Genomic DNA, 144,179 nt, shown 5'->3' on the forward strand with positions numbered 1-144,179 from the left:
CCTCTGCCTAATAGCAGTTAACGACACCCTTCATCAACTCTACTCTGTCACAGGAGAGCTGCGCGCTCCCTCTCCTGGACGTTCTGCCTACACACACACACAACTTGTCTTTCCTTATTGACTTAATTCACTTCCACCTACATAAGCCTAGACTTCTACAATATGACGAGACTACTGTCTAATCGGATCAGCTTGTCTTCATATTCTATTCAACCCCCAATACTTATCTTTTCTTCTATTATTAGAGTAGTATTGTGGCGTGACCTACTGAATTACCAAACCCTGGTAGCTAGACAGAGCGGTTTTTTATTCGCAGGATTTCTTTTGCATTTGAACGCCGCACAATCGGGCCAACGTTTTTCCTGCACCTACTACTTCACTCATACAGTCCTCCTTTCAGAGCGGAAACTATGAATATTTATTTAACTACTGATTTATGTTTTGACCGTATAAGTTACTTTTGCAGTTGAACGCCGCACAATCGGGCCAACGTTTTCCTACAACCTACTGATTTATGCTTTGACCGTATAAGTTACTTTTGCAGTTGAACGCCGCACAATCGGGCTAACGTTTTCCTACAACCTACTGATTTATGCTTTGACCGTATAAGCTACTTTTGCAGTTGAACGTCGCACAATCGGGCCAACGTTTTCCTACAACCTACTGATTTATGCTTTGACCGTATCAGCTACTAGTTGTAGCCCTGCGCCTGAGCCCAGCCGCTCAACTAGAGAGTACAAACAGTTGCGCCGATCAGCCCACACAAGGCTGCTCAAAATGAATGGTCCGACGAGAGGGGCAGTCCGAATCACACACACCCGACACGAGTCGCCCGCTCAGGTTGACTGAGGTGTGTTTACGCACATCCCAAAACAGATCCTGATACGGTCGAACCCGGCCAAGCAGAATCAGACGGAACAACTCCCCCAATCAAACCAGACACATGAACCTGTCTCGAGCAGTCCAACCAGAACAAATGCCCGCTCCCCCCAGCCAAACACCCGACACAATCAAAGTTCACAGTTCCAGTTCACTCAATCTCTAGACATGCGCATTCATACAAAACCCAAACTCACACATGCATGCACATTTATTTGAATTCAAAAGTTCTTTCGTTTTTATCGTTTTTAGGAAATTTGAGAGAGAGACCTACATGACATTCCTCCCGCTGAGACAGGACTCTGAAGCAATCTACACAAACATTTCAACTATTGTAAGAACTTGCTTACCGTATATAGTTGGGTGGCCACCTCTGTTTGTTTAGATTGTCCAAAGAACCCGTCAGCCAAGAACATCTCCGTCCCTGTCACTCCTGGCCAAGCTCGCCAAATATGTCGTGGAAAATCATTTTCAAATACAACGCTTACCAGAACTTTTAAAATCAAACATGCTCTTTATTACAACTGTACAGCCCACTGGCATGTCCCCGCGGAACACACCCCGCGGAACACACCCCGCGGAACACACCCCGCTTCCCAACCCCGGTTCCAACATTTATACATAAATAGCATATGGGTCCACCCCATATGCAAATAAGCATACTTCCCCTAATTCTTCCTGCCATCCTTATCTTTTTAGTTCAGGCTTCCTGCTTGTTCACGCCTACTAACGCCCATTATCTGCTTTCAGTTAAATTATAATAGTGGCCAGACCCATGCTTGTCTTAAAAATAATATATGTCCCTCTATACTCTAGGCCTATGACTCAACCCTGTATTTAATTCAATGCCCCAGCATGTTCTCTGGTATGTCCTTATTGGAATTGGCAGACTCTATGTCTCTTCTTATCATTAGTGTCCAGTTGCCTTAGGCATATTTCTCTGGTATGTGTGCTTTTAGTGGAATGTGTAGACTATAAGTCTAGTGTGTCCAATTGTTTTAGGTGCCCATGTGTCTGGTCAGACTGTCAGCACAATGGAGAAAATAAGAGGGCCAGAACATCCCTTAGTATATCTCCATTACCACAGTCTCATGATCAACGTGAACATGTGGTTCGTTACTTTAATGTTCAGCTGTCTTGTGTCTTTATATGTTATCCATGTGTCTTATGTTACTACTACAGGGGTAACGGTAGCAGTGGGGAAGGCATCACTCCTGCTGGGGGTAACGGTAGCAGTGGGGAAGGCATCACTCCTGCTGGGGGTAACGGTAGCAGTGGGGAAGGCATCACTCCTGCTGGGGGTAACGGTGGCAGTGGGGAAGGCATCACTCCTGCTGGGGGTAACGGTAGTGGGGAAGGCATCACTCCTGCTGGGGGTAACGGTAGTGGGGAAGGCATCACTCCTGCTGGGGGTAACGGTAGTGGGGAAGGCATCACTCCTGCTGGGGGTAACGGTAGTGGGGAAGGCATCACTCCTGCTGGGGGTAACGGTAGTGGGGAAGGCATCACTCCTGCTGGGGGTAACGGTAGTGGGGAAGGCATCACTCCTGCTGGGGGTAACGGTAGTGGGGAAGGCATCACTCCTGCTGGGGGTTACGGTAGTGGGGAAGGCATCACTCCTGCTGGGGGTAACGGTAGTGGGGAAGGCATCACTCCTGCTGGGGGTAACGGTAGTGGGGAAGGCATCACTCCTGCTGGGGATAACGGTAGCAGTGGGGAAGGCATCACTCCTGCTGGGGGTAACGGTAGTGGGGAAGGCATCACTCCTGCTGGGGGTAACGGTAGAGGGGAAGGCATCACTCCTGCTGGGGGTAACGGTAGAGGGGAAGGCATCACTCCTGCTGGGGATAACGGTAGCAGTGGGGAAGGCATCACTCCTGCTGGGGGTAACGGTAGCAGTGGGGAAGGCATCACTCCTGCTGGGGGTAACGGTAGAGGGGAAGGCATCACTCCTGCTGGGGGTAACGGTAGAGGGGAAGGCATCACTCCCGCTGGGGGTAACGGTAGAGGGGAAGGCATCACTCCTGCTGGGGGTAACGGTAGAGGGGAAGGCATCACTCCTGCTGGGGGTAACGGTAGAGGGGAAGGCATCACTCCTGCTGGGGGTAACGGTAGTGGGGAAGGCATCACTCCTGCTGGGGGTAACGGTAGTGGGGAAGGCATCACTCCTGCTGGGGGTAACGGTAGTGGGGAAGGCATCACTCCTGCTGGGGGTAACGGTAGTGGGGAAGGCATCACTCCTGCTGGGGGTAACGGTAGTGGGGAAGGCATCACTCCTGCTGGGGGTAACGGTAGAGGGGAAGGCATCACTCCTGCTGGGGGTAACGGTAGAGGGGAAGGCATCACTCCTGCTGGGGGTAACGGTAGAGGGGAAGGCATCACTCCTGCTGGGGGTAACGGTAGCGGGGAAGGCATCACTCCTGCTGGGGATAACGGTAGCAGTGGGGAAGGCATCACTCCTGCTGGGGGTAACGGTAGTGGGGAAGGCATCACTCCTGCTGGGGATAACGGTAGCAGTGGGGAAGGCATCACTCCTGCTGGGGGTAACGGTAGCAGTGGGGAAGTCATCACTCCTGCTGGGGATAACGGTATTAGTGGGGAAGGCATCACTCCTGCTGGGGGTAACGGTAGCAGTGGGGGGGGTAATGTCACTCTGGGGTTTACACTTGGGAGAGCGGGTATAGATCCAGTCAAACACCTTTTCACCTGAGAAGAGACACAAGCAGAACACAAAATCACCACATATTTAAATAACAGCTATTTGAGATGACAGAGTACATATTTTGTATTTGACTATGTTTGATTTATGAGTGAGCTATATCCACTTGAAGGAAATGAATGGTGTTAGTATGAAGCCTTACTTGGGGTGAGTGTATGCTGTCTGAGAGGGCTGGGCATGGGACTGAGCCCCCCCATCTCCTGTTGCTCCTCCTGCTGCTCTGCCGTAGAGGCCTCATCCTCCTCCTCTTCTCTCTGACCTTCAGGCCTCGCTGGCTCCTCTCTACTGGTCGTCTTCTGCTTCTTAGGTCTGACCCTCTTGGGCTTCTCTGCTTTATGCTCTGCAGTCTGATTGGACCAGGGTTTATTCTCTGTGGTCTGATTGGACGAGGGTTTCTTCTTTGCGTTCTGATTAAACAAGGGTCTGGATGTCCCCTCCTCTTGCCCTGACTCCACAGGGGAATATCTTGCTGGTTTAGTTTTCTGTTTATTGTGTTTGGACTTGTTGGCTGTGTGTGTGTCGTCTGTCTCTGTGACCTGTGTGTTGACAGGGCTGTTGAGCCACCAAGGACCAGGCTTGATCCTCTTCCTCTTCCCTGCTAACTGGGTTAGCTGGCCGGCCTGGGAGGAGTCAGCCTCACCTGTAGGGGAGGGGCCAACCTCCTTGGCTTTACGATTGGCTGGAACCTTGACTCGTCTCTGTCCTGACGGTGCCAACTGTAGAACTGTGGAGAAAGACAACATTACATCTAGCCTAGATTTTTATGTGCACTACATTTTTCCATAGCTTTTTTTGTGAATGTTTTTATTTTGTTGTTTTAATTGTTGAGAGCAAAACATACAGTCAAAGTCAGAAGTTTACATACACCGTAGCCCAAAAAAATCTAACTCAGTTTTTCACAATTCCTGACATTTAATCCTAGTAAAAATTCCCTGTTTTAGGCCAGTTAGGATCACCACTTTATTTTAAGAATGTGAAATGTCAAAATAATAGTAGAGAATCATTTATTTCAGCATTTATTTATTTCATCACATTCCCAGTAGGTCAGAAGTTTGCATACACGCAATTAGTATTTGGTAGCATTGCCTTTAAATTGTTTAACTTGGGTCAAATGTTTTGGGTAGCCTTCCACAAGTTGGGTGAATTTTGGCCCATTCCTCCTGACAGAGCTGGTTTAACTGAGTCAGGTTTGTAGGCCTTGCTAGCATACGCTTTTTCATTTTTTCCCCCAGAATTGTCTATAGGATTGAGGTCAGGGCTTTGTGATGGCCACTCCAATACCTTGACTTTGTTGTCCTTAAGCCATTTTGCAACAACTTTGGAAGTATGCTTGGGGTCATGGTCGAAATGGGTCTTCCAAATGGACAAAGCTTTAACTTCCTGACTGATGTCTTGAGATGTTGCTTCAATATATCCACCTAATTTTCCAGCCTCATGATGCCATCTATTTTGTGAAGTGCACCAGTACCTCCTGCAGCAAAGCACCCCCACAACATGATGCTGCCACCCCCGTGCTTCACGGTTGGGATGGTGTTCTTCGGCTTGCAAGCATCCCCCTTTTTCCACCAAACATAACGATGGTCATTATGGCCAAACAGTTCTATATTTGTTTCATCAGACCAGAGGACATTTCTTCAAAAAGTACAATCTTTGTCCCCATGTGCAGTTGCAAACCGTAGTCTGGCCATGAAATACATCAACAAATACACCTCCAATTGACTCAAATGATGTCAATTAGCCTATCAGAAGCTTCTAAAGCCATGACAATTTTCTGGAATTTTCCAAGCTGTTTAAAGCCACAGTCAACTTAGTGTATGTAAACTTCTGACCCCCTGGAATTGTGATACAGTGAATTATAAGTGAAATAATATGTCTAAACAATTGTTGGAAAAATTACTTGTGTCACGCACAAAGTAGATGTCTTAACCGACTTGCCAAAACCATAGCCTGTTAACAAGAAATTTGTGGAGTGGTTGAAAAACAAGTTTTAATGTCTCCAACCTAAGTGTATGTAAACTTCCGACTTCAACTGTATTTTTATACCTACATAGGCATGATACAACTTGCACTTGTGATGAACATTATAGTCAAAGAAACCATTGTGATGTGTGATATCAGCTGTCAGGGGATCTTACCTGGTGAAACATCCTGGTCTGCAGCAGCTTCACACTCCTCCTCCATGACGACGGGCTCCTGCCCAGCTCCAGCTGACAGTCTCATCGTCTTCCCAGACTGCCGGCCTCGTCCTCGGCTCGTCTTGGGGTTCACCTTGTAACCTTGGAATTTAGAGATTCTGAGAACTTTCTTTTCTGTTTTGGTGCGGGCTTTTGATTGGCTGGGTTTAGGCTTGGCCCCTCCTCCTGGTTCCAGGTCACCTGCTGTCGTTGGTTCAGATAACGGGTTGTTGACTTTCTTCTTCTGGTCTTGTTCTATGTGGTCTGCCTCGACAGGCCCATCACCCTGGGGACTAGAGTCCCTCTTCTTCCTGGCTATAGACTTGGTGAGGACAGGTATGAGGGAGGAGCCTCCAGTAGCATTCTTCTCTTTAGTTTTCACGTCAGCTGTCCATTCTGATCTCAGCTTGGCTGTATCCTTCTCTGATTGGCTGGCCTTGGTGAGTGTGTCAGCTGAGGCGTCGTTACTGCTGTGTGATTGGTCCTTCTGCTGCGGTCGAGGTGTGGCCCTGTTGGGGTCAGTCTTCCAGCGAAGGGAGAACCAGGAAGGACCATCGTCCTCCAGGATCAGGAAGTCATCCTCCAGATCGGTGAGAGGAGCTTCTCTCACTGGAGACGCCAGGGCTTTCCTAGGGCTGAACAGAAACACAGCATTAACCCTTTCCTAGGGCTGAACAGAAACACAGCATTAACCCTTTCCTAGGGCTGAACAGAAACACAGCATTAACCCTTTCCTAGGGCTGAACAGAAACCCATCTCCTCCCAGCTGCCCACTGCACTGAAGATAGGAAACACTGTCACCACCGACAAATCCACTATAATTGAGAATTTCAATAAGCATTTTTCTACGGCTGGCCATGCTTTCCACCTGGTTACCCCTACCCCGGTCAACAGCACTGCACGCCCCACAGCTACTCGCCCAAGTCTTCACCATTTCTCCTTCTCCCAAATCCAGTCTGCTGATGTTCTGAAAGAGCTGCAAAATCTGGACCCCTACAAATCAACCGGGCTAGATAATCTGGACCCTTTCTTTCTAAAATGATCTGCTGAAGTTGTTTCCACCCCTATTACTAGCCTGTTCAACCTCTCTTTCGTGTCGTCTGAGATTCCCAAAGATTGGAAAGCAGCTGCAGTCATCCCCCTCTTCAAAGGGGGGGACACTCTTGACCCAAACTGCTACAGACCTATATCCATCCTACCCTGCCTTTCTAAGGTCTTCGAAAGCCAAGTCAACAAACAGATTACCGACCATTTTGAATCCCACCATACCTTCTCCGCTATGCAATCTGGTTTCAGAGCTGGTCATGGGTGCACCTCAGCCACGCTCAAGGTCCTAAACGATATCTTAACCGCCATCGATAAGAAACAATACTGTGCAGACGTATTCATTGACCTGGCCAAGGCTTTCGACTCTGTCAATCACCACATCCTCATCGGCAGACTCGACAGCCTTGGTTTCTCAAATGATTGCCTCGCCTGGTTCACCGACTACTTCTCTGATAGAGTTCAGTGTGTCAAATCGGAGGGTCTGTTGTCCGGCCCTCTGGCAGTCTCTATAGGGGTGCCACAGGGTTCAATTCTCGGGCCGACTCTTTTCTCTGAAAATATCAATGATGTCGCTCTTGCTGCTGGTGAGTCTCTGCTCCACCTCTACGCAGACGACACCATTCTGTATACTTCTGGCCCTTCTTTGGACACTGTTTTAACAACCCTCCAGGCGAGCTTCAATGCCATACAACTCTCCTTCCGTGGCCTCCAATTGCTATTAAATACAAGTAAAACTAAATGCATGCTCTTACACCGATCGCTGCCTGCACCTGCCCGCCTGTCCAACATCACTACTCTGGACGGCTCTCACTTAGAATATGTGGACAAATCTACAAATACCTAGGTGTCTGGTTAGACTGTAAACTCTCCTTCCAGACTCACATCAAACATCTCCAATCCAAAGTTAAATCTAGAATTGGCTTCCTATTCCGCATCAAAGCATCTTTCACTCATGCTGCCAAACATACCCTTGTAAAACTGACCATCCTACCAATCCTCGACTTCGGTGATGTCATTTACAAAATAGCCTCCAATACCCTACTCAATAAATTGGATGCAGTCTATCACAGTGCCATCCATTTTGTCACCAAAGCCCCATATACTACCCACCACTGCGACCTGTACACTCTCGTTGGCTGGCCCTCGCTTCATACTCGTCACCAAACCCACTGGCTCCAAGTCATCTACAAGACCCTGCTAGGTAAAGTCCCCCCTTATCTCAGCTCGCTGGTCACCATAGCAGCACCCACCTGTAGCATGCGCTCCAGCAGGTATATCTCTGGTCACCCCCAAAACCAATTCTTCCTTTGGCAGCCTCTCCTTCCAGTTCTCTTCTGCCAATGACTGGAACGAACTACAAAAATCTCTGAAACTGGAAACACTTATCTCCCTCACTAGCTTTAAGCACCAGCTGTCAGAGCAGCTCATAGATTACTACACCTGTACATAGCCCATCTATAATTTAGCCCAAACAACTACCTCTTTCCCTACTGTATTTATTTATTTAGCTCCTTTGCACCCCATTATTTCTCTCTACTTTGCACATTCTCCCACTGCAAATCAACCATTCCAGTGTTTTACTTGCTATATTGTATTTACTTCGCCACCATGGCCTTTTTTTTTTTGCCTTTACCTCCCTTATCTCACTTCACTTGCTCACAATGTATATAGACTTATTTTTCTACTGTATTATTGACTGTATGTTTGTTTTACACCATGTGTAACTATGTGTTGTTGTATGTGTCGAACTGCTTTGCTTTATTTTGGCCAGGTCGCAATTGTAAATGAGAACGTGTTCTCAACTTGCCTACCTGGTTAAATAAAGGTGAAATAAATCAAATAAATAAAGAGTTACCAGCCTCAGAAATTGCAGCCCAAATAAAATGCTTCAAAGTTCAAGTAACAGGCATGTCAACATCAACTGTTCAGAAGAGAATCAGGCCTTCATGGTCGAAATTGCTGCAAACCACTACTAAAGGACACCAATAAGAAGAAGAGACTTGGTACAAGAAACACAAGCATAGGACATTTAGACCGGTGGAGTCCAAATTTGAGATTTTTGGTTCCAACCGCCATGTCTTTGTGAGAAGAAGTGTAGGTGAACGGATGATCTCCGCACGTAGTTCCTACCGTGAAACATGGAGGTGTGATGGTGCTTTGCTGGTGACACGGTCAGTGATTTATTTAGAATTCAAGGCACACTTAACCAGCATGACTACCACAGCATTCTGCAACGATACACCATCACATCTGGTTCGCGCTTAGTGGGAGTATCATTTGTTTTACAACAGGACAGTGATCCAACACACCTCCAGGCTGTGTAAGGGCTACTTGACCAAGAAGGAGAGTGATGGGGTGCTGCATCAGATGACCTGGCCTCCACAATAACCAGACCTCAACCCAATTGAGATGGTTTGGGATGAGTTGGACTGCAGAGTGAAGGAAAAGCAGCCAACAAGTGCTCAGCATATGTGGGAACTCCTTCAAGACTGTTGGAAAAGCATTCCAGGTGAAGCTGGTTGAGAGAATGCCAAGCGTGTGCAAAGCTGTCAAGGCAAAGGGTGGCTAATTTGAAGAACCTAAATGTTATTTGTTTAACACTTTTTTGGTTACTACATGATTCCATATGTGTAATTTGATAGTGTTGATGTCTTCACTATTATTCTACAATGTAGAAAATAGTAAAAATAAAGAAAATCCCTTGAATGAGTAGGTGTGTCCAAACTTTTAATTGGTACTGTATCTACCTCAAATAACACATACCCCTGTAACATCGACTCTGTACTGGTACTCTGTGTACATAGTAAAGTAAATTATTATTATTTTTGTTCAACATTCTGACTTGTAATGGGACTGTTCTGGACTGCTGAGCCTACATGTTAGAGACGAGAGTAAGTATTTCACGCTCAGATTCTAAAAGAGGCTAGCTAGGCCTATGTGAAGCTAGCCAAAATAAGGATGAGCCAAAATAGTGGAATTTGCAGTTCACCTTCAAAATTAAAGTCCCTATGATAGTGATACAAATAGTGGAATCATGCCACATTTGTACTAAATAATACAAAACAAGGTTGGAATGTTGTTATATAACTTCAAGACAACTAGTTAACTTGACGAAGACATTTGTTGAAATCACTCTGTGGATGTAACCATGCTTACTAATTAACTAATTATTATATTTTATTGTATTTATATAACATTCCAACCTTGTTCAGCATTATCTAATCCAAATATGGCCTGCTTCCACTATTTGTAATATTTGCATCACATTCAATGAATTACTTTTTTAGAAGGCAAACCGCAAATTCCACTATTGTAGCTTATCCTTATTGTGGCTAGCTTCACATAAGTGCTAAATAGCTGAATGTTGATTGGCTGAAAGCCGTGATATATCAGACCGTATGACATGGGTACGACACCAAAAATATTTGTACTGCTCTAATTACGTTGGTAACCAGTTCATAATAGCAATAAGGCAAATCTGGGATTTGTGGTATATGGCCAATAAACCACGGGTAAGGAGGCTAAGGACTGTATCCAGGCACTCCGCAATGTGTCGTGCTTGAAGAACAGCCCTTATCCGTGGTATATTGGCCTTATTGCTTAAATAGAGCTGTTCAGCTTGTAGTCCTAAAACCCAGAAATGAGTTACCTCTGGTTCGTTCAGTCATTCCTATGGGGAAAATTAACAGAGAAAGAATAGGGTTTGGTATAAACACCAAAAAGAAGGTCTGAGGTGAAAAGGATGATGATATTTGTGTTCTATGGAGGGGTGATGCAAAACAGCGAGGCATTCCATGCTTTTCTTAACTCTTGTCTGAGCACCTGAGATTTACTATGCAATCTGACACACGTCAAATCAGTTTCCTTGATCTTCTGATTTTATGTGAGGATAATGTTCTATACACTGATCTTTACAGGAAACCTACTGATCGTAACAGTTTGTTGGGGGCTGATAGCTGTCACCCGCTTCCCATGAAAAACAGTTTGCCCTACAGCCAATTCTGTCTAATCAAAATAATTTGCAAGAAACAATCAGATTTTGACAGAAATATGGCTGAGACGCCAAAAGAAATTCAAGCAGAGGGGGTACAAACATGGTCAGATTAATACTGCCATGAGAAAATTCAAAACAAATCGAGACATGATCTCTTTCAAGGACAGTCTAGCAAAAAGAAGCATTCTTGCGTTCCAACTACCCTCCATTCAAAGTGCTCTGAACAAATTAAGAGAATCATTCACAAACATTGGCACATTCTAAGATCCGATGACAGTATCGGCAATGTGTTTTCAGAAATCTCAGAGATCAAAAGGTAAACTGATTTACCACCCCAAAATATCCCTGCACGTTGTCTATTTGCGCCTCTACCAGATGGAAACTACAATTGTAATGGCTGCGCTCAATGCAATGGCACTTACAAATGTAGATCCTTCAAACACCCTCAAACAGGGAAACAGATCCCAATCAAAGGTGTTATCACAGTGCTCCACTAAGGCAGTTATTTATCTTATAACTTGTCCTTGTGGCAAAATATGTGGGTAAAACAAAGCGCAAATTAAAAGTACGAATCTCGGAGCATCGTAGCACCATTAGGTGCAAAAACACTATTTACCCAGTTGCGGCCCACTTTTTGGAAGCGAACCACTCGATTTCGTCCCTACTTTATATCGGCATTGAACATGTCACCATCCCTAGGAGAGGGGGTGACCTCGACAATTTATTGTTAAAACAAGAGGCTGCCTGGATCTATAATTTAAAGACCCTTGCTCCCTTCGGTCTCAACTTTGACCTGAAGCCATTCTTGAGATTATTGTGATTTTGCTATTCATTGTAAATGTTTGTAGGCCTATGTATCCAAATTGTATCTATTATCGTATGCTATCCATTCATGTGTTTGTATGTTCTTCTTATATCTGAGAATTAACCAATGATATCAGGCCACATCCCACCATGATTAGACACCTGTGTGTGTTTGACACTTTCTAAAAACTAGTGACGGGCAGTGTTTGTCATCATACCCTGATGAAGACAGCTTGTCTGTCAAAACGTTGGTTATCAGGTGATTCAATTATTGCATCTGAGCTCCTAGAGCACAGCTGTCAAACTCATTCCACGGAGGGCCGAGTGTCTGTGGGTTTTCGCTCCACCCTTGTACTTGATTGATGAATTCAGGTCACTGATTAGTAAGGAACTCCCATCACCTGGTTGTCTAGGTCTTAACTGAAAGGAAAAAACAAAAACCAGCAGACACTAGGCCCTCCATGGAATGAGTTTGACACCCCTGTCCTAGAGTGTCAAGTAGTCTACTCCGCTAGCCAGCACCTCGCCTAAACAGGTGTGCGTTTCTTTCGCCTCCAAATTAACACAGGTTTAGGACATTTTATACGTGTTATTCTGACTGCTATGATCGCACAGTTAACATTGCCTTTGAATTACGAGCCCTTTGTGATTATTTAATTATTACATGAATTATATTAAACTCAAAGTTATGTTAGCTGATTTAAGATTCTCAGAACCAAACGTATAACATCTACTTGACAGACCTTATTTTCGGCGTTTTTCCAAAAACACATTTATTTTCCTCATAGGCTTTGTCCAACGAACGAACCATGGCAGAGTTAATGCCTACAAAAATACGCCATTACCATTTCTCTATACCAAGTTACCTAGAATAGTTTCTTACCTCGCTCTATTGAAGTACCGAAGCTTCTTCCGAGGTCTCGCCTGTGAAAAGATAGATTGACATTTTGCAGACGTGATTATCAGCTGGGATAGCTAACGTTGTTAGCAAGTTAGCTAACTAAAGTCAGTTATGTTAGGTAGCTAACGTTAGCTAGTTTCACTGCATATGGCAACGTATCCTGTAATGTTAGTTTGCTAGCCAAACGTAGCTTGTCATTAGTTAGTGTAGGAGTAAATGAGATGTATAGGACAGCACATAGATGTATAAAATGGCTGAACATTAAAAATAGATCACAGTAATGAAAGGGAGACACATGGTCTGCTGACCTGACACTAATGAAAGGGAGAGACACATGGTCTGCTGACCTGACACTAATGAAAGGGAGAGAACACATGGTCTGCTGACCTGACACTAATGATAAAGAGATTCATAGTCAGCTGCTTCTAAACAGAGGTTTATAGGACAGAATCTGCTGATTCCAATAAAGGCAAACAAAACAAAGAGTACATTGACACATTATGCTGACACACTAAAGATAGAGGGATCCATAGTCAGCTGCTTCTAAAAAGAAGGCCTATAGGGCAGAATCTGCTGATTCCAATGGGGGCAAAGTGCATTGACACATTGATGAAAGAAAGAGACACAGAATCTGCTGACACACTAGGATGGAGGGTCTGGCCACCATTGTAGTCTAGCTGAGAGCAGATGTGGGCGTTATTGGGCGTGAACAAGCGGGAAGCTTGAACTAGAGGATAGTGGTGGCGAATGACTTGAGAAGGGAGACTTCATTTGCATAAGGGATGGACATAGTGCTATGTGTGTATAAATATAGGAGCTAAGGCTCTGGGAAATGGGGTGTTCCGCGGTGTGTGTTCCGCGGGGTGTGTTCCGCGGGGACATGCCAGTTGGCTGTACAGTTGTAATAAAGAGCATGTTTGAATTTACAAGTTCTGATAAGCGTTGTATTTGAAATGATTTTCCACGACATTAGCGAAAATAAATAGTTACCAGATTTGGGTATTTGGAGTCCATTTCTGTCCGTGTAGACTCAGACAAATGTATTTAGCCCGCTAACGTTAGCTTGATAATAAATCGGTCTAGCTAGCGTAGCACAGCCCTACCGCAATTTCTCCCAATTATTGGATTGTTTTATTTGCACGCTGAAACTAAAATTCTCATCAAGTTAACATATGATAGTTAGACACGTATCCTTAGTTCGTAAAACAATATATATCTATGTTTACAAGACCGCTAATGTTAGCCAAACGAAGACGTTGTTTACAAGAAAATTGCCCGCGCTAACTTCAAACACCAGCTCTGTAAGTGCCAGAAATGTGTACAAGCTAGACAGAAACACTTTTTAGGAGATGGGAAACCAAGCTGCCCATATATCGTCAAGACTACGCGGTGCATTCTGGGACAAGGTGATCATTCCTTCAATGGGTGCCAGCAAAAAAAAAAAAACATGAACATGAATTACGTCACCAAGAAGTACAACGTTACAAATATTTTCCAAGTTGTGAGATAATGAACGTGTTTTCTGTAATATCGTATAGCTTTGAATTCGTGACATGATGTACTTTCGACGAAAATAGTCCGTTTTTTTTTACTCATACCCTGACTTTTAGAATTGTGACGACTAGTTTAGCAAAAATGTTGATCTATTAATTCCTGCTGGTATTCTTTTCTCTTCCTTTTCTAATATCTCTGATATCACCCATCCGTCTTCTGCTTCTTATGTGGTATTATTGACGTCCGCAAACAATTATTAAAAATGCATGCCGCCACCTACTGTATGGGTTGTAAACTATATAAAAAAATATCCATTATACGAAAGGGGGAAAAACCTACATTCAAAAGGCAAAAATATCACTATTTTTTCATACATACAAATAAAACCAGAATACTCCTTCAGTCACATCCCTATTCAAGTCACCTCCCTACAGGCCCAGGGGCCTGTGAGTGCAGATTACCTTCAATGCCTCTAAAATAATTTGCTGTTTATGTGGGTGATCTTTAAAAAAAAATGTTGGTCTGATGTGATTAATAAGGAGCATCCAGACACTAAACTTGATAAATTGATTATTATGTAATTATTGATAAACATGCACCTTTTAAGAAACTGACTGTTAGAACATTTTAACTTGATGAGGAATTGAAAAACTATGGTTGAAAGAAATGGGGCAAAAGGAGTGGCTAATACGGCAGTAATCATTTTGCACTGTGAGTCAGGGGAGTAGGCTCACCAAAGGGCAACCAAGTCCTACCAGGGCCACTCACTGGGGAGCCAGGCACTACCAGGGCCACCCGCTGGGTAACCAGGCCCTGACAGGGCCACCCACTGGGGAACCAGGCCCTGACAGGGCCACCCGCTGGGTAACCAGGCCCTGACAGGGCCACCCACTGGGGAACCAGGCCCTGACAGGGCCACCCACTGAGGAACCAGGCCCTGACAGGCCCACCCACTGGGGAACCAGGCCCTGACAGGGCCACCCACTGGGGAACCAGGCCCTGACAGGCCCACCCACTGGGGAACCAGGCCCTGACAGGCCCACCCACTGGGGAACCAGGCCCTGACAGGCCCACCCACTGGGGAACCAGGCCCTGACAGGGCCACCCACTGGGGAACCAGGCCCTGACAGGGCCACCCACTGGGGAACCAGGCCCTGACAGGCCCACCCACTGGGGAACCAGGCCCTGACAGGCCCACCCACTGGGGAACCAGGCCCTGACAGGCCCACCCACTGGGGAACCAGGCCCTGACAGGCCCACCCACTGGGGAACCAGGCCCTGACAGGGCCACTCACTGGGGAGCCAGGCACTACCAGGGCCACCCACTGGGTAACCAGGCCCTGACAGGCCCACCCACTGGGGAACCAGGCCCTGACAGGCCCACCCACTGGGGAGCCAGGCCCTGACAGGCCCACCCACTGGGGAACCAGGCCCTGACAGGGCCACTCACTGGGGAGCCAGGCACTACCAGGGCCACCCACTGGGTAACCAGGCCCTGACAGGCCCACCCACTGGGGAACCAGGCCCTGACAGGCCCACCCACTGGGGAGCCAGGCCCTGACAGGCCCACCCACTGGGTAACCAGGCCCTGACATGGCCACCCACTTGGAAAGGCTGGTCATGGCTCATATCCACACCATTATCCCAGAAACCCTAGACCCACTCCAATTTGCATACAGCCCCAACAGATCCACAGATGATGCAATCTCTATTGCACTCCACACTGCCCTTTCCCACCTGGACAAAAGGAACACCTATGTGAGAATGCTGTTCATAGACTACAGCTCAGCGTTCAACACCATAGTGCCCTCAAAGCTCATCACCAAGCTAAGGACCCTGGGACTAAATACCTCACTCTAAATATTGGATCCTGGACATCCTGTTCTCTCATGACTGCACGGCCAAGCACGACTTCAACAGCATCATTAAGTTTGCCGATGAAACAACAGTGGTAGGCCTGATCACCGACAATGACGAGACAGCCTATGAGGATTTCAGAGACTTGGCCATGTGGTGCCAGGACAACAACCTCTTCTTCAATGTGATCAGACAAAGGAGATGATTGTGGACTACAGGAAAAGGAGGGCCGAGCTCGCCCCCATTCTCATCGACAAGGCTGTAGTGGGGCAGGTTGAGAGCTTCAAGTTCCTTGGTGTCCACATCACCAACAAACTATCATGATCCAAACACACCAAGACAGTTGTGAAGAGGGCACGGAAAACCTATTCCTCCTCAGGAGACTGAAAGGATTTGGCATGGGTCCTCAGATCCTCAAAAGGTTCTACAGCTGCACCATCGAGCGCATCCTGACTAGTTGCATCACTGCCTGGTACGGCAACTGCTTGGCCTCCGACCGCAAGGCACTACAGAGGGTAGTGTGTACGGCCCAGTACATCACTGGGGCCAAGCTTCCTGCCATCCAGGACCTCTATAATAGGCGGTGTCAGAGGACAGCCCATAAAATTGTCCAGTCATCTTTCAAAAAATATCTGCCGTAATATTTGCAACCCCTATTACTAGCCTGTTCAACCTCTCTTTCGTATCATCTGAGATCCCTAAAGATTGGAAATCTGCCCCAGTCATCCTCTTCTTCAAAGGGGGAGACACTCTAGACCCGAACTGTTACAGACCTATATCCATCCTGCCCTGCCTTTCCAAAGTCTTCGAAAGTGTCACGCCCTGACCTTAGAGAGCCGTTTTATTTCTCTATTTGGTTAGGTCAGGGTGTGATGTGGGGTGGGCATTCTATGTTTTGTTTTCTAGGTTTCTGTATTTCTATGTTTTGGCCGGGTATGGTTCTCAATCAGGGACAGCTGTCTATCGTTGTCCTGATTGAGAATCATACTTAGGCAGCCTTTTTCCCACCTAATGTTGTGGGTAATTATTATTTTTCTGTGTGTGTTTGTGTGCACCTCGGTTGCGTCACGTTCTTTGCTGTTTACCTGTTTGTTTTGTTGGTTAAGTTTTTGTTAGGAGAATTACATTCTCATATTCTTTAACCAATTCAATTAAATTACTCAGTCTGCTATATCAGGATTTGTAAGATACTGATAGAAATAAAAACAAACAGAGGCCCAGTCTACAATAGTCAAATGTTTATTTACGGGAACGTTCTGCCTATCATTTCCTGTACATTGGTCTATATACAGTACCTCACATTTCGTCATAAATGTCCCTCCTCTCAGAAACAATGACAATATAGTTCACAAGTCTTCCTGCCATACATTGTCTGCCACCTGTTATACAATCTACTACAAGCCCAAGGTCTCTCCCCTCCCTGGGTAGAGACAGAATGTCCTGTAAGGAACACAGCATTCCAGACGGTCTGACGATAGCTCCATTTGTTTCTAACAAGGAACAGAAAGTCCTTGTTCTAATTCTTGACTAAAACTACACACATTATATTCAGTATTATGATTATAATAAGATTCATACATCCATACAGTAACATAGTAGTATTCTGTTTAGTTATAGTTCTAAGTTAAATGTATACATAATTTAGTCATTATTCATAAAAATCCCATAACAGTTTTTCACTCCGATTAAAAGATGTGGAACGATATGCACGCTGCGCCTTGGTTGTTTTATGACAGGGAGTTTGAGGATAGCGAGTGTGACAGAAAGCCAAACAGATCGCCGACCATTTCCAATCCCACCGTACTTTTCTCCGTTATGCAATCTGGATTCCGAGCTGGTCATGGGTGCACCTCAGCCACGCTCAAGGTCCTAAACAATATCATAACCGCCATCGAATAAAGACAGTACTGTGCAGCCGTCTTCATCGACCTGGCCAAGGCTTTCGACTCTGTCAATCACCGCATTCTTATCGGCCGACTCAATAGCCTTGGTTTCTCAAATGACTGCCTCGCCTGGTTCACAAACTACTTCTCAGATAGAGTTCAGCGTGTCAAATCGGAGGGCCTGTTGTCCGGCCCTCTGGCAGTCTCTATAGGGGTGCCACAGGGTTCAACTCGGACTGACTCTTTTCTCAGAAAATATCAATGATGTCGCTCTTGCTGCTGTTGATTTTCTGATCCACCTCTTCTCAGACGACACCATTCTGGTATACATCTGGCCCTTCTTTGGACACTGTGTTAACAAACCTCCAAACGAGCTTCAATGCCATACAACACTCCTTCCGTGGCCTCCAACTGCTCTTAAATGCAAGTAAAACTAAATGCATGCTCTTCAACTGATCGCTGCCCGCACCCACCTGCCCGACTAGCATCACTACTCTGGACGGTTCTGACTTAGAATATGTGGACAAATCTACAAATACCTAGGTGTCTGGTTAGACTGTAAACTCTCCTTCCAGACTCACGTTAAGCATCTCCAATCCAAAATTAAATCTAGAACCTTCTTCCTATTTCACAAAAAAGCCTACTTCATTCACTCATGCTGCCAAACATACCCTCGTAAAACTAAATAGCCTCCAACACTCTACTCAGCAAATTGGATGTAGTCTATCACAGTGCCATCCTTTTTGTCACTAAAGCCCCATATACTACCCAGCACTGCGACCTGTATGCTCTCGTTGGCTGGCCCTCGCTACATTTCCGTCGCCAAACCCACTGGCTTCAGGTCATCTATAAGTCTTTGCTAGGTAAAGCCCCGCCTTATCTCAGCTCCCTGGTCACCATAGCAACACCCACCCGTAGCACGCGCTCCAGCAGGTATATTTCACGGGTCATCCCCAAAGCCAACACCTCCTTTGGTCGCCTGTTCTTCCAGTTCTCTGCTGCCAATGACAGGAATGAATTGCAAAAGTCAATGAAGCTGGAGACTTATATCTCCCTCACTAACTATAAGCATCAGCTGTCAGAGCAGTTTACCGATCACTGCACCTGTACACAGCCCATCTGTAAATAGCCCACCCAACTTCCTCATCCCCATATTGTTATTTAAAAATATGTATATATTCTCTTTTTCACCCCAGTATCTCTACTTGCACATCATCATCTGCACATCTATCACTCCAGTGTTAATGCTAACTTGTAATTATATTGCCACTCTGGCCGATTTATTGCCTGTCCACATTTGAACACACTGTATATAGATTTCACTATTGTGTTATTGACTGTACGTTTGTTTATCCCATGTGTAATTCTGTGTTGTTTTTTTGTCACACTGCTTTGCTTTATCTTGGCCAGGTCGCAGTTGTAAATGAGAACTTGTTCTCAACTGGCCTACCTGGTTAAATAAAGGTGAAATAAATACATAATATAATCAGTAAGGAACTAAAGATGTGTAAAAGGAGAAGATGAACAGAAGAGCTGAATTAATAAATTGAATGTTCTTTTAGAAAAGTGTACCCTTTCAGCTGAGGAAGAACGAGATGTCAATACATCTGGAATAGAACCAGATCAAACTAGTTGAGCTTTATGTACATTGATTTCGCTAAAAGGGCCTTTATTAGATGTAAACTGGGTTGAGGAGGGAGAAACACATGCTTTAAGAGAACATCAACACCTTGTGTAATGAGATCATCTTTAACTGTGTTCTTTATATGAACATCTGTATACATCTAGTTTAATGGGATTCAATGTGAACATTTTATAAGACACGGTCATTTTCAAGTCCATATGTGAAGAGGACTTTTCAATAGTAGAGATGAGAGATGTTCTTTCATCTTGCCACTGTGCTTCTACACCTGCATTGCTTGCTGTTTGGGGTTTTAGGCCGGGTTTCTGTACAGCACTTTGTGACATCAGCTGATGTAAGAAGGGCTTTATAAATAATTTTGATTTGATTTGAAGGTCAAAGCACCTGGAACAGATGGTCTTTCTGTGGAATTTTATTTACACTTTTGGGAGCATTTAGAGGAACCAGTAATCAACATGTTCCAAGAATGCCTAGCTAATGGTGAGATGATTACTAGCATGGAGGAAGGGCTAAAGATCCCCTGGTCATAGTTCATTAAAGACCTATTACATTATTAAATACAGATTATACATTTATACTTTTAGCACATGCTAACAGACTTAAAATGGGTCTAAAGCACCTTATTAATGAAAGTGGTTGTAAAGTGTGTTCTATAATAGGGTTATACAACCGTAACCCCTGACCATGTTCTATAATAGGGTTATACAACCGTAACCCCTGACCATGTTCTATAATAGGTTTATACAACCGTAACCCCTGACCATGTTCTATAATAGGGTTATACAACCGTAACCCCTGACCATGTTCTATAATAGGGTTATACAACCGTAACCCCTGACCATGTTCTATAATAGGTTTATACAACCGTAACCCCTGACCATGTTCTATAATAGGGTTATACAACCGTAACCCCTGACCATGTTCTATAATAGGTTTATACAACCGTAACCCCTGACCATGTTCTATAATAGGGTTATACAACCGTAACCCCTGACCATGTTCTATAATAGGGTTATACAACCGTAACCCCTGACCATGTTCTATAATAGGTTTATACAACCGTAACCCCTGACCATGTTCTATAATAGGGTTATACAACCGTAACCCCTGACCATGTTCTATAATAGGTTTATACAACCGTAACCCCTGACCATGTTCTATAATAGGGTTATACAACCGTAACCCCTGACCATGTTCTATAATAGGGTTATACAACCGTAACCCCTGACCATGTTCTATAATAGGGTTATACAACCGTAACCCCTGACCATGTTCTATAATAGGGTTATACAACCGTAACCCCTGACCATGTTCTATAATAGGGTTATACAACCGTAACCCCTGACCATGTTCTATAATAGGGTTATACAACCGTAACCCCTGACCATGTTCTATAATAGGTTTATACAACCGTAACCCCTGACCATGTTCTATAATAGGGTTATACAACCGTAACCCCTGACCATGTTCTATAATAGGGTTATACAACCGTAACCCCTGACCATGTTCTATAATAGGGTTATACAACCGTAACCCCTGACCATGTTCTATAATAGGTTTATACAACCGTAACCCCTGACCATGTTCTATAATAGGTTTATACAACCGTAACCCCTGACCATGTTCTATAATAGGGTTATACAACCGTAACCCCTGACCATGTTCTATAATAGGGTTATACAACCGTAACCCCTGACCATGTTCTATAATAGGTTTATACAACCGTAACCCCTGACCATGTTCTATAATAGGGTTATACAACCGTAACCCCTGACCATGTTCTATAATAGGTTTATACAACCGTAACCCCTGACCATGTTCTATAATAGGGTTATACAACCGTAACCCCTGACCATGTTCTATAATAGGTTTATACAACCGTAACCCCTGACCATGTTCTATAATAGGGTTATACAACCGTAACCCCTGACCATGTTCTATAATAGGTTTATACAACCGTAACCCCTGACCATGTTCTATAATAGGGTTATACAACCGTAACCCCTGACCATGTTCTATAATAGGGTTATACAACCGTAACCCCTGACCATGTTCTATAATAGGTTTATACAACCGTAACCCCTGACCATGTTCTATAATAGGTTTATACAACCGTAACCCCTGACCATGTTCTATAATAGGGTTATACAACCGTAACCCCTGACCATGTTCTATAATAGGTTTATACAACCGTAACCCCTGACCATGTTCTATAATAGGGTTATACAACCGTAACCCCTGACCATGTTCTATAATAGGTTTATACAACCGTAACCCCTGACCATGTTCTATAATAGGTTTATACAACCGTAACCCCTGACCATGTTCTATAATAGGTTTATACAACCGTAACCCCTGACCTTCTATTTATTTGAGGTTCTTTATTAATAACTTTTGAAACTGTTGTCACTGGCAATTAATGTGTTGTCATTTTAAGTTCTTGTTTTATGTTTATTTTCTTTACTTTAATGTTATTTTATGTTTCTTCAGAGAAAAATGTATTTGTAGTGATGTCCTCTGTTAATTAGTTTTGTACTAGCTAGCAAAGGGGTACAAAAACGCCGGTACACAGATGCATAACTCATAGAATTATATTTTGTTCTAGTCAATGACAATACATGTTGCAAAGTAAATACCTGCATCAAATATATCTCATTGCATCGCATGCTAGTGCATTAAATCTCTAGTTGTGTTTTTTTGCATAGATAACGGGACTCACCCAACATCAAGGGGATATACATGTCAAATAGCTAGTGACGGAGGATGAAAGTGACCTCTAGATGTCCACCTATACTTGATGGGATTTTCATCAGTGTGAATGACAGGCCCATGTCATCTATTGTATTTTGTGGTATCTTTCTTTTTTTATACTCAGCAGGTAGTGGCCTACGTACTTCGTCTTCATGAATGGTTTTATGCGTACTAATAATTAATAGAAACATCACAATGTGAAGATATTTGTAAATGTGTATATGTTTTTTTATTTTACACTTATTTTACCAGGTAAGTTGACTGAGAACACATTCTCATTTACAGCAACGACCTGGGGAATAGTTACAGGGGAGAGGAGGGGGAGGAATGAGCCAATTGGAAGCTGGGGATGATTAGATGGCCATGATGTTATGAGGGCCAGATCGAGATTTAGCCAGGACACCAGGGTTAACACACCTACTCTTACGATAAGTACCATGGGATCTTCAGTAACCACAGAGAGTCAGGACACCCGTTTAATTTGCCATCCGAAAGACAGCACCCTACACAGGGCAATGTCTTCCCAATCACTGCCCTGGGGCATTGGGATATTTAGACCAGAGGAAAAGGTGCCTCCTACTGGTCGGAAATGCAAATCAGTTGTCAAATCCATAGAGGTACATGTCTAACAGATCCACAAGTGTTCTCCAAAAATGTCCCAGATATGTTATTATACAAATCATATGCAATAGGGACATTTTATACCAGTTCAGCAAGCGAGTGGATTCTATCAAGTACTGTTGAAATCAATGTGATCTGAGGGGATATGATGACACCTAGTGGTTGATCTTCCCTTAACCATCATTTATTCTATATCTCCCTGTTCACTGTTGTGATCTGGTAGGTCTCTGAAAACTGTCTGCTGGAACAGGATCTGGTACCTCTCCGTTTTGGACTGTTTAGTTCCCGAACAGGATCTGGTACCTCTCCGTTTTGGACTGTTTAGTTCCCGAACCTATCTGGTACCTCTACACATTTTGCAATGTAGAAATTCTAATAAAAGCGATCATCAAGAAATTCAGTCTAGTTGCCTCATAAATAATGTTCCTCCCCCCCAAGAAAATGTAATGTGAAAACGTAGATTTTCAGCCCATGCTTGATATTCTAAACTATTAATTTGTGCCCAGGCTTACGGTTTGAGCAACATCATATTCTGTGATTTAGACCAACGTGTGGCCGTTGCTGTGGAGAGAGAAGTGCTCACCTTCGCTGCTAGAAATGAGCCTTTAACTCTCATCTCTTCAGCGTTGCACTTCATCATTTATTTCCTTAAAGAATCATAGGAAGGGTGTTGGAAGTGCCGCAACACCCCTGATGAATTAAAATACATTTGCCAAAGTTATAGAATTACTGCTGTCCAGAAAGAAATGAAATGTCTTAGAACAGTACAGCAGGATTAGGCCTATAATGTAGCCTAGTCACAAGGCATATAGCCCGGGAACCACGGCAAATCTGTCAGAACAAGCCTATCATAATATTTAAAAAAAAACAATGGCTCTAAAACACTAGCCTGTCTTTAGCTAACATTCCACGCCGATTTACAGCGCAGTTGCTGATTGGTAGTAAACAACATTCATATTTTCCATGACAACATTTTGGAACATGGGGTGTGCACAAATCTGGCGCAATATAGAATTATAATATTAAGAACAACAAACAATACCATTACAACTACTGTGTCATTCTCTTGTGAGAAGGCAGTGTCAATGCAAGATAATGTTGTTCAAAGTGGCTAGAGAGGACTCCGTGATGCGAAAGAGAAACAATAATATAGAAAATATGAGCAAATACTAGCAAACTACATTTGCTTCAGTTGCATCCCATTAATGACAGGAAGGAAACGCAGAACTGTCACCTGTCACCATTCCTCACACAGATGTTTGTCATTTGCATACAAATATAAATATATGCTCATTTCAGTTCTCTCTTATTAAGAGTCCAGACTACTTTAGGAACGTTTTTAAATGGACTTAGAGAGAATTAGCAAACTCACACACTCACACGCATTAGTTTTTATAAACTGCTGCCTGTAATTCTGGAAGCTTTTATTCTAGACATGAGGATATTTCAACATTTATATGATAAAAGGCTACAATGATCACATGTGCTGGCTGCCAAATGTATAGGTGTCCCCGTAGGCCTAAAATTGAAATTGTTAATTGGACGTCACTCCTAATGAAAAGGCTGGACAGCCTAGTAAAGGTCAGATGTCCCTCCTAATGAAAAGGCTGGACAGCCTAGTAAAGGTCAGATGTCCCTCCTAATGAAAAGGCTGGACAGCCTAGTAAAGGTCAGATGTCCCTCCTAATGAAAAGGCTGGACAGCCTAGTAAAGGTCAGATGTCACTCCTAATGAAAAGGCTGGACAGCCTAGTAAAGGTCAGATGTCCCTCCTAATGAAAAGGCTGGACAGCCTAGTAAAGGTCAGATGTCCCTCCTAATGAAAAGGCTGGACAGCCTAGTAAAGGTCAGATGTCACTCCTAATGAAAAGGCTGGACAGCCTAGTAAAGGTCAGATGTCCCTCCTAATGAAAAGGCTGGACAGCATAGTAAAGGTCAGATGTCCCTCCTAATGAAAAGGCTGGACAGCCTAGTAAAGGTCAGATGTCCCTCCTAATGAAAAGGCTGGACAGCCTAGTAAAGGTCAGATGTCCCTCCTAATGAAAAGGCTGGACAGCCTAGTAAAGGTCAGATGTCCCTCCTAATGAAAAGGCTGGACAGCCTAGTAAAGGTCAGATGTCACTCCTAATGAAAAGGCTGGACAGCCTAGTAAAGGTCAGATGTCCCTCCTAATGAAAAGGCTGGAAAGCCTAGTAAAGGTCAGATGTCACTCCTAATGAAAAGGCTGGACAGCCTAGTAAAGGTCAGATGTCCCTCCTAATGAAAAGGCTGGACAGCCTAGTAAAGGTCAGATGTCCCTCCTAATGAAAAGGCTGGACAGCCTAGTAAAGGTCAGATGTCCCTCCTAATGAAAAGGCTGGACAGCCTAGTAAAGGTCAGATGTCCCTCCTAATGAAAAGGCTGGACAGCCTAGTAAAGGTCAGATGTCCCTCCTAATGAAAAGGCTGGAAAGCCTAGTAAAGGTCAGATGTCACTCCTAATGAAAAGGCTGGACAGCCTAGTAAAGGTCAGATGTCCCTCCTAATGAAAAGGCTGGACAGCCTCTTCTTCCTCCAAACACGGTGAGTGTTAGACCAAAAAGCTCTATTTTTGTCTCATCAGACCACATGACCTTCTCACATTCCTCCTCTGGATCATCCAGATGGTCATTGGCAAACTTCCGACGGGCCTGGACATGCGCTGGCTTGAGCAGGGGGACCTTGCGTGCGCTGCAGGATTTTAACCCATGACGGCGTAGTGTGTTACTAATGGTTTTCTTTGAGACTGTGGTCCCAGCTCTCTTCGGGTCATTGACCAGGTCCTGCCATGTAGTTCTGGGCTGATCCCTCACCTTCCTCATGATCATTGATGCCCCACGAGGTGAGATCTTGCATGGAGCACCAGACCGAGGGTGATTGACCGTCATCTTGAACTTCTTCCATTTTCTAATAATTGCGCCAACAGTTGTTGCCTTCTCACCAAGCTGCTTGCCTATTGTCCTGTAGCCCATCCCAGCCTTGTGCAGGTCTACAATTTTACCCCTGATGTCCTTACAGAGCTATTTGGTCTTGGCCATTGTGGAGAGGTTGGAGTCTGTTTGATTGAGTATGTGGACAGGTGTCTTTTATACAGGTAACGAGTTCAAACAGGTGCAGTTAATACAGGTAATGAGTGGAGAACAGGAGTGCTTCTTAAAGAAAAACGAACAGGTCTGTGAGAGCCGGAATTCTTACTGGTTGGTAGGTGATCAAATACTTATGTCATGCAATAAAATGCAATTTAATTACTTAAAAATCATACAATGGGATTTTCTGGATTTTTGTTTTAGATTCCGTCTCTCACAGTTGAAGTGTACCTATGATAAAAATTACAGACCTCTACATGCTTTGTAAGTAGGAAAACCTGCAAAATCGGCAGTGTTTCAAATACTTGTTCTCCCCACTGTATATATATATTACACAGTGCATTCGGAAAGTATTCAGACACTTTGACTTTTCCCACATTTTGTTACGTTTCAGCCTTATTCTAAAATGGATTCAATAGTTTTTTTGTGGGACCCCAGTGTTGAGGATCAGTGGGGTGGAGATGTTGTTTCCTACCCTCACCACCTGGGGGCGGCCCGTCAGAAAGTCCAGGACTCAGTTGCACAGGGCGGGGCCGAGACCCAGAGTATTGAGCTTAATGACGAGTTTGGAGGGTACTATGGTGTTAAATGCTGAGCTGTAGTCAATGAACAGTTTCTTACAGAGTTATTCCTCTTGTCCAGATGGGAAAGGGCAGTTTTCATCATCAGTGGACCTATTGGGGTGCTATTCCACATCAGGTAACTGATGCAGCAGTCGAATCAGATTTCAAAAACACCTTATGGAACAGCGGGGACTGTGAAGAAACACACACACACACACACACACACACACACACACACACACACACACACACACACACACACACACACACACACACACACACACACACACACACACACACAATACACACACGTACACATGGATTTTGTATTGTAGATATGTGGTAGTGGAGTATGGGCCGAGGGCACACACTTAGTGTGTTGTAAACTCTGTAATGAATGTATTGTAATGTTTTTAAAATTGTAGAACTGCCTTAATTTTGCTGGACGCCAGGAAGAGTAGCTGCTGCCTTGGCAGGAACTAATGGGAATCACAGTAAAATCAGTCTACCTGAAAAGAGCAATACTCAGTCATGAGGCATCAATGCCAAAGGAACTGAATAATATTAAGAAATGCTATAGATGGAAGGAAAGTATTGTGGAAACCTACCAAAAAACAATTGGCAACAACAAATTCAATCCCTTTTAGGGAACTTCTTGGACAAAACGATTCACTGTAATAGTGAAGGCGTAAACTGAGCTCTCATCCTCCCGATCAAATCTAAAAGAATTCAAACAGAAAACCTAAGCAAATGAACAACAATGACAAATGGTTTGATGAAGAATGTGAAAACCTAACAAAGAAATTGAGAAACCTATCCAACCAAAAACCTATCCAAACAAAAACATAGAGATCCAGAAACTCTGAGCCTTCGCCTTCACTATGGTGAATCACTAAAACAATACAGAAATACGATACGGAAAAAGAAGGAACAGCACGTCAGAAATCAGCTCCATGTAATTGAAGAATCCATAGAATCGAACCACTTCTGGAAAAATTGGAAAACACTAAACAAACAACAACACAAAGAGTTTGGTAGTCCAAAAACACTGATTGAACTACAGGACAAAATAAAAACCCTCCAACCCAAAAAGGCCCGTGGTGTTGATGGTATCCTACATGAAATGATAAAATATACAGACCACAAATTCCAATTGGCTATACTTTAACATCATCCTTGGCTCTGGCATCTTCCCCAGTATTTGGAACCAAGGACTCATCACCCCAATCCACAAAAGTGGAGACAAATTTGACCCCAATAACTACTGTGGGATCTGCTTTAACAGCAACCTTGGGGAAATCCTCCGCATTATCATTAACAGCAGACTGTTAAATTTTCTCAGTGAAAACAATGTACTGAGCAAATGTCAAATTGTCTTTTTACTAAATTACCGTATGACAGACCACATATTCACCCTGCACACCCTAATTGACAAACAAACAAACCAAAACAAATGCAAAGTCTTCTCATGCTTTGTTGATTCAAAAAAGATTTTGAGTCAATTTGGCATGAGGGTCTGCTATACATGAGGGTCTGCTATACATGAGGGTCTGCTATACATGAGGATCTGCTATACATGAGAGTCTGCTATACATGAGAGTCTGCTATACATGAGAGTCTGCTATACATGAGGGTCTGCTATACATGAGAGTCTGCTATACATGAGGGTCTGCTATACATGAGAGTCTGCTATACATGAGGGTCTGCTATACATGAGAGTCTGCTATACATGAGAGTCTGCTATACATGAGAGTCTGCTATACATGAGAGTCTGCTATACATGAGGGTCTGCTATACATGAGGGTCTGCTATACATGAGAGTCTGCTATACATGAGGGTCTGCTATACATGAGGGTCTGCTATACATGAGGGTCTGCTATACATGAGAGTCTGCTATACATGAGGGTCTGCTATACATGAGATTCTGCTATACATGAGGGTCTGCTATACATGAGGGTCTGCTATACATGAGGGTCTGCTATACATGAGGGTCTGCTATACATGAGGGTCTGCTATACAAATTGATGGAAAGCTGTGTTCGTGGAAAAACATACAACATTATAAAATCCATGTACACAAATTGGCAAAAAAAACACAAATTTCTTTCCACAGGGCCATGGGCTAAGACAGGGATGCATATTCTGTCAAACCTGGGACCAGACAGTAAATCTCAGTAAGACAAAAATAATATGCTCTAGTTTTGTCGCACCTGAACTACTGTTCAGTCGTGTGGTAAGGTGCCACATAGAGAGACTTCGGAAAATTGCCAGTGGCTCAGAACATGGCAGCACGGCTGGTCCTTGTACGTACACAGAGAGCAAACATGAATCATTTGCATGTCAATCTCTCATGCCTCAAAGTAGAGGAGAGATTGACTTCATCACTACTTGTATTTATGAGAGGTATTGACATGTTGAAAGCACTGAGCTGTCTGTTTAAACTACTAGCACACAGCTCAGACACCCATGTATACCCCACAAGACATGCCACCAGAGGTTTCTTCACAGTCCCCAAGTCCAGAACAGACTATGGGAGGCACACAGTACTACATAGAGCCATGACTACATGGAACTCTATTCCACATCAGGTAACTGATGCAGCAGTAGAATCAGATTTAAAACAGATACAAATACACGTTATGGAACAGCTGGGACTATGTTGCAAAACAAACATAGGACAGACACACACAATAACATATGCACAATACACACACCTGCACATGGATTTTGCATTGTAGATATGTGGTAGTGGAGTATGGGCCGAGGGCACACACTTAGTGTGTTGTGAATTCTGTAATGAATGTATTGTAATGTTTTAAAATGGTATAACTGCATTAATGTTGCTGGACCCCAGGAAGAGTAGCTGCTGCCTTGGCAGGAACTAATGGGGATCCATAATAAATACAGATAGAAACAAACACCATTGTAAATATAACCCATATTTATGTTTATTTATTTTCCCTTTTGTACTTTAACTATTTGGACATAATATGTCATTTGAATTGTCTTTATTATTTTGGAACTTTTGTGAGTGTAATGTTTACTGTAAAAATGTATTAATGTTAATTTCACTTTTGTTTATGATCTATTTCACTTACTTTGGCAATGTAAACATGTTTCCCATGCCCAAAAAACTCTTCAATTGAAATTGACTTGAAATTGAGAGTCAGATGATAATGCTTATATATTTTGCATTATTCATCTCATAAGTACAGTCGAAGTCGAAAGTGTACATACACCTTATCCAAATATATTTAAACTTAGTTTTCACAATTCCTGACATTTGTCACGTCTGCTCCCCCCCGGCGCTTGAGGACGCCAGGCTGCCCTGCATCACGCTGACACTGTTCCTGTCTCGTTCCATGTCCGTTTCCTGTCTCGGTCCATGTCCGTTTCCTGTCTCGTTCCATGTCCGTTTCCTGTCTCGTTCCATGTCCGTTTCCTGTCTCGTTCCATGTCCGTTTCCTGTCTCGTTCCATGTCCGTTTCCTGTCTCGTTCCATGTCCGTTTCCTGTCTCGTTCCATGTCCGTTTCCTGTCTCATGTCCGTTCCTTATTAAATGTTTGACTCCCCTTACCTGCTTTATCTCTCCAGCGTCATCCCATGTGACTCCCATGGTGTTTATACTTGCGTACTATTGTTTGTACAGATGAACAAGGTACCTTCAGGCGTTTGGAAATTTCTCCCAAGGAGGAACCAGACTTGTGGAGGTCAACAATTTTCTTTCTGAGGTCTTGGCTGATTTCTTTTGATTTTCCCATGATGTCAAGACAAGAGGCACTGAGTTTGAAGGTTGGCTTTAAAATACATCCACAGGTACACCTCCAATTGACTCAAATTATGTCAATTAGCCTATCAGAAGCTTCTAAAGCCATGACATAATTTTCTGGAATTTTCCAAGCTGTTTAAAGGCACAGTCAACTTAGTGTATGTAAACTTCTTACCCACTGGAATTGTGATACAGTGAATTATAAGTGAAATAATCTGTCTGTAAACAATTTTTGGAAAAATTTATTGTGTCATGCACAAAGTAGATGTCCTAACTGACTTGCCAAAACTATAATTTGTTAACAAGAAATGTGTGGAGTGGTTGAAAAACGAGTTTTAATGACTCCAACCTAAGTGTATGTAAACTTCTGACTTCAGCTGTATTCTATCCTATTCTACTGTATCTTAGTCTATACCGCTCTGACATTGCTTGTCCAAATATTTATATATTCTTAATTCCATTCTTTTACTTTATATTGTGTGTTTGTTGTGAATTGTTCGATATTACCGCACTGTTGGAGCTACAAACACAAACATTTCGCTACACCCGCAATAACATCTGCTAAACACGTGTATGTGACAAATAACATCTGTTAAACACGTCTATGTGACAAACAACATCTGTTAAACACGTGTATGTGACAAACAACATCTGTTAAACACGTGTATGTGACAAATAACATCTGTTAAACACGTGTATGTGACAAATAACATCTGTTAAACACGTGTGTGTGACAAATAACATCTGTTAAACACGTGTGTGTGACAAATAACATCTGTTAAACACGTGTGTGTGACAAATAACATCTGTTAAACACGTGTGTGTGACAAACAATTTGATTTGAGATAGAGAGACAGCTAGAGAACGTGAGAGAGGTAGACAGAGAGAGAGAGAGAGAGACAGCTAGAGAATGTGAGAGAGGAAGACAGAGAGAGAGACAGCTAGAGAACGTGAGAGAGGTAGACAGAGAGAGAGACAGCTAGAGAACGTGAGAGAGGTAGACAGAGAGAGAGACAGCTAGAGAACGTGAGAGAGGTAGACAGAGAGAGAGACAGCTAGAGAACGTGAGAGAGGTAGACAGAGAGAGAGACAGCTAGAGAACGTGAGAGAGGTAGACAGAGAGAGAGACAGCTAGAGAACGTGAGAGAGGTAGACAGAGAGAGAGACAGCTAGAGAACGTGAGAGAGGTAGACAGAGAGAGAGACAGCTAGAGAACGTGAGAGAGGTAGACAGAGAGAGAGACAGCTAGAGAACGTGAGAGAGGTAGACAAAGAGAGAGACAGCTAGAGAACGTGAGAGAGGTAGACAAAGAGAGAGAGACAGCTAGAGAACGTGAGAGAGGAAGACAGAGAGAGAGAGACAGCTAGAGAACGTGAGAGAGGTAGACAGAGAGAGAGACAGCTAGAGAACGTGAGAGAGGTAGACAGAGAGAGAGAGAGAGAGAGAGACAGCTAGAGAACGTGAGAGAGGTAGACAGAGAGAGAGACAGCTAGAGAACGTGAGAGAGGTAGACAGAGAGAGAGACAGCTAGAGAACGTGAGAGAGATAGACAGAGAGAGAGAGACAGCTAGAGAACGTGAGAGAGGTAGACAGAGAGAGAGAGACAGCTAGAGAACGTGAGAGAGGTAGACAAAGAGAGAGAGACAGCTAGAGAACGTGAGAGAGGAAGACAGAGAGAGAGACAGCTAGAGAACGTGAGAGAGGTAGACAGAGAGAGAGACAGCTAGAGAACGTGAGAGAGGAAGACAGAGAGAGAGACAGCTAGAGAACGTGAGAGAGGAAGACAGAGAGAGAGAGAGAGAGAGGTAATGTACAGACAAAGTGAGGTGCATTAATCTGAAGAGTTAGATTGATAGAAGTGATCCAACCGGTAGAGAAGTGATCCAACCGGTAGAGAAGTGATCCAATCGGTAGAGAAGTGATCCAGCCGGTAGAGAAGTGATCCAACCGGTAGAGAAGTGATCCAACCGGTAGAGAAGTGATCCAACCGGTAGAGAAGTGATCCAACCGGTAGTGAAGTGATCCAAACGGTAGATGCTCGTTTCTCTTTTCCCTCCAGTCTGCAGTATGAATGTGACATCACAACTGAATACAAACAACACAAGGTACCCGAGGCCATCACATCCTCTAGTCTACACTAGGGTGTGTGTGTGTGAGTGTCCGTCACACACTAAAAGACACCGAGACCCAGAAACATGTGTGTCTTTATTCTTCTAGCCAACAGAAACATCAACAGAACACAAGACAGATCCCTGTAGAAGTCCCTAATCCAGAGTTCAGGCCAAAAGTAGTGCACTATGTAAAGAATAGGGTGATATACAGTACCGCACTGGAATACTGGAGTGCATAGGCCTATGAAACAGGGGCTAAGGGTCGATTTAGGATTCAAAAACATTTCATTTTATTCATTAGTCTGATTTCTGAGTACAGATTCTCCTGTTGTTGCTGTAAGTCTGTAAAGTATTTCGAATATTTTTGACTCCATAATCATAATTATTAGCTCTGCAGCAGCTCCTCTATTACCTGTAATATGGTATCACTGCTCCTCTATTACCTGTAATATGGTAGCACTGCTCCTCTGTCAGCTGTAATACATACCGTACAGCACTGCTCCTCTATTACCTGTAATACTATCACTGCTCTTCTATTACCTGTAATACTATCACTGCTCTTCTATTAACTGTAATACGGCATCACTGCTCCTCTATTATCTGTAATACATGCCGTACATCACTGCTCCTCTATTACCTGTAATACTGTATCACTGCTCTTCTATTACCTGTAACACATTATCACTGCTCCTCTATTATCTGTAATACTATCACTGCTCCTCTATTATCTGTAATACATGCCGTATATCACTGCTCCTCTATCACCTGTAATACTGTATCACTACTCCTCTATTATCTGTAATACTATCACTGCTCCTCTATTATTTGTAATACATGCCGTACATCACTGCTCCTCTATTACCTGTAATACTATCACTGCTCTTCTATTAACTGTAATACGGCATCACTGCTCCTCTATTATCTGTAATACATGCCGAACATCACTGGTCCTCTATTATCTGTAATACTGTATCACTGCTCTTCTATTACCTGTAACACAGTATCACTGCTCCTCTATTATCTGTAATACGGTATCACTGCTCCTCTGTTAGCTGTAATACATACAGTACAGCACTGCTCTTCTATTACCTGTAATATGGTATCACTGCTCTTCTATTACCTGTAATATGGTATCACTGCTCCTCTGTTTGCTGTAATACATACCGTACATCACTGCTCCTCTATTACCTGTAATATGGTAGCACTGCCCCTCTGTTAGCTGTAATACATACCGTACAGCACTTCTCCTCTGCTGTCTCTAATACTATCACTGCTCTTCTATTACCTGTAATACTATCACTGCTCTTCTATCTGTGATACTATCACTGCTCCTCTATTACCTGTAATATGGTATCACTACTCCTCTGTTAGCTGTAATATGCTATCACTGCTCCTCTATTATCTGTAATACAGTATCACTGCTCCTGTCACGTTCCTGACCTGTTTTCCCTTGTTTTGTATTTATTTAGTATGGTCAGGGCGTGAGTTGGGTGGGTTGTCTATGTGTGATTTTCTATGTTGGGATTTTGTGTTCGGCCTGGTATGATTCTCAATCAGAGGCAGCTGTCAATCGTTGTCCCTGATTGAGAATCATACTTAGGCAGCCTGGGTTTCACGTGTGTTTTGTGGGTGTTTGTTGCCGTGTTAGTGTTTTTTCACCACACGGTACTGTTTCGGTTTTCTGCACATCGTTTATTGTTTTTGTATTTCAGTGTTCATTTCGGTTTTAATAAATCATCATGAGCACTTACCACTCTGCATATTGGTCCGATCCTTCTCGCCTCTCCTCGTCCGATGAGGAGAACGAAATAGACAATCGTAACAGAAACACCCACCAACAAAGGACCAAGCAGAGTGGAAAAGGGCAGCGACAGCAGCAGCAGCAGCGGAGAAAAACCCAGGACTCATGGACGTGGGAGGAGATTCTGGACGGCAAGGGACCCTGGGCTCAGCCAGGGGAATATCGCCGTCCTAAAGCCGAGTTGGAGGCAGCGAAGGCAGAGAGGCGCTGGTATGAGGAGGCAGCGCGGCGACGCGGTTGGGAGCCCGAGAGTCAGACCCAAAAATTTCTTGGGGGGGGCACACGCGGTGTGGCAAAGCCGGGTAGGAGACCTGAGCCAACTCCCCGTGCTTACCGTGGAGTGAGAGGGCGTCGTACTGGTCAGACACCGTGTTATGCGGTGGAGCGCACGGTGTACGTGTGCTTGGCCCAGTGCGGGCTATTCCACCTCGCCGCACTGGTAGGGCTAGGTTGGGCATCGAGCCGGGTGTCATGAAGCCGGCCCAACGCATCTGGTCTCCAGTGCGTCTCCTTGGGACGGCGTACATGGCACCAGCCTTACAAATGGTGTCCCCGGTTTGCCAGCATAGCCCAGTGCGGGCTATTCCACCTCGCCGCACTGGCAGGGCTACGGGGACCATTCAACCAGGTAAGGTTGGGCAGGCTCGGTGCTCAAGAGCTCGTGTACTCCTTCACGGTCCGGTATATACGGTGCCACCTCCACGTACCAGTCCTCCGGTGGCAGCCCCCCGCACCAGGCTGTCTCTCCGGGTTCTCTCTCCAGTTGCTCCCACCTGTCCAGCGCTGTCAGAGCCTTCCTCTTCTCCAGCGCAGCCAGAGTCTCTAATCTGCCCAGCGCTGTCTGAGCTGCCTGCCTGCCCAGCACCGTCTGAAGTGCCTGCCTGCCCAGCGCTGTCTGAGCTGCTTGCCTGCCCAGCACCGTCTGAGCTGCCTGCCTGCCCAGCTGCTTGCCTGCCCAGCGTCATCTGAGCTACCCGTCTGTCCCGAGCCGTCAGAGCAGCCCGTCTGTCCCGAGCCGTCAGAGCTGCCCTTCTGTCCCGAGCCGTCAGAGCTGCCCGCCAGACAGGGTCAGCCAGAGCCGTCCATCAGACAGGGGCAGCCAGAGCCGTCCACCAGACAGGAGCAGCCAGAGCCGTCCGCCAGACAGGGGCAGCCAGAGCCGTCCCCCAGACAGGAGCAGCCAGAGCCGTCCGCCAGACAGGAGCAGCCAGAGCCGTCCGCCAGACAGGAGCAGCCAGAGCCGTCCGCCAGACAGGAGCAGCCAGAGCCGTCCGCCAGACAGGAGCAGCCAGAGCCGTCCGCCAGACAGGAGCAGCCAGAGCCGTCCGCCAGACAGGAGCAGCCAGAGCCGTCAGCCAGCCATGACCAGCCAGAGCCGTCAGCCAGCCATGACCAGCCAGAGCCGTCAGCCAGCCATGACCAACCAGAGCCGTCAGCCAGCCATGACCAGCCAGAGCCGCCAGCCAGCCAGGAGCTGCCAGAGCCAACCAGCCAGGAGCTGCCAGAGCCAGCCAGCCAGGATCCGCCAGAGCCTGCAGTCAGCCAGGCGATGCCAAAGTCGCTCTTCACTCTGGAGCTGCCGGAGGCGTCCTTCACTCCAGCACTGCCGGAGTCTCCCGCCTGTCCGGCGCTGCCGGAATTCCCCGTGCATTCGGGACCCATGGCTAGGGTCCCCAGGCCAAGGTCGGCGGCGAGGATCGCCGCTCATAAGAGGCCACGGGGGCGATTAAGGAGGCGGACAAAAACATTGTTAAAGTGGGGTCCACGTCCCGCGCCAGAGCCGCCACCGCGGATAGACGCCCACCCAGACCCTCCCCTAGAGTTTTAGGTGGTGCGCCCGGAGTTCGCACCTTGAGGGGGGGGTTCTGTCACGGTCCTGACCTGTTTTCCCTTGTTTTGTATTTATTTAGTATGGTCAGGGCGTGAGTTGGGTGGGTTGTCTATGTGTGATTTTCTATGTTGGGATTTTGTGTTCGGCCTGGTATGATTCTCAATCAGAGGCAGCTGTCAATCGTTGTCCCTGATTGAGAATCATACTTAGGCAGCCTGGGTTTCACGTGTGTTTTGTGGGTGTTTGTTGCCGTGTTAGTGTTTTTTCACCACACGGTACTGTTTCGGTTTTCTGCACATCGTTTATTGTTTTTGTATTTCAGTGTTCAGTTCGGTTTTAATAAATCATCATGAGCACTTACCACTCTGCATATTGGTCCGATCCTTCTCGCCTCTCCTCGTCCGATGAGGAGGACGAAATAGACAATCGTAACAGCTCCTCTGTTAGCTGTAATACATACAGTACAGCACTTCTCCTCTATTACCTGTAAAACTGTATCAATGCTCTTCTATTACCTGTAATATGGTATCACTGCTCCTCTATTACCAGTAATACGCTATCACTGCTCTTCTATTATCTGTAATATGGTATCACTGCTCCTCTATTATCTGTAATACAGTATCACTACTCCTCTGTTAGCTGTAATACATACAGTACAGCACTGCTCCTCTATTACCTGTAAAACTGTATCACTGCTCTTCTATTACCTGTAATATGGTATCATTGCTCCTCTATTACCTGTAATACTGTATCACTGCTCTTCTATTATCTGTAATACTGAATCACTACTCCTCTATTATCTGTAATACTATCACTGCTCCTCTATTATCTGTAAAACATGCCGTACATCACTGCTCCTCTATTATCTGTAATACATGCCATACATCACTGCTCCTCTATTACCTGTAATACTATCACTACTCCTCTATTATCTGTAATACTATGACTGCTCTTCTATTAACTGTAATACGGCATCACTGCTCCTCTATTACCTGTAATACTGTATCACTGCTCTTCTACTACCTGTAATACTGTATCACTGCTCCTCTATTACCTGTAATACTATCACTACTCCTCTATTATCTGTAATGCATGCTGTACATCACTGCTCCTCTATTACCTGTAATACTATCACTGCTCTTCTATTAACTGTAACATGGTATCATTGCTCCTCTATTACCTGTAATACTGTATCACTGCTCTTCTATTATCTGTAATACTGAATCACTACTCCTCTATTATCTGTAATACTATCACTATTCCTCTATTATCTGTAATACATGCCGTACATCACTGCTCCTCTAATACCTGTAATACTGTATCACTGCTCTTCTATTAACTGTAATACGGCATCACTGCTCCTCTATTACCTGTAATACTGTATCACTGCTCCTCTATTATCTGTAATACATGCTGTACATCACTGCTCCTCTATTACCTGTAATACTGTATCACTGCTCTTCTATTACCTGTAACACATTATCACTGCTCCTCTATTATCTGTAATACTATCACTATTCCTCTATTATCTGTAATACATGCCGTACATCACTGCTCCTCTATTACCTGTAATACTGTATCACTGCTCTTCAATTACCTGTAATACTGTATCACTACTCCTCTATTACCTGTAATACTGTATCACTGCTCTTCTATTACGTGTAACACATTATCACTGCTCCTCTAATATCTGTAATACTATCACTATTCCTCTATTATCTGTAATACATGCCGTACATCACTGCTCCTCTATTACCTGTAATACTGTATCACTGCTCCTCTATTACCTGTAATACTGTATCACTGCTCCTCTATTACCTGTAATACTATCACTGCTCCTCTATTATCTGTAATACTATCACTACTCCTCTATTACCTGTAATACTATCACTGCTCTTCTATTAACTGTAATACGGCATCACTGCTCCTCTATTACCTGTAATACTGTATCACTGCTCTTCTATTACCTGTAACACATTATCACTGCTCCTCTATTATCTGTAATACTATCACTACTCCTCTATTATCTGTAATACATGCCGTACATCACTGCTCCTCTATTACCTGTAATACTGTATCACTGCTCTTCTATTATCTGTAATACTATCACTGCTCCTCTATTATTTGTAATACATGCCGTACATCACTGCTCCTCTATTACCTGTAACAGAGTTTCACTGATCCTCCATTATGTGTAATACTATCACATCTCTTCTATTATCGGTAATATTATCACTGCTCCTCTATTACCTGTAATATGGTATCACTACTCCTCTGTTACCTGTAATATGCTATCACTGCTCCTCTATTACCTGTAATATGGTATCACTACTCCTCTGTTACCTGTAATATGCTATCACTGCTCCTCTATTACCTGTAATATGGTATCACTACTCCTCTGTTACCTGTAATATGCTATCACTGCTTCTCTATTATCTGTAATATGGTATCACTGCTCCTCTGTTAGCTGTAATACATACAGTACAGCACTGCTCCTCTATTACCTGTAAAACTGTATCACTGCTCTTCTATTACCTGTAATATGGTATCACTGGTCCTCTATTACCTGTAATACTATCACTGCTCCTCTATTATCTGTAATACGTATCACTGCTCCTCTGTTAGCTGTAATACATACAGTACAGCACTGCTCCTCTATTACCTGTAATACGGTAACACTGCTCCTCTATTACCTGTAATTCGGTATCACTGCTCCTCTCTTACCTGTAATACGGTATCACTGGTCCTCTATTACCTGTAATACGGTATCACTGGTCCTCTATTACCTGTAATACGGTATCACTGCTCCTCTATTACCTGTAATATGGTATACTGCTCCTCTATTACTTGTAATTCGGTATCAATGGTCCTCTATTACCTGTAATATGGTATACTGCTCCTCTATTACCTGTAATTCGGTATTACTGGTCCTCTTTTACCTGTAATACGGTATCACTGGTCCTCTATTACCTGTAATAAGCTGGGTGGTTCGAGCCCTGAATGCTGATTGGCTGACAGCCGTGGTATATCAGACCGTATACCACAGGTATGACAAAACATGTATTTTTACTGCTCTAATTATGTCGGTAGCCAGTTTATAATAGCAATAAGGAAGCTTGTGGTATATGGAAGATATACCACGGCTAAGGGCTGTGTCTATGCCTCCGCAATGTGTTGTGCATAAGTACAGCCATTAGCCGTGGCATATTGGCCATATACCACATCCCCTCGTGCCTTACTGCTTAATGATAGAGTACCACAGTATAAGTCATAACCCCCATAAAACCTACAAGTCAAACAGAGGAATGGTTCCAGTTGTTTTTCCACCATTCATTTTTCCCATAGGGGATGTAGAAACACTTAAAGGGCTGTGTAGGCCTACCCTGGAGTGACTTTTTCTGAACTGATCTCTCTAGGACAAGGTGACTTTTATCAATATATTAACCCCCCCCCAAAATGAAATGCTTATTAGCTGCTAATGTGGCTATCATAAAGAACTACAAAGGCCATTTTTTTTTCCTCATGTTCCAAGTGTTCCAAGTGTGGCGTAGCAGTCGGACGTGTCTTTGTTTTGTCCTGTCCTGTGTAAATAGTCTTCGTATTTTTCGTATACATTTCGTATATATTTTAATTTCACTTTCCATCTAGGAACTGAATATACATTCCTACACTCCGCCTCACCCAATGTGGTACGGACCTGCTATTTTTTTTATACTTTAGAACCGTAACCCCAATCAGAAGCTAGCCAGATAACTAGCTACTAGCTAGTAGTCAGTTAGCCACTGCTGCGGTCTTCACCCTCAACTCGGACACAGCCAGCTTCAATACCGGGCCAATACCTGCCAGTCTGCAAGCGCGATATCAACCCAGAGCATATAGGACTGCTTTTTCTCTACCACATCACCGGATTCCTGACGCAAGCTCTGGACAATTACACCGTATCATCACAGCTAGCTAGCTGCAACCGAGTGGCTACTACTGGCTAACACCTCTGTCCCGAAGCAAGCACCAGTTAGCCTTGAGCTAGCCTCGAGCTAGGCCCATCTGCCGGCTAGCTGAAGAGGTCTACCAGCGAATTCTTGGGCTACAATACCAGCTACAAGCTAATTTAGCCATTTTTTTTTTTTTGCCGCTGCTAGTAGCTTCTACCTTCTGCACAGACACCAGCCCTGTTATTAGCCTGGATATTACTCACCAATTTACCAGCATCGGACTGTCTCTCGACAACAACGCCGGATTCCTGCCGTAATCCCTGAGCCACTGCTTCTGATCCTCACAGCTAGCTTGCGGCAAGCGCAGCTAGCGCCACTGCCACGAAGCTAGCACCAGTTAGCAAACACAATTCACAACCTCTCTTTCGCCATCGCCATCTGGCTTGGATTCTCTGTCGACACGACCACGTCTGAGCAGACCCCCTCCGTCTGAGCAGACCACCCCCCGGGCTACTAACTTTAAACGCCGCGTGCTAGCTTAGTGGAGGCCTCCCTGCTCCATCTACGGCTGCCCCCTGGACACTATGATCACTTGGCTACATAGCTGATGCATGCTTGACTGTCCATTAATTCACGGTACTCCATTCTGTTCATTTGTGTTTTATCTGTCGGCTCTGTGCTTTAACTCAGGATCTGTGTGTAGTTAATCCGACCCTCTCTGCCTAGTCGTCGCCATTTTTACCTGTTGTTGCTGTGTTAGACTAGCACCCTGTTATTGCTGCTGTTATCTTACCTGTTGTTTTAGCTAGCTCTCCCAATCAAGACCTGCAATCACTTTATGCCTTATTGTATGTCTCTCTCAAATATCAATATGCCTTGCATACTGTTGTTCAGGCTAGTTATCATTATCATTGTTTTGGTTTGCAATGGACCCTGTAGTTCCACTCTCCGTACCTCTGATACCTCCTTGGTCCCACCCCCCACACATGCGGTGACCTCACCCATTGAGACCAGCATGTCCAGAGATACAACCTCTCTTATCATCACCCAGTGCCTGGGCTTGCCTCCGCTGTACCCACGCCCCACCATACCCCTGTCTGCACATTATGCCCAGAATCTATTCTACCACGCCCATAAATCTGCTCCTTTTATTCTTTGTCCCCAACGCTCTAGGCGACCAGTTTTGATAGCCTTTAGCCGCACCCTCATCCTACTACTCCTCTGTTCCTCGGGTGATGTGGAGGTAAACCCAGGCCCTGCATGTCCCCAGTCACCCTCATTTGTTGACTTCTGTGATCGAAAAAGCCTTGGCCTCATGCATGTCAACATCAGAAGCCTCCTCCCTAAGTTTGCCTTACTCACCGCTTTAGCACACTCTGCCAACCCTGATGTCCTTGCCGTGTCCGAATCCTGGCTTAGGAAGGCCACCAAAAATTCTGAGATTTCCATACCCAACTATAACACTTTCCGTCAAGATAGAACTGCCAAAGGGGGAGGAGTTGCAATCTACTGCAGAGATAGCCTGCAAAGTTCTGTCATACTTTCCAGGTCTATGCCCAAACAGTTCGAACTTCTAATTTTAAAAATTAATCTCTCCAGAAATAAGTCTCTCACTGTTGCCGCCTGCTACCGACCCCCCTCAGCTCCCAGCTGTGCCCTGGACACCATCTGTGAATTGATCGCTCCCCATCTAGCTTCAGAGTTTGTTCTGTTAGGTGACCTAAACTGGGATATGCTTAACACCCCGGCAGTCCTACAATCCAAGCTTGATGCCCTCAATCTCACACAAATCATCAAGGAACCCACCAGGTACAACCCTAAATCCGTAAACATGGGCACCCTAATAGACATTATCCTGACCAACCTGCCCTCCAAATACACCTCTGCTGTCTTCAATCAAGATCTCAGCGATCACTGCCTCATTGCCTGTATCCGCCACGGGTCCGCGGTCAAACGACCACCCCTCATCACTGTCAAACGCTCCCTAAAACACTTCTGCGAGCAGGCCTTTCTAATCGACCTGGCCCGGGTACCCTGGAAGGATATTGACCTCATCCCGTCAGTTGAGGATGCCTGGTCATTCTTTAAATGTTACTTCCTCACCATATTAGACAAGCATGCTCCGTTCAAAAAATGCAGAACCAAGAACAGATATAGCCCTTGGTTCACTCCAGACCTGACTGCCCTCGACCAGCACAAAAACATCCTGTGGCGAACTGCAATAGCATCGAAGAGCCCCCGCGATATGCAACTGTTCAGGGAAGTCAGGAACCAATACACGCAGTCAGTCAGGAAAGCAAAGGCCAGCTTTTTCAAGCAGAAATTTGCATCCTGTAGCTCTAACTCCAAAAAGTTCTGGGATACTGTAAAGTCCATGGAGAACAAGAGCACCTCCTCCCAGCTGCCCACTGCACTGAGGCTAGGTAACACGGTCACCACCGATAAATCCATGATAATCGAAGACTTCAACAAGCATTTCTCAATGGCTGGCCATGCCTTCCTCCTGGCGACTCCAACCTTGGCCAACAGCCCCGCCCCCCCCGCTGCTACTCGCCCAAGCCTCCCCAGCTTCTCCTTTACCCAAATCCAGATAGCAGATGTTCTGAAAGAGCTGGAAAACCTGGACCCATACAAATCAGCTGGGCTTGACAATCTGGACCCCCTATTTCTGAAACTGTCCGCCGCCATTGTCGCACCCCCTATCACCAGCCTGTTCAACCTCTCCTTCGTAACATCTGAGATCCCCAAGGATTGGAAAGCTGCCGCGGTCATCCCCCTCTTCAAAGGGGGAGACACCCTGGACCCAAACTGTTACAGACCTATATCCATCCTGCCCTGCCTATCTAAGGTCTTCGAAAGCCAAGTCAACAAACAGATCACTGACCATCTCGAATCCCACCGTACCTTCTCCGCTGTGCAATCCGGTTTCCGAGCCGGTCATGGGTGCACCTCAGCCACGCTCAAGGTACTAAACGATATCATAACCGCCATCGATAAAAGACATTACTGTGCAGCCGTCTTCATCGACCTGGCCAAGGCTTTCGACTCTGTCAATCACCATATTCTTATCGGCAGACTCAGTAGCCTCGGTTTTTCTAATGACTGCCTTGCCTGGTTCACCAACTACTTTGCAGACAGAGTTCAGTGTGTCAAATCGGAGGGCATGTTGTCCGGTCCTCTGGCAGTCTCTATGGGGGTACCACAGGGTTCAATTCTCGGGCCGACTCTTTTCTCTGTATACATCAATGATGTTGCTCTTGCTGCGGGCGATTCCCTGATCCACCTCTACGCAGACGACACCATTCTATATACTTCCGGCCCTTCCTTGGACACTGTGCTATCTAACCTCCAAACGAGCTTCAATGCCATACAACACTCCTTCCGTGGCCTCCAACTGCTCTTAAACGCTAGTAAAACCAAATGCATGCTTTTCAACCGTTCGCTGCCTGCACCCGCACGCCCGACTAGCATCACCACCCTGGACGGTTCCGACCTAGAATATGTGGACATCTATAAGTACCTAGGTGTCTGGCTAGACTGCAAACTCTCCTTCCAGACTCATATCAAACATCTCCAATCCAAAATCAAAGCAAGAATCGGCTTTCTATTCCGCAACAAAGCCTCCTTCACTCACGCCGCCAAACTTACCCTAGTAAAACTGACTATCCTACCGATCCTCGACTTCGGCGATGTCATCTACAAAATAGCTTCCAATACTCTACTCAGCAAACTGGATGCAGTTTATCACAGTGCCATTCGTTTTGTTACTAAAGCACCTTATACGACCCACCACTGCGACCTGTATGCCCTAGTCGGCTGGCCCTCGCTACATGTTCGTCGTCAGACCCACTGGCTCCAGGTCATCTACAAGGCTATGCTAGGTAAAGTGCCGCCTTATCTCAGTTCACTGGTCACGATGGCTACACCCACCCGCAACACGCGCTCCAGCAGGTGTATCTCACTGATCATCCCTAAAGCCAAAACCTCATTTGGACGCCTTTCCTTCCAGTTCTCTGCTGCCTGCGACTGGAACGAATTGCAAAAATCTCTGAAGTTGGAGACTTTTATCTCCCTCAACAACTTTAAAAATCTGCTATCCGAGCAGCTAACCGATCGCCGCAGCTGTACATAGTCCATCTGTAAACTACCCACCCAATTTACCTACCTCACCCCCCATACTGCTTTTATTTATTTACTTTTCTGCTCTTTTGCACACCAGTATCTCTTCTTGCACATGATCATCTGATGATTTATCACTCCAGTGTTAATCTGCTAAATTGTAATTATTCGATTTATTGCCTACCTCATGCCTTTTGCACACATTGTATATAGATTCTCTTTTTTTTCTACCATGTTATTGACTTGTTTATTGTTTACTCCATGTGTAACTCTGTGTTGTCTGTTCACACTGCTATGCTTTATCTTGGCCAGGTCGCAGTTGCAAATGAGAACTTGTTCTCAACTAGCCTACCTGGTTAAATAAAGGTGAAATAAAATAAAAAAATAAATAAAAATGATGATCTGGATGAGACTGCCAAATCGAGGCAAAGGTACAAATCTCTGGGTTAAATATCTAATGTTGGCTAAATGTAGTAATGAATACATAGGATATATTTCTTTAAATGGACAATTCTGTGAACGGTCTTGTATAAGTTTTAAATTGACACAATACCTGTTAGCAAATGTGTCCGCTAGAGATGACGTGCATCTTTGATGCTGATTAGCATTTTATTTGAATCTGAGAGTAAATAGAGCCTAATATATTGCTTAAAGTCACCTTGTCTTTACATGGTTATCAAAACGTCACACCAGGGTAAGCCTACATGCTTAAAGTCACCTTGTCTTTACATGGTTATCAAAACGTCACGCCAGGGTAAGCCTACATGCTTAAAGTCACCTTGTCTTTACATGGTTATCAAAACGTCACGCCAGGGTAAGCCTACATGCTTAAAGTCACCTTGTCTTTACATGGTTATCAAAACGTCACGCCAGGGTAAGCCTACATGCTTAAAGTCACCTTGTCTTTACATGGTTATCAAAACGTCACGCCAGGGTAAGCCTACATGCTTAAAGTCACCTTGTCTTTACATGGTTATCAAAACGTCACGCCAGGGTAAGCCTACATGCTTAAAGTCACCTTGTCTTTACATGGTTATCAAAACGTCACGCCAGGGTAAGCCTACATGCTTAAAGTCACCTTGTCTTTACATGGTTATCAAAACGTCACGCCAGGGTAAGCCTACATGCTTAAAGTCACCTTGTCTTTACATGGTTATCAAAACGTCACGCCAGGGTAAGCCTACATGCTTAAAGTCACCTTGTCTTTACATGGTTATCAAAACGTCACACCAGGGTAAGCCTACATGCTTAAAGTCACCTTGTCTTTACATGGTTATCAAAACGTCACGCCAGGGTAAGCCTACATGCTTAAAGTCACATTGTCTTTACATGGTTATCAAAACGTCACACCAGGGTAAGCCTACATGCTTAAAGTCACATTGTCTTTACATGGTTATCAAAACGTCACACCAGGGTAAGCCTACATGCTTAAAGTCACATTGTCTTTACATGGTTATCAAAACGTCACACCAGGGTAAGCCTACATGCTTAAAGTCACATTGTCTTTACATGGTTATCAAAACGTCACGCCAGGGTAAGCCTACATGCTTAAAGTCACCTTGTCTTTACATGGTTATCAAAACGTCACGCCAGGGTAAGCCTACATGCTTAAAGTCACCTTGTCTTTACATGGTTATCAAAACGTCACGCCAGGGTAAGCCTACATGCTTAAAGTCACCTTGTCTTTACATGGTTATCAAAACGTCACACCAGGGTAAGCCTACATGCTTAAAGTCACATTGTCTTTACATGGTTATCAAAACGTCACACCAGGGTAAGCCTACATGCTTAAAGTCACATTGTCTTTACATGGTTATCAAAACGTCACGCCAGGGTAAGCCTACATGCTTAAAGTCACCTTGTCTTTACATGGTTATCAAAACGTCACGCCAGGGTAAGCCTACATGCTTAAAGTCACCTTGTCTTTACATGGTTATCAAAACGTCACGCCAGGGTAAGCCTACATGCTTAAAGTCACCTTGTCTTTACATGGTTATCAAAACGTCACGCCAGGGTAAGCCTACATGCTTAAAGTCACCTTGTCTTTACATGGTTATCAAAACGTCACGCCAGGGTAAGCCTACATGCTTAAAGTCACCTTGTCTTTACATGGTTATCAAAACGTCACGCCAGGGTAAGCCTACATGCTTAAAGTCACCTTGTCTTTACATGGTTATCAAAACGTCACGCCAGGGTAAGCCTACATGCTTAAAGTCACATTGTCTTTACATGGTTATCAAAACGTCACACCAGGGTAAGCCTACATGCTTAAAGTCACATTGTCTTTACATGGTTATCAAAACGTCACACCAGGGTAAGCCTACATGCTTAAAGTCACATTGTCTTTACATGGTTATCAAAACGTCACACCAGGGTAAGCCTACATGCTTAAAGTCACATTGTCTTTACATGGTTATCAAAACGTCACGCCAGGGTAAGCCTACATGCTTAAAGTCACCTTGTCTTTACATGGTTATCAAAACGTCACGCCAGGGTAAGCCTACATGCTTAAAGTCACCTTGTCTTTACATGGTTATCAAAACGTCACGCCAGGGTAAGCCTACATGCTTAAAGTCACCTTGTCTTTACATGGTTATCAAAACGTCACACCAGGGTAAGCCTACATGCTTAAAGTCACCTTGTCTTTACATGGTTATCAAAACGTCACGCCAGGGTAAGCCTACATGCTTAAAGTCACCTTGTCTTTACATGGTTATCAAAACGTCACGCCAGGGTAAGCCTACATGCTTAAAGTCACCTTGTCTTTACATGGTTATCAAAACGTCACGCCAGGGTAAGCCTACATGCTTAAAGTCACCTTGTCTTTACATGGTTATCAAAACGTCACGCCAGGGTAAGCCTACATGCTTAAAGTCACCTTGTCTTTACATGGTTATCAAAACGTCACACCAGGGTAAGCCTACATGCTTAAAGTCACCTTGTCTTTACATGGTTATCAAAACGTCACGCCAGGGTAAGCCTACATGCTTAAAGTCACATTGTCTTTACATGGTTATCAAAACGTCACACCAGGGTAAGCCTACATGCTTAAAGTCACATTGTCTTTACATGGTTATCAAAACGTCACACCAGGGTAAGCCTACATGCTTAAAGTCACATTGTCTTTACATGGTTATCAAAACGTCACACCAGGGTAAGCCTACATGCTTAAAGTCACCTTGTCTTTACATGGTTATCAAAACGTCACGCCAGGGTAAGCCTACATGCTTAAAGTCACCTTGTCTTTACATGGTTATCAAAACGTCACGCCAGGGTAAGCCTACATGCTTAAAGTCACCTTGTCTTTACATGGTTATCAAAACGTCACGCCAGGGTAAGCCTACATGCTTAAAGTCACCTTGTCTTTACATGGTTATCAAAACGTCACGCCAGGGTAAGCCTACATGCTTAAAGTCACCTTGTCTTTACATGGTTATCAAAACGTCACGCCAGGGTAAGCCTACATGAAACATAGCCCTCATTATAAGTGTTTCTAAATTCCCTATGAGAAAAATGAATGGTGGAAAAACTATTTGAACCATTTCCCTGTTTGACCACCAGGTTTTATGGGTATTATGACACCTCCACTCTGGAGCTCTATACGGTATCACTGGTCCTCTTTTACCTGTGATACAGTATTTTTTGGAGTTTGGGATAAACAGATGATTCCCCGGTGAATGTAACATACACAGTGTTCCACAGGTCATTAGTTACTATGACAACTGACTGACATCCCTCTCATACAGGGTTAGAAGTCTCTGATTGGACAATAGTTCATGAAGGGTTTCTGACATCACTAAAACCTTTCCTGCCTTGATACAGGAAACTCTTATTGACGTCAAAGTCTCTGTGAGACCATAGTAGATCCATTCTGCAGTAGATCCAGTCTGCAGTAGATCCAGTGTTCAGTAGATCCAGACTGCAGTAGACCCAGTCTGCAGTAGACCCAGTCTGCAGTAGACCCAGTGTTCAGTTGATCCAGACTGCAGTAGATCCAGACTGCAGTAGATCCAGTCTGTAGTAGATCCAGTGTTCAGTAGATCCAGTGTTCAGTAGATCCAGACTGCAGTAGATCCAGTGTTCAGTAGATCCAGTCTTCAGTAGATCCAGTGTGCAGTAGATCCAGACTGCAGAAGATCCAGTGTTCAGTAGATCCAGACTGCAGAAGATCCAGTCTGCAGTAGAACCAGTGTTCAGTAGATCCAGACTGTAGTAGATCCAGTGTTCAGTAGATCCAGACTGCAGTAGATTCAGTGTGCAGTAGATCCAGTCTGCAGTAGATCCAGACTGCAGTAGCTCCAGTGCGCAGTAGATCCAGTCTGCAGTAGATCCAGTGTTCAGTAGATCCAGTGTGCAGTAGATCCAGACTGCAGTAGTTCCAGTCTGCAGTAGATCCAGTGTTCAGTAGATCCAGTCTGCAGTAGATCCAGTCTGCAGTAGAACCAGACTGTAGTGGATCCAGTGTTCAGTAGATCTCGTCTGCAGTAGATCCAGTGTTCAGTAGATCCAGACTGTGGTAGATCCAGACTGCAGTAGATCCAAACTGCAGTAGATCCAGTCTGCAAAAAATGGGGGGGGCATGTCCTGATAACTGTATGACACTGCAACAAGAGGCAAGAAGAGAGTAACCATGGAAACAAAGCACCTCTCCATTTTCTCTCTATCTTACTCCACCCTCTCTGTCTCACTCTGTGTCTCACTCTCTTTCTCTCTACCTCTCCCTCTGACTTTTTCTCCCTTCCACTTTCTTTCTCTCTCCCTGCCTGTCTCTCATCTGACTTTCTCACCCTCTCTCTCTCTCACCCTCTCACTCTCTCTCTCTCTCTCTCTCTCTCTCTCTCTCTCTCTCTCTCTCTCTCTCTCTCTCTCTCTCTCTCTATGTGAAAACGCAACATGTTGATTCCTTGCTCTGATTGGCTACACCCCGTGAGGTGTCAGCCAACAGAGGCCAGTAGCCATGGTAACATATCCTCAGTGACCCCATCAAAACCTCTGACATCACATCCTGTTGGTCAGACGGTGGTGATCTGGTCGACCACCCTGGTGCTGTCAACCATCTCCACACACTCCACTTCCTCTCTAAGCCCCTCCCCTTCCCCCCTGTCTCCCTGTCTACTTCCTGTCTTCTTGGCGGGTGGCAGGAAGGTGAGCAGCGTGGGCAGGAAGGCCAAGGCATGTAGCGCTGAACAGAACGCCGTCAGCACTAGGCAACGGAACAGCGAGCGTGTAAGGTTGGAGTGTACGGCGGCCAGAGGGAGCAGCGCTGCGGTGTAGCAGATCAACGTCTGTAGAGAGGGGACGCCATGTCTCTCCAACGCCAGTCTGACCCACACGGTCCGGCTGTCCCCCCGGCCAGAGGAGAAGGTGGCCAGTAGAGGACCACAGCAGTCTGCAGAGTGACCCAGTGCTGAAATCAGACATAACACAGACACGCAGTCGAGCTCCACGCCCCACAGAGTCATGAAGCCCAGAACACCAAACTGGACAGAGAGGAGGGTGAGACTGAGCCACACTGCCACTAGGGGCTCCACCACCGCTAGAGACGACAGACCCAGCAGGAACAACACCGCCATCAGGGAGTGGCGCAGAGGAGAGCTCACCGCTGTAGCATACCTAGAGAGAGGAGGAGAGAAAGAGAGAAACAGAGAGAGGAGGAGAGAAAGACAGAGAGGACGAGAGAAAAAGAGAAACAGAGAGAGGAGGAGAGAAAGAGAGAAACAGAGAGAGGAGGAGAGAAAGACAGAGAGGACGAGAGAAAAAGAGAAACAGAGAGAGGAGGAGAGAAAGAGAGAGAGGAGGAGAGAAACAGAGAAACAGAGAGAGGAGGAGAGAAAGAGAGAAACAGAGAGAGGAGGAGAGAAAGAGAGAAACAGAGAGAGGAGGAGAGAAACAGAGAAACAGAGAGAGAAAGGAAGATACAAAGAAGGAGAGAGAGGGGGTGAGAGGGAAAGAGGTGGAGAGACAGAAAGAGAGGTAGAGATGGGGAGAGAGAAAGAAGAGAGAGAGGTAGAGGGGGAGAGGGAAAGATGCGGGGAGAAGTAGAGAGGGGGGTTAGGTGAAGAGGAGGAGAGAGAGGTAGAGGGGGAGAGGGAAAGAGGAGGAGAGGGGGGAGGGAAATAGAGAGGTAGAATGACAGGTAGAGAGGGGGTAGAGGGAAAGAAGAGGAGAGAGAGGTAGAGAGGGGTGGGAGGAGGAGAGAGACAGAAAGACAGGTAGAGGGGAAGGGGAAGAGGTAGAGAGGGGGGAGAGGGAAAGAGGAGGAGCGAGAGACAGAGAGGGGGGGGAAGAAGAGGAGAGACAGGTAGAGAGTGGGTTAGAGAGAGGGGAGGGAAAGAGGAGGAGAGAGAGGTAGAGAGGGGGAGAGGGAAAGAGGAGAGAGAGGTAGAGTGGGAAGAGAGGGAAAGAGCAGGAAAGAGAGGGGGAAATAGGAGGGGGGGAGAGGTAAAGAGGAGGAGAGAGAGGTAGAGGGGGAGAGGGAAAGAGGAGAGAGACAGAAAGACAGGTAGAGAAGGGGGAAGAGGGAAAGAGGAGGAGAGAAACAGAAAGACAGGTAGAGGGGGGAGAGGGAAAGAGGAGAGAGACAGAAAGACAGGTAGAGAGGGGGAAGAGGGAAAGAGGAGAGAGACAGAAAGACAGGTAGAGAGGGAGAGGGAAAGAGGAGAGAGAGGAAGAGAGGGGCAGAAAGGAAAGAGGAGAGAGAGACAGAAAGAGAGGGAGAGGGAAAGAGGAGAGAGAGACAGAAAGACAGGTAGAGGGGGGAGAGGGAAAGAGGAGAGAGACAGAAAGACAGGTAGAGAGGGAGAGGGAAAGAGGAGAGAGACAGAAAGACAGGTAGAGGGGGGAGAGGGAAAGAGGAGGAGAGACAGAAAGATCAGTTGAGACTCTCTCCTCTCTTCTCTCTCACACACACACACACGCACACGCGCACGCGCACACGCACACGCACACGCACACACACACACACACACACACACACACATACACACAGACACACACACACACACTCCCGTCCCACCTGTCCAGGTAGACGAAGGAGGGGTTGAAGATGAGAAAGCGGACGCGTGATGTCAGAGACAGACGTCTCAGTGTGTCCAATAGGACGGACATCTCCTCCCTCTTGTTCTCTGTTGTCTTGGCAACCAGGAAGACACGTGATGCTGCCATCTCTGGCTCCTCCCCTTCATCGCGCTCAGCGAAGATGATGTCATCGGCAAAATGAGCGAATTGCGGCTGGCGAAGGAAGGAGAGGCGGAGCATCCGCGTAAAGCTATCACGTGATTGGCTGGTAGTGGTGAGGGTCCGTTCCCTCAGGTAATCCAGGTACAGTGGGGAGAACAAGTATTTGATACACTGCCGATTTTGCAGGTTTTCCTACTTACAAAGCATGTAGAGGGCTGTAATTTTTATCATAGTTACACTTCAACTATGAGAGACGGAATCTAAAACAAAAATCCAGAAAATCACATTGTATGATTTTTAAGTAATTAATTTGCATTTTATTGCATGACATAAGTATTTGATACATCAGAAAAGCAGAACTTAATATTTGGTACAGAAACCTTTGTTTGCAATTACAGAGATCATACGTTTCCTGTAGTTCTTGACTAGGTTTGCACACACTGCAGCAGGGATTTTGGCCCACTCCTCCCTACAGATCTTCTCCAGATCCTTCAGGTTTCGGGGATGTCGCTGGGCAATACGGAGTTTCAGCTCCATCCAAAGATTTTCTATTGGGTTCAGGTCTGGAGACTGGCTAGGCCACTCCAGGACCTTGAGATGCTTCTTACGGAGCCACTCCTTAGTTGCCATGGCTGTGTGCTTTGTGTCGTTGTCATGCTGGAAGACCCAGCCACGACCCATCTTCAATGCTCTTACTGAGGGAAGGAGGTTGTTGGCCAAGATCTCGCGATACATGGCCCCATCCATCCTCCCCTCAATACGGTGCAGTCGTCCTGTCCCCTTTGCAGAAAAGCATCCCCAAAGAATGATGTTTCCACCTCCATGCTTCACGGTTGGGATGGTGTTCTTGGGGTTGTACTCATCCTTCTTCTTCCTCCAAACACGGCGAGTGCAGTTTAGACCAAAAAGCTCTATTTTTTGTCTCATCAGACCACATGACCTTCTCCCATTCCTCCTCTGGATCATCCAGATGGTCATTGGCAAACTTCCGACGGGCCTGGACATGCGCTGGCTTGAGCAGGGGGACCTTGCGTGCGCTGCAGGATTTTAATCCATGACGGCGTAGTGTGTTGCTAATGGTTTTCTTTGAGACTGTGGTCCCAGCTCTCTTCAGGTCATTGACCAGGTCCTGCCGTGTAGTTCTGGGCTGATCCCTCACCTTCCTCATGATCATTGATGCCCCACGAGGTGAGATCTTGCATGGAGCCCCAGACCGAGGATGATTGACCGTCATCTTGAACTTCTTCCATTTTCTAATAATTGCGCCAACAGTTGTTGCCTTCTCACCAAGCTGCTTGCCTATTGTCCTGTAGCCCATCCCAGCCATGTGCAGGTCTACATTTTTATCCCTGATGTCCTTACACAGCTCTCTGGTCTTGGCCATTGTGGAGAGGTTGGAGTCTGTTTGATTGAGTGTGTGGACAGGTGTCTTTTATACAGGTAACGAGTTCAAACAGGTGCAGTTAATACAGGTAATGAGTGGAGAACAGGAGGGCTTCTTAAAGAAAAACTAAGAGGTCTGTGAGAGCCGGAATTCTTACTGGTTGGTAGGTGATCAAATACTTATGTCATGCAATAAAATGCAAATTAATTACTTAAAAATCATACAATGTGATTTTCTGGATTTTTGTTTTAGATTCCGTCTCTCACAGTTGAAGTGTACCTATGATAAAAATTACAGCCCTCTACATGCTTTGTAAGTAGGAAAACCTGCAAAATTGGCAGTGTATCAAATACTTGTTCTCCCCACTGTAGCTTTCCAGCCAGCTGATTCGCTGGAACCCTTCAACAATAATAACAATTATATTCATGTACCAATAGTAATATTTATACAGCACTTTTCATACAATATAATAATAGTTCTACAGCTGCACCATCAAGAGCATCCTGACTGGTTGCATCACTGTTTGGTACGGTAACTGCTCGGCATCCAACCACAAGGAGCTACAGAGGATAGTGTGTACGGCCCAGTCCATCACTGAGGCCAAGTTCCCTGCCATCCAGGACCTCTATACCAGGTGGTGTCATAGCATTTCTGTGTCATGCTACTTTCTGTTTATTATCTATGCATAGTCACTTTACCCCTACCTACATGTACATATTCCCTCGACTAGCCTGTACCCCTGCACAATGACTCGGTACCGGTACCCCTTGTATATAGCCACGTTATTGTTACTTTATTGTGTAACTATTTTTCCTTTAGCTTATTTTTTTTAAACTCTGCATTGTTGGTTAAGGGATCGTAAGTAACATTTCACATTAAGGTCTACCTGTTGCATTCGGCAAGTGACAAATAAAAATGTATTTGATTTGATTGTTAATTTATTTGATTACTTTAAATCACTTGACAATCAATCAAAACAATCAATCGAAAGCAAGTTCCTGAAAACGTGTTTTTAAAAGAGATTTAAAGAAGACCTGTCACGCCCTGACCTTAGAGATCCTTTATTCTCTATTTCGGGGTTAGGTCGGGGTGTGACAAGGGTGGGAATTGTAGTTTCTTTACTTCTAGGTTGGCCTGGTATGGTTCCCAATCAGAGGCAGCTGTCTATCGTTGTCTCTGATTGGGGATCATATTTAGGCAGCTTTTTCCCACCTGTGGGATCTTGTTTTTGTATTGTTGCCTTTGAGCAACGACAAATCTGCACGATCGTTTCTTTGCTCTTTATTGTTTTTGTGCCGGTTCGCATAATAAAAGATGATGAACCCAAACCACGCTGCATTTTGGTCCGATTCTTACAACAACGATTGTGAGAATACCATTAGCTTTGAGGGAATCGGGTTTAAAAGTTAGGGTTAAAGGTCAGAGGTCAGTGCCTTTAGCTACTCCAGCAGGGTTAGAGTTAGAGTTAGGGTTAAAGGTCAGAGGTCAGTACCTTTAGCTACTCCAGCAGGGTTAGAGTTAGAGTTAGGGTTAAAGGTCAGAGGTCAGTACCTTTAGCTACTCCAGCAGGGTTAGAGTTAGAGTTAGGGTTAAAGGTCAGAGGTCAGTGCCTTTAGCTACTCCAGCAGGGTTAGAGTTAGAGTTAGGGTTAAAGGTCAGAGGTCAGTGCCTTTAGCAACTCCAGCAGGGTTAGAGTTAGGGTTAAAGGTCAGAGGTCAGTGCCTTTAGCTACTCCAGCAGGGTTAGGGTTAGAGTTAGGGTTGGAGGTCAGAGATCAGTGCCTTTAGCTACTCCAGCAGGGTTAGAGTTAGAGTTAGGGTTAAAGGTCAGAGGTCAGTACCTTCAGCTACTCCAGCAGGGTTAGGGTTAGAGTTAGGGTTAAAGGTCAGAGGTCAGTGCCTTTAGCTACTCCAGCAGGGTTAGAGTTAGGGTTAAAGGTCAGAGGTCAGTGCCTTCAGCTACTCCAGCAGGGTTAGAGTTAGAGTTAGGGTTAAAGGTCAGAGGTCAGTACCTTTAGCTACTCCAGCAGGGTTAGAGTTAGAGTTAGGGTTAAAGGTCAGAGGTCAGTACTTTTAGCTACTCCAGCAGGGTTAGAGTTAGAGTTAGGGTTAAAGGTCAGAGGTCAGTGCCTTTAGCTACTCCAGCAGGGTTAGAGTTAGAGTTAGGGTTAAAGGTCAGAGGTCAGTACCTTCAGCGTACTCCAGCAGGTCTCGCTGTACCGAGGTGTTCCAATAGGGGGCGCTCTCATAGACATAGAAGCCAATCACAGGAGTGTAGGAGGAGAAGTAGCGCTGCTGGGCGCGAGCATACAAGGACGTCCCTGTATCCAGAGCAACCAGAGAACTGGGCTCCGAGCCCTGGCTCACCTGCAACACACATTATATTATATATTAGATATATTCTTAATAACTGTTAGAGCTTAGATTTAGTAGAATTAGTAGAATTAGTAGTCTGTGGAGTTACTAGAGTTAGTAGTCAGTAGAGTTAGTAGAATTAGTAGTCAGTAGAGTTAGTAGAGTTAGTAGAATTAGTAGAATTAGTAGTCAGTAGAGTTAGTAGAGTTAGTAGAATTAGTAGTCAGTAGAGTTAGTAGAGTTAGTAGAATTAGTAGAATTAGTAGTCTGTGGAGTTACTAGAGTTAGTAGAATTAGTAGTCAGTAGAGTTAGTAGAGTTAGTAGAGTTAGTAGAATTAGTAGAATTAGTAGTCAGTGGAGTTAGTAGAATTAGTAGTCAGTAGAGTTAGTAGAATTAGTAGTCAGTAGAGTTAGTAGAGTTAGTAGAATTAGTAGTCTGTGGAGTTACTAGAGTTAGTAGTCAGTAGAGTTAGTAGAATTAGTAGTCAGTATAGTTAGTAGAGTTAGTAGTCAGTAGAGTTAGTAGAATTAGTAGAATTAGTAGTCTGTGGAGTTACTAGAGTTAGTAGAATTAGTAGTCAGTAGAGTTAGTAGAGTTAGTAGTCAGTGGAGTTAGTAGAGTTAGTAGTCAGTAGAATTAGTAGAATTAGTAGTCAGTGGAGTTAGTAGAGTTAGTAGTCAGTAGAATTAGTAGAATTAGTAGTCAGTGGAGTTAGTAGAATTAGTAGTCAGTAGAATTAGTAGAGTTAGTAGTCAGTAGAGTTAGTAGAGTTAGTAGTCAGTGGAGTTAGTAGAATTAGTAGTCAGTAGAGTTAACAGAATTATTAACGTTAGTAGTCAGTAGAGTTAGTCAAATTATTAACGTTAGTAGTCAGCAGAGTTAGTATAATTATTAACGTTAGTAGTCAGTAGAGTTAGTGGAGTTAGTAGTCAGCAGAGTTAGTAGAATTATTAATGTTAGTAGTCAGTAGAGTTAGTAGAATGATTAACGTTAGTAGTCAGTAGAGTTAGTGGAGTTAGTAGTCAGCAGAGTTAGTAGAATTATTAACGTTAGTAGTCAGCAGAGTTAGTAGAATTATTAACGTTAGTAGTCAGTAGAGTTAGTACAATTATTAACGTTAGTAGTCAGCAGAGTTAGTGGAGTTAGTAGTCAGCAGAGTTAGTAGAATGATTAACGTTAGTAGTCAGTAGAGTTAGTAGAATGATTAACGTTAGTAGTCAGTAGAGTTAGTGGAGTTAGTAGTCAGCAGAGTTAGTAGAATTATTAACGTTAGTAGTCAGCAGAGTTAGTAGAATTATTAACGTTAGTAGTCAGTAGAGTTAGTACAATTATTAACGTTAGTAGTCAGCAGAGTTAGTGGAGTTAGTAGTCAGCAGAGTTAGTAGAATGATTAACGTTAGTAGTCAGCAGAGTTAGTAGAATTATTAACGTTAGTAGTCAGTAGAGTTAGTAGAGTTAGTAGTCAGCAGAGTTAGTAGAATTATTAACGTTATTAGTCAGCAGAGTTAGTAGAATTATTAATGTTATTAGTCAGTAGAGTTAGTAGAATTATTAACGTTAGTAGTCAGTAGAGTTAGTAGAATTATTAACGTTAGTAGTCAGCAGAGTTAGTGGAGTTAGTAGTCAGCAGAGTTAGTAGAATGATTAACGTTAGTAGTCAGCAGAGTTAGTAGAATTATTAACGTTAGTAGTCAGTAGAGTTAGTAGAATTATTAACGTTAGTAGTCAGCAGTTAGTGGAGTTAGTAGTCAGCAGAGTTAGTAGAATGATTAACGTTAGTAGTCAGCAGAGTTAGTAGAATTATTAACGTTAGTAGTCAGTAGAGTTAGTAGAGTTAGTAGTCAGCAGAGTTAGTAGAATTATTAACGTTATTAGTCAGCAGAGTTAGTAGAATTATTCATGTTATTAGTCAGTAGTTAGTAGAATTATTAACGTTAGTAGTCAGCAGAGTTAGTAGAGTTAGTCAAATGATTAACGTTAGTAGTCAGTAGAGATAGTAGAGTTAGTAGTCAGTAGAGTTAGTCAAATTATTAACGTTAGTAGTCAGCAGAGTTAGTAGTTATTAACGTTAGTAGTCAGCAGAGTTAGTAGAATGATTAACGGTAGTAGTCAGCAGAGTTAGTAGAATTATTAACGTTAGTAGTCAGTAGAGTTAGTAGAATTATTAACGTTAGTAGTCAGTAGAGTTAGTAGAATTAGTAGTCAGCAGAGTTAGTAGAATTATTAACGTTAGTATTCAGCAGAGTTAGTAGAATTATTAACGTTAGTAGTCAGCAGAGTTAGTAGAATTATTAACGTTAGTAGTCAGCAGAGTTAGTAGCCGTAGAGTAGCCGTAGAGTTAGTAGTCAGTAGCATTAGTGGAGTTAGTAATCAGTTGAGTTATTAGAGTTAGTAGCCAGTAGAGTTAGTAGCCAGTAGAGTTAGCAGAGTTAGTAGTCAGTAGCATTAGTAGAGTTAGTAGCCAGTAGAGTTAGTAGCCAGTAGAGTTAGTAGTCAGTAGAGTTAGTAGCCAGTAGAGTTAGAGTGGTCAATTCAACATGGTTATATACTGCCCCTAGTGGTCAATTCAACACGGTCATATACTGCCCCCTAGTGGTCAATTCAACATGGTTATATACTGACCCATAGTGGTCAATTCAACACGGTTATATACTGCCCCCTAGTGGTCAATTCAACACGGTTATATACTGTCCTCTAGTGGTCAATTCAACACGGTTATATACTGCTACCTAGTGGTCAAATCAACATGGTTATATACTGCCCCCTATTGGTCAATTAAACAAGGTTATATACTGCCCCCTAATAGTCAATTCAACAGTTATATACTGCCCCCTAGTGGTCAAATCAACACGGTTATATACTGCCCCCTAGTGGTCAATTCAACATGGTTATATACTGACCCATAGTGGTCAATTCAACACGGTTATATACTGCCCCCTAGTGGTCAATTCAACACGGTTATATACTGTCCTCTAGTGGTCAATTCAACACGGTTATATACTGCTACCTAGTGGTCAAATCAACATGGTTATATACTGCCCCCTATTGGTCAATTAAACAAGGTTATATACTGCCCCCTAATAGTCAATTCAACAGTTATATACTGCCCCCTAGTGGTCAAATCAACACGGTTATATACTGCCCCCTAGTGGTCACTTCATCAATGGTTATATACTGCCCCCTAGTGGTCACTTCATCAATGGTTATATACTGCCCCCTAGTGGTCAATTCAACAATGGTTATATACTGCCCCCTAGTGGTCAATTCAACACGGTTATATACTGCCCCCTGGTGGTCAATTCAACACGGTTATATACTGCCCCCTAGTGGTCAATTAAACAAGGTTATATACTGACCCCTAGAGGTCAATTCAACACAGTTATATACTGCCCCCTAGTGGTCAATTCAACACGGTTATATACTGCCCCCTAATGATCAATTCAACACAGTTATATACTGCCCCCTAATGATCAATTCAACACGGTTATATACTGCCCCCGAGTGGTCAATTCAATACGGTTATATACTAACCCCTAGAGGTCAATTCAACACGCTTATATACTGCCCCCTAGTGGTCAATTCAACAACGTTATATACTGCCCCCAAGTGGTCACTTCATCAATGGTTATATACTGCCCCCTAGTATTCCGTGTCATACCTTACCTGGACATTACTTCAAATCAGAATGGTTATATACGTCCACTTCGTAAACTCAGCACCAAAAAAAAACGTCCTCTCACTGTCAACTGCGTTTATTTTCAGTAAACTTAACATGTGTAAATATTTGTATGAATATAAGATTTAACAACTGAGACAAACTGAACAAGTTCCACAGACATGTGACTAACAGAAATGTAATAATGTGTCCCTGAACAAAGTGAGTGGGGGGGGGGGTCAAAATCAAAAGTAACATTCAGTATCTGATGTGGCCACCAGCTGCATTAAGTACTGCAGTGCATCTCCTCCTCATGGACTGCACCACATTTGCCAGTTCTTGCTGTGAGACTGTTACCCCTCTTCCACCAAGGCACCTGCAAGTTCCCGGACATTTCTGGGGGGGAACGGCCCTAGCCCTCACCCTCCGATCCAACAGGTCCCAGACGTGCTCAAAGGGGTTGAGAGCCGGGCTCTTCGCTATCCATGGCAGAACACTGACATTCCAGTCTTGCAGGAAATCACACACAGAACGAGCAGAATGGCTGGTGGCATTGTTATGCTGGAGGGTCATGTCAGGATGAGCCTGCAGGAAGGGTACCACATGAGGAGGAGGATGTCTTCCCTTTAACGCACAGCGTTGCGATTGCCTGCAATGACAACAAGCTCAGTCCGATGATGCTGTGACACACCACCCCGGACCATGACGAACCCTCCACCTCCAAATCGATCCCGCTCCAGAGTACTGGCCTCGGTGTAACGCTCATTCCTTTGACGATAAACGCGAATCCGACTATCACCCCTGGTGAGACAAAACCATGACTCGTCAGTGAAGAGCACTTTTTGCCAGTCCTGTCTGGTCCAGCCACGGTGGGTTTGTGTATCGCGGTTAACTTTTACCAGCTAGGACCACTCTCTCTTGTCCCGGAATCTCGCTCCACGGTGGATGGAAAGTGTTTTTTCTCTCTGGAAAAGTTCGGCAAAAAGCTGGCTTTAGGCTAAAAACAAACTGCTAACTGCTAGCCTCCGGGCCCAAACCCACCTGTCTCTCATGGCTTTGCTCACCCCTGGATGTACCACCTGCCAGTACCTGAGCCAGAGAGTCGCTGAGCTGGAGGGGAGAGTATCTGTCTTGCGCCAGATCAAGGAGGACGAAGAACTCCTGGACTCCATGGTTATACAAACCACCTCCAAAATCGACGACGTCACCTGCCCCTGGCTCGGCACCTCCACTTCTGGGGAGCCTGTAACTGAGAAACTCCATTCGGTTCCCTTAAATGAGCCATGGCCCAGACTAGGAGCTAAACCGAAGGGCCTGGTCTGTTCCACCCCTTCTACTCCGCCTCAGGATGCCTGGATTGCTGTCCGGGGAGGAAAGCACTCCAGGAAACGGAATCCATCAAATGTTTCGGAGGTGCTACAATTGGGGAGGAGATTCAAGGTCCTGGAAGACCTGGAAGTGCATTCCAATCATACTGTACAGGGTCCCTCCGCTTCATCTCTACTGCTGCCATCTCACTCTCAGGTGGAAGTGCCCAAGCACACTCATCTGCGCTCCTTGCCTGCCACTAGGTCGTCAGTCTCAGCTGCTAGCCCCCCTCAACCTGCTAGGAGGCAGATCACCCAGGAGAGGCCCCGTCATTTACCCAATAAACCCATCTGTAGTCCTTCCGTTCTCGTGGTGGGTTCATCCATGGTCCGAAACGTTTCAATCCGGAAAGCTGAGACCTTCTGCTACCCTGGCGCTAGGATCTCTGACCTAGATTCCATGCTACCGCTACTTATTAGCAAGCACTCCGCCGCTTCAACTGTCATTGTCCATGTTGGGTCAAATGACATTAAACTCCAGCAGTCAGAGAAATTGAGAGACGATTTTAAAACATTGATAAATACGCTGCTGGAATCTGGGAAGCAGTGTGTTGTTTCCGGTCCATTTCCATCCCCACGCTACACGGATATGGTTTTTAGTCGTATTCGCCAATTACACACCTGGCTTAAGGGATACTGCTGCACGATGGGAATTCCTTTTGTGGATAACTTTGCAGCTTTTACAGACCGACCAGGTCTATTTCTTCGGGACAATTTACATCTTAACAGGTATGGCTCCAGCATCCTCTCCACCAACATATCTCTTCCTCTTGCCTCATGTAGAGCCTTTGATACCTGACGTTGTGTATTCTCGGGGGTTGACTTTTGGGATTGTACGCTCCCCTATCAGACTATGTTCAATGCTCCTCTCCCAGTTTCATTAATTAGTTCCTCAATTGCAAATATGGAACAAACTACAGTTAACAACCTTTCTGCAATTCCTAGATTATTGTCCAATCACCGTATTGCGAATACTATTCACATGCAGAGAGGTATTGTTAGTAGTAATCTTGTCCCCATAAAATTGAGCTCTGTCAATAGCTCGAAAATGGTTTATTGCTCATCCAGTGCAGCTTCGGGTGCTACCTTGGATACTCCATCTGATATGAATTCCCGTAGCAATGGTATTGGAATAATTCATTTGAATGCTAGAAGCCTGATCCAAAAGTTGGACTTTATTGAAATTTTGGTCTCACAATCAAATGTTGACGTTCTGATTGTATCTGAATCGTGGCTGTGTCATTCTGTGCCAGATTCAGATGTTCAGTTGATTGGATACAATATTTATAGAACTGATAGAGTTGGTAGAGGTGGTGGTATTGCGATTTATGTTAAATGCTGCTTAAATGTTTCTGTGTCCATATCAACCTCTGTCTCAAAGCAATATGAATGTCTAGTTTTAAACGTGGTACTTGGTAATAATGCTCATTTAACTCTAGCAGGGGTATATCGCCCCCCCTCAGCTCCTCCTTGTACTCTATGCAAATTATCTGATATACTGTCTAATTATGCAAACTCTGAATTACTGATTTTGGGAGATTTTAACCTGGATTGGCTCTCACCAGTATCCGATAAATTAAAAGGCATTTGTACTGAGCTAAATCTAACTCAGCTGATAACTAAACCAACCCGTCCCAACTTTAAGAACCCAGTAAAATCCACTCTACTAGACATTATTCTAACAAATACCCCCCATAAATACACAGCCAGTGGGGTTTTTGCAAATGATATCAGTGACCACTGCCCTATTGCTTGTATTAGAGATACCAGGCTGAAACACTCTGATCCCTGTATAATCTCTAAGAGAAATTATAAACATTTCTCACAGCAAGCTTTTATCCTTGACTTATATCACTCTGAGCTTTTATCCACTTGCTGCTTTCTGGACCCGGTTTTAGCCCTTGCTTTTTTCTCTTCTATTGTTACCTCTATGTCTGATAAACATGCCCCGCTTAAGAATCACAGAGTAAGAAACCGAACCAGTTCTTGGTTCTCTCCTGAATTGTCAGGTCTTTTCCTGCAAAAGAATCGGGCCTGGGCCTTGGCGAGGAAAACAGGTACTCCAGCTGATTGGCTGTTTTTTAGGCAATTGAGAAATAAATGTACTGCAGCTGTCAAAAAGGCAAAATCAAATTACTTCCTTAATGCTATGACAGATTCTGCAGGAGATCCTGCAAAATTCTGGAAAACCGTTAATTCACTGAAACGGGGGAATTCTGCTGTTTCTCTTCCTAAGCAAATTACCTCAGACTTCTGTATTCTAACTGAAAAAAATGATATTTGTGATGCTTTTAATAAGCATTTCATCTCTGCTGGTTTTTTATTTGAAAGGAAAAGTGGACTTTGTGGTACTGGCCAGTTAGTTGATTTTTCGTCTTGCTTTTCAACCGTTACTCTGAAAAATGGTAACCCTGTTTTTAGTTTCCAGAAAATAACTGAAGCAGAGGTTCTAATTGCCCTGTGTGCCATTGATACTAAGAAATCCTTAGGCGCTGACAATTTAGACCCGTACTTACTTAAGTGTGCTGCACCTATTTTTGCTGGTTCAGTAACACACATTTTTAATCTAACATTAAGCACAGGAAATATCCCTAAGGTGTGGAAAGCAGCTTTTGTTCTGCCATTACATAAGGGAGGTGACGGTAGTGATTTGGATAACTATCGACCCATCTCTAGGCTCCCTTGTCTGGTAAAGATTCTAGAATCTATAGTCAACAAACAGTTACAATCTTTTCTTTCTGCTAACAGTATTCTTAGTACCAATCAATCTGGTTTTAGATCTAAACACAGTACCACATCGGCCACTATGCTTGTTGTAAATGATATTGCAAATGCCTTAGACGATAGAAAGCACTGTGCTGCGTTGTTTGTAGATTTGTCAAAAGCTTTTGACACTGTAGACCATGCTATCCTTTTGAGTAAGCTGTCATCTATAGGACTGGGCACTGATGCCTGCCGATGGTTTTATGACTATCTTAAAGATAGAACTCAAGCCGTCATGGTCGATGGGGTCAAGTCTGACCCCTTACAGTTACTTAAAGGGGTCCCTCAGGGTTCAATAATTGGCCCACTATTGTTCTCACTTTATATAAACAACATTGGTGATGTCAGATATTGTAAATTCCATTTATATGCAGATGACACAGTGATGTACTCTATTGCTCCAACAGCGGACCAAGCTTTAATGCAGTTGGAGTCTGATTTTAGGATACTACAGGGGTCTCTTTTACAGCTTAAACTTGTTTTAAACGCTAAGAAAACAAATGTCATGTTTTTTTCTAGGTCTAAACTCTGTTAGAAACACGTTTGTAATCACTAGCTTGGATGGTACTCAAATCAATAAGGTCTCTGCATATAAATACTTAGGGGTATGGTTAGATGATAGGCTTTCTTTTAAAAAACATGTTACTGAATTGGGAAAAAAGCTCAAATTCAAGATAGGATTCCTTTACAGAAACAGGGCTTGTCTGTCTTCTGTAAATAGGAAAAAAATTGTGCAGGCTACTTTTATGTCCGTTTTAGATTATGGTGATATTATCTATATGCATGCATCGGCAAACACATTAAAACCACTGGATGCTATTTACCATTGTGCACTCAGGTTTATCACGGGTGATAGTTACAGAACTCATCACTGTATCCTATATCAACATGTGGGTTGGGTCTCTATCTGTGAGGCGAGAGCAACATGCTCTCTTGTTTATTTATAAAGCACTTCTTTTAAAACTACCTCCATATATATCATCATTCATTTCCACAAGATGTACTAATTTTAAAACCAGATCACAGATGTGGATTACATTAGAGACTCCTGCGGTCTCCACAGAGTTGGGTAGGACTGCCTTCAGTTCCTTTGCACCTTATTCATGGAACAAACTGCAGATCCAACTTAAGTTAGACACTCTGGTGTCCCTTGCCCATTTTAAAATGCTTATGGAGGATCAATATGATGTTGTCTGTGATTGTTTCTGTTGAATTGTGTATGTTTTGAAATGTTCTTGTCTGTATGTCTAAAACTGTACATGTAAACATGTTTACACAGGGCACAGCCATAAAAGAGATCCAGGTCTCAGTCTGTTTTCCCTGTTAAAATAAAGATTAAAAAAAAAAAAAAAAATAGGTGACGTTGTTGCTGGTGATGTCTGGTGAGGACCTGCCTTACAACAGGCCTACAAGCCCTCAGTCCAGCCTCTCTCAGCCTATTGCGGACAGTCTGAGCACTGATGGAGGGATTGTGCGTTCCTGGTGTAACTCGGGCAGTTGTTGCCATCCTGTACCTGTCCCGTAGACGTGATGTTCGGATGTACCAATCCTGCGCAGGTGTTGTTACACGTGGTCTGCCACTACGAGGACGATGAGCTGTCCGTCCTGTCTCCCTGTAGCGTTGTCTTAGGCGTCTCACAGTACAGACATAGCAATTTATTGCCCTGGTCACATCTGCAGTCCTCATGCCTCCTTGCAGCATACCTAAGGCACGTTCACGCAAATGAGCAGGGCCCCTGGGCATCTTTCTTTTTGTGTTTTTCAGAGTCAGTAGAAAGGCCTCTTTAGTGTCCTAAGTTTTCGTAACTGTGACCTTAATTGCCTACCGTCTGTAAGCTGTTAGTGTCTTAACGACCGTTCCACAGGTGCATGTTCATTAATTGTTGGGGGAAACACTGTTTAACCCTTTACAATGAAGATCTGTGAAGTTATTTGGATTTTTACGAATGATCTTTGAAAGACAGGGTCCTGAAAAAGGGACGTTTAGTTTAGAAGAATAAAGCTAACACAGCCAGGAATGAATTACTTTTTATTTTGTACATATCATGTGTTTGCAACAGTTGACAGAAGATGAATAGTGCAATAAAAATACCCAGAAGCCTTTACAAGTTATTTCATTGGTCACATTAAATGTACACAGTAGAAACCATCGAAACAAAAGTATTGCTTACTGTGACAATAACAAGCACGTACAGCACAGCCCCCTCTTTCTAACTTTTCCATTGAAATCCCTGGCTGGTCATTTCCTGTTAAGTCCTTGGGAATGTCATTCAGGTGGGTGAGGAGGGCCTCTCTAGCATGTTGTCTCTGCTGGTCTCAGTCACTCTTAAGTTGAGGTACCTGGTGGTCCTCTGTCAGGATCCTTCACTACTCTGACCTGTCACTATTGTACTTTACTGAACCCCTGGCTGTGGTCCCAGGCTTCACTCTGAGCTCTCTGCCAGCATCCTGGTGAAGAGTAGAGCAGCAGGTTCTTGGGTCAGGCTTCACTCTGAGCTCTCTGCCAGCATCCTGGTGAAGCGTAGAGCAGCAGGTTCTTGGGTCAGGCCTCACTCTGAGCTCTCTGCCAGCATCCTGGTGAAGAGTAGAGCAGCAGGTTCTTGGGTCAGGCTTCACTCTGAGCTCTCTGCCAGCATCCTGGTGAAGAGTAGAGCAGCAGGTTCTTGGGTCAGGCTTCACTCTGAGCTCTCTGCCAGCATCCTGGTGAAGAGTAGAGCAGCAGGTTCTTGGGTCAGGCTTCACTCTGAGCTCTCTGCCAGCATCCTGGTGAAGAGTAGAGCAGCAGGTTCTTGGGTCAGGCTTCACTCTGAGCTCTCTGCCAGCATCCTGGTGAAGAGTAGAGCAGCAGGTTCTTGGGTCAGGCTTCACTCTGAGCTCTCTGCCAGCATCCTGGTGAAGAGTAGAGCAGCAGGTTCTTGGGTCAGGCTTCACTCTGAGCTCTCTGCCAGCATCCTGGTGAAGAGTAGAGCAGCAGGTTCTTGGGTCAGGCTTCACTCTGAGCTCTCTGCCAGCATCCTGGTGAAGAGTAGAGCAGCAGGTTCTTGGGTCAGGCTTCACTCTGAGCTCTCTGCCAGCATCCTGGTGAAGAGTAGAGCAGCAGGTTCTTGGGTCAGGCTTCACTCTGAGCTCTCTGCCAGCATCCTGGTGAAGAGTAGAGCAGCAGGTTCTTGGGTCAGGCTTCACTCTGAGCTCTCTGCCAGCATCCTGGTGAAGAGTAGAGCAGCAGGTTCTTGGGTCAGGCTTCACTCTGAGCTCTCTGCCAGGATCCTGGTGAAGAGTAGAGCAGCAGGTTCCTGGGTCAGATTGTGGAGGCTGTAGGCATGGCCTGTTGGACAAGACAGGGAGGGGTCAGAAGACATGGCCTGTTGGACAAGACAGGGAGGGGGCAGAAGACATGGCCTGTTGGACAAGACAGGGAGGGGGTCAGAAGACATGGCTTGTTGGACAAGACAGGGAGGGGGCAGAAGACATGGCTTGTTGGACAAGACAGGGAGGGGGCAGAAGACATGGCCTGTTGGACAAGACAGGGAGGGGGCAGAAGACATGGCCTGTTGGACAAGACAGGGAGGGGGCAGAAGACATGGCCTGTTGGACAAGACAGGGAGGGGGCAGAAGACATGGCCTGTTGGACAACACAAAGAGGGGGTCAGAAGACATGGCCTGTTGGACAACACAAAGAGGGGGCAGAAGACATGGCCTGTTGGACAACACAAAGAGGGGGTCAGAAGACATGGCCTGTTGGACAAGACAGGGAGGGGGTCAGAAGACATGGCCTGTTGGACAAGACAGGGAGGGGTCAGAAGACATGGCCTGTTGGAGAAGACAGGGAGGGGTCAGAAGACATGGCCTGTTGGAGAAGACAGGGAGGGGGTCAGAAGACATGGCCTGTTGGACAAGACAAAGAGGGGTCAGAAGACATGGCCTGTCCTGGGTTAAAACTCACCACATGGGACCATGAAGGTCTGTCCTGGGTTATAATGGTTCTCTTTGCAACTGATCGTCACAGATACTGAGCTGGTTAGGAGGTTAAATACCTGGAACAACAACAACACAGCTGGTTAGGAGGTTATACACCTGGAACAACAACACAGCTGGTTAGGAGGTTATATACCTGGAACAACAACACAGCTGGTTAGGAGGTTATATACCTGGAACAACAACACAGCTGGTTAGGAGGTTATACACCTGGAACAACAACACAGCTGGTTAGGAGGTTATACACCTGGAACAACAACACAGCTGGTTAGGAGGTTATATACCTGGAACAACAACACAGCTGGTTAGGAGGTTATACACCTGGAACAACAACACACAGCTGGTTAGGAGGTTAAACACCTGGAACAACACAGCTGGTTAGGAGGTTATATACCTGGAACAACAACACAGCTGGTTAGGAGGTTATATACCTGGAACAACAACAACACAGCTGGTTAGGAGGTTAAATACCTGGAACAACACAGCTGGTTAGGAGGTTATACACCTGGAACAACAACACAGCTGGTTAGGAGGTTATATACCTGGAACAACACAGCTGGTTAGGAGGTTATATACCTGGAACAACACAGCTGGTTAGGAGGTTATACACCTGGAACAACAACAACACAGCTGGTTAGGAGGTTATATACCTGGAACAACAACAACACAGCTGGTTAGGAGGTTATATACCTGGAACAACAACAACACAGCTGGTTAGGAGGTTATATACCTGGAACAACAACAACACAGCTGGTTAGGAGGTTATACACCTGGAACAACAACAACACAGCTGGTTAGGAGGTTATACACCTGGAACAACAACACAGCTGGTTAGGAGGTTAAATACCTGGAACAACAACAACACAGCTGGTTAGGAGGTTAAATACCTGGAACAACAACAACACAGCTGGTTAGGAGGTTAAATACCTGGAACAACAACAACACAGCTGGTTAGGAGGTTATACACCTGGAACAACAACAACACAGCTGGTTAGGAGGTTAAATACCTGGAACAACAACACACAGCTGGTTAGGAGGTTAAATACCTGGAACAACACAGCTGGTTAGGAGGTTATACACCTGGAACAACAACACACAGCTGGTTAGGAGGTTATACACCTGGAACAACAACAACACAGCTGGTTAGGAGGTTATACACCTGGAACAACACAGCTGGTTAGGAGGTTATACACCTGGAACAACAACAACACAACTGGTTAGGAGGTTAAACACCTGGAACAACAACACAGCTGGTTAGGAGGTTATACACCTGGAACAACAACAACACAGCTGGTTAGGAGGTTAAATACCTGGAACAACAACAACACAGCTGGTTAGGAGGTTAAACACCTGGAACAACACACAGCTGGTTAGGAGGTTAAACACCTGGAACAACACACAGCTGGTTAGGAGGTTAAATACCTGGAACAACAACAACACAGCTGGTTAGGAGGTTAAACACCTGGAACAACAACACAGCTGGTTAGGAGGTTATACACCTGGAACAACAACAACACAGCTGGTTAGGAGGTTAAATACCTGGAACAACAACAACACAGCTGGTTAGGAGGTTAAACACCTGGAACAACACAGCTGGTTAGGAGTTTATCCTCTTGACGCCAGGGGTCAGAAGTTTTTATATATATATTTTTTTTTAAATAACGTTCCCAAGGTAAACGGACTATTTCTCAGGTCCAGATCGTAGAATATGCATATAATTTACAGATTAGGATAGAAAACACTCCAAAGTTTCTAAAACTGTCAAAATATTGTCTGTGAGTATAACAAAACTGATTCTGCAGTCGAAAACCTGAGAAAATCTAACCCGGAAGTGATATATATATATATATATATATTTTTTTTTTATCTGTGTTTCCTGGCCTGTCTTTCTTCCATTTAAAGGGGTATCAACCATATTCCTTTTCCAATGGCTTCCTCAGGCTGTGACCAGGCTTTAGACATAGTTTCAGGCTTTTATTTGGATTTTTTTCCCTCAAAAGTAGTCAGGTGTCCTCTGAATAGTTCCTGCGCGCGAGAGGGTAGCTCTCCATTTTCTTTCTCTTATTGAATAGGTTACGGTCCGGTTGAAATATTATCGATTATGTTTGTTAAAAACAACCTGAGGATTGATTATAAAAAACATTTGACATGTTTCTACGACCATTACGGATATTTTTTGGAATGTTCGTTGAACGGAACGAGGCTTTGGTTTTCTGAACATAACGCGCAACCCAATTTGTTATAAAAGTAATATTTATCGAACAAAAATAACATTTGTTGTGTAACTGGGAGTCTCGTGAGTGCAAACATCCGAAGATTATCAAAGGTAAGCGATTCATTTTATTGCTTTTCTGACTTTCCTGACCAAGCTAACCGAGCTAATATAAGGCTAACTGTTCTAGCATCGATTGATACACTCACAAAAGGATTTCTTTCTCTGTAAAGCATATTTTCAAAATCTGACAAGATAGGTGGATTAACAACAAGCTACGCTGTTTTGGTATATTTCACTTGTGATTGCATGATTATAAATAGTTTTAGTAATATTTTGCGCCCTACAATTAAGCGGTTGTTTAGGAAAATGATCCCGTAAAAGGGATCCGTGCGCAGAGAAGTTAACCTATGTTTGAACCGACCCAGCTATAACTCTGTGGAGATAAAATAAGACAGCGAGAGCCCCTCCAGGGTTTCCGTATCTGGGGCAGACTGGAACTGTCAGCTAAGTGGTAATAAACTGTGGTGAGACTCCAGGAGATAATCCAGATATAGTGTGTAATGTATGTGCGTTAGTGTGTTGGAATGGACTTTTGAAGCAGCTTTGTCCTTGTCGGAGAGGAGGAGAATAAACGCTATTGATTAATTTGATGGCTGGTCTTTGTCTATTTTATGCAAATAAGAACCGTACAAAATTCTTAGAAACGGACAGAGTGTTTGCTTTGTTATAATTAAATTGGTTAACGAACACATAGGAATATAATTCCTCTAACAGTTAGTGATTCATTTCATCTCTATTTCTGCTTTTTGTGACTCCTGTCTTTGGCTGGAAAAATGGCTGTGATTTTGCGGTGACCTAACATAATCGTTTGTGGTGCTTTCACTGTAAACCCTTTTTGAAATCAGACACTGTGGTGGGATTAACAAGAAGTGTATCTTTAAAATGGTGTGAAATACTTGTATGCTTGAGGAACTTTAATTATGAGATTTCTGTTGTTTTAATTTGGCACCCTGCACTGTCACTGGCTGTTGTCATATCGATCCCGTTATCGGGATTGCAGCCATAAGAAGTTAATGAGGGTCGGTTAGCCAGCATCTAGATTTTTTTTTTTTAAGTAGCGAAATGTGCATTCCTGTTTCAAATGGGCATTTCACAATATAAATCTAGATTTTTTTTTAAGTTCTCTCTGAATAAGCTTTGATGCACAATTAGAAGGTCTAAAGACCACATGTAAAATTATACCTAGGCTAAATATAAGCCTTCCACAACCATAAGACCCACTAATAATTACATTTATTTGATCAAAACCTTTTTTTTGCTATAATCACTATTCTGGCTTTCAAAATTCAATTGTGTTACAATTTTAACTAGAACAATGCACAATGCACATCCACTAATAATGACAAACATATTGCTGCAGGAATTATAGAAAATTAACACAGGTCTCATAATGCAATTTTTGAAAATGGTGCCGAAAGATGGGGCTGCCTCGCTTCTTGCTCTTAGGAAACTTGAGTATTTTTTTAATGTATTATTTCTTACAAATGTTCTTACAATGATAGCCCAGAATTATTACATACAACCGGGAAGAACTATTGGATATCAGAGCGGCGGTAACTCATCAGCACTAGAAGCATTAGGACTAGGAATACGACTTTCCCGAAGCAGATCCTTTGTTTGCACCCCCAAGTGCAATTGAACTGATTCCAGAAGCCGCCCCAAAACAATGCCGGCGAAGGAGAGGTTCTCAGAGTGGTATTCTAGTCTGATTTAGGAGGCGCGCACACCGCCACCGCTTCCGAGTATATTACTCGCTAATGTTCAGTCTCTGGATAATAAAATTGACAAGCTCAGGGTGCGGGTCTCTTTCCAGAGAGACATCAGTGATTGTAACATACTCTGCTTCACGGAAACATGACTCTCTCGTGATATACTGTCCGAATTGGTCCAGCCAGCTAGAAGAAGTGTGGGGTGTATGTTTCATGATTAATGACTCATGGTGTAATTGTGATAACATACAGGAACTCGAGTCCTTTTGTTCACCCGATCTAGAATATCTCACAATCAAAATGTTGACCGTATTATCTTCCAAGAGAATTCTCTTCGGTTATAGTCCCGGCCGTGTATATCCCCCCTCAAGCTGATACCAAGACTGCCCTCAAAGAACGGCACTGGACTTTATGAAAACTGGAAACCACATATCCTGAGGCTGCATTTATTGTAGCTAGAGATTTTAATAAAGTAAATTTGAGAGAAAGGATGCCGAAGTTCTATCAACACATTGACTGTAGTACTCACTGCCAAAACACTGGACCACTGTAGTACTCACACTGCCAAAACACTGGACCACTGTAGTACTCACACTGCCAAAACACTGGACCACTGTAGTACTCACACTGCCAAAACACTGGACCACTGTAGTACTCACACTGCCAAAACACTGGACCACTGTAGTACTCACACTGCCAAAACACTGGACCACTGTAGTACTCACACTGCCAAAACCCTGGACCACTGTAGTCCTCACACTGCCAAAACCCTGGACCACTGTAGTCCTCACACTGCCAAAACACTGGACCACTGTAGTCCTCACACTGCCAAAACACTGGACCACTGTAGTACTCACACTGCCAAAACACTGGACCACTGTAGTACTCACACTGCCAAAACACTGGACCACTGTAGTACTCACACTGCCAAAACACTGGACCACTGTAGTACTCACACTGCCAAAACACTGGACCACTGTAGTACTCACACTGCCAAAACACTGGACCACTGTAGTACTCACACTGCCAAAACCCTGGACCACTGTAGTACTCACACTGCCAAAACACTGGACCACTGTAGTACTCACACTGCCAAAACACTGGACCACTGTAGTACTCACACTGCCAAAACACTGGACCACTGTAGTACTCACACTGCCAAAACACTGGACCACTGTAGTACTCACACTGCCAAAACACTGGACCACTGTAGTACTCACACTGCCAAAACACTCGACCACTAAAGGTCAGGGTTACTCACAGTGGTAGCGCTGTGGTCCAGGGTTAAAGGTCAGGGTTACTCACAGTGGTAGCGCTGTGGTCCACCAGCAGAGGGTTAAAGGTCAGGGTTACTCACAGTGGTAGCGCTGTGGTCCACCAGCAGAGGTTTCTTCATGTAGGAGCCCAGCAAGATCGTTCCATTAGAGAAGGTTGCAGCCAGCAGGTCCATCTTGTAACCAAGAGCTCCGTCTCGATACGAGAACCACTGGAAATGATCTGGGCTGATCTGGCCTCCCTCTGATAACACAACACAGGACAACATCACACTATTGTTGACCTATTGCCCCATCTCTGTCTGTGTGTACGTACGTTTCCCAGTGGCAGGCCAGAGCAAAGCCATCCATTCTCTGAGGTTGGCCTTGTCCTCCAGCTGCAGTGTGATGGCTCTGAGAGGAGTAGCACAAAGCTCAGTCACAGCCTCAGGGACCGACAGCACGATGCCAGGAGGGACAGACTGATGGACAGACGGATGGGGCGTCACTCTGAATGACCGGACACCTGTCATGAAGAGGTCAGGGTTAGAGGTCAGGGTTAGAGGTCAGTGGAATAATAAGAAAGTAGTATATCAATAAAGGGATTGTAAAGTTTCTGGGTTGGCTCTGCAGTCATCTTGGAAACAGGTCTGTCCAACACATCTGTGCCTTCAGAGAGTATTCACACCCCTTGACTTTTTCCACATTTTGTTGTTACAGCCTGAATTGAAAATGAATTAAATAGAGATTTTTTTGTGTGTCACACAATACCCCATAATGTCAAAGTGGAACTATGTTTTTAGAACATTTTACAAATAAATTAAAAATGAAAAGCTGAAATGTCTTGCGTCAATAAGTATTCAACCCCTTTGTTATGACAAGCCATAATAAGTTCAGGAGTAACAATTTGCTAAATGAGTCACATAAATTGCATGGACTGACTGTGACGAAATAGTGTTTAACATGATTTTTGAATGACTACCTCATCTCTATACCCCACACATAACCATGAGGCCAATGGTGACGTTAGAGTTGAATGGCTGTGATAGGAGAAAACAGCATGAATCAACAACATTGTAGTAACTCCACAATACTAACCTAATTGAAATAGTGAAAAGAAGGAAGCCTGTACAGAATAACAAATATTCCAGAACATGCTTCCTGTTTGCAACAAGGCACTAAAGTAAAACTGCAAAATATCTGGTAAAGCAATTTACATTTGGTCCTGAATACAAAGTGTTATGTTTGGGGCAAATCCAAATACATTACAGAGTACCACACTCCATATGTTCAAGCATAGTGGTGGCTGCATCATGTTATGGGTATGCTTGTAATCGTTAAGGACTAGGGAGTTTTGCAAAAAAAAAAAAAATGGAATGGCACAAAGCACAGGCAAAATCCTATAGGAAATCCTGGTTCAGTCTGCCTTCCATCAGACACAGTGGTGAATTCACCTTTCAGCAAGACAATAACCTAAAACACAAGGTATACACTGGAGTTACTGACCAAGAAGACAGTGAATGTTCCTGAGTGGCCAAGTTATAGTATTGACTTAAATCTACTTGAAAATCTATGGCAAGACCTGAAAATGGTTGTCTAGCAATGATCAACAACCAATTTGACAGAGCTTGAAGAATTTAGAAAAGAAATGGGCAAATGATGCACAATCCAGGTGTGGAAATCTCTTAGAGACTTACCCAAAAAGACTCACAGCTGTAATATTTGCCAACGGTGCTTATACAAAGTATTGACTCAGAGGTGTGAGTACAAATGTAAATGATATATTTCTGCATTACATTTTCAATGAATTAGCAAACATTTGGAAAAACATATTTTCACTTTGTCATTATGGAGTACTGTGTGTGGAGGGGTGAATTCAGGCTGTAACACAACAAGGCAACGGGTACGAATACTTCCTGAAGGCGCTGTAGTTTAAATGTCTTACATCAAACTTCACTTAAAGTGCATTTAAAATCCCAACACACTTAAAACAATCAAATGGAAAGTCAAAGCAAACAGGAATCAGTTAAATAGAAGCAATACAAGCTCCATAGGACACACTAGGTTAGGACAACAAGCAGCTCCATAGGACACACTAGGTTAGGACAACCAGCAGCTCCATAGGACACACTAGGTTAGGACAACCAGCAGCTCCATAGGACACACTAGGTTAGGACAACCAGCAGCTCCATAGGACACACTAGGTTAGGACAACAACCAGCTCCATAGGACACACTAGGTTAGGACAACAAGGTCCATAGGACACACTAGGTTAGGACAACCAGCAGCTCCATAGGACACACTAGGTTAGGACAACAACCAGCTCCATAGGACACACTAGGTTAGGACAACAACCAGCTCCATAGGACACACTAGGTTAGGACAACAACCAGCTCCATAGGACACACTAGGTTAGGACAACAAGCAGCTCCATAGAACACACTAGGTTAGGACAACAAGCAGCTCCATAGGACACACTAGGTTAGGACAACAACCAGCTCCATAGGACACACTAGGTTAGGACAACCAGCAGCTCCATAGGACACACTAGGTTAGGACAACCAGCAGCTCCATAGGACACACTAGGTTAGGACAACCAGCAGCTCCATAGGACACACTAGGTTAGGACAACCAGCAGCTCCATAGGACACACTAGGTTAGGACAACCAGCAGCTCCATAGGACACACTAGGTTAAGACAACCAGCAGCTCCATAGGACACACTAGGTTAGGACAACCAGCAGCTCCATAGGACACACTAGGTTAGGACACCAAGCAGCTCCATAGGACACACTAGGTTAGGACACCCACCAGCTCCATAGGACACACTAGGTTAGGACACCAAGCAGCTCCATAGGACACACTAGGTTAGGACACCCACCAGCTCCATAGGACACACTAGGTTAGGACAACCAGCAGCTCCATAGGACACACTAGGTTAGGACAACAACCAGCAGCTCCATAGGACACACTAGGTTAGGACAACAACCAGCAGCTCCATAGGACACACTAGGTTAGGACAACAACCAGCTCCATAGGACACACTAGGTTAGGACACCAAGCAGCTCCATAGGACACACTAGGTTAGGACAACCAGCAGCTCCATAGGACACACTAGGTTAGGACAACCAGCAGCTCCATAGGACACACTAGGTTAGGAGACCAACCAGCTCCATAGGACACACTAGGTTAGGAGACCAACCAGCTCCATAGGACACACTAGGTTAGGAGACCAACCAGCTCCATAGGACACACTAGGTTAGGACACCAAGCAGCTCCATAGGACACACTAGGTTAGGACACCAAGCAGCTCCATAGGACACACTAGGTTAGGACACCCACCAGCTCCATAGGACACACTAGGTTAGGACACCCACCAGCTCCATAGGACACACTAGGTTAGGACACCCACCAGCTCCATAGGACACACTAGGTTAGGACACCCACCAGCTCCATAGGACACACTAGGTTAGGACACCCACCAGCTCCATAGGACACACTAGGTTAGGACACCCACCAGCTCCATAGGACACACTAGGTTAGGACACCCACCAGCTCCATAGGACACACTAGGTTAGGACACCCACCAGCTCCATAGGACACACTAGGTTAGGACACCCACCAGCTCCATAGGACACACTAGGTTAGGACACCAAGCAGCTCCATAGGACACACTAGGTTAGGACACCAAGCAGCTCCATAGGACACACTAGGTTAGGACACCAAGCAGCTCCATAGGACACACTAGGTTAGGACACCAAGCAGCTCCATAGGACACACTAGGTTAGGACAACAAGCAGCTCCATAGGACACACTAGGTTAGGACAACAAGCAGCTCCATAGGACACACTAGGTTAGGACAACAAGCAGCTCCATAGGACACACTAGGTTAGGACAACAAGCAGCTCCATAGGACACACTAGGTTAGGACAACAAGCAGCTCCATAGGACACACTAGGTTAGGACAACAAGCAGCTCCATAGGACACACTAGGTTAGGACAACAAGCAGCTCCATAGGACACACTAGGTTAGGACACCAACCAGCTCCATAGGACACACTAGGTTAGGACACCAACCAGCTCCATAGGACACACTAGGTTAGGACAACAAGCAGCTCCATAGGACACACTAGGTTAGGACACCAACCAGCTCCATAGGACACACTAGGTTAGGACACCAACCAGCTCCATAGGACACACTAGGTTAGGACAACAAGCAGCTCCATAGGACACACTAGGTTAGGACAACAAGCAGCTCCATAGGACACACTAGGTTAGGACAACAAGCAGCTCCATAGGACACACTAGGTTAGGACACCAAGCAGCTCCATAGGACACACTAGGTTAGGACACCAAGCAGCTCCATAGGACACACTAGGTTAGGACACCAACCAGCTCCATAGGACACACTAGGTTAGGACAACAACCAGCTCCATAGGACACACTAGGTTAGGACAACAACCAGCTCCATAGGACACACTAGGTTAGGACAACAAGCAGCTCCATAGGACACACTAGGTTAGGACAACAAGGTCCATAGGACACACTAGGTTAGGACAACAAGGTCCATAGGACAACAGGCACAAGGCTCTATACTTACAGAAGTCGTCATTCTCTTCATAATCCACCAGTTCAATCATGGAAGACGGTCCGCTTTTGAAACGTTTTAACCTGTTGACAAAAAGGAATGGATCTCCTGACAGTGTCATGGTGGACAACAGTCACTCATAACGTTGTTTAGGAAGAGAAGCAACAGTCACTCATAACGTTGCTTAGAAGAGAAGCAACAGTCACTCATAACGTTGCTTAGGAAGAGAAGCAACAGTCACTCATAACGTTGCTTAGAAAGAGAAGCAACAGTCACTCATAACGTTGCTTAGAAAGAGAAGCAACAGTCACTCATAACGTTGTTAGGACGAGAAGCAACAGTCACTCATAACGTTGCTTAGGACGAGAAGCAACAGTCACTCATAACGTTGCTTAGGACGAGAAGCAACAGTCACTCATAACGTTGTTTAGAAGAGCAGCAACAGTCACTCATAACGTTGTTTAGAAGAGAAGCAACAGTCACTCATAACGTTGTTTAGAAGAGAAGCAACAGTCACTCATAACGTTGTTTAGAAGAGAAGCAACAGTCACTCATAATGTTGTTTAGGAAGAGAAGCAACAGTCACTCATAATGTTGTTTAGGAAGAAAAGCAACAGTCACTCATAACGTTGCTTAGAAGAGAAGCAACAGTCACTCATAACGTTGCTTAGGAAGAGAAGCAACAGTCACTCATAACGTTGTTTAGAAGAGAAGCAGTCAGACAGAAATACACTATATATATATATATATACAGCAGTATGTGGAAACCCCTTCAAATTAGTGGAATTGGCTATTTCAGCCACACCCGTTGCTGACAAGTGTATAAAATTGGACTCTGGAGCAGCAGAAACCTGCTCTCTGGAGTGATGAATCACGGACTAATCTGGGTTTGGCGGATGCCAGAAGAACGCTACCTGTCCCAATGCACAGTGCCAACTGTAAAGTTTGGTGGGGGAGGAATAATGGTCTGGGGCTGTTTTTCATAGTTCGGCTAGACCCCTTAGTTCCAGTGAATCTTAACGCTACAGCATACAATGACATTCTAGATGATTCTGTGCTTCCAACTTTGTGGCAACAGTTTGGAGAAGGCCCTTTCCTTTTTCAGCATGACAATGCCCCCGTGCACAAAGCGATGTCCTGGGGCGGCAGGTAGCCTAGTGGTTAGAGCGTTGGACTTGTAACCGAAAGGTTGCAAGATCAAATCCCTGAGCTGACAAGGTAATAATCTGCCATTCTGCCCCTGAACAAGGCAGTTAACCCACTGTTCCTTGGCCGTCATTGAAAACTTGCCTAGTTAAATAAAAGGTCAAATACCATTTAAATATTTTTTTTTAAACGATGTTTAGAAACAACAGTCAGACATACAAGTATTGAGAAGAGAAACAGTCAAAAGTGAAAGGTGTTTAGATGAAAAGCAACAGTCAGACAATGGTGTTTAGAAGCAACATTGTTGAGAAGAGAAGCAACAGAAGTAACAGTGTTTAGAAGGAAAGGTGTTGAGAAGCAAAAGTCAGAAGTAACGTGTTGAGAAGCAACAGTCAGAAGTAACATGCTGAGAAGCAACAGTCAGAAGCAACAGTTAGAACTAACAGTGTTGAGAAGCAGCAGTCAGAAGCAACGTGTTGAGAAGCACCAAAGGTGGCCAGAGAGCGCTTGACCGTCTTGGGAGTGGAGAGGTCCTTCCTCTTCAGGGGGGTATGAACTCCTCCAAGTCGAGTTGAGGAGGCTGTGTTGCCATTCTGAGGGGGTCCCAGGAACTTACTTCTCTCCACCTTGCGTGTTTTTGGGTTAGGCTGGGGTTGTTGAGGGACTGAAGAGGTGCTGTCAGCGTTCTCTGGGGGGTTGTTGGGGACACACCAGTTCCATGGAGCTTTCCTCCTGCTGCTGCGTTTCTCTGGAGCCTCCCTGGCCTGATGCCACTGCCTGCTGGGGGTAACGGTAGTGGGGTAGGCATCACTCCTGCTGGGGGTAACGGTAGTGGGGTAGGCATCACTCCTGCTGGGGGTAATGGTAGTGGGGAAGACATCAGTCCTGCTGGGGATAATGGTAGCAGAGTGGGGGGTAATGTCACTCTGGGGTTTACACTTGGGAGTGCAGGTATAGATCCAGGCAAACACCTTTTCACCTGAGAAGAGACACAAGCAGAACACAAAATCACCACATATTTAAATAACAGCTATTTGAGATGACAGAGTACATATTTTGTATTTGACTAAGTTTGATTTATGAGTGAGCTATATCCACTTGAAGGAAATGAATGGTGTTAGTATGAAGCCTTACTTGGGGTGAGTGTATGCTGTCTGAGAGGGCTGGGCATGGGACTGAGCCCCCCCATCTCCTGTTGCTCCTCCTGCTGCTCTGCCGTAGAGGCCTCATCCTCCTCTTCTCTCTGACCTTCAGGCCTCGCTGGCTCCTCTCTACTGGTCGTCTTCTGCTTCTTAGGTCTGACCCTCTTGGGCTTCTCTGCTTTATGCTCTGCAGTCTGATTGGACCAGGGTTTATTCTCTGTGGTCAGATTGGACGAGGGTTTCTTCTTTGCGTTCTGATTAAACAAGGGTCTGGATGTCCCCTCCTCTTGCCCTGACTCCACAGGGGAATATCTTGCTGGTTTAGTTTCCTGTTTATTGTGTTTGGACTTGTTGGCTGTGTGTGTGTCGTCTGTCTCTGTGACCTGTGTGTTGACAGGGCTGTTGAGCCACCAAGGACCAGGCTTGATCCTCTTCCTCTTCCCTGCTAACTGGGTTAGCTGGCCGGCCTGGGAGGAGTCAGCCTCACCTGTAGGGGAGGGGCCAACCTCCTTGGCTTTACGATTGGCTGGAACCTTGACTCGTCTCTGTCCTGACGGTGCCAACTGTAGAACTGTGGAGAAAGACAACATTACATCTAGCCTAGATTTTTATGTGCACTACATTTTTCCATAGCTTTTTTTGTGAATGTTTTTATTTTGTTGTTTTAATTGTTGAGAGCAAAACATACAGTCAAAGTCAGAAGTTTACATACACCGTAGCCCAAAAAAATCTAACTCAGTTTTTCACAATTCCTGACATTTAATCCTAGTAAAAATTCCCTGTTTTAGGCCAGTTAGGATCACCACTTTATTTTAAGAATGTGAAATGTCAAAATAATAGTAGACAATCATTTATTTCAGCATTTATTTATTTCATCACATTCCCAGTAGGTCAGAAGTTTGCATACACGCAATTAGTATTTGGTAGCATTGCCTTTAAATTGTTCAACTTGGGTCAAATGTTTTGGGTAGCCTTCCACAAGTTGGGTGAATTTTGGCCCATTCCTCCTGACAGAGCTGGTTTAACTGAGTCAGGTTTGTAGGCCTTGCTAGCATACGCTTTTTCATTTTTTCCCCCAGAATTGTCTATAGGATTGAGGTCAGGGCTTTGTGATGGCCACTCCAATACCTTGACTTTGTTGTCCTTAAGCCATTTTGCAACAACTTTGGAAGTATGCTTGGGGTCATGGTCGAAATGGGTCTTCCAAATGGACAAAGCTTTAACTTCCTGACTGATGTCTTGAGATGTTGCTTCAATATATCCACCTAATTTTCCAGCCTCATGATGCCATCTATTTTGTGAAGTGCACCAGTACCTCCTGCAGCAAAGCAGCCCCACAACATGATGCTGCCACCCCCGTGCTTCACGGTTGGGATGGTGTTCTTCGGCTTGCAAGCATCCCCCTTTTTCCTCCAAACATAACGATGGTCATTATGGCCAAACAGTTCTATATTTGTTTCATCAGACCAGAGGACATTTCTTCAAAAAGTACAATCTTTGTCCCCATGTGCAGTTGCAAACCGTAGTCTGGCCATGAAATACATCAACAAATACACCTCCAATTGACTCAAATGATGTCAATTAGCCTATCAGAAGCTTCTAAAGCCATGACAATTTTCTGGAATTTTCCAAGCTGTTTAAAGCCACAGTCAACTTAGTGTATGTAAACTTCTGACCCCCTGGAATTGTGATACAGTGAATTATAAGTGAAATAATATGTCTAAACAATTGTTGGAAAAATTACTTGTGTCACGCACAAAGTAGATGTCTTAACCGACTTGCCAAAACCATAGCCTGTTAACAAGAAATTTGTGGAGTGGTTGAAAAACAAGTTTTAATGTCTCCAACCTAAGTGTATGTAAACTTCCGACTTCAACTGTATTTTTATACCTACATAGGCATGATACAACTTGCACTTGTGATGAACATTATAGTCAAAGAAACCATTGTGATGTGTGATATCAGCTGTCAGGGGATCTTACCTGGTGAAACATCCTGGTCTGCAGCAGCTTCACACTCCTCCTCCATGACGACGGGCTCCTGCCCAGCTCCAGCTGACAGTCTCATCGTCTTCCCAGACTGCCGGCCTCGTCCTCGGCTCGTCTTGGGGTTCACCTTGTAACCTTGGAATTTAGAGATTCTGAGAACTTTCTTTTCTGTTTTGGTGCGGGCTTTTGATTGGCTGGGTTTAGGCTTGGCCCCTCCTCCTGGTTCCAGGTCACCTGCTGTCGTTGGTTCAGATAACGGGTTGTTGACTTTCTTCTTCTGGTCTTGTTCTATGTGGTCTGCCTCGACAGGCCCATCACCCTGGGGACTAGAGTCCCTCTTCTTCCTGGCTATAGACTTGGTGAGGACAGGTATGAGGGAGGAGCCTCCAGTAGCATTCTTCTCTTTAGTTTTCACGTCAGCTGTCCTTTCTGATCTCAGCTTGGCTGTATCCTTCTCTGATTGGCTGGCCTTGGTGAGTGTGTCAGCTGAGGCGTCGTTACTGCTGTGTGATTGGTCCTTCTGCTGCGGTCGAGGTGTGGCCCTGTTGGGGTCAGTCTTCCAGCGAAGGGAGAACCAGGAAGGACCATCGTCCTCCAGGATCAGGAAGTCATCCTCCAGATCGGTGAGAGGAGCTTCTCTCACTGGAGACGCCAGGGCTTTCCTAGGGCTGAACAGAAACACAGCATTAACCCTTTCCTAGGGCTGAACAGAAACACAGCATTAACCCTTTCCTAGGGCTGAACAGAAACACAGCATTAACCCTTTCCTAGGGCTGAACAGAAACACAGCATTAACCCTTTCCTAGGGCTGAACAGAAACACAGCATTAACCCTTTCCTAGGGCTGAACAGAAACACAGCATTAACCCTTTCCTAGGGCTGAACAGAAACACAGCATTAACCCTTTCCTAGGGCTGAACAGAAACACAGCATTAACCCTTTCCTAGGGCTGAACTTGTGAGAAGGTGGGAATGGCCCATAGACACTTAAGGGACAGGTATGATGAGTGCGTTTCATTTGGTGACCTCAGAGGACAGGAAACACACATGGCTATATCTCTGAATATGTACATTTCTCAATTATGAGGTTTGCATCTAATTCTTGTATAAAATGAATGAGTAAAGATGAAACTATTTGTGAAATGATGTAATATGATGTTAAACCTTTAATGTGAAATAATTGTATGGTGTAATGGAACAGCCCTTTTCTACTGTTACAAATAAAAACCCCTCCTGAGGAAATCCTCTTCAGACCACGCGTACCTCGATGGACACTGAGGGGGCACAGGTTGGGTTAAGACCACAAAAACCTCAGTATAAGCAAAGGTTGTAATGGTTGTTGAATTCCTAACCATACCACGTGGAGCATTGGCTACACGGCGGGAAATGGTTCAACTCTGAAATGGTTAAATCCCGACAGAGTAAGAGCAAATCTTAGATACTAATTACTAGTCTGCAGCTAGAAATTATGTCAACCTGGGATGCGAAAACCAACAACCACCGAAACATCTATTCTATGAGAACATTTCTGAATGGTACTCTGAAGTATCCATTCTAACCACGAAAGCAGAGAGAGACACTCGGATGAAATCTCCAACAGAAGGACTGACGATTCCAACAGAGATCACGACGACACACTGGGCGAAAATATATATATTGATTGAAATTATTCCCAAATGAGTGAGCGTTCATGTGCAAAGCATTATCATTTCAATTAATATAATTATCAACTGTGTAGTGACTCCTTATGTCTTTCCCGCCTTTTTCAGTCCACACCCACTTCCCTTTGTCCACCAAGCCGTCCTATTGGCTTAGCCCACTAGGGAACCTCCCCTATCATTTCCTTGTAACCATAGCTACTGTTTGTTTGTTTATGCATTTCTGTGATTATTTAGTTAGTAAATAAATGATTATGACGATTGATTAAGACTGGGTTCGTGCAGAAACAATTTATGACGTTTGGAATGAGACTAACGTGAGGTAAAGAATAATTCATTAATTAGAAGACTAATTGATCAGATATTAAAATATCTGAAGAGTTATATTAGGAAAATTACAACTTTGTAATCTGAAGATTTTCCTTGGTGCCCCGACTTCCTAGTTAATTACATTTACATGATTAGATTAATCACGTAATAATAATTACAAAGAATTGATTTGATAAACAGTCTTCACTTTGATGATGCCAAAGACACGACATATTAATAACATGTTCAACTACTTAAGACATTGGCTCAAATCTAGGTTGTGCCTTTATTTTTCAGAGACAATTAACAACGAAGGAAAACATTTTCACTTCTCTCATTGACTTCTCAAATCCCAAACTCCAGCCTGGTATGCTTCGCAAGCGTTCCCAGAAGTCTCGTGATGTTGGGCCTTTGGGTTTAGAAACAGGGAGGGCCACTTCTGTGGACATTGTACACAGGGCAGTTCTAGCCATTCATTCAGTTAAATGAAGACAATAGATGTGGACTCACCAAGCAGGATTGGACTGACCTGCCTCTCTCAGCTTCTGGAGGAAGGAGGAAGGGGCTTTCCTTTCCTGTACTGCCTCCTCCTCTGGTGGTTGGGCCAGACGCTTCTTCTCTGGTGGTTGGGCCAGACGCTTCTTCTCTGGTGGTTGGGCCAGACGCTTCTTCTCTGGTGGTTGGGCCAGACGCTTCTTCTCTGGTGGCTGGGCCAGACGCTTCTTCTCTGGTGGCTGGGCCAGACGCTTCTTCTCTGGTGGCTGGGCCAGACGCTTCTTCTCTGGTGGTTGGGCCAGACTCTTCTTCCCTGGTGGTTGGGCCAGACTCTTCTTCCCTGGTGGTTGGGCCAGACTCTTCTTCCCTGGTGCTGGTTGTTCTTTGGGTTCTACTGCTGGATACGGGCTTGTTTGGGGAGGCTCTTCTGGCTCTGTCTCTATGCTGCACAAGGACAGAGTCAACTTCCTGGAAAATGAACACAATAGGGATGTGACAAATTGAAAATTATCTTAACATTTAAACTGCCATTTTATCCAGTTTGTTAAAAAAATAAGAAAGTGATACAATTCCACATGAATTCACAATGCAGAATATAGTCCTACTGTGTATGACCACTAGGGTACAATGAAGTTCAATCTACCACAGTCCTAGATACAGTAGGCTACTGGTAGTCTCCTGTCATTTGATATTATGAGACAAAAACACACTACCTAGCAATGATTCATGAGAAAAATAGTTTGAGAGCTTGCACTTTGAACTTGCAGAGTAATTATTGTCCAATTTCTCCACTAAGGCCATCATGGCATCTTGTAGTCTGGTTGTTGATATGCCATGAGGGTATTGAAGACAACGTCCTCTACCATTGACAATGGCTGCATATCAATTGCAGTCATTTCTGGAATCAGCGCTGTGCTTCTCACTCCCATATCACACTTGTTTAGTGGTCTAATGTCTGTTGTTGGGGGCCTGCCGCCAGCAACGGTTTGTGTCTCACGGTGCGTCCCTTTCAGATGGCTCAGCATTGCATCTGTACTACCATTACTGTACCTCAATTTCACTTCTCAAAGTATTGCCATTTGCCAGACAGGACTTTCCTGCTGTCGCTTGCCTTTCTCTGCCATTTTCCCAACTTAACGAAGATGACATGCGGAGCGTTATATAACTGTGGCATATAATTGTAAAGATATATATATATATATATATCTCCTCCTAACATAACAACATTGTTGCGTTGGGTATGTTCATCTGTTTATTTTCCCTTTATGATGATCAGGACCTGTTAGTAATAGTTTTGTGAACATTTACATTCACCATCCCAATTTCATTTCAATGTTTAACATTTAAATGTTCACACAACTAGAACAGAATAAGAGATTCTAGAACACCTTCCTTGGAATACACAGATAAAACACAAAGGTCTGCTCTAAACCATCAACCCACCCTAACCCAGCCGCACCCCAACCCAGCCGCACCCCAACCCAGCCGCACCCCCAACCCAGCCGCACCCCAACCCAGCCGTACCCCAACCCAGCCGCACCCCAACCCAGCCGTACCCCCAACCCAGCCGCACCCCAACCCAGCCGCACCCCAACCCAGCCGTACCCCCAACCCAGCCGTACCCCCAACCCAGCCGCACCCCAACCCAGCCGCACCCCAACCCAGCCGTACCCCAACCCAGCCGCACCCCAACCCAGCCGCACCCCAACCCAGCCGCACCCCAACCCAGCCGCACCCCAACCCAGCCGTACCCCCAACCCAGCCGTACCCCCAACCCAGCCGTACCCCCAACCCAGCCGCACCCCCAACCCAGCCGTACCCCCAACCCAGCCGCACCCCAACCCAGCCGCACCCCAACCCAGCCGTACCCCCAACCCAGCCGCACCCCAACCCAGCCGTACCCCAACCCAGCCGTACCCCCAACCCAGCCGTACCCCCAACCCAGCCGTACCCCCAACCCAGCCGTACCCCCAACCCAGCCGCACCCCAACCCAGCCGTACCCACAACCCAGCCGTACCCACAACCCAGCCGTACCCCAACCCAGCCGCACCCCAACCCAGCCGTACCCCAACCCAGCCGCACCCCAACCAAGGTCTCCTGTCCTGTGTTAGCACTGATCTGATTATTATGAACTATAATAGGTAGAGACAAAATGGCCCAACAAAGCCAGGATATGGGATTAAGATCAGTCTACAGAGCCTCCATACTGAACCAGTCCAGTAGACTGACCAAGGTGTCTCTTCCTTCTTCGGCATACTGTGAACTGGCGTCTTTTGTTTGCTGACAGAAAACCGACAGGGAGGAGAGTCCAGCACTGCATCATATCCCCTGGAGAAGAGGAAAAACACCAGGGGGTTATAGAAGAAGAGGGAACACCAGGGGGTTATAGAAGAACAGGGACCACCAGGGGGTTATAGAAGAAGGGGAAACACCAGGGGGTTATAGAAGAAGAGGGAACACCAGGGGGTTATAGAAGAAGAGGGAACACCAGGGGGTTAAAGAAGAAGGGGAAACACCAGGGGGTTATAGAAGAAGAGGGAACACCAGGGGGTTATAGAAGAAGAGGGAACACCAGGGGGTTAAAGAAGAAGGGGAAACACCAGGGGGTTATAGAAAAAGAGGGAACACCAGGGGGTTATAGAAGAAGAGGGAACACCAGGGGGTTATAGAAGAAGAGGGAACACCAGGGGGTTAAAGAAGAAGAGGGAACACCAGGGGGTTAAAGAAGAAGAGGGAACACCCGGGGGAGGGGGGGGTATAGAAGAAGAAGGAACACCGGGGGGGGGGGTATAGAAGAAGAGGAAAAACCAGGGGGGTATAGAAGAAGAGGAAACACCAGGGGGTTATAGAAGAAGGGGAAACACCAGGGGGTTATAGAAGAAGGGGAAACACCAGGGGGGTATAGAAGAAGAGGAAACACCAGGGGGTTATAGAAGAAGAGGGAACACCAGGGGGTTATAGAAGGGGAAACACCAGGGGGGTATAGAAGAAGAGGGAACACCGGGGGGTTATAGAAGAAGAGGGAACACCAGGGGGTTAAAGAAGAAGAGGGAACACCGGGGGGGGGGGGTATAGAAGAGGGAACACCGGGGGGTTATAGAAGGGGAAACACCAGGGGGGTATAGAAGAAGAGGGAACACCGGGGGGTTATAGAAGGGGAAACACCAGGGGGGTATAGAAGAAGAGGGAACACCAGGGGGTTATAGAAGAAGAGGGAACACCAGGGGGTTAAAGAAGAAGAGGGAACACCAGGGGGGTATAGAAGAAGAGGAAACACCAGGGGGTTATAGAAGAAGAGGAAACACCGGGGGGGGGGGTATAGAAGAAGGGGAAACACCGGGGGGGGGGGTATAGAAGAAGAGGGAACACCGGGGGGGGGGGGGGTATAGAAGAAGAGGGAACACCGGGGGGGGGGGGGGTATAGAAGAAGAGGGAACACCGGGGGGGGGGGGGTATAGAAGAAGAGGGAACACCGGGGGGGGGGGGTATAGAAGAAGAGGGAACACCGGGGGGGGGGGTATAGAAGAAGAGGGAACACCGGGGGGGGGGTATAGAAGAAGAGGGAACACCAGGGGGGTATAGAAGAAGAGGGAACACCAGGGGGGTATAGAAGAAGAGGGAACACCAGGGGGGTATAGAAGAAGAGGGAACACCAGGGGGGTATAGAAGAAGAGGGAACACCAGGGGGGTATAGAAGAAGAGGGAACACCAGGGGGGTATAGAAGAAGAGGGAACACCAGGGGGGTATAGAAGAAGAGGGAACACCAGGGGGGTATAGAAGAAGAGGGAACACCAGGGGGGTATAGAAGAAGAGGGAACACCAGGGGGGTATAGAAGAAGAGGGAACACCAGGGGGGTATAGAAGAAGAGGGAACACCAGGGGGGTATAGAAGAAGAGGGAACACCAGGGGGGTATAGAAGAAGAGGGAACACCAGGGGGGTATAGAAGAAGGGGGAACACCAGGGGGTTATAGAAGGGGGAACACCAGGGGGTTATAGAAGAAGGGGGAACACCAGGGGGTTATAGAAGAAGGGGGAACACCAGGGGGGTACAGAAGAAGAGGGACCACCAGGGGGGGTACAGAAGAAGAGGGACCACCAGGGGGGGTACAGAAGAAGAGGGACCACCAGGGGGGGTACAGAAGAAGAGGGACCACCAGGGGGTTATAGAAGAAGAGGGACCACCAGGGGGTTATAGAAGAAGAGGGACCACCAGGGGGTTATAGAAGAAGAGGGACCACCAGGGGGTTATAGAAGAAGAGGGACCACCAGGGGGTTATAGAAGAAGAGGGACCACCAGGGGGTTATAGAAGAAGAGGGACCACCAGGGGGTTATAGAAGAAGAGGGACCACCAGGGGGTTATAGAAGAAGAGGGACCACCAGGGGGTTATAGAAGAAGAGGGACCACCAGGGGGTTATAGAAGAAGAGGGAACACCAGGGGGTTATAGAAGGGGAAACACCAGGGGGGGTTATAGAAGGGGAAACACCAGGGGGGTATAGAAGAAGGGGGAACACCAGGGGGGTATAGAAGAAGGGGGAACACCAGGGGGGTATAGAAGAAGAGGGAACACCAGGGGGGGAATAGAAGGAACATCAGCGAAGCGTAGAGGAATCAAACTTTCCCCCTATTTGAATCAATATAACACGTCTACAACAAGACTAAAAACAACAAACTCCTTGTCAAGCGTTCCATATCAGTATCGAGTTGGGATGCATCTTACCCATCTGCTGCCTGTCCGTTGCACTGTGGTGTCAGGGCAGTGATAGGCTGCTTTACAGGGCCGTGGTCATCATCATCATCACAGATCAAGATCAATGGAGAGGCTGTTCTGTCCTTGTCCTCGTCCCTCTCCTGCCGCTTTATGGGGCTGGAGGTCTTGATGGGAGCGTGCTTTTTAAATGGGCTCTCTACCTCAGCCAAGGAAAACACAGGGAAAAGGGTCGACAATCAAGACAAGACATTTCTACAGATGACTTGCTGATGTCATACAGAGGTGGGCTGGTGAGGCATTAACATATGCCCAGAGATACTGCCACAGTAACAAGCCATTTCAGTCACTAGCTATCAGTTATTAACAGTCATCACCTACCAGTATCCAGCAAAGTGCTCTCTGCGGTCCCCTCCTTGTGCATCTCTTCTCCTTGGGGCACCTGGTGTCAACAACAGATCATAAGTGTGCATTCTGACATTTCATTTAATTCCATTGCAGAATAGTACGAGGTGTTTTACCGCTTCACCAGTCTCTGGAACTGATGATGGTTCTCTCTCCACCTTCTCTACAGGGTTACCAGTCTTCTCCACCTTCTCTACAGGGTTACCAGTCTTCTCCACCTTCTCTACAGGGTTACCAGTCTCTTCCACCTTCTCTACAGCATTGGCGGTCTTGTTCTCCTTCTCTACAGTGGCGAAGGTCAGAGGGGGAGACAGAGGGGGAAGCTCTTCCCCAACATCAGAGGGAGAATCTGCAGGACATATTAAGTCACATTAGTTATTGGGTGTCCAAAGACAAGGTAACATACAGGATAGATGATGGGTCATAGGGATGGGCATTTTAAATCATTTCTCTATTTGAATAGTTAAAATAAAAAATAAAACATTGCTCTACTCTGACCAACCAGAATGCCACCAAACGCCAGCACAGCAAACAGTGTTGTTTTCAGGGTGTTATATCAGTACAGTAGCCTATTCTAACAACCACAGTGAAAGAGAAGTCTGATGTTTGCCATCATAGAACTAAGGATGTGACAAATGGAAAACATTTGTTAACGTTTAAAACATAATTTGTCGGTTTTCCAGCCCTATTGAGTATGACTGCTAGGGGGCAATTCAGTTCTGTGTGTTGGACAATGACTCTTACTTCAGTCCCCCGGGTTTTGTCAAGTCAAAATGGACTTTTCCTAGCAGGTTTAGGAAAACTTCTGCAGCAAGTTCATCCCACTTCATTTGTATTTATTATGGATCCCCATTAGTTCCTGCCAAGGCAGCAGCTACTCTTCCTGGGGTCCAGCAAAATTAAGGCAGTTTATAGAATTTTTAAAACATTAAAATAAATGTTCTGATTTCACAACACATTGCATCTGTACTACCATTACTGTACCTCAAATTACACTTCAAAGTTTACATTTCACTTCTCAAAGTATTGCCATTTGCCAGACAGGACTTTCCTGCTGTCGCTTGCCTTTCTCTGCCATTTTTCCAAGTTGATGATGTGTGGAGCTCTTTATATCTGTGGCAAATAATTTGAAAGATGCATGTCTCCTACTGTTACAGCAGGTATTTGTTAAATGTTTTGTTTTCTGATGACGATGGGGCTCTATTAGGAGGTAGTTTTGTGATAACTGTACTGTGATTTGAATTTTGTGGGGGAAAAACAGCTAACGTTAATGACCCCAAATTTGTCTATCTATAAATAAATGTGGCATTGGGATAAACATTACTAAATGGTTTGTCACATGATCCGAATACAACCAGTGTAGACCTCACTGTGAAACGCTGAATACAACCAGTGTAGACCTCACTGTGAAACGCTGAAAACAACCAGTGTAGACCTCACTGTGAAACGCTGAAAACAACCAGTGTAGACCTCACTGTGAAACGCTGAATACAACCAGTGTAGACCTCACTGTGAAACGCTGAATACAACCAGTGTAGACCTCACTGTGAAACGCTGAATACAACCAGTGTAGACCTCACTGTGAAACGCTGAATACAACCAGTGTAGACCTCACTGTGAAACGCTGAATACAACCAGTGTAGACCTCACTGTGAAACGCTGAATACAACCAGTGTAGACCTCACTGTGAAACGCTGAATACAACCAGTGTAGACCTCACTGTGAAACGCTGAATACAACCAGTGTAGACCTCACTGTGAAACGCTGAATACAACCAGTGTAGACCTCACTGTGAAACGCTGAATACAACCAGTGTAGACCTCACTGTGAAACGCTGAATACAACCAGTGTAGACCTCACTGTGAAACGCTGAATACAACCAGTGTAGACCTCACTGTGAAACGCTGAATACAACCAGTGTAGACCTCACTGTGAAACGCTGAATACAACCAGTGTAGACCTCACTGTGAAACGCTGAATACAACCAGTGTAGACCTCACTGTGAAACGCTGAATACAACCAGTGTAGACCTCACTGTGAAACGCTGAATACAACCAGTGTAGACCTCACTGTGAAACGCTGAATACAACCAGTGTAGACCTCACTGTGAAACGCTGAATACAACCAGTGTAGACCTCACTGTGAAACGCTGAATACAACCAGTGTAGACCTCACTGTGAAACGCTGAATACAACCAGTGTAGACCTCACTGTGAAACGCTGAATACAACCAGTGTAGACCTCACTGTGAAACGCTGAATACAACCAGTGTAGACCTCACTGTGAAACGCTGAATACAACCAGTGTAGACCTCACTGTGAAACGCTGAATACAACCAGTGTAGACCTCACTGTGAAACGCTGAATACAACCAGTGTAGACCTCACTGTGAAACGCTGAATACAACCAGTGTAGACCTCACTGTGAAACGCTGAATACAACCAGTGTAGACCTCACTGTGAAACGCTGAATACAACCAGTGTAGACCTCACTGTGAAACGCTGAATACAACCAGTGTAGACCTCACTGTGAAACGCTGAATACAACCAGTGTAGACCTCACTGTGAAACGCTGAATACAACCAGTGTAGACCTCACTGTGAAACGCTGAATACAACCAGTGTAGACCTCACTGTGAAACGCTGAATACAACCAGTGTAGACCTCACTGTGAAACGCTGAATACAACCAGTGTAGACCTCACTGTGAAACGCTGAATACAACCAGTGTAGACCTCACTGTGAAACGCTGAATACAACCAGTGTAGACCTTACTGTGAAACGCTGAATACAACCAGTGTAGACCTTACTGTGAAACGCTGAATACAACCAGTGTAGACCTTACTGTGAAACGCTGAATACAACCAGTGTAGACCTTACTGTGAAACGCTGAATACAACCAGTGTAGACCTTACTGTGAAACGCTGAATACAACCAGTGTAGACCTTACTGTGAAACGCTGAATACAACCAGTGTAGACCTTACTGTGAAACGCTGAATACAACCAGTGTAGACCTTACTGTGAAACGCTGAATACAACCAGTGTAGACCTTACTGTGAAATGCTGAATACAACCAGTGTAGACCTTACTGTGAAATGCTGAATACAACCAGTGTAGACCTTACTGTGAAATGCTGAATACAACCAGTGTAGACCTTACTGTGAAATGCTGAATACAACCAGTGTAGACCTTACTGTGAAATGCTGAATACAACCAGTGTAGACCTTACTGTGAAATGCTGAATACAACCAGTGTAGACCTTACTGTGAAATGCTGAATACAACCAGTGTAGACCTTACTGTGAAATGCTGAATACAACCAGTGTAGACCTTACTGTGAAATGCTGAATACAACCAGTGTAGACCTTACTGTGAAATGCTTACTTACAAGCCCTTAACCAACAATGCAGTTAAGACAAAGAGAGTTAAGAAAATATTTACTAAGTAAACTAAAGTTTAAAAAAAGAAGCAACAATAAAATAACAATAACGAGACTATATACATGGGGTACCGGTACTGAGTCAATGTGGAGGATATATACAGGGGGTACCGGTACTGAGTCAATGTGGAGGATATATACAGGGGGAACCGGCCCCGAGTCAATGTGGAGGCAATATACAGGGGGAACCGGCCCCGAGTCAATGTGGAGGCAATATACAGGGGGAACCGGTACCGAGTCAATGTGCGGGGGTACAGGCTAGTCGAGGTAATATGTACATGTAGGTAGAGTGACTATGCATAGATAATAGAAAATAAAACAGCGAGTAGCAGCAGTGTAAAACAATGCAAATAGTCCAGGTAACCATTTGATCAGCTGGGAGTTGCGCAATAGTCTATCCTACACAATTGCACACAGTAGACTCAGTGTCCAATCCGAGGCACAAAAACAAGAACTCATTACCTTGATGCTTTCTCTTAAATCTAATGAGACTCTACTGTAAATCAAGCAGACGACATATGGTCAACTGGGATATTAGATCCAACATGGGTCCAGGCACAACGGTCTTCACCGGGGTAACGAATGAGACACCAAAATATTATATTCTGGACATTCCTCGTCAACACCTCTTTTCCAGCACGTTGGCTATTGCATCGCATGTACTGTCACCACAGCTGTTCATCACTTGACTGTCGTTCAAAATACCTTCCTGGATCAGATGTGGAAAAATAATCACCAAACGTGTATCCAATAAGTATTATGCATAATTATTGAAGAACCACATTAATGACATTATCAATTTAGGTATCAAGGTGACTTTCAGTAATACGGAACAAATATAAACGTAACATGTAAACAGTGGTGGAAAAAGTACTCAGTCATACTAGAGTAAAAGTAAAGATACCTTAATAGAAAATGACTCAAGCCACCCAGTAACATACAAGTATTTGGTTTTAAATATACTTAAGAATCAAACGTAAACGGAACTGCTAAAATATACTAAAGTATCAAAAGTAAAAATATAATTCCAAACATTAAGCAAACCAGATGGCACAATCTTCAATTTCTTTATTGACGGATAGCCAAGGGTACACTCCAACACTCAGACATTACTTACAAAAGGAGGCATGTATTTAGCGAGTCCTCCAGATCAGAGGCAGTAGGGATGACCAGGGATGTTCTCTGTTTAGTGAGTCCTCCAGATCAGAGGCAGTAGGGATGACCAGGGATGTTCTCTGTTTAGTGAGTCCTCCAGATCAGAGGCAGTAGGGATGACCAGGGATGTTCTCTGTTTAGTGAGTCCTCCAGATCAGAGGCAGTAGGGATGACCAGGGATGTTCTCTGTTTAGTGAGTCCTCCAGATCAGAGGCAGTAGGGATGACCAGGGATGTTCTCTGTTTAGTGAGTCCTCCAGATCAGAGGCAGTAGGGATGACCAGGGATGTTCTCTGTTTAGTGAGTCCTCCAGATCAGAGGCAGTAGGGATGACCAGGGATGTTCTCTGTTTAGTGAGTCCTCCAGATCAGAGGCAGTAGGGATGACCAGGGATGTTCTCTTGATAAGTGTGTGAATTGGACCATTTTCCTGTCAAAATGTCACAAGTACTTTTGGGTCTCAGGGAAAATGTAGAAAAAAGTACATAATTTTCCTTAGGAATGTAGTGAAGTAAAAGTAAAAGATGACACCCCAAAAAACTACTTAAGTAGTACTTTCAAGTATTTTTACTTAAGTACTTTACACCACTGCATGTAAAGTGTTGGTCACATGTTTCATGAGCTGAAATAAAAGATCCCAGAAATGTTCCATAGGCACACAAAGCTTTTTTCTCTCAAATTTTGTGCACAAATGTTTTGCCATCTGTTAGTGAGCATTTCTCCTTTGACAAGATAATCCATCCACCTGACAGGTGCGGCATATCAAGAAGCTGATTAAACAGCATGGTCATTAGACAGGCGCACCGTGTGCTGGGGACAATAAAAGGCCACTCTAAAATGTGCAGTTTTGTCACACAATGCCACAGATGTCTTAAGTCAATTGGCATGCTGACTGCAGGAATGTCCACCAGAGCTGTTGCCAGATAATTGAATGTTCATTTCTCATCCGGCTTCTTCACCTGCGGGACCGTCTTGAGACACCTGGCCAGCTGAAGAAACCATGTGCTTGCACAACCAAAGAATATTTACTGTCAGAAACCGTCTCAGGGAAGCTCATCTGTGTGCTCATCGTCCTCACCAGGGTCTTGAACTGACTTCAGTGGGGAAATGCCCACGTTCGATGGCCACTGGCACACTGGAGAAGTGTGCTCTTCACAGATGAATCCCAGCTTTAACTGTACTGGGCAAATGGCAGACAGCGTGTACGGCGTTGTGTGGGCTAGCGGTTTGCTGACGTCAACGTTGTGAACGGAGTGCCCCATGGTGGCGGTGGGGTTATGGTATATGCATACGCTTTGGACAATGAACACAATTGCATTTTATCAATAGCAATTTGAATGCACAGAAATACCATGATGAGATCCTGAGGCCCATTGTGGTGCCATTCATCTACCGCCATCTCCTCATGTTTCAGCATGATTAGAGGTCGACCGATTGATTTTTCAACGCCGATACCGATTATTGGAGGACCAAAAAAAGCCGATACCGAATAAAAATCGGCCAAATTTTTATTTATATATATATATTTGTAATAATGACAATTACAACAATACTGAATGAACAATGAACACTTATTTTTACTTAATATAATACATCAATAAAATCTATTTAGTCTGAAATAAATTATGAAACATGTTCAATTTGGTTTAAATAATGCAAAAACAAAGTGTTGGAGAAGAAAGTAAAAGTGCAATATGTGCCATGTAAAAAAGCTAACGTTTAAGTCCCTTACTCAGAACATATGAAAGCTGGTGGTTCCTTTTAACACGAGTCTTCAATATTCCCAGGTAAGAAGTTTTAGGTTGTAGTTATTATAGGACTACTTCTCTCTATACCATTTGTATTTCATATACCTTTGACTATTGGATGTTCTAATAGGTACTTTAGTATTGCCAGCCTAATCTCGGGAGTTGATAGGCTTGAAGTCATAAACAGCGCAATGCTTGAAGCATTGTGAAGAGCTGCTGGAAAATGCAGTAAAGTGCTGTTTGAATGAATGCTTACGAGCCTCCTGCTGCCTACCACCGCTCAGTCAGACTGCTCTATCAAATCAGACTTAATTATAATATAATAACACAGAGAAATACGAGCCTTAGGTCATTAATATGGTCAAATCCGGAAACTATCATTTCGAAAACAAGACGTTTATTCTTTCAGTGAAATACGGTTACGCATTTTATCTAACGGGTGGCATCCATAAGTCTAAATATAGCTTTTAACATTGAAGGTTGTGCAATCCATGTAATAATTACGTAAAATTCTGGCAAATTAGTTCGCAACGAGCCAGGCGGCCCAAACTGCTGCATATACCCTGACTCTGCGTGCAATGAACGCAAGAGAAGTGACAATTTCCCTAGTTTAATATGGCCTGCTAACCTGAATTTCTTTTAACTAAATATGCAGGTTAAAAAAAAATATATATTCTGTGTATTGATTTTAAGAAAGGCATTGATGTTTATGGTTAGGTATACATTGGTGCAACGACAGTGCTATTTTCGCGAATGCGCTTGTTAAATCACCCGTTTGGCGAAGTAGGCTGTGATTCAATGACAAATTGAATCCGCATCGATTATATGCAACGCAGGACAAGCTAGATAAACCAGTAATATCATCAACCGTGTAGTTAACTAGTAATATTGTTAAGATTGATTGTTTTTATAAGATATGTTTAATGCTCGCTAGCATCTTACCGTGGCTCCTTGCTGCACTCGCATAACAGGTAGTCAGCCTGCAACGCAGTCTCCTCGTTGAGTGCAATGTAATCGACCATGATCGGTGTCCAAAAATGCCGATTACAGATTGTTATGAAAACTTGAAAATTATCGGCCATTCCGATTAATCGGTCAACCTCTAATGATAATGCACAGCCCAATGTCGCATGGATCTGTACACAATTCCTGGATATAAAGACAACCTACACTGCCATAAATGCAAGGACAGAATTTTGGACAAATCCATCAAGACATCAACCATGATAAAGGATTAAACATACACTACATGTCCAAAGGTTTGTGGGCATTAATATGGAGTTGGTCCTCCCTCTGCTGCTGTAACAGCCTCCACTCTTCTGGGAAGGCTTTCCTCTAGATGTAGGAACATTGCTGCTATAACAGCCTCCACTCTTCTGGGAAGGCTTTCCACCAGATGTAGGAACATTGCTGCTATAACAGCCTCCACTCTTCTGGGAAGGCTTTCCACTAGATGATGGAACATTGCTGCAGGGACTTGCTTCCATTCAGCCACAAGAGCATTAGTGTGGTCGGGCACTGATGTTGGGCGATTAGACCTGGTTCGCAGTCGACGTCACAAATTCATCACGGAGGTGTTCGATGGGGTTGAGGTCAGGGCTCTGTGCAGGCCAGGCAAGTTCTTCCACACCGATCTCAACAAACCATTTCTGTATGATCTCGCTTTGTGCACGGGGGCATTGTAATGCTGAAACAGGAAAGGGTCTTCCCAAAACTGTTGGCACAAAGTTGGAAGCACAGAAATGTTTTGTCCATATTATTGCCCATGATTTTGGCATAAGATGTTTGACGAGCAGGTGTCCACATACTTTTGGTCATGTAGTGTAAGATATTAAATTCCAAGAATTATTATTATTTATTTTTTTAAACACACACACTAAGTAAGTTATACACTACCGGTCAAAAGTTTTAGAACACTGACTCATTCAAGGGGTTTTCTTAATTTTGGCTATTTTCTACATTCGAGAATAATAGTGAAGACATCAAAACTATGAAATAACTCATGTAGTAACCAAAAGTGTTAAACAAATAAAAATGTATTTTAGATTCTAGATTCTTCAAAATAGCCACACTTTGCCTTGACGACAGCTTTGCACACTCTTGGCATTCTCTCAACCAGCTTCATGAGGTCGTCACCTGGAATGCATTTAAATAAACAGGTGTGCCTTGTTAAAAGTTCGTTGGTGGAATGTTTCTTTCCTTCTTAAAAACCTCTACGCGGTGTTCCCCCCGCGTTATGGTTGACCTAACGTAGGCTAATGTGATTAGCCTGAGGTTGTAAGAAACAAGAACATAGACATATCTGATATGGGCAGAAAGCTTAACTTCTTGTTAATCTAACTGCAATGTTCAATTTACAGTAGCTATTACAGTGAAAGAATACCATGCTATTGTTTGAGGAGAGTGCACAATTTGAACATGAAAATGTATCAAACCAATTAGGCACATTTGGGCAGACGTGATACAACATTTTGAACAGAAATGCAATGGTTCATTGGATCAGTATAAAACTTTGCACAAACACAAAATTGTAATTGCACCTAACCTGGAATAATACATTACGGCCTTTCATTTCAAAGATGATATAAAAAACATTTTTAAAACATGTTTTTTTCCATTGTATTGTCTTTTACCAGATCTAATGTGTTATATTCTCCTACATTCGTTTCACATTTCCACAAACGTCAACGTATTTATTTTCAAATGGTAGCAAGAATATGCATACAGATTTTGGTATGTCATTTTAAGAGAACATTTTTTTTTTTAAAGGTTCAGACCCTTGTGTGTTCGAGCCAATCAGTTGTCTTGTGACAAGGTAAGGGGGTATACAGAAGATGGCCCTATTTGGTAAAAGACCAAGTCCATATTATGGCAAGAACAGCTCAAATAAGCAAAGAGAAACGACAGACCATCATTACTTTAAGACATGAAGGTCAGTCAATACGGAAAATGTCAAGAACATTGAAAGTTCATTTGCAAAAACCATCAATCGCTATGATGAAACTGGCTCTCATGAGAACCACCACAGGAAAGGAAGACAGAGTTACCTCTGCTGCAGAGGACAAGTTCATTAGGAGTTACCAGCCACAGAAATTGCAGCCCAAATAAATTCTTCAGAGTTCAAGTAACAAACATCTCAACATCAACTGTTCAGATGAGACTGTGTGAATCAGGCCTTCATGGTTGAATTGCTGCAACAACAAAAAACACTACTAAAGGACACCAATAAGAAGAAGAGACTTGCTTGGGCCAAGAAACACGAGCAATGGACATAGACCGGTGGAAATCTGTCCTTTGGTCTGGAGTCCAAATTGGCGATTTTTGGTTCCTAACGCCATGTTTTTTGAGAACGGGTGATCTCCACATGTGTATTTATCACCGTAAAGCATGGAGAAGGACGAGGTGTTATGGTGTGGGGGGTGCTTTTGATTTGTTTAACACTTTTTTGGTTACTACATGATTCCATGTGTTGTTTCACAGTTTGAGGTCTTCACTGTCACCTCGAAATGATACAACGACAAGGTCTCCCCATCTTGAGGGAGGACGGAGAGTGATTCTCACGGCCGGCTCCCTAATCTTTGTCGGCTGGGTAGTAGGACAGTATGTGCGTAGGATACCTACTGTTTGTGTGTGTATGTATGTGCGTAGGATACCTAATGTCAGTGTGTGAATGTAAGTAAGGAGCCAGTATAAAATGAATGGTTTTGTACAACGGACTAGCGTTCTCGTAAATAAACTTTCTGACGATCGTAGCTGGGCCTCCGTCTGTTTCATTCAACCAGTATCTTACACATTCTGGGTTGCAGACTGAGTAGTTTAATTGGGCTATGAACACTGAGAACATAATTCTCGTGACACAACCGTGTCAGCGTGCACTGCGCCCAGCCCGCCACAGGAGTCACTAGTGCGCGATGGGACAAGGACATCCCTGCAAGCCAAACCCTCAACCCGAACGACGCTGGGCTAATTGTGGGCCGCCACATGGGTCTCCCGGTCACGGCCGGCTGCGACAGAGCCTGGACTGGAACCCAGAATCACTAGTGGCACAGCTAGCACTGCGATGCAGTGCCTTAATGAAAAAGCTTTCTGAATACTCTTACAAGTGTATGAATAATAACATCTGTTTGGATATCCGGATATTCAATTAACCATGCCCATCCCTAATGGGTCATTCCACCAAGTCTAACACATGCCATTATGACTCCAATTGCATTGCTGTCATTCCACATCTTCCGTCCGGGGGAAATGCCTGACACTCCCAAATTGCTCCGTCTAAACGTTAACACGCTTCGCTTGCGATACCATTTTGGAAACACATGGAAATTACTGATGTACTACGCAGAATATGATGTACTATGCAGAAATCGCTCCGCCACTACACCAAATTTCAGTTCATGTGACAAAACAAGTCGAGTGTAGAGAATCAATGAACCATCTAAGACGCTAGGAAATGTATTTTCCAGAACCAAAAATATTGTTTTTTCAGCTGTTTGAAGATGGTGTACAAAACCTAAAGTAAAAGACGCAAAATGTAAGAATGGAAACATAGAAATAGCTCTACTGCTTCTTAGACTTGCTTTAAATGAGAATGACAGATCTATAACCAACATTTCTATGTGAATTTGGTTGGGTCGCCCAAAAAGATATTTGCGTAGAAACTCTACACAGTTGTAATCTGTAGGTGTTACTGAGTTGGCTGATACCTATGGATCTGGGGTAAGGCTGTACAGTGAAATATAAGTATGCCCCTCCCCCCAAAAATATTAAGTCTAATACATCCACAGAGCGATTTAAACACATTTGTTGGTCAAATGAACTAGTTGTCTTGTGCTGAAGTTATACAAAACAAGGTTGGAATGGTATATTATTTACTCCAAATATGGCATCATTCCACTATCTGTATCCGTTTGCATCACTTTCAATTAGGAACTTATTTTTAATGCGAATCGCAAATTCCACTAATGTGGCTGTACATTGCAATATTAATTTTCATTACACATTGTACGGGTAAGTTAATGTGGCTAATTCCACAGTGGTTTCAGTCCTGAAATAGCGTTTTTTGTAATGAACATTGATCTGGAGGTGGTAACTAGCTGGCACAGCCACAAATGCATGAAATCTGATTTTAAACCTAACCTTAACCACACGGCTAACCTTAACGCCTAACCCTAAATGTTTTCATGACTTTTTACAATACAGCCAATTTTGACTTTGCAGCTGGGAAATTGTTCAGTGCCGTCCGTATACAGGACAAGACTCATGACAATAAATGTCAACGTTATTGTGGCTAGCTTCACATAAGTGCTGCATGCCCCTTGGGTTCCGAAGAGCAAGTCGAACACTGGGAAAAGCCTACCAACATAATACATACAGTTGAAGTCTGAAGTTTACATACACTTAGGTTGGAGTCATTAAAACTCGTTGTTCAACCACTCCACCAATGTCTTGTTAACAAACTAGTTATAGCACATCAGTTAGGACATCTACTTCGTGCATGACAAGTAATTTTTACAACAATTGTTTACAGAGATTATTTCACTTATAATTCACTGTATTACAATTCCAGTGGGTCAGAAGTTTACATACACTAAGTTGACTGTGCCTTTAAACAGCTTGGAAAATTCCAGAAAATTATGTCATGGCTTTAGAAGCGTCTGATAGGCTAATTGACATCATTTAAGTCAATTGGAGGTGTACCTGTGGATGTATTTCAAGGCCTACCTTCAAACTCAGTGCCTCTTTGCTTGACATCATGGCAAAATCTAAAGAAATCAGCCAAGACCTCAGACAAAAAAAAATTGTAGACCTCCACAAGTCTGGTTCATCCTTAGGAGCAATTTCCAAACGCATGAAGGTACCACGTTCATCTGTACAAATAATAGTATAAACACCATGGGACCATGCAGCCGTCATACCGCTCAGGAAGGAGACGAGTTCTGTCTCCTAGAGATGAACGTACTTTGGTGTGAAAAGTGCAAATCAATCCCAGAACAACAGCAAAGGACCTTGTGAAGATGCTGGAGGAAACAGGTACAAAAGTATCTATCTACAGTGGGGAGAACAAGTATTTGATACACTGCCGATTTTGCAGGTTTTTCTACTTACAAAGCATGTAGAGGTCTGTAATTCCTGCTGCAGTGTGTGCAAACCTGGTCAAGAACTACAGGAAACGTATGATCTCTGTAATTGCAAACAAAGGTTTCTGTACCAAATATTAAGTTCTGCTTTTCTGATGTATCAAATACTTATGTCATGCAATAAAATGCAAATTAATTACTTAAAAATCATACAATGTGATTTTCTGGATTTTTGTTTTAGATTCCGTCTCTCACAGTTGAAGTGTACCTATGATAAAAATTACAGACCTCTACATGCTTTGTAAGTAGGAAAACCTGCAAAATCGGCAGTGTATCAAATACTTGTTCTCCCCACTGTAAATACAATATAGTAATGTACAATACAATGTATATCTATATCCACAGTAAAAACGAGTCCTCATATCGACATAACCTGAAAGAACGCTCAGCAAGGAAGAAGCCATTGCTCCAAAACTGCGATAAAAAAGACAGACTATGGTTTGCAACTGCACATGTGGACAAAGATCGAATGTTATGTTGAGGAAAAAGGGGGATGCCTGCAAGCTGAAGAACACCATACCAAACGTGAAGCACGGGGGTGGCAGCATCATGTTGTGGGGGTGCTTTGCTGCAGGAGGGACTGGTGCACTTCACAAAATAGATGGCATCATGAGGCTGGAAAATTAGGTGGATATATTGAAGCAACATCTCAAGACATAAGTCAGGAAGTTAAAGCTTGGTCGCAAATGGGTCTTCCAAATGGACAATGACCCAAGCATAGTTCCAAAGTTGTGGCAAAATGGCTTAAGGACAACAAAGTCAAGGTATTGGAGTGGCCATCACAAAGCCCTGACCTCAATCCTATAGAAAATGTGTGGGCAGAACTGAAAAAGCGTGCACGAGCAAGGAGGCCTACCAACCTGACTCAGTTAAACAAGCTCTGTCATTAATGGGCCAAAATTCACCCAATTTATTTTGGGACGATTGTGGAAGGCTACCCGAAACGTTTGACCCAAGTTAAACAATTTAAAAGGCCATGCTACCAAATACTAATTGAGTGTATGTAAACTCCTGACCCACTGGGAATGTGATGAAAGAAATAAAAGCTGAAATCACACTACTATTATTCTGACATTTCACATTCTTAAAATAAAGTGGTGATCCTAACTGATCTAAGACAGGGAATTTTTAAGATTAAATGTTAGGAATTGTGAAAAACTGAGTTTAAATGTATTTGGCTAAGGTGATGTAAACTTCCGACATCAACTGTATATTCATTTCTCTATTTAACGAGGCAAGTCAGTTATTAAGAACAAATTCTTATTTACAATGATGGCCTACCCCGGCCAAACCCTCCTCTAACCCGGACGACGCCGAGCCAATTGTGCGCCGCCCTATGGGACTGCCGATCACGGTCAGTTGTGATACAGCCCAATCTCGAACCAGGGTCTGTAGTGACACCTCTAGCACAGACATGCAGTGCCTTAGACCGCTGCGCCACTCGGGAGCCCCCATCTCCACCTCCTTTATACGTGACTTTGGTCAGGAATCTTAGTTTCCATTGACAACATGTGAGAGGATGAATATTAAAGAGAGTATATTTCTTACCCAAGTCTTTGAACCAAGTACTGGAGTCATCAATGTCCAGTTCGACATATCCCTTCGTGGTTGATGTGCTGACAGAACAGAAGAACATCAACATAGTAAGCAGTTTTCATCTACTAGTATTTATGACGATGGTTAACATTAGTATAATCAATGTATGACAACCTGATCACTGGTTACCCCATGCAGATTCAGCCAGAAGTCTGGCTAAAAAAAAAAAATATGCAAGTCTCTGCAAGCCAGAATGTTGAAAAGAATCATATTTACACTTCCTTTACAGGTTGTCCGTGCTGTTGGTCCTTTTGACGGTAGGAGGTTGAGATCGGGTATCCATAGGAAAATGTTGCTTACCCAATATTTCCAGCGCCGATAGGGTGTCACTTGTAAACAATAGCAGAATGTAACCGAACGTAGTTGACCCAAGCACATTTCCTTATCAGCTGAAAGAACTTGTGAAATTTGCCAGCTGCTTGCAACAATGTTCATTCTGTGGTTTGATTAGGCTCTGCCATATTGTGCAAGTGTTGGTCCCATGAAACAAAAAAAAAACAAAAAAAATTATATATATATATATATATATATATATATATATATATATATATATATATATATATATATATATATATATATATATATATATATATATATATATATATATATATATATATATATATATATGACCGAAAACAGCTTTTGGACATTAGCACTGCAATCACAAACATCAATTTGGATGACAATTTCTACTTCAACGAGTCGTCAGCTCTGGGCGTTCTGCTTACTCCGGACCAGGCGTTCTGCTTACTCCCTAATCCCCGGGACTCGAACGATGAAGCGATTGCGCAAGAGGCAAATGATCCTGGCGAGACTACGTTGGTGAACAAATAAATCGCCTCTATCCTTCTTTCGACTGGCAAACGTACAATCACTAGAGAAACTGGACGAGCTCCGCTCGAGGCTATCCCATCAACGGGACCTGAAGAACTGTAGTATTCTGTTTCTCGGAGTCGTGCGTGAACAAGGACAATATACATCTTTCTAGTTTTTACACGCATCGTCTCGACCAGACGGTAGCCTCTGGTAAGACTAAGGGAGGAGGGGTGTGTCTCTTTGTTAAAGGAAAACACCACGCAAAAACTCTTTTGATGCACAATCATTTGATGCATTTTGCATCATAGAATGCAAAATACATCGTACGGTGATGATTTCTGTATTTTGAAAGTTAAATATCTTGAAAACCTGATTACTTTCAAGCAAAACATTTTGGAACTATGTCAACAATGGACTAATGAAACAAATACCAAAAGATAATTCATGGGTGGAATTTTCCTTTAATAGCAGCTGGAGCATGATCTCTAATGTTTAGAAAGTCTCAAGTTTTTCCTCACCAGAGTAAGAATACCTCATGACAAGCTGCAGAACATACATAGCTGTATTTACCACCAGACCGCACTCAACGAGCTGTATAAGGCCATAACCTAACAACATGCAAATCCTGAGGCGGTGACCTGTGATTTTAATGCAGGGAAACAAATCCGTTTTAACTCATAATTACCAGGATGTCACCTGTGCAACAAAACTCAATCACCTTTACTCCACACACAGAAACGCATACAAGACTCTCCCTCGCCCTCCCTTTGGAAAATCGGACAATAACTATCCTCCCGATTCCTGCTTACAAGCAAAAACTCAAACGGGAAGTGCAAGTGACTCGCTCAATAAGGAAGTGGTCCAATGAAGTGGATGCTAAGATACAGGACTGTTTTGCTAGTACAGACTGGAATATGTTCAGCGATTCATCCGATAACATTGAGGAGTTTACGACACCAGTCAACCAGTTAAGTGCATCGAAGACGTGGTCCCCACAGTGACCGTACGTACATATCCTAACCAGAAGCCATGGATTACAGGCAACATCCTCACTGAGCGGGACACTAATCCGGACACTTACAAGAAGTCCCGCTACGACCTCCTGTGACAGGGCTTGCAAATTATCATGGATTACAAAGGGAAACCCAGCCACAAGCTGTCCAGTGACGCAGGTCAACCAGACGAGATAAATGACTACTATGCTTGCGTCGAGGCAAGCAACACTGAACCATGCATGACAGCACCAGCTGTTCCGGGCGACTGTGCGATCTCGTAGCCAATGTAAGAAAGATCTTTAAACATGTTATCATTCACAAGGCCAGACCGATTACCAGGACACGTACTCAGAGCACGCGCTGACTAGCTGGCAAGTGTCTTCACTGACATTTTCAACTTCTCCCTGACCGAGCCTGTAATACCTCAAGGAGAACACCATCGTCCTTGTGCCCAAGAACACCAAGGTAACCTGTCTAAATGACTAACCGCCCCGTAGCACTCACATCTGTAGCCATGAAATGCTTTGAAAGACTGGTCATGGCTAACACCATAATCCCAGAAACCCTAGACCCACTCCAATTTGCATACCACCCCAAAAGATCCACAGATGATGCGATCTCTACTGCACTCCACACTGCCCATTCCCACCTGCACAAAAGGAACATCTACATGAGAACGATATTCATTGACTAAAGCTTAGCGTTCAACAGCATATTGCCCTCCAAGCTCATCACTAAACTTAGGAACCTGAGACTGAACACCTCCCTCTGCAACTGGATCCTGGACTTCCTGACAGGCCACCCCCAGGTGGTGAGGGTAGGCAACAACACGCGGACCCTCAACACGGGGGCCCCTCAGGGATGCGTGCTTAGTCCCTTCTTGTACTCCCTGTTCTTCCACGACTGTATGGCCGGGCACACCTCCAATATCATCATTAAGGTTGCTGACGACACGACAGACTATAGGGAGGTCGTCAGTGACCTGGCAGTGTTATTTGTTGCACAACTTGACCTCAGGTATTTTCTTAAAATGTAGCTACAAAACTATTTCTTAGATATAACATTAAATTTAACGGTATTGAAAAACCATCCCGTGGCTTTTTCCCAAATACCCTGGTATAGAGTATACCACCCAAGCCTAGTGTGTGCGGCCCAGTACATCACCGGGGCTGAGCTCACTGCCATCCAGGACCTCAAAAGAAGGCTCTAAAAATTGTCCAAGACTCCAGCCACCCGAGTCAGACTCTTTCTGTCAACGCACGGCAAGCGACAGCGATGCACTAAATCTGGAACCAACAGGACCATGAACACCTTCTACCCTCATGCCATAAGACTGCTAAATAGTTAGCTATTTAGCCATCTTCATTGGCCCCCTTTTGCACTGAGTATTTTGTCTCATTACATCTACACATGTATTCCTAGTTATATGTACATACAGTAGCAGTTAAAAGTTGACACCTACGCATTCAAGGGTTTTTCTTTATTTGTACGATTTTTCACATTGTAAGAATAATAGTGAAGACATCAAAACTATGAAATAACACATATGGAATCATGTAGCAATGAAAAACGATTTAAACAAAAAATATATATATATATTTGAGATTCTTCAAATAGCCACCTTTTGCCTTGACAGCTTTGCACACTTGGCATTCTCTCAACCAGCTTCATGAGGTAGTCACCGGGAACGCATTTCAACTAACAGGAGTGCCGTGTTAAAAGTTCATTTGTGGAATTTCTTTCCTTCTTAATACTTTTGAGCCAATCAGTTGTGGGGTGACAAGGTAGGGGAGGTAAACAGAAGATAGACCTATTTGGTAAAAGACAAGTCCATATTATGGCAAGAACAGCTAAAATAAGCAAAGAGAAAAGACAGCCCATCATTACTAAAACATGAAGGTCAGTCAATCCAAAAAATGTCTTCAAGTACAGTCACAAAACATCAAGCGCTATGATGAAACTGGCTCTCATGAGGACCGCCACAGAAAAGGAAGACCCAGAGTTACCTCTACTGCAGAGGATAAGTTCACTACACACAGACGTCCTTTTGTCCTCATCTTGTCGTGTCCCGTATATATATATATTTACACCTTTCTTCGCATATCTTTTATATATTTTATTTTCCAAAAACTCAACTTCAAAGCACTTTCCTGCAACCGGCCTCACCAATTACAAAAAAAAAAGTATTATTTACCTCAAATCTGAAAATCCACAATAGAAGCTAGCCAGAAGCTAGCCTGAAGCTAACCTGCAGCTAACCTGCAGCTAACCTGCAGCTAACCTGCAGCTAACCTGCAGCTAACCTGAAGCTAACCTGAAGCTAACCTGAAGCTAACCTGAAGCTAACCTGAAGCTAACCTGAAGCTACCCAGTTTACTGGCTGACATTGGTATTTCAGCTGACCACGTTTTGTGGTCATCAGCTATTCCTTTGGCTCGATAATCTATCGCCACTTTTGTACAACGCGACTCAGACCGAACATACCGGACCTATTTTTCTCCATGTCCCCGGATTTCAACCGCAAGCTCTGGACATTTACACGTTGATTTTGCAGCTAGCTAGCTGCTACCTGTGTGACTATTGGCTTACGTCGATCCCGGAGCAAACATCAATTATTCCGGAGCTAGCCAGCTGAAGAGTTCCATCAGCCACTCCTGGGCTACAATCACCTATCCGGACCCGTTTTACTGCCAATGCGGAGCCCCACCGGGCCTTCACGACTGACTACCGACTATATCTGCCCGAGGGAGTTATCCAACTGGCACCTCCGTCGCGACGTTACCTGAACGCTCATCTGGGGCCCGCTAATCGTTAACTGTCTTATCGGCTGCTATCTGAATAAGTCTATCGGACAATTTTTTTTTTTTCCTTGGGTCACTATAACTATATCTATTTTGCCAATTGGATTGATCCCCTCTACCACACGGAACCCCACTAATCTACCGACGGAAACGTACGAGGTGGCTAAAAACAGACCTCCATCCTATGCTAGCTTGCTACCGATAGCCCGGCTAGCTGTCTGAATCGCCGTGACCCCAACCAACCTCTACTCACTGGACCCTTATTGATCACTCGGCTAAGCATGCCTCTCCTTAATGTCAATATGCCTTGTCCACTGCTGTTCTGGTTAGTGTTTATTGGTTTATTTCACTGTAGAGCCTCTAGCCCTGCTCACTATACCTTATCCAACCTTTCAGTTCCACCACCCACACATGTGATGACATCACCTGGTTTCAATGATGTTTCTAGAGACAATATCTCTCTCATCATCACTCAATACCTAGGTTTACCTCCATTGTATTCACATCCTACCATACCTTTGTCTGTACATTATTCCTTGAAGCTCTTTTATCGCCCCCAGAAACGTTCTTTTACTCTGTTCTAGACGTTCTAGACGACCAATTCTCATAGCTTTTAGCCGTACCCTTATCCTACTCCTCCTCTGTTCCTCTGGTGATGTAGAGGTGAATCCAGGCCCTGCAGTGCCTAGCTCCACTCCTATTCCCCAGGCGCTCTCTTTTGATGACTTCTGTAACCGTAATAGCCTTGGTTTCATGCATGTTAACATTAGAAGCCTTCTCCCTAATTTGGTTTTATTCACTGCTTTAGCACACTCTGCCAACCCGGATGTTTTAGCCGTGTCTGAATCCTAGCTTAGGAAGACCACCAACAAATCTAAAAATTTCATCCCTAACTACAACATTTTCAGACAAGATAGAACGGCCAAAGGGGGCGGTGTTGCAATCTACTGCAAAGATAGCCTGCAGAGTTCTGTCCTACTATCCAGGTCTGTTCCCAAACAATTTTAACTTCTACTTTTAAAAATCCACCTCTCTAAAAACTAGTCTCTCACCGTTGCCGCCTGCTATAGACCACCCTCTGCCCCCAGCTGTGCTCTGGACACCATATGTGAACTGATTGCCCCCCATCTATCTTCAGAGCTCGTGCTGCTAGGCGACCTAAACTGGAACATGCTTAACACCCCAGCCATCCTACATTCTAAGCTTGATGCCCTCAATTTCACACAAATTATCAATTAACCTACCAGGTACCACCCCAAAGCTGTAAACACGGGCACCCTCATCGATATCATCCTAACGAACTTGCCCTCTAAATACACCTCTGCTGTTTTCAACCAAGATCTCAGCGATCACTGCCTTATTGCCTGCATCTGTAATGGGTCAGCGGTCAAACGACCTCCACTCATCACTGTCAAACGCTCCCTGAAACACTTCAGCGAGCAGGCCTTTCTAAACGACCTGGCCTGGCTATCCTGGAAGGATATTGACCTCATCCCTTCAGTAGAGAATGCCTGGTTATTTTTTTTAAATGCCTTCCTCACCATCTTAAATAAGCATGCCCCATTCAAGAAATTTAGAACCAGGAACAGATATAGCCCTTGGTTCTCTCCAGACCTGACTGCCCTTAACCAACAGAAAAACATCCTATGGCGTTCTGCATTAGCATCGAACAGCCCCCGTGATATGCAACTTTTCAGGGAAGCTAGAAACCAGTATACACAGGCAGTTAGAAAAGCCAAGGCTAGCTTTTTCAAGCAGAAATTTGCTTCCTGTAACACAAACTCAAAAAAGTTCTGGGACACTGTAAAGTCCATGGAAAATAAGAACATCTCCTCCCAGCTGCCCACTGCACTGAAGATAGGAAACACTGTCACCACCGACAAATCCACTATAATTGAGAATTTCAATAATCCAAGATGGCGTAGCAGTGTAGACGTGTCTGTTTAGTGCTCCCGGGCACGTTTGTATTTTTTTGTACTTCTTGTATATATTTTATTACTTTTTTCTATCTCTTTTCGATTTTTAATTCGATTATACCTTCCGGTAACCTACCTCACCCAAAGTGGTACGGAATCGCTATTATTTTTTAAACTTCGGAACACATTCAAGAACCCCCAGTAGCTAACCAGCTACAAGCTACCAGCTACAAGCTACTTAGCCATTTTTAACCGATGCTAGCAGCTTTTACCTTCGGCACAGACACCAGCCCTGATATTAGCCTGGATATTACTCACCAATTTACCAGCATCGGACTGTCTCTCGACAACAACGCCGGATTCCTGCCGTAATCCCTGAGCCACTACTTCTGATCCTCACAGCTAGCCTGCAGCTAACGCAGCTAGCACAGCTAGTGCCACTGCTACGAAGCTAGCATCAGTTAGCAAACACAATTCTACAATCACAACCTCTCTTTCGCCATCCGGCTTGGATTCTCTGTCGACACGACCACATCTGGTCTGCAGACGAATACCCCATCCGCTGTACCCTCAACCGGCCTCCGTCTGAGCAGACCCCCTTCGTCTGAGCAGACTCACCCCCCCGGGCTACTAACTTTAAACACCGCGTGCTAGCTTAGCGGCGACTTCCCTGCTCCATCTACGGCTGCCCCCTGGACACTATGATCACCTGGCTACATAGCTGATGCCTGCCGGACTGTCCATTAATTCATGGTACTCCATTCTGTTTGTTTGTGTTTTAACTCAGGCTCTGTGTGTAGTTAATCCGACCCGCTCTGCCTAGTCGTTGCCATTTTTACCTGCTGTTGCTGTGTTAGCTGACTAGCTGCTGTTATCTCACCTGTTGTTTTAGCTAGCTCTCCCAATCAAGACCTGCAATCACTTTATGCCTTACTGTATGTCTCTGCCAAATATCAATATGCCTTGTATACTGTTGTTCAGGCTAGTTATCATAGTTATCATTGTTTTGGTTTGCAATGGACCCCGTAGTTCCACTCTCCGTACCTCTGATACCTCCTTTGTCCCACCTCCCACACATGCGGTGACCTCACCCATTGAGACCAGCATGTCCAGAGATACAACCTCTCTTATCGTCACCCAGTGCCTGGGCTTGCCTCCGCTGTACCCGTGCCCCACCATACCCGTCTGCACATTATGCCCTGAATCTATTCTACCACGGCCATAAATCTGCTCCTTTTATTCCTTGTCTCCAACGCTCTAGGCGACCAGTTTTGATAGCCTTTAGCCACACCCTCATCCTACTACTCCTCTGTTCCTCGGGTGATGTGGAGGTTAACCCAGGCCCTGCATGTCCCCAGGCACCCTCATTTGTTGACTTCTGTGATCGAAAAAGCCTTGGCCTCATGCATGTCAACATCAGAAGCCTCCTCCCTAAGTTTGTCTTACTCACCGCTTTAGCACACTCTGCCAACCCTGATGTCCTTGCCGTGTCTGAATCCTGGCTTAGGAAGGCCACCAAAAATTCTGAGATTTCCATACCCAACTATAACACTTTCCGTCAAGATAGAACTGCCAAAGGGGGAGGAGTTGCAATCTACTGCAGAGATAGCCTGCAAAGTTCTGTCATACTTTCCAGGTCTATGCCCAAACAGTTCGAACTTCTAATTTTAAAAATTAATCTCTCCAGAAATAAGTCTCTCACTGTTGCCGCCTGCTACCGACCCCCCTCAGCTCCCAGCTGTGCCCTGGACACCATCTGTGAATTGATCGCTCCCCATCTAGCTTCAGAGTTTGTTCTGTTAGGTGACCTAAACTGGGATATGCTTAACTTCTTGCAACTATAGGGGGTGCTGTTCCGCATTAGCATATTTGGGTCTCCAAATTAAACTGCCTCGTGCTAAATTCTTGATCGTACAATATGCATATTATTGTTATTATTGGATAGAAAACACCTTCTAGTTTCTATAGAAGTTGGAATTTTGTCTCTGAGTGGTACAGAACAATTTCTACAGCACTTTTCATGACAGGGTTCAGATTTCAGAAATTTTTACCTCTGATCTGGGGTCTGTTTTTAAGGCGACAGTGAATGCTATGAAGAAACCGACACTGCCTACGTCTTCCTCTGGGTGTCTGTACGTCATCACGTTTTCAATGAAATCGATGGGACATTCACAGCCATTATAAAAGACCAAAATGTACAGAAACCCCCCTTTCTCATCGTGCGCCTGAAGCGTGAAGGACATCGGACCTGCCTCGTTCCAAATCGTTTTCTAACCAGCAATATTTCTCCGGTCATGTTTTCAGTCGTTATAGTTGTTAAAAACATCATAATGTAGTTAATTTGAACCGTTTTATAGCAATTTATATCCGTTTAGTGCGATTTTGAGGAATTTCTTTGTCGTGCCCTTTTTAGCTTTGGAAACGTTTCGGGGTGTCGGTCGTTGGTGGTGGACATTTCGAAGGACAGAGGACATCTATCGACCAAAAGACGTTTATAACATAGAAAGGATACATTGCCCAAGAATATGATGGAAGAACAGCTCAAAGTAAGCAATATTTAATATGATAAATCGTGTTTCTGTCGAAATATTTTAAACGCATATTTCGCCATTTTGTTTGGTATAGCTTCACTTGGCGAACCCTGTATTGAAAAGTAAGGATAATTTTAAAAATGTAAATCAGCGGTTGCATTAAGAACTAATTTGTCTTTCGATTGCTGTCAACCCTGTATTTTTTAGTCAAGTATATGATTAGCTTTCAATTAAACTAGATCACTCTGATAGATGACGTCAGACATATTGAGGCTTGATTTCCTAGTATTTTTATTGTGTAACCACGGTTTTGTATGGCTAAATATGCACCTTTTCGAACAAACTGTATATGTATATTGTAAAATGATGTTACAGGAGTGTCATCGGAAGAATTCTGAGAAGGTTAGTGAAAAAATTAATATCTTTTGGCGGTGATTACGTTATAGCGCTCTTTGGCTGGAATCGATGCTCTGGTAACGTTTGCACATGTAGTATGCTAACTTATCGATTTATTGTGTTTTCGCTGAAAAACGCTTAGAAAATCTGAAATATGGTCTGAAATCACAAGAACTGGGTCTTTCCATTGCTATGCTTTGTCTATTTTTATGAAATGTTTTATGATGAGTAAATTGGTCATACACGTTGCTCTATCTAGTAATTCTAGTCGATTTGTGATGGTCGGTGCAATTGTAAACTGTGATTTCTACCTGAAATATGCACTTTTTTCTAACAAAAACTATCCTATACCATGAATATGTTATCAGACTGTCATCTGAAGAGGTTTTTTCTTGGTTAGTGGATATCAATATCTTAGTTGAGCCGAATTGGTGATAGCACCTGAAGGAGTAAGAAACTGATGGAGTTAGAATAGTGGTGTATTTTGCTAACGTGTTTAGCTAATAGATTTACATATTTTGTCTTCCCTGTAAAACATTTTAAAAATCTGAAATGGTGGCTTTATTCACAAGATCTGTATCTTTCATCTGGTGTCTTGGACTTGTGATTTAATGATATTTAGATGCTACTATCTACTTGTGAAGCTATGCTAGCTATGCTAATCAGTGTGTGGGGGGTGTGGGGGGTGATCCCGGGGTAGAGGCTCGTGAAAGGTTAACACCCCGGCAGTCCTACAATCTAAGCTAGATGCTCTCAATCTCACACAAATCATCAAGGAACCTACCAGGTACAACCCTAAATCCGTCAGCATGGGCACCCTAATAGACATTATCCTGACCAACCTGCCCTCCAAATACACCGCTGCTGTCTTCAATCAAGATCTCAGCGATCACTGCCTCATTGCCTGTATCCGCTGCGGGTCCGCGGTCAAACGACCACCCCTCATCACTATCAAACGCTCCCTAAAACACTTCTGCGAGCAGGCCTTTCTAATCGACCTGGCCAGGGTACCCTGGATGGATATTGACCTCATCCCGTCAGTTGAGGATGCCTGATCATTCTTTAAAAGTTACTTCCTCACCATATTAGACAAGCATGCTCCGTTCAAAAAATGCAGAACTAAGAACAGATATAGCCCTTGGTTCACTCCAGACCTGACTGCCCTCGACCAGCACAAAAACATCCTGTGGCGAACTGCAATAGCATCGAAGAGCCCCCGCGATATGCAACTGTTCAGGGAAGTCAGGAACCAATACACGCAGTCAGTCAGGAAAGCAAAGGCCAGCTTTTTCAAGCAGAAATTTGCATCCTGTAGCTCTAACTCCAAAAAGTTCTGGGATACTGTAAAGTCCATGGAGAACAAGAGCACCTCCTCCCAGCTGCCCACTGCACTGAGGCTAGGTAACACGGTCACCACCGATAAATCCGTGATAATCGAAGACTTCAACAAGCATTTCTCAATGGCTGGCCATGCCTTCCTCCTGGCGACTCCAACCTTGGCCAACAGCCCCGCCCCCCCCGCTGCTACTCGCCCAAGCCTCCCCAGCTTCTCCTTTACCCAAATCCAGATAGCAGATGTTCTGAAAGAGCTAGAAAACCTGGACCCATACAAATCAGCTGGGCTTGACAATCTGGACCCCCTATTTCTGAAACTGTCCGCCGCCATTGTCGCACCCCCTATTACCAGCCTGTTCAACCTCTCCTTCGTATCATCTGAGATCCCCAAGGATTGGAAAGCTGTCGCGGTCATCCCCCTCTTCAAAGGGGGAGACACCCTGGACCCAAACTGTTACAGACCTATATCCATCCTGCCCGGCCTATCTAAGGTCTTCGAAAGCCAAGTCAACAAACAGATCACTGACCATCTCGAATCCCACCGTACCTTCTCCGCTGTGCAATCCGGTTTCCGAGCCGGTCACGGGTGCACCTCAGCCACGCTCAAGGTACTAAATGATATCATAACCGGCATCGATAAAAGACAGTACTGTGCTGCCGTCTTCATCGACCTGGCCAAGGCTTTCGACTCTGTCAATCACCATATCCTTATCGGCAGACTCAGTAGCCTCGGTTTTTCTAATGACTGCCTTGCCTGGTTCACCAACTACTTTGCAGACAGAGTTCAGTGCGTCAAATCGGAAGGCATGTTGTCCGGTCCTCTGGCAGTCTCTATGGGGGTACCACAGGGTTCAATTCTCGGGCCGACTCTTTTCTCTGTATATATCAATGATGTTGCTCTTGCTGCGGGCGATTCCCTGATCCACCTCTACGCAGACGACACCATTCTGTATACTTCTGGCCCTTCTTTGGACACTGTGATAACTAACCTCCAAACGAGCTTCAATGCCATACAACACTCCTTCCGTGGCCTCCAACTGCTCTTAAACGCTAGTAAAACCAAATGCATGCTCTTCAACCGTTCGCTGCCTGCACCCGCACGCCCGACTAGCATCACCACCCTGGACGGTTCCGACCTAGAATATGTGGACATCTATAAGTACCTAGGTGTCTGGCTAGACTGCAAACTCCTTCCAGACTCATGTCACACATCTCCAATCCAAAATCAGATCTAGAGTCGGCTTTCTATTTCGCAACAAAGCCTCCTTCACTCACGCTGCCAAACTTACCCTAGTGAAACTGACTATCCTACCGATCCTCAGACCCACTGGCTCCAGGTCATCTACAAGGCTATGCTAGGTAAAGTGCCGCCTTATAGCCCACCCAATTTACCTACCTCACCCCCCCCATACTGCTTTTATTTCCTTCTCTGCACCAGTATCTCTACTTGCACATGATCATCTGATGATTTACCACTCCAGTGTTAATCTGCTAAATTGTAATTATCTGATTTATTGCCTACCTCCTCATGCCTTTTGCACACATTGTATATAGATTCTCTTTTTTTTTTTTTTTTTTTTTTCTTCTACCATGTTGACTTGTTTATTGTTTACTCCATGTGTAACTCTGTGTTGTTGTCTGTTCACACTGCTATGCTTTATCTTGGCCAGGTCGCAGTTGCAAATGAGAACTTGTTCTCAACTAGCCTACCTGGTTAAATAAAAGGGAAATAAAAAAAATAATAATAAAAAAAAGCATTTTTCTATGGCTGGCCATGCTTTCCACCTGGTTACCCCTACCCCGGTCAACAGCACTGCACGCCCCACAGATACTCGCACAAGTCTTCCCCATTTCTCCTTCTCCCAAATCCAGTCTGCTGATGTTCTGAAAGAGCTGCAAAATCTGGACCCCTACAAATCAACCGGGCTAGATAATCTGGACCCTTTCTTTCTAAAATGATCTGCTGAAATTGTTCCCACCCCTATTACTAGCCTGTTCAACCTCTCTTTCGTGTCGTCTGAGATTCCCAAAGATTGGAAAGCAGCTGCAGTCATCCCCCTCTTCAAAGGGGGGGACACTCTTGACCCAAACTGCTACAGACCTATATCTATCCTACCCTGCCTTTCTAAGGTCTTCGAAAGCCAAGTCAACAAACAGATTACCGACCATTTTGAATCCCACCATACCTTCTCCGCTATGCAATCTGGTTTCAGAGCTGGTCATGGGTGCACCTCAGCCACGCTCAAGGTCCTAAACGATATCTTAACCGCCATCGATAAGAAACAATACTGTGCAGACGTATTCATTGACCTGGCCAAGGCTTTCGACTCTGTCAATCACCACATCCTCATCGGCAGACTCGACAGCCTTGGTTTCTCAAATGATTGCCTCGCCTGGTTCACCAACTACTTCTCTGATAGAGTTCAGCGTGTCAAATCGGAGGGTCTGTTGTCCGGCCCTCTGGCAGTCTCTATAGGGGTGCCACAGGGTTCAATTCTCGGGCCGACTCTTTTCTCTGAAAATATCAATGATGTCGCTCTTGCTGCTGGTGAGTCTCTGCTCCACCTCTACGCAGACGACATCATTCTGTATACTTCTGGCCCTTCTTTGGACACTGTTTTAACAACCCTCCAGGCGAGCTTCAATGCCATACAACTCTCCTTCCGTGGCCTCCAATTGCTCTTAAATACAAGTAAAACTAAATGCATGCTCTTCAACCGATCGCTGCCTGCACCTGCCCAACATCACTACTCTGGACGGCTCTCACTTAGAATATGTGGACAAATCTACAAATACCTAGGTGTATGGTTAGACTGTAAACTCTCCTTCCAGACTCACATCAAACATCTCCAATCCAAAGTTAAATCTAGAATTGGCTTCCTATTCCGCATCAAAGCATCTTTCACTCATGCTGCCAAACATACACTTGTAAAACTGACCATCCTACCAATACCCTACTCCAATACCCTACTCAATAAATTGGATGCAGTCTATCACAGTGCCATACATTTTGTCACCAAAGCCCCATATACTACCCACCACTGCGACCTGTACACTCTCGTTGGCTGGCCCTCGCTTCATACTCGTCGCCAAAACGACTGGCTCCAGGTCATCTACAAGACCCTGCTAGGTAAAGTCCCCCCTTATCTCAGCTCGCTGGTCACCATAGCAGCACCCACCTGTAGCATGCGCTCCAGCAGGTATATCTCTGGTCACCCCCAAAACCAATTCTTCCTTTGGCAGCCTCTCCTTCCAGTTCTCTTCTGCCAATGACTGGAACGAACTACAAAAATCTCTGAAACTGGAAACACTTATCTCCCTCACTAGCTTTAAGCACCAGCTGTCAGAGCAGCTCATAGATTACTGCACCTGTACATAGCCCATCTATAATTTAGCCCAAACAACTACCTCTTTACCTACTGTATTTATTTATTTATTTTGCTCCTTTGCACCCATTATTTCTGTCTCTACTTTGCGCTTTCTTCCACTGCAAACCAACCATTCCAGTGTTTTACTTGCTATATTGTATTTACTTCGCCACCATGGCCTTTTTTCTTTTTGCCTTTATCTCCCTTATCTCACTTCACTTGCTCACATTGTATATAGACTTATTTTTCTACTGTATTATTGACTGTATGTTTGTTTTACTCCATGTGTAACTATGTGTTGTTGTATGTGTCGAACTGCTTTGCTTTATCTTGGCCAGGTCGCAATTGTAAATGAGAACGTGTTCTCAACTTGCCTACCTGGTTAAATAAAGGTGAAATAAATCAAATAAATAAAGAGTTACCAGCCTCAGAAATTGCAGCCCAAATAAAATGCTTCAAAGTTCAAGTAACAGGCATGTCAACATCAACTGTTCAGAAGAGAATCAGGCCTTCATGGTCGAAATTGCTGCAAACCACTACTAAAGGACACCAATAAGAAGAAGAGACTTGGTACAAGAAACACAAGCATAGGACATTTAGACCGGTGGAGTCCAAATTTGAGATTTTTGGTTCCAACCGCCATGTCTTTGTGAGAAGAAGTGTAGGTGAACGGATGATCTCCGCACGTAGTTCCTACCGTGAAACATGGAGGTGTGATGGTGCTTTGCTGGTGACACGGTCAGTGATTTATTTAGAATTCAAGGCACACTTAACCAGCATGACTACCACAGCATTCTGCAACGATACACCATCACATCTGGTTCGCGCTTAGTGGGAGTATCATTTGTTTTACAACAGGACAGTGATCCAACACACCTCCAGGCTGTGTAAGGGCTACTTGACCAAGAAGGAGAGTGATGGGGTGCTGCATCAGATGACCTGGCCTCCACAATAACCAGACCTCAACCCAATTGAGATGGTTTGGGATGAGTTGGACTGCAGAGTGAAGGAAAAGCAGCCAACAAGTGCTCAGCATATGTGGGAACTCCTTCAAGACTGTTGGAAAAGCATTCCAGGTGAAGCTGGTTGAGAGAATGCCAAGCGTGTGCAAAGCTGTCAAGGCAAAGGGTGGCTAATTTGAAGAACCTAAATGTTATTTGTTTAACACTTTTTTGGTTACTACATGATTCCATATGTGTAATTTGATAGTGTTGATGTCTTCACTATTATTCTACAATGTAGAAAATAGTAAAAATAAAGAAAATCCCTTGAATGAGTAGGTGTCCAAACTTTTAATTGGTACTGTATCTACCTCAAATAACACATACCCCTGTAACATCGACTCTGTACTGGTACTCTGTGTACATAGTAAAGTAAATTATTATTATTTTTGTTCAACATTCTGACTTGTAATGGGACTGTTCTGGACTGCTGAGCCTACATGTTAGAGACGAGTAAGTATTTCACGCTCAGATTCTAAAAGAGGCTAGCTAGGCCTATGTGAAGCTAGCCAAAATAAGGATGAGCCAAAATAGTGGAATTTGCAGTTCACCTTCAAAATTAAAGTCCCTATGATAGTGATACAAATAGTGGAATCATGCCACATTTGTACTAAATAATACAAAACAAGGTTGGAATGTTGTTCTATAACTTCAAGACAACTAGTTAACTTGACGAAGACATTTGTTGAAATCACTCTGTGGATGTAACCATGCTTACTAATTAACTAATTATTATATTTTATTGTATTTATATAACATTCCAACCTTGTTCAGCATTATCTAATCCAAATATGGCCTGCTTCCACTATTTGTAATATTTGCATCACATTCAATGAATGACTTTTTTTAGAAGGCAAACCGCAAATTCCACTATTGTAGCTAATACTTATTGTGGCTAGCTTCACATAAGTGCTAAATAGCTGAATGTTGATTGGCTGAAAGCCGTGATATATCAGACCGTATAACATGGGTACGACACCAAAAATATTTGTACTGCTCTAATTACGTTGGTAACCAGTTCATAATAGCAATAAGGCAAATCTGGGATTTGTGGTATATGGCCAATAAACCACGGGTAAGGAGGCTAAGGACTGTATCCAGGCACTCCGCAATGTGTCGTGCTTGAAGAACAGCCCTTATCCGTGGTATATTGGCCTTATTGCTTAAATAGAGCTGTTCAGCTTGTAGTCCTAAAACCCAGAAATGAGTTACCTCTGGTTCGTTCAGTCATTCCTATGGGGAAAATTAACAGAGAAAGAATAGGGTTTGGAATAAACACCAAAAAGAAGGTCTGAGGTGAAAAGGATGATGATATTTGTGTTCTATGGAGGGGTGATGCAAAACAGCGAGGCATTCCATGCTTTTCTTAACTCTTGTCTGAGCACCTGAGATTTACTATGCAATCTGACACACGTCAAATCAGTTTCCTTGATCTTCTGATTTTATGTGAGGATAACGTTCTATACACTGATCTTTACAGGAAACCTACTGATCGTAACAGTTTGTTGGGGGCTGATAGCTGTCACCCGCTTCCCATGAAAAACAGTTTGCCCTACAGCCAATTCTGTCTAATCAAAATAATTTGCAAGAAACAATCAGATTTTGACAGAAATATGGCTGAGACGCCAAAAGAAATTCAAGCAGAGGGGGTACAAACATGGTCAGATTAATACTGCCATGAGAAAATTCAAAACAAATCGAGACATGATCTCTTTCAAGGACAGTCTAGCAAAAAGAAGCATTCTTGCGTTCCAACTACCCTCCATTCAAAGTGCTCTGAACAAATTAAGAGAATCATTCACAAACATTGGCACATTCTAAGATCCGATGACAGTATCGGCAATGTGTTTTCAGAAATCTCAGAGATCAAAAGGTAAACTGATTTACCACCCCAAAATATCCCTGCACGTTGTCTATTTGCGCCTCTACCAGATGGAAACTACAATTGTAATGGCTGCGCTCAATGCAATGGCACTTACAAATGTAGATCCTTCAAACACCCTCAAACAGGGAAACAGATCCCAATCAAAGGTGTTATCACAGTGCTCCACTAAGGCAGTTATTTATCTTATAACTTGTCCTTGTGGCAAAATATGTGGGTAAAACAAAGCGCAAATTAAAAGTACGAATCTCGGAGCATTGTAGCACCATTAGGTGCAAAAACACTTTACCCAGTTGCGGCCCACTTTTTGGAAGCGAACCACTCGATTTCGTCCCTACTTTATATCGGCATTGAACATGTCACCATCCCTAGGAGAGGGGGTGACCTCGACAATTTATTGTTAAAACAAGAGGCTGCCTGGATCTATAATTTAAAGACCCTTGCTCCCTTCGGTCTCAACTTTGACCTGAAGCCATTCTTGAGATTATTGTGATTTTGCTATTCATTGTAAATGTTTGTAGGCCTATGTATCCAAATTGTATCTATTATCGTATGCTATCCATTCATGTGTTTGTATGTTCTTCTTATATCTGAGAATTAACCAATGATATCAGGCCACATCCCACCATGATTAGACACCTGTGTGTGTTTGACACTTTCTAAAAACTAGTGACGGGCAGTGTTTGTCATCATACCCTGATGAAGACAGCTTGTCTGTCAAAACGTTGGTTATCAGGTGATTCAATTATTGCATCTGAGCTCCTAGAGCACAGCTGTCAAACTCATTCCACGGAGGGCCGAGTGTCTGTGGGTTTTCGCTCCACCCTTGTACTTGATTGATGAATTCAGGTCACTGATTAGTAAGGAACTCCCATCACCTGGTTGTCTAGGTCTTAACTGAAAGGAAAAAACAAAAACCAGCAGACACTAGGCCCTCCATGGAATGAGTTTGACACCCCTGTCCTAGAGTGTCAAGTAGTCTACTCCGCTAGCCAGCACCTCGCCTAAACAGGTGTGCGTTTCTTTCGCCTCCAAATTAACACAGGTTTAGGACATTTTATACGTGTTATTCTGACTGCTATGATTGCACAGTTAACATTACCTTTGAATTACGAGCCCTTTGTGATTATTTAATTATTACATGAATTATATTAAACTCAAAGTTATGTTAGCTGATTTAAGATTCTCAGAACCAAACGTATAACATCTACTTGACAGACCTTATTTTCGGCGTTTTTCCAAAAACACATTTATTTTCCTCATAGGCTTTGTCCAACGAACGAACCATGGCAGAGTTAATGCCTACAAAAATACGCCATTACCATTTCTCTATACCAAGTTACCTAGAATAGTTTCTTACCTCGCTCTATTGGAGAAGTACCGAAGCTTCTTCCGAGGTCTCGCCTGTGAAAAGATAGATTGACATTTTGCAGACGTGATTATCAGCTGGGATAGCTAACGTTGTTAGCAAGTTAGCTAACTAAAGTCAGTTATGTTAGGTAGCTAACGTTAGCTAGTTTCACTGCATATGGCAACGTATCCTGTAATGTTAGTTTGCTAGCCAAACGTAGCTTGTCATTAGTTAGCGAAAATAAATAGTTACCAGATTTGGGTATTTGGAGTCCATTTCTGTCCGTGTAGACTCAGACAAATGTATTTAGCCCGCTAACGTTAGCTTGATAATAAATCGGTCTACTAGCGTAGCACAGCCCTACCGCAATTTCTCCCAATTATTGGATTGTTTTATTTGCACGCTGAAACTAAAATTCTCATCAAGTTAACATATGATAGTTAGACACATATCCTTAGTTCGTAAAACAATATATATCTATGTTTACAAGACCGCTAATGTTAGCCAAACGAAGACGTTGTTTACAAGAAAATTGCCCGCGCTAACTTCAAACACCAGCTCTGTAAGTGCCGGAAATGTGTACAAGCTAGACAGAAACACTTTTTAGGAGATGGGAAACCAAGTTGCCCATATATCGTCAAGACTACGCGGTGCATTCTGGGACAAGGCGACCATTCCTTCAATGGGTGCCAGCAAAAAAAAAAAAAACATGAACATGAATTACGTCACCAAGAAGTACAACGTTACAAATATTTTCCAAGTTGTGAGATAATGAACGTGTTTTCTGTAATATCGTATAGCTTTGAATTCGTGACATGATGTACTTTCGACGAAAATAGTCCGTTTTTTTTTACTCATACCCTGACTTTTAGAATTGTGACGACTAGTTTAGCAAAAATGTTGATCTATTAATTCCTGCTGTTATTCTTTTCTCTTCCTTTTCTAATATCTCTGATATCACCCATCCGTCTTCTGCTTCTTATGTGGTATTATTGACGTCCGCAAACAATTATTAAAAATGCATGCCGCCACCTACTGTATGGGTTGTAAACTATATAAAAAAATATCCATTATACGAAAGGGGGAAAAACCTACATTCAAAAGGCAAAAATATCACTATTTTTTTATACATACAAATAAAACCAGAATACTCCTTCAGTCACATCCCTATTCAAGTCACCTCCCTACAGGCCCAGGGGCCTGTGAGTGCAGATTACCTTCAATGCCTCTAAAATAATTTGCTGTTTATGTGGATGATCTTTAAAAAAAAATGTTGGAGCATCCAGACACTAAACTTGATAAATTGATTATTATGTAATTATTGATAAACATGCACCTTTTAAGAAACTGACTGTTAGAACATTTTAACTTGATGAGGAATTGAAAAACTATGGTTGAAAGAAATGGGGCAAAAGGAGTGGCTAATACGGCAGTAATCATTTTGCACTGTGAGTCAGGGGAGTAGGCTCACCAAAGGGCAACCAAGTCCTACCAGGGCCACTCACTGGGGAGCCAGGCACTACCAGGGCCACCCGCTGGGTAACCAGGCCCTGACAGGGCCACCCACTGGGGAACCAGGCCCTGACAGGGCCACCCTCTGGGGAACCAGGCCCTGACAGGGCCACCCGCTGGGTAACCAGGCCCTGACAGGGCCACCCACTGGGGAACCAGGCCCTGACAGGGCCACCCACTGGGGAACCAGGCCCTGACAGGGCCACCCACTGGGGAACCAGGCCCTGACAGGGCCACCCACTGGGGAACCAGGCCCTGACAGGGCCACCCACTGGGGAACCAGGCCCTGACAGGCCCACCCACTGGGTAACCAGGCCCTGACAGGCCCACCCACTGGGGAACCAGGCCCTGACAGGCCCACCCACTGGGGAGCCAGGCCCTGACAGGCCCACCCACTGGGTAACCAGGCCCTGACATGGCCACCCACTTGGAAAGGCTGGTCATGGCTCATATCCACACCATTATCCCAGAAACCCTAGACCCACTCCAATTTGCATACAGCCCCAACAGATCCACAGATGATGCAATCTCTATTGCACTCCACACTGCACTTTCCCACCTGGACAAAAGGAACACCTATGTGAGAATGCTGTTCATAGACTACAGCTCAGCGTTCAACACCATAGTGCCCTCAAAGCTCATCACCAAGCTAAGGACCCTGGGACTAAATACCTCACTCTACAAATGGATCCTGGACATCCTGTTCTCTCATGACTGCACGGCCAAGCACGACTTCAACAGCATCATTAAGTTTGCCGATGAAACAACAGTGGTAGGCCTGATCACCGACAATGACGAGACAGCCAGGACAACACCCTCTTCTTCAATGTGATCAGACAAAGGAGATGATTGTGGACTACAGGAAAAGGAGGGCCGAGCTCGCCCCCATTCTCATCGACAGGGCTGTAGTGGGGCAGGTTGAGAGCTTCAAGTTCCTTGGTGTCCACATCACCAACAAACTATCATGATCCAAACACACCAAGACAGTTGTGAAGAGGGCACGGAAAACCTATTCCTTCTCAGGAGACTGAAAGGATTTGGCATGGGTCCTCAGATCCTCAAAAGGTTCTACAGCTGCACCATCGAGCGCATCCTGACTAGTTGCATCACTGCCTGGTACGGCAACTGCTTGGCCTCCGACCGCAAGGCACTACAGAGGGTAGTGTGTACGGCCCAGTACATCACTGGGGCCAAGCTTCCTGCCATCCAGGACCTCTATAATAGGCGGTGTCAGAGGACAGCCCATAAAATTGTCCAGTCATCTTTCAAAAAATATCTGCCGTAATATTTGCAACCCCTATTACTAGCCTGTTCAACCTCTCTTCGTATCATCTGAGATCCCTAAAGATTGGAAATCTGCCCCAGTCATCCTCTTCTTCAAAGGGGGAGACACTCTAGACCCGAACTGTTACAGACCTATATCCATCCTGCCCTGCCTTTCCAAAGTCTTCGAAAGTGTCATGCCCTGACCTTAGAGAGCCGTTTTATTTCTCTATTTGGTTAGGTCAGGGTGTGATGTGGGGTGGGCATTCTATGTTTTGTTTTCTAGGTTTCTGTATTTCTATGTTTTGGCCGGGTATGGTTCTCAATCAGGGACAGCTGTCTATCGTTGTCCTGATTGAGAATCATACTTAGGCAGCCTTTTTTCCCACCTAATGTTGTGGGTAATTATTATTTTTCTGTGTGTGTTTGTGTGCACCTCGGTTGCGTCACGTTCTTTGCTGTTTACCTGTTTGTTTTGTTGGTTAAGTTTTTGTTAGGAGAATTACATTCTCATATTCTTTAACCAATTCAATTAAATTACTCAGTCTGCTATATCAGGATTTGTAAGATACTGATAGAAATAAAAACAAACAGAGGCCCAGTCTACAATAGTCAAATGTTTATTTACGGGAACGTTCTGCCTTTCATTTCCTGTACATTGGTCTATATACAGTACCTCACATTTCGTCATAAATGTCCCTCCTCTCAGAAACAATGACAATATAGTTCACAAGTCTTCCTGCCATACATTGTCTGCCACCTGTTATACAATCTACTACAAGCCCAAGGTCTCTCCCCTCCCTGGGTAGAGACAGAATGTCCTGTAAGGAACACAGCATTCCAGACGGTCTGACGATAGCTCCATTTGTTTCTAACAAGGAACAGAAAGTCCTTGTTCTAATTCTTGACTAAAACTACACACATTATATTCAGTATTATGATTATAATAAGATTCATACATCCATACAGTAACATAGTAGTATTCTGTTTAGTTATAGTTCTAAGTTAAATGTATAAATAATTTAGTCATTATTCATAAAAATCCCATAACAGTTTTTCACTCCGATTAAAAGATGTGGAACGATATGCACGCTGCGCCTTGGTTGTTTTATGACAGGGAGTTTGAGGATAGCGAGCGTGACAGAAAGCCAAACAGATCGCCGACCATTTCCAATCCCACCGTACTTTTCTCCGTTATGCAATCTGGATTCCGAGCTGGTCATGGGTGCACCTCAGCCACGCTCAAGGTCCTAAACAATATCATAACCGCCATCGAATAAAGACAGTACTGTGCAGCCGTCTTCATCGACCTGGCCAAGGCTTTCGACTCTGTCAATCACCGCATTCTTATCGGCCGACTCAATAGCCTTGGTTTCTCAAATGACTGCCTCGCCTGGTTCACAAACTACTTCTCAGATAGAGTTCAGCGTGTCAAATCGGAGGGCCTGTTGTCCGGCCCTCTGGCAGTCTCTATAGGGGTGCCACAGGGTTCAACTCGGACTGACTCTTTTCTCAGAAAATATCAATGATGTCGCTCTTGCTGCTGTTGATTTTCTGATCCACCTCTTCTCAGACGACACCATTCTGGTATACATCTGGCCCTTCTTTGGACACTGTGTTAACAAACCTCCAAACGAGCTTCAATGCCATACAACACTCCTTCCGTGGCCTCCAACTGCTCTTAAATGCAAGTAAAACTAAATGCATGCTCTTCAACTGATCGCTGCCCGCACCCACCTGCCCGACTAGCATCACTACTCTGGACGGTTCTGACTTAGAATATGTGGACAAATCTACAAATACCTAGGTGTCTGGTTAGACTGTAAACTCTCCTTCCAGACTCACGTTAAGCATCTCCAATCCAAAATTAAATCTAGAACCTTCTTCCTATTTCACAAAAAAGCCTACTTCATTCACTCATGCTGCCAAACATACCCTCGTAAAACTAAATAGCCTCCAACACTCTACTCAGCAAATTGGATGTAGTCTATCACAGTGCCATCCTTTTTGTCACTAAAGCCCCATATACTACCCAGCACTGCGACCTGTATGCTCTCGTTGGCTGGCCCTCGCTACATTTCCGTCGCCAAACCCACTGGCTTCAGGTCATCTATAAGTCTTTGCTAGGTAAAGCCCCGCCTTATCTCAGCTCCCTGGTCACCATAGCAACACCCACCCGTAGCACGCGCTCCAGCAGGTATATTTCACGGGTCATCCCCAAAGCCAACACCTCCTTTGGTCGCCTGTTCTTCCAGTTCTCTGCTGCCAATGACAGGAATGAATTGCAAAAGTCAATGAAGCTGGAGACTTATATCTCCCTCACTAACTATAAGCATCAGCTGTCAGAGCAGTTTACCGATCACTGCACCTGTACACAGCCCATCTGTAAATAGCCCACCCAACTTCCTCATCCCCATATTGTTATTTAAAAATATGTATATATTCTCTTTTTCACCCCAGTATCTCTACTTGCACATCATCATCTGCACATCTATCACTCCAGTGTTAATGCTAACTTGTAATTATATTGCCACTCTGGCCGATTTATTGCCTGTCCACATTTGAACACACTGTATATAGATTTCACTATTGTGTTATTGACTGTACGTTTGTTTATCCCATGTGTAATTCTGTGTTGTTTTTTTGTCACACTGCTTTGCTTTATCTTGGCCAGGTCGCAGTTGTAAATGAGAACTTGTTCTCAACTGGCCTACCTGGTTAAATAAAGGTGAAATAAATACATAATATAATCAGTAAGGAACTAAAGATGTGTAAAAGGAGAAGATGAACAGAAGAGCTGAATTAATAAATTGAATGTTCTTTTAGAAAAGTGTACCCTTTCAGCTGAGGAAGAACGAGATGTCAATACATCTGGAATAGAACCAGATCAAACTAGTTGAGCTTTATGTACATTGATTTCGCTAAAAGGGCCTTTATTAGATGTAAACTGGGTTGAGGAGGGAGAAACACATGCTTTAAGAGAACATCAACACCTTGTGTAATGAGATCATCTTTAACTGTGTTCTTTATATGAACATCTGTATACATCTAGTTTAATGGGATTCAATGTGAACATTTTATAAGACACGGTCATTTTCAAGTCCATATGTGAAGAGGACTTTTCAATAGTAGAGATGAGAGATGTTCTTTCATCTTGCCACTGTGCTTCTACACCTGCATTGCTTGCTGTTTGGGGTTTTAGGCTGGGTTTCTGTACAGCACTTTGTGACATCAGCTGATGTAAGAAGGGCTTTATAACTAATTTTGATTTGATTTGAAGGTCAAAGCACCTGGAACAGATGGTCTTTCTGTGGAATTTTATTTACACTTTTGGGAGCATTTAGAGGAACCAGTAATCAACATGTTCCAAGAATGCCTAGCTAATGGTGAGATGATTACTAGCATGGAGGAAGGGCTAAAGATCCCCTGGTCATAGTTCATTAAAGACCTATTACATTATTAAATACAGATTATACATTTATACTTTTAGCACATGCTAACAGACTTAAAATGGGTCTAAAGCACCTTATTAATGAAATGTAAAGTGGTTTCATGAAAGGTCACCACACCAGCTGTAACATTGGGTTAGTCTGGACTGATTACGCTCATTCAGTTGACTCCAACTGTAGTATTTTACTCCTCTACTTTTATAAAGCATTTGATACAATAGAACACACGTTCCTAATACATTTGACGTACACTTTTGGTTTAGGGACTAGCTCTGTCTCTGTTATCAATATGTTTTATAAAAATATGAATAGTTATATTATGATTAATCGTAACACATCTAAAATATATAATATTCACCGTAGTGTACGCCAGGGTTGTCCTGTTTCAGCTTTCTTATTCCTTTTAGTTGTAGAATATCTATTAGCATTTTGAACAACCCGGAATTAAAAGGTATTTCAATATCAGCAGATGATACAACTCTGTTTCTAAAAGACAATGATTAAGTTGCTATTGCACTTAATACTATCAAATCATTCTCTCTCATTTATTTATTGAACCATTTATTTAATTAAGTCTTTAATTAACTCTTCAGCTTCTGGTCTGGAACTTAAATAGATGTGAAATATAACCCTGCATATCTCAAATGACCAATCTGTTGAGAATATTCCAGGGAAAGGTAATGTGAATATTTAGTGGTGCACATGGTGAAAGAAAACATATTGTCTGTTCTCTCAAAGATGAAAGAAAACTAAATCCATCTTTAATAACTGTCTCCAGCGTGACCTCTGTATTACTGGAAGGGTTGTATTGTCCAAAGCAGAGGGCCTGTCACGTTGGTCTACCTTGCCCTATCCCTATCTGTAGCTGATCCAACCAGCCAGGATATCAACAACACTTTCCTAGACTTTATATGGGAAAATAAACAGGACAAACATAAGAAGTCTGTAATATAAAGAGCTGATGGTGGGTTTGAAGTACTAGATTTCATTGATATCAACAATACCTTTAAAGTAAACTGGATATAAAGATGTGTCCTTAGGGAATGAATCTATATGGTACTTGTCATATGGTACTTGTCACTTGTCATGTTTTATGTAATTGGGTGGAAGTGCAACAATTCTCCAGCAAAATGTCCCATCAAACATTCCATATTTCACGAAGCCCTTTTAGCCTGGAAACGATGTCCACAACTTCTCCCCACACAAAACACTTCGGTGGAACAACAAAAATAATGTTAAAAACAAGTCTTTATTATTCCCTAAGTGGTTTGAATTTAAAAAAATATTTGTGCTTGATTTACTTGATAAAGAAGAAAATATACTCTCTTATAGAAAGTTATTAGAAACATATAACTTCCCAGTACATTATAAATCATTTCATTCTATATGCAAAGCAATACCTTCAGAACTCAATTAATGAAATCTTATAAGGTCTTAGAAACATAACTTCCCAATACATTATAAATAATTTAATTCTACATGCAAAGCATATCTATTACTCAATTGAATTTCATTTTCATTTGTGTTTTGGAGAATATGTCGAGATGCACAACTTATGTTAGAAGGTTTCTCCCTGCTGGATAAGAAATGTAAAAATACATTAATAAGGGAACTTGTTCCCTCCAAGAACAAGATCTCTCAGAGGGAAATCCTTCTGTAACGCACATATTACTGAAATTAAATTGAAGAAAGCTTGGTCGCTCCCTCACAAATGTTGTATATCAAAATAAAGTAAAATAAATTCACATTAAAATCTTACATAAAATATACCCTTGTAATAACTTATCTACATTCAGGGACTTGGAGGACATAAACCTTTTCTGTGATACAGGGGAAACTATTGCACCCATTTTTACGAGTGTGACTCTGTGAAGTTATTTTGGAGCAAACTAAGTAATTACATGTTTTATTTCATTAACAAGACCCATATATTTACAATGAAAGACGTAATATGTTATTATTCAAATGAAAACAAAGCTACTGAATTAGTCGTTCATTTCTTCACTTTCTCTGGTAAATTGTACATACACAAAATCAAATATTTGAAATCTGTCCGCAGGTGCAATATATTTTTACTTGAAATCAAATATTTAATAAAATCTCTAGAACTAGTGAATACCAAAACAAATGCATTCTTACAACTCTATAATAGGGTTATTAATTGTAACCCCTGACCATGTTCTATAATAGGTTTATACAACCGTAACCCCTGACCATGTTCTATAATAGGGTTATACAACCGTAACCCCTGACCATGTTCTATAATAGGTTTATACAACCGTAACCCCTGACCATGTTCTATAATAGGGTTATACAACCGTAACCCCTGACCATGTTCTATAATAGGTTTATACAACCGTAACCCCTGACCATGTTTTATAATAGGGTTATACAACCGTAACCCCTGACCATGTTCTATAATAGGTTTATACAACCGTAACCCCTGACCATGTTCTATAATAGGTTTATACAACCGTAACCCCTGACCATGTTCTATAATAGGTTTATACAACCGTAACCCCTGACCATGTTCTATAATAGGGTTATACAACCGTAACCCCTGACCATGTTCTATAATAGGTTTATACAACCGTAACCCCTGACCATGTTCTATAATAGGTTTATACAACCGTAACCCCTGACCATGTTCTATAATAGGTTTATACAACCGTAACCCCTGACCATGTTCTATAATAGGTTTATACAACCGTAACCCCTGACCATGTTCTATAATAGGTTTATACAACCGTAACCCCTGACCATGTTCTATAATAGGGTTATACAACCGTAACCCCTGACCATGTTCTATAATAGGGTTATACAACCGTAACCCCTGACCATGTTCTATAATAGGTTTATACAACCGTAACCCCTGACCATGTTCTATAATAGGGTTATACAACCGTAACCCCTGACCATGTTCTATAATAGGTTTATAAAACCGTAACCCCTGACCATGTTCTATAATAGGTTTATACAACCGTAACCCCTGACCATGTTCTATAATAGGGTTATACAACCGTAACCCCTGACCATGTTCTATAATAGGGTTATACAACCGTAACCCCTGACCATGTTCTATAATAGGTTTATACAACCGTAACCCCTGACCATGTTCTATAATAGGGTTATACAACCGTAACCCCTGACCATGTTCTATAATAGGGTTATACAACCGTAACCCCTGACCATGTTCTATAATAGGTTTATACAACCGTAACCCCTGACCATGTTCTATAATAGGTTTATACAACCGTAACCCCTGACCATGTTCTATAATAGGGTTATACAACCGTAACCCCTGACCATGTTCTATAATAAGTTTATACAACCGTAACCCCTGACCATGTTCTATAATAGGTTTATACAACCGTAACCCCTGACCATGTTCTATAATAGGTTTATACAACCGTAACCCCTGACCATGTTCTATAATAGGTTTATACAACCGTAACCCCTGACCATGTTCTATAATAGGGTTATACAACCGTAACCCCTGACCATGTTCTATAATAGGTTTATACAACCGTAACCCCTGACCATGTTCTATAATAGGTTTATACAACCGTAACCCCTGACCATGTTCTATAATAGGGTTATACAACCGTAACCCCTGACCATGTTCTATAATAGGGTTATACAACCGTAACCCCTGACCATGTTCTATAATAGGTTTATACAACCGTAACCCCTGATCATGTTCTATAATAGGTTTATACAACCGTAACCCCTGACCATGTTCTATAATAGGGTTATACAACCGTAACCCCTGACTATGTTCTATAATAGGTTTATACAACCGTAACCCCTGACCATGTTCTATAATAGGTTTATACAACCGTAACCCCTGACCATGTTCTATAATAGGTTTATACAACCGTAACCCCTGACCATGTTCTATAATAGGGTTATACAACCGTAACCCCTGACCATGTTCTATAATAGGGTTATACAACCGTAACCCCTGACCATGTTCTATAATAGGGTTATACAACCGTAACCCCTGACCATGTTCTATAATAGGTTTATACAACCGTAACCCCTGACCATGTTCTATAATAGGTTTATACAACCGTAACCCCTGACCATGTTCTATAATAGGTTTATACAACCGTAACCCCTGACCATGTTCTATAATAGGTTTATACAACCGTAACCGCTGACCATGTTCTATAATAGGGTTATACAACCGTAACCCCTGACCATGTTCTATAATAGGTTTATACAACCGTAACCCCTGACCATGTTCTATAATAGGTTTATACAACCGTAACCCCTGACCATGTTCTATAATAGGTTTATACAACCGTAACCCCTGACCATGTTCTATAATAGGTTTATACAACCGTAACCCCTGACCATGTTCTATAATAGGGTTATACAACCGTAACCCCTGACCATGTTCTATAATAGGGTTATACAACCGTAACCCCTGACCATGTTCTATAATAGGGTTATACAACCGTAACCCCTGACCATGTTCTATAATAGGTTTATACAACCGTAACCCCTGACCATGTTCTATAATAGGTTTATACAACCGTAACCCCTGACCATGTTCTATAATAGGGTTATACAACCGTAACCCCTGACCATGTTCTATAATAGGTTTATACAACCGTAACCCCTGACCATGTTCTATAATAGGTTTATACAACCGTAACCCCTGACCATGTTCTATAATAGGGTTATACAACCGTAACCCCTGACCATGTTCTATAATAGGGTTATACAACCGTAACCCCTGACCATGTTCTATAATAGGTTTATACAACCGTAACCCCTGACCATGTTCTATAATAGTGTTATACAACCGTAACCCCTGACCATGTTCTATAATAGGGTTATACAACCGTAACCCCTGACCATGTTCTATAATAGGTTTATACAACCGTAACCCCTGACCATGTTCTATAATAGGTTTATACAACCGTAACCCCTGACCATGTTCTATAATAGGGTTATACAACCGTAACCCCTGACCATGTTCTATAATAGGTTTATACAACCGTAAACCCTGACCATGTTCTATAATAGGTTTATACAACCGTAACCCATGACCATGTTCTATAATAGGTTTATACAACCGTAACCCCTGACCATGTTCTATAATAGGTTTATACAACCGTAACCCCTGACCATGTTTTATAATAGGTTTATACAACCGTAACCCCTGACCATGTTCTATAATAGGTTTATACAACCGTAACCCCTGACCATGTTCTATAATAGGGTTATACAACCGTAACCCCTGACCATGTTCTATAATAGGTTTATACAACCGTAACCCCTGACCATGTTCTATAATAGGTTTATACAACCGTAACCCCTGACCATGTTCTATAATAGGTTTATACAACCGTAACCCCTGACCATGTTCTTTAATAGGTTTATACAACCGTAACCCCTGACCATGTTCTATAATAGGTTTATACAACCGTAACCCCTGACCATGTTCTATAATAGGTTTATACAACCGTAACCCCTGACCATGTTCTATAATAGGTTTATACAACCGTAACCCCTGACCATGTTCTATAATAGGTTTATACAACCGTAACCCCTGACCATGTTCTATAATAGGTTTATACAACCGTAACCCCTGACCATGTTCTATAATAGGTTTATACAACCGTAACCCCTGACCATGTTCTATAATAGGTTTATACAACCGTAACCCCTGACCATGTTCTATAATAGGTTTATACAACCGTAACCCCTGACCATGTTCTATAATAGGTTTATACAACCGGAACCCCTGACCATGTTCTATAATAGGGTTATACAACCGTAACCCCTGACCATGTTCTATAATAGGTTTATACAACCGTAACCCCTGACCATGTTCTATAATAGGTTTATACAACCGTAACCCCTGACCATGTTCTATAATAGGTTTATACAACCGTAACCCCTGACCATGTTCTTTAATAGGTTTATACAACCGTAACCCCTGACCATGTTCTATAATAGGTTTATACAACCGTAACCCCTGACCATGTTCTATAATAGGTTTATACAACCGTAACCCCTGACCATGTTCTATAATAGGGTTATACAACCGTAACCCCTGACCATGTTCTATAATAGGTTTATACAACCGTAACCCCTGACCATGTTCTATAATAGGTTTATACAACCGTAACCCCTGACCATGTTCTATAATAGGGTTATACAACCGTAACCCCTGACCATGTTCTATAATAGGTTTATACAACCGTAACCCCTGACCATGTTCTATAATAGGTTTATACAACCGTAACCCCTGACCATGTTCTATAATAGGGTTATACAACCGTAACCCCTGACCATGTTCTATAATAGGGTTATACAACCGTAACCCCTGACCATGTTCTATAATAGGGTTATACAACCGTAACCCCTGACCATGTTCTATAATAGGTTTATACAACCGTAACCCCTGACCATGTTCTATAATAGGTTTATACAACCGTAACCCCTGACCATGTTCTATAATAGGTTTATACAACCGTAACCCCTGACCATGTTCTATAATAGGTTTATACAACCGTAACCCCTGACCATGTTTTATAATAGGTTTATACAACCGTAACCCCTGACCATGTTCTATAATAGGTTTATACAACCGTAACCCCTGACCATGTTCTATAATAGGGTTATACAACCGTAACCCCTGACCATGTTCTATAATAGGTTTATACAACCGTAACCCCTGACCATGTTCTATAATAGGTTTATACAACCGTAACCCCTGACCATGTTCTATAATAGGTTTATACAACCGTAACCCCTGACCATGTTCTATAATAGGTTTATACAACCGTAACCCCTGACCATGTTCTATAATAGGTTTATACAACAGTAACCCCTGACCATGTTCTATAATAGGTTTATACAACCGTAACCCCTGACCATGTTCTATAATAGGTTTATACAACCGTAACCCCTGACCATGTTCTATAATAGGTTTATACAACCGTAACCCCTGACCATGTTCTATAATAGGTTTATACAACCGTAACCCCTGACCATGTTCTATAATAGGGTTATACAACCGTAACCCCTGACCATGTTCTATAATAGGTTTATACAACCGTAACCCCTGACCATGTTCTATAATAGGGTTATACAACCGTAACCCCTGACCATGTTCTATAATAGGTTTATACAACCGTAACCCCTGACCATGTTCTATAATAGGGTTATACAACCGTAACCCCTGACCATGTTCTATAATAGGGTTATACAACCGTAACCCCTGACCATGTTCTATAATATTTTTATACAACCGTAACCCCTGACCATGTTCTATAATAGGTTTATACAACCGTAACCCCTGACCATGTTCTATAATAGGTTTATACAACCGTAACCCCTGACCATGTTCTATAATAGGGTTATACAACCGTAACCCCTGACCATGTTCTATAATAGGTTTATACAACCGTAACCCCTGACCATGTTCTATAATAGGTTTATACAACCGTAACCCCTGACCATGTTCTATAATAGGGTTATACAACAGTAACCCCTGACCATGTTCTATAATAGGTTTATACAACCGTAACCCCTGACCATGTTCTATAATAGGTTTATACAACCGTAACCCCTGACCATGTTCTATAATAGGTTTATACAACCGTAACCCCTGACCATGTTCTATAATAGGGTTATACAACCGTAACCCCTGACCATGTTCTATAATAGGTTTATACAACCGTAACCCCTGACCATGTTCTATAATAGGTTTATACAACCGTAACCCCTGACCATGTTTTATAATAGGGTTATACAACCGTAACCCCTGACCATGTTCTATAATAGGGTTATACAACCGTAACCCCTGACCATGTTCTATAATAGGTTTATACAACCGTAACCCCTGACCATGTTCTATAATAGGTTTATACAACCGTAACCCCTGACCATGTTCTATAATAGGTTTATACAACCGTAACCCCTGACCATGTTCTATAATAGGTTTATACAACCGTAACCCCTGACCATGTTCTATAATAGGTTTATACAACCGTAACCCCTGACCATGTTCTATAATAGGTTTATACAACCGTAACCCCTGACCATGTTCTATAATAGGGTTATACAACCGTAACCCCTGACCATGTTCTATAATAGGGTTATACAACCGTAACCCCTGACCATGTTCTATAATAGGTTTATACAACCGTAACCCCTGACCATGTTCTATAATAGGTTTATACAACCGTAAACCCTGACCATGTTCTATAATAGGGTTATACAACCGTAACCCCTGACCATGTTCTATAATAGGTTTATACAACCGTAACCCCTGACCATGTTCTATAATAGGTTTATACAACCGTAACCCCTGACCATGTTCTATAATAGGGTTATACAACCGTAACCCCTGACCATGTTCTATAATAGGGTTATACAACCGTAACCCCTGACCATGTTCTATAATAGGGTTATACAACCGTAACCCCTGACCATGTTCTATAATAGGTTTATACAACCGTAACCCCTGACCATGTTCTATAATAGGGTTATACAACCGTAACCCCTGACCATGTTCTATAATAGGGTTATACAACCGTAACCCCTGACCATGTTCTATAATAGGTTTATACAACCGTAACCCCTGACCATGTTCTATAATAGGTTTATACAACCGTAACCCCTGACCATGTTCTATAATAGGGTTATACACCCGTAACCCCTGACCATGTTCTATAATAGGTTTATACAACCGTAACCCCTGACCATGTTCTATAATAGGTTTATACAACCGTAACCCCTGACCATGTTCTATAATAGGTTTATACAACCGTAACCCCTGACCATGTTCTATAATAGGTTTATACAACCGTAACCCCTGACCATGTTCTATAATAGGGTTATACAACCGTAACCCCTGACCATGTTCTATAATAGGGTTATACAACCGTAACCCCTGACCATGTTTATAATAGGTTTATACAACCGTAACCCCTGACCATGTTCTATAATAGGTTTATACAACCGTAACCCCTGACCATGTTCTATAATAGGTTTATACAACCGTAACCCCTGACCATGTTCTATAATAGGGTTATACAACCGTAACCCCTGACCATGTTCTATAATAGGGTTATACAACCGTAACCCCTGACCATGTTCTATAATAGGTTTATACAACCGTAACCCCTGACCATGTTCTATAATAGGTTTATACAACCGTAACCCCTGACCATGTTCTAAAATAGGTTTATACAACCGTAACCCCTGACCATGTTCTATAATAGGTTTATACAACCGTAACCCCTGACCATGTTCTATAATAGGGTTATACAACCGTAACCCCTGACCATGTTCTATAATAGGTTTATACAACCGTAACCCCTGACCATGTTCTATAATAGGTTTATACAACCGTAACCCCTGACCATGTTCTATAATAGGTTTATACAACCGTAACCCCTGACCATGTTCTATAATAGGTTTATACAACCGTAACCCCTGACCATGTTCTATAATAGGTTTATACAACCGTAACCCCTGACCATGTTCTATAATAGGGTTATACAACCGTAACCCCTGACCATGTTCTATAATAGGTTTATACAACCGTAACCCCTGACCATGTTCTATAATAGGTTTATACAACCGTAACCCCTGACCATGTTCCATAATAGGTTTATACAACCGTAACCCCTGACCATGTTCTATTATAGGTGTATACAACCGTAACCCCTGACCATGTTCTATAATAGGTTTATACAACCGTAACCCCTGACCATGTTCTATAATAGGTTTATACAACCGTAACCCCTGACCATGTTCTATAATAGGTTTATACAACCGTAACCCCTGACCATGTTCTATAATAGGTGTATACAACCGTAACCCCTGACCATGTTCTATAATAGGGTTATACAACCGTAACCCCTGACCATGTTCTATAATAGGTTTATACAACCGTAACCCCTGACCATGTTCTATAATAGGTTTATACAACCGTAACCCCTGACCATGTTCTATAATAGGGTTATACAACCGTAACCCCTGACCATGTTCTATAATAGGTTTATACAACCGTAACCCCTGACCATGTTCTATAATAGGGTTATACAACCGTAACCCCTGACCATGTTCTATAATAGGGTTATACAACCGTAACCCCTGACCATGTTCTATAATAGGTTTATACAACCGGAACCCCTGACCATGTTCTATAATAGGGTTATACAACCGTAACCCCTGACCATGTTCTATAATAGGTTTATACAACCGTAACCCCTGACCATGTTCTATAATAGGTTTATACAACCGTAACCCCTGACCATGTTCTATAATAGGGTTATACAACCGTAACCCCTGACCATGTTCTATAATAGGTTTATACAACCGTAACCCCTGACCATGTTCTATAATAGGTTTATACAACCGTAACCCCTGACCATGTTCTATAATAGGTTTATACAACCGTAACCCCTGACCATGTTCTATAATAGGTTTATACAACCGTATCCCCTGACCATGTTCTATAATAGGGTTATACAACCGTAACCCCTGACCATGTTCTATAATAGGTTTATACAACCGTAACCCCTGACCTTGTTCTATAATAGGGTTATACAACCGTAACCCCTGACCATGTTCTATAATAGGTTTATACAACCGTAACCCCTGACCATGTTCTATAATAGGGTTATACAACCGTAACCCCTGACCATGTTCTATAATAGGGTTATACAACCGTAACCCCTGACCATGTTCTATAATAGGTTTATACAACCGTAACCCCTGACCATGTTCTATTATAGGTGTATACAACCGTAACCCCTGACCATGTTCTATAATAGGGTTATACAACCGTAACCCCTGACCATGTTCTATAATAGGTTTATACAACCGTAACCCCTGACCATGTTCTATAATAGGGTTATACAACCGTAACCCCTGACCATGTTCTATAATAGGTTTATACAACCGTAACCCCTGACCATGTTCTATAATAGGGTTATACAACCGTAACCCCTGACCATGTTCTATAATAGGGTTATACAACCGTAACCCCTGACCATGTTCTATAATAGGGTTATACAACCGTAACCCCTGACCATGTTCTATAATAGGTTTATACAACCGTAACCCCTGACCATGTTCTATAATAGGTTTATACAACCGTAACCCCTGACCATGTTCTATAATAGGTTTATACAACCGTAACCCCTGACCATGTTCTATAATAGGTTTATACAACCGTAACCCCTGACCATGTTCTATAATAGGGTTATACAACCGTAACCCCTGACCATGTTCTATAATAGGGTTATACAACCGTAACCCCTGACCATGTTCTATAATAGGGTTATACAACCGTAACCCCTGACCATGTTCTATAATAGGGTTATACAACCGTAACCCCTGACCATGTTCTATAATAGGTTTATACAACCGTAACCCCTGACCATGTTCTATAATAGGTTTATACAACCGTAACCCCTGACCATGTTCTATAATAGGTTTATACAACCGTAACCCCTGACCATGTTCTATAATAGGTTTATACAACCGTAACCCCTGACCATGTTCTATAATAGGTTTATACAACCGTAACCCCTGACCATGTTCTATAATAGGTTTATACAACCGTAACCCCTGACCATGTTCTATAATAGGTTTATACAACCGTAACCCCTGACCATGTTCTATAATAGGGTTATACAACCGTAACCCCTGACCATGTTCTATAATAGGTTTATACAACCGTAACCCCTGACCATGTTCTATAATAGGGTTATACAACCGTAACCCCTGACCATGTTCTATAATAGGTTTATACAACCGTAACCCCTGACCATGTTCTATAATAGGTTTATACAACCGTAACCCCTGACCATGTTCTATAATAGGTTTATACAACCGTAACCCCTGACCATGGTCTATAATAGGGTTATACAACCGTAACCCCTGACCATGTTCTATAATAGGTTTATACAACCGTAACCCCTGACCATGTTCTATAATAGGTTTATACAACCGTAACCCCTGACCATGTTCTATAATAGGTTTATACAACCGTAACCCCTGACCATGTTCTAAAATAGGTTTATACAACCGTAACCCCTGACCATGTTCTATAATAGGTTTATACAACCGTAACCCCTGACCATGTTCTATAATAGGGTTATACAACCGTAACCCCTGACCATGTTCTATAATAGGTTTATACAACCGTAACCCCTGACCATGTTCTATAATAGGTTTATACAACCGTAACCCCTGACCATGTTCTATAATAGGTTTATACAACCGTAACCCCTGACCATGTTCTATAATAGGTTTATACAACCGTAACCCCTGACCATGTTCTATAATAGGTTTATACAACCGTAACCCCTGACCATGTTCTATAATAGGGTTATACAACCGTAACCCCTGACCATGTTCTATAATAGGTTTATACAACCGTAACCCCTGACCATGTTCTATAATAGGTGTAATCAACCGTAACCCCTGACCATGTTCTATAATAGGTTTATACAACCGTAACCCCTGACCATGTTCTATTATAGGTGTATACAACCGTAACCCCTGACCATGTTCTATAATAGGTTTATACAACCGTAACCCCTGACCATGTTCTATAATAGGTTTATACAACCGTAACCCCTGACCATGTTCTATAATAGGTTTATACAACCGTAACCCCTGACCATGTTCTATTATAGGTGTATACAACCGTAACCCCTGACCATGTTCTATAATAGGGTTATACAACCGTAACCCCTGACCATGTTCTATAATAGGTTTATACAACCGTAACCCCTGACCATGTTCTATAATAGGTTTATACAACCGTAACCCCTGACCATGTTCTATAATAGGGTTATACAACCGTAACCCCTGACCATGTTCTATAATAGGTTTATACAACCGTAACCCCTGACCATGTTCTATAATAGGGTTATACAACCGTAACCCCTGACCATGTTCTATAATAGGGTTATACAACCGTAACCCCTGACCATGTTCTATAATAGGTTTATACAACCGTAACCCCTGACCATGTTCTATAATAGGGTTATACAACCGTAACCCCTGACCATGTTCTATAATAGGTTTATACAACCGTAACCCCTGACCATGTTCTATAATAGGTTTATACAACCGTAACCCCTGACCATGTTCTATAATAGGGTTATACAACCGTAACCCCTGACCATGTTCTATAATAGGTTTATACAACCGTAACCCCTGACCATGTTCTATAATAGGTTTATACAACCGTAACCCCTGACCATGTTCTATAATAGGTTTATACAACCGTAACCCCTGACCATGTTCTATAATAGGTTTATACAACCGTATCCCCTGACCATGTTCTATAATAGGGTTATACAACCGTAACCCCTGACCATGTTCTATAATAGGTTTATACAACCGTAACCCCTGACCTTGTTCTATAATAGGGTTATACAACCGTAACCCCTGACCATGTTCTATAATAGGGTTATACAACCGTAACCCCTGACCATGTTCTATAATAGGGTTATACAACCGTAACCCCTGACCATGTTCTATAATAGGGTTATACAACCGTAACCCCTGACCATGTTCTATAATAGGTTTATACAACCGTAACCCCTGACCATGTTCTATTATAGGTGTATACAACCGTAACCCCTGACCATGTTCTATAATAGGGTTATACAACCGTAACCCCTGACCATGTTCTATAATAGGTTTATACAACCGTAACCCCTGACCATGTTCTATAATAGGGTTATACAACCGTAACCCCTGACCATGTTCTATAATAGGTTTATACAACCGTAACCCCTGACCATGTTCTATAATAGGGTTATACAACCGTAACCCCTGACCATGTTCTATAATAGGGTTATACAACCGTAACCCCTGACCATGTTCTATAATAGGGTTATACAACCGTAACCCCTGACCATGTTCTATAATAGGTTTATACAACCGTAACCCCTGACCATGTTCTATAATAGGTTTATACAACCGTAACCCCTGACCATGTTCTATAATAGGTTTATACAACCGTAACCCCTGACCATGTTCTATAATAGGTTTATACAACCGTAACCCCTGACCATGTTCTATAATAGGGTTATACAACCGTAACCCCTGACCATGTTCTATAATAGGGTTATACAACCGTAACCCCTGACCATGTTCTATAATAGGGTTATACAACCGTAACCCCTGACCATGTTCTATAATAGGGTTATACAACCGTAACCCCTGACCATGTTCTATAATAGGTTTATACAACCGTAACCCCTGACCATGTTCTATAATAGGTTTATACAACCGTAACCCCTGACCATGTTCTATAATAGGTTTATACAACCGTAACCCCTGACCATGTTCTATAATAGGGTTATACAACCGTAACCCCTGACCATGTTCTATAATAGGGTTATACAACCGTAACCCCTGACCATGTTCTATAATAGGTTTATACAACCGTAACCCCTGACCTTGTTCTATAATAGGTTTATACAACCGTAACCCCTGACCATGTTCTATAATAGGGTTATACAACCGTAACCCCTGACCATGTTCTATAATAGGTTTATACAACCGTAACCCCTGACCATGTTCTATAATAGGGTTATACAACCGTAACCCCTGACCATGTTCTATAATAGGTTTATACAACCGTAACCCCTGACCATGTTCTATAATAGGTTTATACAACCGTAACCCCTGACCATGTTCTATAATAGGTTTATACAACCGTAACCCCTGACCATGTTCTATAATAGGTTTATACAACCGTAACCCCTGACCATGTTCTATAATAGGGTTATACAACCGTAACCCCTGACCATGTTCTATAATAGGGTTATACAACCGTAACCCCTGACCATGTTCTATAATAGGTTTATACAACCGTAACCCCTGACCATGTTCTATAATAGGTTTATACAACCGTAACCCCTGACCATGTTCTATAATAGGTTTATACAACCGTAACCCCTGACCATGTTCTATAATAGGTTTATACAACCGTAACCCCTGACCATGTTCTATAATAGGTTTATACAACCGTAACCCCTGACCATGTTCTATAATAGGTTTATACAACCGTAACCCCTGACCATGTTCTATAATAGGGTTATACAACCGTAACCCCTGACCATGTTCTATAATAGGGTTATACAACCGTAACCCCTGACCATGTTCTATAATAGGTTTATACAACCGTAACCCCTGACCATGTTCTATAATAGGGTTATACAACCGTAACCCCTGACCATGTTCTATTATAGGTTTATACAACCGTAACCCCTGACCATGTTCTATAATAGGTTTATACAACCGTAACCCCTGACCATGTTCTATAATAGGTTTATACAACCGTAACCCCTGACCATGTTCTATAATAGGTTTATACAACCGTAACCCCTGACCTTCTATTTATTTGAGGTTCTTTATTAATAACTTTTGAAACTGTTGTCACTGGCAATTAATGTGTTGTCATTTTAAGTTCTTGTTTTATGTTTATTTTCTTTACTTTAATGTTATTTTATGTTTCTTCAGAGAAAAATGTATTTGTAGTGATGTCCTCTGTTAATTAGTTTTGTACTAGCTAGCAAAGGGGTATAAAAACGCCGGTACACAGATGCATAACTCATAGAATTATATTTTGTTCTAGTCAATGACAATACATGTTGCAAAGTAAATACCTGCATCAAATATATCTCATTGCATCGCATGCTAGTGCATTAAATCTCTAGTTGTGTTTTTTTGCATAGATAACGGGACTCACCCAACATCAAGGGGATATACATGTCAAATAGCTAGTGACGGAGGATGAAAGTGACCTCTAGATGTCCACCTATACTTGATGGGATTTTCATCAGTGTGAATGACAGGCCCATGTCATCTATTGTATTTTGTGGTATCTTTCTTTTTTTATACTCAGCAGGTAGTGGCCTACGTACTTCGTCTTCATGAATGGTTTTATGCGTACTAATTATTAATAGAAACATCACAATGTGAAGATATTTGTAAATGTGTATATGTTTTTTTATTTTACACTTATTTTACCAGGTAAGTTGACTGAGAACACATTCTCATTTACAGCAACGACCTGGGGAATAGTTACAGGGGAGAGGAGGGGGAGGAATGAGCCAATTGGAAGCTGGGGATGATTAGATGGCCATGATGTTATGAGGGCCAGATCGGGATTTAGCCAGGACACCAGGGTTAACACACCTACTCTTACGATAAGTACCATGGGATCTTCAGTAACCACAGAGAGTCAGGACACCCGTTTAATTTGCCATCCGAAAGACAGCACCCTACACAGGGCAATGTCTTCCCAATCACTGCCCTGGGGCATTGGGATATTTAGACCAGAGGAAAAGGTGCCTCCTACTGGTCGGAAATGCAAATCAGTTGTCAAATCCATAGAGGTACATGTCTAACAGATCCACAAGTGTTCTCCAAAAATGTCCCAGATATGTTATTATACAAATCATATGCAATAGGGACATTTTATACCAGTTCAGCAAGCGAGTGGATTCTATCAAGTACTGTTGAAATCAATGTGATCTGAGGGGATATGATGACACCTAGTGGTTGATCTTCCCTTAACCATCATTTATTCTATATCTCCCTGTTCACTGTTGTGATCTGGTAGGTCCCTGAAAACTGTCTGCTGGAACAGGATCTGGTACCTCTCCGTTTTGGACTGTTTAGTTCCCGAACCTATCTGGTACCTCTCCGTTTTGGACTGTTTAGTTCCCGAACCTATCTGGTACCTCTACACATTTAGCAATGTAGAAATTCGAATAAAAGCGATCATCAAGAAATTCAGTCTAGTTGCCTCATAAATAATGTTCCTCCCCGCCCAAGAAAATGTAATGTGAAAACGTAGATTTTCAGCCCGTGCTTGAAATTCTAAACTATTAATTTGTGCCCAGGCTTACGGTTTGAGCAACATCATATTCTGTGATTTAGACCAACGTGTGGCCGTTGCTGTGGAGAGAGAAGTGCTCCCCTTCGCTGCTAGAAATGAGCCTTTAACTCTCATCTCTTCAGCGTTGCACTTCATCATTTATTTCCTTAAAGAATCATAGGAAGGGTGTTGGAGGTGCCGCAACACCCCTGATGAATTAAAATACATTTGCCAAAGTTATAGAATTACTGCTGTCC

At 43.6% G+C, this 144,179-nt stretch overlaps 3 protein-coding genes across 16 annotated transcripts in view; all 3 read right to left on the reverse strand.

Annotated features, from left to right (window-relative positions):
* The window catches only part of LOC139531457 (uncharacterized), a 261,709-nt gene extending 247,826 nt beyond the window's left edge, over window positions 1-13,883 (reverse strand). For 3 of the 7 annotated variants that reach the window (XM_071327923.1, XM_071327921.1, XM_071327922.1), the window contains exon 1: window positions 13,509-13,883. In XM_071327923.1, coding sequence (XP_071184024.1) covers window positions 13,509-13,532 — 24 coding nt within the window. In that variant the 5' untranslated portion in view covers window positions 13,533-13,883. The remainder of the gene's footprint in view (window positions 1-13,508) is intronic. The other 4 variants (XM_071327925.1, XM_071327924.1, XM_071327919.1 and 1 more) reach the window with 3 other exon arrangements.
* A 33,423-nt stretch (window positions 13,884-47,306) lies between these two features.
* On the reverse strand, window positions 47,307-55,235 carry LOC139531445 (patched domain-containing protein 1-like). The gene is made up of 3 exons (XM_071327896.1): window positions 54,745-55,235; window positions 51,009-51,223; window positions 47,307-49,606 (listed from the first exon to the last, which is right to left on the reverse strand). Exons 1-3 carry the CDS (start codon window positions 54,808-54,810, stop codon window positions 49,006-49,008), a joined length of 882 nt encoding a protein of 293 aa, XP_071183997.1. The 5' UTR covers window positions 54,811-55,235; the 3' UTR covers window positions 47,307-49,005.
* Window positions 55,236-64,714: 9,479 nt separating this feature from the next.
* On the reverse strand, window positions 64,715-121,467 carry LOC139531455 (triadin-like). 8 transcript variants are annotated; one of them, XM_071327911.1, is made up of 16 exons: window positions 121,063-121,457; window positions 120,820-120,863; window positions 102,371-102,438; window positions 88,467-88,699; window positions 88,327-88,387; window positions 87,958-88,144; window positions 85,464-85,562; window positions 83,249-83,677; window positions 80,768-81,441; window positions 78,778-79,356; window positions 78,355-78,622; window positions 76,510-76,580; window positions 72,248-72,436; window positions 72,015-72,175; window positions 66,642-66,732; window positions 64,715-66,023 (listed from the first exon to the last, which is right to left on the reverse strand). In XM_071327911.1, the coding sequence occupies exons 1-16, from the start codon at window positions 121,084-121,086 to the stop codon at window positions 65,941-65,943; spliced, it is 3,261 nt and encodes a 1,086-aa protein (XP_071184012.1). In that variant the 5' UTR covers window positions 121,087-121,457; the 3' UTR covers window positions 64,715-65,940. The 8 variants fall into 8 exon arrangements, 7 of the variants coding, with proteins under 7 accessions (XP_071184012.1, XP_071184011.1, XP_071184018.1 ...); XM_071327910.1 differs by having other exon boundaries at window positions 83,249-83,701; XM_071327912.1 differs by lacking the exon at window positions 64,715-66,023 and adding an exon at window positions 66,046-66,471 and having other exon boundaries at window positions 83,249-83,701; window positions 121,063-121,461.
* Window positions 121,468-144,179: the final 22,712 nt, after the last annotated feature.

The sequence above is a fragment of the Salvelinus alpinus genome, chromosome 10 (genome assembly GCF_045679555.1).
Source record: "Salvelinus alpinus chromosome 10, SLU_Salpinus.1, whole genome shotgun sequence".
NCBI classification, from domain to species: Eukaryota; Metazoa; Chordata; class Actinopteri; order Salmoniformes; family Salmonidae; genus Salvelinus; species Salvelinus alpinus.

Coding starts and splice junctions, on each gene's coding strand:
- LOC139531445 (XM_071327896.1), bottom strand. CDS start 54,810: ATGTCTATGAGAGCGCCCCCTATTGGAACACCTCGGTACAGCGAGACC. Junction 51,224..54,744: donor CCTGCTGGAGTACGCTGAAG/GTACTGACCTCT, acceptor TTCCTTCGCCAG/CCGCAATTCGCTCATTTTGC. Junction 49,607..51,008: donor TCCTTCGTCTACCTGGACAG/GTGGGACGGGAG, acceptor TCCTCTCTCTAG/GTATGCTACAGCGGTGAGCT.
- LOC139531455 (XM_071327910.1), bottom strand. CDS start 121,086: ATGGACTCCAAATACCCAAATCTG. Junction 88,700..102,370: donor TACTTGGTTCAAAGACTTGG/GTAAGAAATATA, acceptor TATGTCCTGCAG/ATTCTCCCTCTGATGTTGGG. Junction 81,442..83,248: donor GGTCAGTCCAATCCTGCTTG/GTGAGTCCACAT, acceptor GTTTCTGTTCAG/CCCTAGGAAAGCCCTGGCGT.